This window comes from Lacerta agilis, chromosome 6 (genome assembly GCF_009819535.1).
Source record: "Lacerta agilis isolate rLacAgi1 chromosome 6, rLacAgi1.pri, whole genome shotgun sequence".
Lineage (NCBI taxonomy): Eukaryota > Metazoa > Chordata > Lepidosauria > Squamata > Lacertidae > Lacerta > Lacerta agilis.
The window spans coordinates 51,243,233-51,387,065 of record NC_046317.1 but is presented as its reverse complement, the minus strand read 5'-3'; the positions used below and the strand labels follow the sequence as shown (position 1 = coordinate 51,387,065).

Here is a 143,833-nt window from a genome sequence, read left to right as displayed (position 1 = left end):
ATAATAAGAGATTAGAGGAAATCTAAAGCTACTAACAGGCACATCCTTAGAAGCTGTTAGAGCTGCCAACATGCCAGTCCTTAGAAGCAGTTGCAATAATGATGCTGTTTGCCTGAGAAGGGTTGTTCTGTTGTTCAGGAGAGCTAGGATCAAGTTGCTCTGAGAACGTAAACCAGGTCCCTTGTGGCTTTCTCCCTGTCTCAGGCAGCCTCTCATCTTTCTTCTGAAGAGCACATTTGACTTCCTAATGAAGCACAGTAGGGCTCTCTGTCTTCAGCACCCTTCATCTGGCTTCTTGCTTCCCAGATTCCCTATTTCAGCAGGAGAGGGAGGCACAGACAGACAATAATTCACTCACAGGCTAGGAATAGAAGTGAGAAATGGCTTTACCTTTGATAGCTCATCTCTGCCTTCCATTCCTTCTGCACCTTGCTAAACTAAAAGCCCTTTTGTTACTTCCGATGTTTCTTTTTTCTTTCCTTCATTTCTCTGGCATATGGTTCCTTCCCTTTTTTCATCAAAAGCCTCCTGAAGATCTGAAAGAGAAGCTCTCTCACCGGATTTCCCATTTTGAGATAGGCCAACGTTGCCTACAGGTAAAGTTTTTTATCCACTGGGACCAGGCAGGAGATAAGAATACACCCCATGGAAGGAATAATACAAAGCTCTACTTTTCAGAGAACAGGGGGTGGGGGGAAGCTTCCTCTGGTACAGTAGAGAATTGCACAAAACAGGTATTGGTATAACTGCTGTATGTGCATACGCTAGACTGAATCCCTTGTGCCAGTTTAAGTTACAGATGAATTAACCAGTTAGACAGAATGAGAGAGTTGTGCTTCCCCATGGTTAAACGGTTTAAAAAATAATGAGAATTATTGCTGCTGCTGTTGTTATTGCTACCTGGCTTTTCATAGACAAGCTTTTTATTTGAGCATGCTGGTTTGCTTTTCAGATCTGGATAATTTCTACATGTGTAAAACCAGCACCTTTGGGACAAATCTGACAGGAGGATCTGACATTACCATGCAGGCAAATGTAACATCTGTAAACTACTGGCTTAGATAAGAGCCCCATTATTCAGGGGCCATACAGATGTGGTAATGAAAGCAGTCTTACTCTGTTAAGAGCCATTTTTGAGAGATGACTCTGCAAATCTAACAGCATGTGGCTACATGCTCATTCACACTTGGCTTTTTCAGGTCCAAGCCCAAATGTTGTGTGTGAAACAGGTTTTAAAAATAGCTGTGTTATGCTTCATTGCTGTTCCTCTCTCATCACCATAAACAACACTGCAATTGTAACATTTCCATCAATTTCTCAGTATGTAAAGCTTTTTCTCCTGCAGTTCAGTTGACTTTCATTAGCTAGCAGAAGGGAACAGAGGAAATAAATAGACTCATACAGTACAATCTATATATTTTGACTTAAAAGTAAGCTTCCTTAAGTTCACTGGAAACTACTCCCTGGTAAATGGGCATAGGATTGCAGTCCTTGTGTATCTTTCTCCCAACGTTTTTTTTTTTAAATCGGAAATGGGTACGAGATGCTATGAGTTCAAGAGGAGGAATAGCAGAATCCCCACTCCTGGCACAACCATTTTTATCTGCTCAAAATTGTTGTGCAAGCTGCTTTTCCATTGATGAAAGAAAATATACTGGAGGGGCAAATTCTCCTTCTCTTGTAACAATCAGGATAAATATACATAATATTCCATGTCATGTTTAGTTTGGACCTATTCCTTCTTTGCACAAGTTCTCTTCTTCACATGTGAGCAAATTTTGCACCCACTTCATGTTCATGTGCAATTAATTGTATTATGATAGGATGCCGTACAGCCTCACAGCTCTAACCCAGAGCCAAAGTAGGGAATTTACCAGTAAATGGCAGACTGATTCAATCACTGGTAAAACTATGCCACTGCCATCTGCACAGGGACCAAAACAACATCACACGTTGGCTCAAGACTCTTTGCTGCCTGATGAAAAGCCCAAATGATGCACATGTGCACACCCCTAAGGCCATCTCTGTTAAAGGTTTGCTGCACCATTCAGAAACCAATTCCTGCCTTCATTTCAAGGTGCTGCCTGAAGTACGTAGGTGGTTTCACTGTGCTTCAAGGCAGGACTGATGCTGGATATGCCATAATGGGACCTTCCCATCCCATCTCATGTCTGCTTTCTCAAGTCATCTGTGGCCTGTTGTTGTGCCATATTGTAGAAGCAGCTGGAAGCTTTTGGCTGTTGCCTCTGTGCTTCCCATAGTCCCTTCCACCTTCAAACAAGAGATGCACTCAGCTAGTTGCCTGTTTCACATACCCTTCCCCACTTCCTGGGAAAATGCAGATGCTACGCTATTTGTGTCCTTAATTAGAATCACAGAATAATTGGGCCCTCTGTAGTTGCTTGCTCAGAAAGCAAATCGCCGCTCCCTTCCTGCTAATTCCACCTGGCTGAGGGGGCGGGGCCTGCACTCACCTTTACAGCATAAAGCCTGCAGAGAGGCCTGGGACATTGCTGCTGCCGCTTGCTGCGTGAGTGTTGGGAAGGCCGCTCCCTTCCTGCTAATTCCATCTGGCTGAGGGGGCGGGGCCTGCACTCACCTTTACAGCATAAAGCCTGCAGAGAGGCCTGGGACATTGCTGCTGCCGCTTGCTGCGTGAGTGTTGGGAAGGCCGCTCCCTTCCTGCTAATTCCACCTGGCTGAGGGGGCGGGGCCTGCACTCACTGCTGCACTTTTAATTTGTTTTAATGGTGGTTTTTATATCATTTTATTATTTTTTGTTGGGGGTGGGGCAAATGTTTAGTTTAATTTTAGCGTTGTTCTCTGTTTTTTATTTGTATTATTTTGTTAATTTAGTGTATGGTCTTTATTTGTTTTTTAAGGGGATAGGGGTAGGGCTGCCTGGGATTGGGCCTCAGCCAACAGGATGGCTGGGGCAGGTTCCACAGGGGGGGTAGTCTTGGAAAGACACCCGATCTCAGTGATCATGGGCAGGAGGAGGAGTCACGCTAAGACCAGATCATGTCATTACCGAGGAGGCAGGTTTAGTCGTTGTCTGAGGACTATCCCTGCCTCCAGGTCTGGTCCTGACCGGATGGATATTGGAATCAGCAGGGGATACCCACATGACCTGAAAGTGTTGCTGTGTAATGCCAGGTCAATGATTAACAAAACCACTGCCATCCACGACTTGATTGTGGATGGAGGATTTGACCTGGCATGTGTAACAGAGACTTGGTTGGATGAAGCAGATGGGCCTGTCCTTGCCGCTGCTTGTCCACCAGGTTTCTCTTACGCACAGCAACCCAGGCCATCTGGGCGGGGAGGGGGGGTTGCAGTGATTTTTAGGAAGTCATTAGTTTGCACCAGGCGTCCTATTGGGAAGACCCAGTTTTCTGAGTGCATGTTCTGGAAGTTGGGCAATAGGGGCAGTACAGGATTCCTTTTGGTGTACCGACCTCCCCGCTGCACCAAGGATTCCCTGCCCGAGCTGCTTCAGGTCGTGGCGGATATGCTCCTGGAGACACCTAGTTTGGTTGTCTTAGGGGATTTTAACATCCATGCCGACACGACCTTACAAGGGGCCGCTCGGGACTTCGTGGAAAGCATGGCCTCCATGGGGCTGTCCCTGAATAAGTCTGGTCCAACTCATAGCCGCGGACATGCCTTAGACCTGGTGTTTACCTCTATGGATGTTGGTGATCTGACACTAAGTAAAAGTGAAACAAAAGAAGTGCCATGGTCAGATCACTTCCTGGTGCAGCTGGACTTCTCTGCGACCCTTCCCCTCTGCAGGGAGGTGGGACCGATTCAGGTGGTCCGCCCCCGCTACTTAATGGATCCAATTGGTTTCCAGAGAGTGGTAGGGGATGCATTATCCCATGTTGATGGCCTTTCAGTTGATTCCCTGGTGGCCCGCTGGAATGCGGAGTTAACCAGGGCTATTGACTGTCTGGCTCCGAAGCGTCCTCTCCGATTGCATGGAGCCCGGACAGCTCCGTGGTTTTCCCCGGAGCTGAGGGCGATGAAACAGTCGCTGAGACGGCTAGAGCGCCGGTGGCGGAAAACTCATTCTGAATCAGACCGGACACGGGTTAGAGCTCAACTTCGAGCCTACCAAGTGGCAATGGCGACAGCGAAGAGGACCTTCTTCGCTGTTTCTATTGCATCTGCAGAAAACAGCAGCAGGAGACTCTTCCAGGTGGTTCGCAACCTAGCAGAACCACCTTTATCACCGGGGTCTGGTAGGGACCCCAAGATCTCCTGCAATGCTTTTGCAAAGTTTTTTGCAGATAAAGTCGCTCAGATTCAGAAGGAGGTAGACTCCACCGTGGGAGCAGGGCCGGGGCGGGAGAGTGCTAGAGCCCTGTCTAGTCATGTTTCATGGGATCAATTCCAATCTGTTACCTCCGAGGATGTGGACAGGCTGCTTGGACGAGTGAAACCGACCACCTGTCTCCTAGATCCTTGCCCATCCTGGCTTATAAAAGCTAGCCGGGAAGGGCTGGGCGATGGGCTCTGCGCGGTGGTGAATGCTTCCCTCTGCGAGGGAATCTTTCCAGACCCGCTGAAAGAGGCGGTCATTAAACCGCTTCTTAAAAAAACATCTCTAGACCCGGCCAATATGGCCAACTATCGCCCAGTCTCAAATTTACCATTCTTGGGCAAGGTGATTGAGCGGGTGGTTGCTGAACAACTCCAAGCACGCCTGGAAGATGCGGACCATTTGGATCCCTTCCAATCAGGATTCAGGCCTCATCATGGGACTGAAACTGCCTTGGTCGCGCTGGTTGATGATCTCCGGCGGGCTAGGGACAAAGGTGAGAGCTGTTTCCTGGTTCTGCTGGATCTCTCAGCGGCCTTTGACACCATCGACCATAACATCCTTCTGGACCGGCTAGAGGGGTTGGGAGCTGGGGGCACTGTTATACAGTGGTTCCGCTCTTTCCTCCTGGGCCGTGTTCAGAAAGTGGTGGTGGGGGATGAGTGTTCAGACCCCTGGGCTCTCACTTGTGGGGTGCCTCAGGGTTCTGTCCTCTCCCCCATGCTTTTTAATATCTATATGAAGCCGCTGGGAGAGATCATCAGGGGGTTTGGGTTGGGTGTTCATCAATATGCAGATGACACCCAGCTCTACCTCTCTTTTAAATCAGAACCAGTGAAGGCGGTGAAGGTCCTGTGTGAGTGCCTGGAGGCTGTTGGAGGATGGATGGCGGCTAACAGATTGAGGTTGAATCCTGACAAGACAGAAGTACTGTTTTTGGGGGACAGGAGGCGGGCGGGTGTGGGGGACTCCCTGGTCCTGAATGGGGTAACTGTGCCCCTGAAGGACCAGGTGCGCAGCCTGGGAGTCATTTTGGACTCACAGCTGTCCATGGAAGCGCAGGTTAATTCTGTGTCCAGGGCGGCTGTCTACCAGCTCCATCTGGTACGCAGGCTGAGACCCTACCTGCCCGCAGACTGTCTTGTCAGAGTGGTGCATGCTCTGGTTATCTCCCGCTTGGACTACTGCAATGCGCTCTACGTGGGGCTACCTTTGAAGGTGACCCGGAAACTGCAATTAATCCAGAATGCGGCAGCTAGACTGGTGACTGGGAGTGGCCGCCGGGACCACATAACACCGGTCCTGAGAGATCTGCATTGGCTCCCAGTACGTTTCCGAGCACAATTCAAAGTGTTGGTGTTGACCTTTAAAGCCCTAAACGGCCTCGGTCCTGTATACCTGAAGGAGCGTCTCCACCCCCATCATTCAGCCCGGACACTGAGATCCAGCGCCGAGGGCCTTCTGGCGGTTCCCTCACTGCGAGAAGCAAAACTACAGGGAACCAGGCAGAGGGCCTTCTCGGTAGTGGCGCCCGCCCTGTGGAACGCCCTCCCGTCAGAAGTCAAGGGAATAAACAACTACCTGACATTCAGAAAACACCTAAAGGCAGCCCTGTTTAGGGAAGTTTTTAATTTGTGACTCTGTATTGTATTTTGATTGTTGGAGGCCGCCCAGAGTGGCTGGGGAGACCCAGCCAGATGGGCGGGGTATAAATAATAAATTATTATTATTATTATTATTATTATTATTATTATTATTATTATTATATTGTGAAAGGCTGTGTCATTGTGCAGGTGGCATCAGAAACCCAGCTTCCTTCCACCAAAACAATCCACCTTTTGTTTGCTAATTTCCAGCCCTTCAGGCATCCTCCGGAACTCTTTCCAGGGAAGGGGCATGGTCTCTGACATGAAGGGCCCAATTTTTCTGGCAAGCTGCAAAAGGGACTTGCTGCTTTCCCAAGATCCCAGCCCTGCTGTTAATTTAGACAGGGCCCAGTTCTGGAGATTTGTGGCATGTAGAGCTATTTGTGTCACTGAGCGCAAAAACCCTGCCAGGCTATCCTGCTTACATTTTGCATCCACTTGGCATTGGCGAGAGAGGCTGGGCAAAGTGCAGACAATGATGAGTTGAGGCTGTGTTTTTGCAAGTCCCTCTCATTTTAAAATGGCTTATTTCATTGGAGATTGCATTTTCTCTGATGTGCTGATTAGTGTGTTGGCCATTTCCCCCATGCCCACCTCTGGTATACAGCCCTGGAGGGTAGGCCAATTCTCAACGTGGTCCTTGGGCCAAAAAAGAAGAAGCTAAATCTGGTGTAAAAGAAGGATTTTTGTCAAGTCCTCTTTTGTCATGCAGATGTGAAAAGCTGCACCTGTTGAAATTCTCCTGTATACACATACTAAAAGTACAGAATCTTGTCCTCCTTTTCTTACCCGAAGCACAATCTAGCATTTGAATTGGATGTGCAGACTAAGCTCATGTAGAGAGATCAGGATCATGATGGCTGGCTGTGCTTCAATGTATGTGTTACTGGTCCCATCCTTTGATTGCTGTGCATCTAGCTAGGGCTGGGTGATATATCAATATATCATCCAAAACTGGTTTGAAGCCCATATCATGATGTCAGTTTCATATTTTTTGACGTGGTAATATATCGTGAATCATGTGTGTGTTTGTGTTATGCAGAAATCACAATGTGGGAAAATCCGTGAAGCCAGCCAGTGTTTCTCTCAATTCCTGCAGCCCTATTAACTCTGCCAGCTCAGCTCTCCCCTGCCTCTTTCAGGGGGCAGTGAATTGCAAGAGCAGGTGCCGGCAAAAAACACAGTGCAGGAAAAACCATGAAGCCAACCAATGCCTTTACATAGCTCTATCCTTATTTCAGACATTGAGATATATTGGTATCACAATGTTTAGTTTGTGATATCTCACAATGTTAAAAACCAGATATCGCCCAGTACTACATCTGGCAAAAGATGAGAAGGGATCTAAAGGTATGGCTATATGCACGCAGGGTACCTGCACTTGCTTTTAGGAAACTGGCAAGACCATAGTTCCCAATTCCATCTTTGAACATGCATGCTTTTTATGTCCTGGGTAACATGTCTATTAAATTTTATTTAAATGCTTTTCAATTACTATATGTTTCAGTCAGGAACTCTGTTTTTTGTGTACTTGAAATTTCTTTTTGGCAATGGGGTGTTATTTTCTACAATTTTATCTATGTACCTATAGAGCTTATTTTTGCCTATTATCTGTTACCTACATCTTTACAGTAATGCAATCCTCCTTATAGCACTAACATTATCAACAGCTATCAATGCAACCCCCCCCCCGATTTTCTTAATTTAAAAAAGCATCACTGACCATTGGGCATGCTGGCTGAGGCTCATGGGAGTTGAGCTCTACAACATCTGGAGGACCACAAGTTCCCCCACCACTCCTAATGTGAGAAAAGGCACCAACATTGTGGGCAAGCAGGGTGTTATGACACATGGAACTAGATTGCTGTTAAGAATGAGCTAAAAAGCATCAAGGGCCAACCATCACTGTTCCACAGGGGGTCGGGGGACTATGTGCAATAGGCTGGAATTCAGTACAAATTACAAATAGTTTCACTGCCTCTTGGCCTATTCACATCTGTCTCTTTCAGAAAAAGAAATTATTCCCTTGCCATCTGCCCCCGTGTGTAGTAAATCAATAGCTACCCTTAACGTACAACAGACTCCAAGTGCCAGCGATTCAGAATCCTTTTACAACTAAATCCATCCTGGCTCTCTGAGCAGTTTCATCAGTACTAGCAGCCTATTAATCACTGCTTCATTTTGAGGAAGCAAGGCCAAAGGAAAGTTGCTGAAGAGGATCTGATCATGGCTTGGCCAGCCATGCCAGGTGCTTGCTGAAAAAAGTGAGCCCAGTTTAGAAAAGGGAAGGCACCATCATTCCTGAGCACAGATCACCCTTACAGTTACCATCTGACCTTGGTAGATCATATTATTCCCAAAATAATCATATTATTCATAACCTAGCTATCTGCACATCACTTCTGCTTTTAATCCCTTGTGCAAAACTTCCTGAGTCATGCTCCAAGCTGTAGGGGCATTGAGGTTTAAGTTGCTTACTTTCCTCAAACTTTGCACCATATGAAACAAGGGTTAGGAACCTCAAGCCGAGCAGCAAAATACGGCCCTCCAGTCTTCTCTGTGTGGCCCTTGGGACTCTCCCTAGGCCATGCCCCCTTCACAGGCCATACTGCCTTCCCAAGCTCACCAGTCCCGCTCAGGCCACAGTTGTTCAGGCTGGATGTAGATTATTGGTCCGACTCATTCCCTGCTTCTGCACTGCTAACACTGAAATTCACATTGTTAATCAACAGTGTCAGAAACCTCCTGTGCTTGCTTGTGAAGAAACCTGCGCTAACCCCTATGTTTCCTTAGCTTTTAGCCATCACATATTTTCCCTGCAGAACCTATTTCTGTGGGCACCAGAGAGGACTGCTGATGCACTACAGTATTGTATACTGCTCATTGTTCTTCTTTTATTAAATGGGATGAGAAATAGGAGGAAGAAGGCTAAACATCCCCTGGCATCAATCTGCTGTCAGAGACTTTGGGAGAGCTGCTGTAGAAATGTTTGAATTAGCATTTCCACAGAGGACACAAAAGCCACTGAGAGGAGCCGCAGTGTGAGCAGGCAAGGTTCTCCTTAATCCAGTTATCAAAGTACTTGCAGCTACAATTTGCAAGGGAGGTGTGACGGCAGCAGATACTGAGGAAAAAGAATTCATCTGTGGCTGCTGGCGCAGAAGGAATATATGTATTTAGGCAATCGTTTGGAGAAGGCCAGCCATTTTTATATTACAGGTTATATAAGAAACTTGAGTGTTTCTTAACAGGAGATACCTAAAATCAGTTACTGAAATAACTACAGGTACATGAAGCACTAATAACAAACAGTAAACCAAGTACTGTATTTTTCTCATCTGAGATTGAGGAAACTGAAGGGAATTTGTGGTATAGCCATTCTTGGAGAGGGCCAGAAATGAAATATGTAAACTACCTACAGCATAACTGCCATACCTAGCAGACCAGGACATCAATCTGACAGAGAGAAGATGGTTCTGAAATCCATGGCAGGATCTTCCACATCAGCTCCACATTTGTTCATTCAAAGCCCCATGCAGAAAAGAGTAAGCAAATGAGTAAGTCAAGAATAGTGCTCACCAATTTGTTTGATAGAAATAATCCCTTTATGCCACAAAGAGTCCTAGTTTGAATAGCCAGTGTTTTAATTGCTGTTAACAAGTAGGAAACAATGCCTCCATCTCCCATCCACCAGGATGTCTGTTGAAGGCTGTTGCATGAACTAAAATTAAACATTAATTTGGAATGGAGTGTCTGATTTATGTGAGGCAGAGCCTTGGCCTATTTAGAGATATTTGCGGAGTACATAAGGCAATAACAAGTGTTACTACTAAAAATGGGTGAACTCCTGTTGCTCTGTCCCAGCTTCTGCTAACCTAGGAGTTCAAAAGTACACCAGTCCAAGTAGATAAAGAGGTACCGCTGCGGTGAGAAGGTAAACGGCGGTTATGTGCACTGTGTCTTCCGTCACGGTGTTCTGTTGTGCCAGAAGCGATTTAGACATGCTGGCCACATGACCCAGAAAGCTGTCTGTGGACAAATGCCAGTTCCCTTGGCTTGAAAGCGGAGTGGAGCGCTGCACCCCATAGTCTCCTTTGACTGGACTTCACTGTCCATGGGACCTTTACCTTTTACTACTAAAAAACCTATCTTGCACCAGATTTGGTTAGTCGTAGGAGTAGAGAGGGCTCCTTCCTGACAGCCACATCCAGAGCCACTTGGGATAAATACATTTTAGATGCTTGTTAGTGCATTTATATTTCTACATGCTGAAACAGGCTAACAACTGGGAATTGTCCTGTGAGATCAGATAAGTAATGCCCTAACTAACCTGTCTGGATAAAGAGAAAGCAGTTTGTTTGTTTGTTTATTAAAATATTTATACCACGCTCTTCATTAAAAAATATCAGAATGGTTTACAACAGTTATACATAAAACCATACAATAAGTGCCATGTGAAAATTTTGCTAGCACTTCTTCCAGTTGCACAGAGAACGAGACCAGCTTGCACAGCTGTGCCTTTTTGCTGGCGCACTATGAGAGCTCGACAGCTCCCCTTGCGTTTCTGTTGCATGTAGCCAGACAAGGTAAAAGGCTGTAGCATCGCTGATGTGAAAAAGGGTAGTTGCCCTCCAGGCATAGGTGCTAATGGTTTCCTGACAGCTCTGCTCCCAGCACATACTGTAGGTGGATGCTTCTGAAAGCTGTAACTAGAACCTGTGAGTGTGTGTTATCAATTTGTGGGACAATAGCAGGTGACAGGCTTAGAGCCACAGCCTGGGGATATTATATCTGGAAGTAATTCCCCCAGGGTGGGGCTGTGATAAAGGCTGCTGCCTGGAGTTTAACAATGGCGAACAACGGATTGCCCTGTTAGAGCCTTAGCCAAATAAGAATCTATGTTCAAGAGAGGCAGGGGAATCTAGACAAGCGATGCTTATCATGAGTATGAGGCTAACACAGTGCTGAACTCCAATTGGGGATATCAGTTTACACCAGTTGCTCACGTGAACCCTGGCCAAGACTGTTAATCTCCCTGCCAACGGAGGTGACAGAGAGTAATGCCTGCTGATATTTCCTGAACGCTTTGAACTAGAAACAGATTGGGAACCTCTCCATCCTTTGCCTAAAACTGCTTAATGGCAAGCTGGGTTCAGATCAGAACCCAAATAGCATGTTTTCTCCAGTTTCCAATTAAGCCCATCTAGCCAGGTCCTGTTTTATAAACTACTCTTGGAGTTTATTATGAACTGAACTTGTACTAACTTCTCAAAATCTGAAGTGATCCAGATACACAAATACCTACCGGTAATTGGAACCCCCAGTATGTGTCACTTCTGCAGATATATCCTTATATATTTATAGATCCTTCTCCATCTAAATCAGGGATGGGGAACCTATGGCTGCCCATATGTTGTTGCCCTATAGTTCCCATCACCTCCAGCTGTTGGCCCTGATGGCTGGGGTGGATGAGAGTTGGAATCCAACAAAATCTAGAGAGCAACAGGTTTCCCATCCTTGAACTAAACTTAAGCAAGTGGTGCAGTTGATTGGAACTTGAGATAGGGTCTCCTCTCTATCAGCACCCCAGTCCCAAAAGAAATTTAGATTAGCCCCATCCCTGGTAGTTTTCAAGTGGGCAGTAAAATGTTTCTACTGTATTTCATAAGGATTTTAATTGTGTCCAACTTGAATACAGTATTTAATTTCTCTGCTCTCTGTGTATCTGATCTTTGCTCTTAATCTTCTTTGCTAAAACATGTTTAATAATTTTATTTTTTCCTCTGTGTGTTTAAACTGCCTTGTTTAGAGCTGAAAAGTGGTTTAGAAATATTCTTAATGAATGAATGTAAATAAATGTCATAATGGAGTTATTTGCCCACAGTAATGCTTCTCCTGTGTTTGACCAAAATGACACAAAAAATGAGCTAGGTTCATTAGCTTTTATGTTAGCATCTCAGTTACAAAAGGTAACCCTCACTCCCACGGATTCTTGGCCTGAGGACACCTCAAGAAGTTGCACTCAGGTAAGCGGCCTTGTGAGCCTATTTGCCCCCTTAAGTCCACAAATGTCCACTTCTCACAGTCTGATGGAGCTTAGACAGTAGCATTGTGAAGTTTTCGGCAGAAGCAGAATCATCATAGCAAAACAGATATTTTCCCCAATTCAGAATTTACAATTATTTGTATGGAATCAAGGCAGCAGAAAAAGAGATATTGTTTGAAAATAAAATGTTGCATTATAATATCACTTATAATACATGTTCTTTATAAAACTGTTAGTGGGCTCAGCTAAACAGGTACGAAAATCACCAATTGCCAGAATTTTTTAATGTAATTGTTCAAACCAGGAGGAAGCAGATTAGGTCAGAGACTCAAGCCCCTGAACAACATTATCATAAAAAATACACATGGCTTGGGTGCAAAAAGGACAAGAAACAGCCTGAGTGTCTCTCTGGAATGCCAGCAAGGGCCCTAGATGATGCTGGGCCCAGGGAGGGCTAGTGCTATCATTGGGCCAATTACATAGTCACCTAGGGTGCAGATCTCAGAGGGGCACAGTATTGACCTTGAAGGGGCACGATTTCATTAGTTTTTGTTCTATCTTATAAGATATTGCAAATCAGCTGGAAATACTACCAAACTTTGAGACAGAACAAGTTAGAAAAAGGAGAAAGAAACAGCAGTTTGAGTATGAGGCCCAAGAAGAGGTGCCACAAGATGCAAAGCAGAAATTCAAAGTAGGTTTCTACTATGTTGTCTTAGACATGGCCACACAAGCTGTTGAAGAGAGATTCCGACAGCTACAACAATGGAATTCCCAATTTGGCTATGATATATACAGTATCAACAAAAAAAAATCTATTGCAGACGTACTTAAGGCCTGCAAGAATTTCAAAAAATCATTGATGCACAATGGAAACAACGATATTGATGCTGAAAGTATGTGACAGTGAGTGTGAACTTATAACTCAAAGAATCCAAAGTCCATACCACCATAACAAAAACTGCTGGGTAATGTGCCTAATGTTTCTGTTGCTCTAGGGATCCTTCTCACATTTCCAGTGTCAGTGGCAAGTGGTGAACACAGTTTCTCAAAGCTCAAACTTATAAAAACTGACATACACTGAACAATGGTGCAAAAGAGACTAGTTGGCTTGGCAACTACCGGTATATCAGCTGAACATGCCTAAGCATCAGCTCTTGACCTGAAGGAATTGGTGACAACATTTGCAAAGGAAAAGGCATGCAAAGTGAGATTTTTATATGCCTGAAATTGAAACTTTTAAGGAACTTATAACATCACAGTTCACAAAATTACTCAAAATGATTTGTGTGCTAAAACATTTTCTTTTGTATTTGTATTTTTTATTTTTATTAAAGATTTTATTGATTTACAAAGGTGTGTGCAATGTCTCTCTCGTATTTTTTCCATGTAACATTTTTACAAATCAGTTTTGGTTGTTGAGACATTAGAAAGAAAAGGGGGAGAGAGGTGGGTGGGATGGGGAGGAGGGTGGGGTGGGGTGACGATGTTTCTATTTTACTTAATACATGTAGGATTTGGTGTCAGCGTTGTTTGTGTAGGTTCTCTGTTGTTCGCTTGTGCTCCTTTGGCGGTGAGGGAGGTCAGGGTTGGCGTAGGGTGTGATTGTTTTTCTTTTGTATTTGAGAAAAATAATAAAACATTTTTGTATTACCGGTACTTATTCTTGCAATTTAAAATAAATTTAGCAGTTTCAAGTTTCAAGTTTTGTGCTTGTTGTTTTTTCTACAAGACGTCTCTTTTTGAAAACTGAAGTTAGTAATTTTGGGAGGTATGTGCACACAAGTAGCTGGCCTTGCCTAGGGCACAAAATAGCCTGGCACTAGATCCAGGAATGGTTGAGGTCCTGGGTATCTAAGGCTCCAATCCTTTACCTAGGAGTAAATGTCACTGAGGTTTACTTCTGAGTATACATGCAAGGGATTGCACTGAGAATTAATGATTCAGGGAGCTGCGCTGAGTGTACATATACCACTAAAGAGATTAACATTTTGAAGAGTTTCTTAGCAGGAACAAGATGGAATGAAAGGAACGGAAGGCATCGCTATCAAAAACTTTGCTCTGTCTGGAAAAGTAGTTTCTTCTAGCAGCAAGTGTGGGCATCTCTTGATACTCAGAAAACTGAACTGTTTTCAGAGAGTCACTAAACTGCTCCCTAAGTAATGGTAAGATGAATCTACATTGACAAAGTTAGTTTTCATTCAAGGCCACCTCAAATTCTACAGCTGTTATAGCATAGTAACCTTGTGTACTTTGCATCAGAAAGCCAAGTCCAAATGTGGCTCCCTGGCATATTTCCAGACAACACATGAGCCTTTTGTTTATAACTTTATTAATATTAAAATGTGATTCCGCCCCCATCTCTGAACTATTTCTGCCAAGTGCAGATATAATTTTCCATTCTAAAATTTGAGCTTATCAGTCTCTTAGGCTGCAATCCTATACACACTTTCCTGAGTAGACCTGCATAAATCTGCTCTGTTGCTGCTGTTCTTGTCATGCAGGACTGAAGTAGTGGTGTTTCTCTATGCCTTTTCCCATTGTTGATGTTCAGGTGGGAGGGGTTTTTCATTACATTGGAGCAGAGACAGAAAAGACTGTGTCAGTGGATAACTGCGCAGTCTTCCTTGGAAGACTATGCTAGTGGAGACCCAGAAAACACCCCTACTAGGCTAATCATTTCCCACTAATCTGTTTCCTCTCCTGCATGGCTGCCTTAGAAACAGCTGGCAGTGTAAAAAGGTATAAAGCTAAAACCAAGGAGACCCAGATAGATTTTGTAGAGCTTATGGATCAGCGCTTATCAGAGACAGAACAGCTGATCTTAAGATGGTGCCAGCTTTGTGTTTATGTTTCCAGTCAGGGACAGCAAATCACAGTTGCAACCAAGATGGTACGCTAAATGTTGTTTGGTGTCTGGGTATTACACTGATAGAGCTTCTAGATCACAGTCACACCATATTTCTACATCATGTGTTGAATATATTCTGGGTTTCAGTTTTATTTGTATAGTGCCATCAATGTCCATGTTGCAGCATACACAAGAAATATGACATGACACATCTATAACAACTGTGTATAAGAACCCAGCTAGAGACTACCCAGCACCTCTCAGACACAACACATCCATCAACCTCATTCCTAGCCACCAGCTTTTGTATAATAAGTGATGCTTCTCTGTCTACCTGGATAGCATCTAATGAATCCTCTGGGCTTTGCTCATGCTGGGAGGGAGCTATTGAACTGAAGTGGTGAAATAAGAACCATTGCGGGTAATTTGAACTGTTGGGAGGTGGAAACCACCCAAAACAAAAACCCTGCCATAATAACCAAAGGTGAATCCTTAACACGAAGCGGTGCTACCCCCTGTGAGAATGCCTCATGAGTGTCTGTGTCTTTTGTGAGCATGAATGGAACGACGGCAGCACAGCAATTAGAAACAGCACCTTATGCTGTTCTACGGTTCTCAACAGTCACCTGATGCCAGCTTGTCTCATGGGAACATTACAGGCCTAACACCCGCACCTTCAGATCAGCCTAGCAGATTGGCTGCCAGCATACTAAAATCGACGTACAACCCTGCCAAGCCTGGCTCCATCCCAACAAATGTAGTCTGATGCCATGGACCACCTGGCTGATGGAACAGCCTGCTGTAATGCGAGTACAACCCCCCAGATGACACCATAAAGATGCTCTTAAGGGACGGGAGAATCCCTCACGGCCTACCTTTCCGGAGTGGTTGTAGAGACCATCAGATTAGCGAGGTCCAAGTGCCCGTCAGGTTGATAGCAGTCTGGCCTGCCTGGCTCACTTTCAGTTTAGGATGCCAGTTTGCCTGGCAAAGGAACTATACTGGATTCTTCCCTTTCTTTCTCTGCCTGTACACATTGGAAGGAAGGTCACAGCAGATGGGGAGGAGGGGGTAAAGATCAGCCCAGAGATTAGAGAGGCATTTTTAGCCAGCCAATCGGTGGCCAGGCTGTGAGTAATGACTCGCTGACAGCACAAGGTGAAAACATTACTGCAGAGAAAGCATAAAATAAGATCAGTGGGTGTAAGTGCTCTCCCTTTCCCGGGATCCCCCATTTCCCATCCCCCCCTTTATACTTGCCATTGTGTCTTTTTATCTAGCCTTTTGCAAATTTGTCCCTTTCTTCCACCTCCCATTTTCCTTTCTACTTCCCTCCACTCTTTCTCCCTTCTTCTCCCCTTTCTCATTCTTTCTTCCTTGTCACTTCAACAGTTCCCACCACCACCACCAGATTCTCAGAGCTAAAACAGATGTCAATCACATATTTAGCCCCTGTGTGGGCTGAAAGGAATATTATCTCAATTAAGGGGGGGGGAGTAGCTGGGAAACTGACCAATGATTAAACAATTTCTTTTAAAAAATGAATAGGGGTCATAAAATGGTACCCAGCAGAACAGTTATAGTGAATGTGTGCTGAGCTTCAAAGAGCTACCAATCAAAGCATCTATGTCACACCCACTGGAATGGACAGAAGATAGCAGGATGTATACACAAAAGAGGCATGATACTATAGATCAGGCATGTCCAACTCCCAAGAGACTGATCTACTCCCAGTATAAAAAAAACTGGCAGTGATCTACCAAAGATGGCAACTAAATGGGGGGAGATGTGCAAAGGGTTGTTTAGCTTTTTGGGGTGGGGGGAGGACAGAGTTGCTCAGCTTTTTTCTGAGAGAATCCTGAGTTCAGCTTTTGCAGGGGGGGGGCAAAGCTGTTTCTCAGTGATCACTTCCTACTGTCCCACGATCTACCTGGAGCACCCCGGTGATCTACCAGTAGATCATGATCTACAGCAGGGGTAGGCAACCTAAGGCCCGTGGGCCGGATGCGGCCCAATCGCCTTCTCATTCCGACCCGCAGACAGTCTGGGAATCAACGTGTTTTTACATTAGTAGAATGTGCCCTTTTATTTAAAATGCATCTCTGGGTTATTTGTGGGGCCTGCCTGATGTTTTTACATGAGTAGAATGTGTCCTTTTATTTAAAATGCATCTCTGGGTTATTACTGGGGTATAGGAATTTGTTCATCCCCCCCAAAAAAAGAAATCCAGCCCACCACATGGTCTGAAGGACAGTGGACCGGCCCATGGCTGAAAAAGGTTGCTGACACCTGATCTACAGGTTGAACATACCTGCTATAGATCAGGCACAGGGAAGATGTGGCCCTCCAGCTGTTGCTGAACTCCAATTCCCATCATCCCTGGCCATTGGCTATGCTTGCCGGGGCTGATAAGAGTTGGGAGTCCAACAACACCTGGAGGAACACAGCTTCCCCAGAACTGCTCTAGATAATGTGGATAGCCAGTTGCAATTGTGCTTGTAGCTTACAGCTGAAGAGCAATGACAGGCTAAGTCTGGAAGCAGGCATTGTGGCTCGGTTTGTTTCCTTAAATAAAAAAAAAGAACTATGTTTTGCCCATATGCATTATACTGAAACAGCTTGTATAAAAATAACATTAAAGTAAAATAAATATCTCTGCTGCTAGACATTCTAAACATGTTTTGAAAACTGCAGATAAAAAGATGGGCCACATATGAGTAATGCAGAAAATAATCCTTGGATTACCTGATTTGCAGTATGTACAATCTGGGTAGCAGTACATGCAAAGATGGATTCTGTAGTATACACTTTTAGAAAGAACGTTGTAATTATTAAACAAAAGAAACAACTCCATTGACGAAAACCGGCTGTGAGAGAATCAGGCCACTAGTATGCCCTCTTGTGGCGACGTGTTACACTTGATACAATCCAAACTGGAAAGGTATCATAGTGCTTTTATTAGGACAAACTAAAAATCACAAAGCAGTGATGCTTTATGGTCTACAGTGGAAGGTAAGAAAGGTAGTGTGATACTGCTCCTGTACATATCCCCCACCCCATCAACATTTCCGTCTGCAGTTTTTCTTTCTTGCTTGACACAGTCAGCCCAGAATAGTCCTGAACTCCAGGGAATATGTCTCGGGCTTTGACTGGCCAATATTTTCTTCTCATGTATACTGCTGCTGCTTTAGATGTGGAATAATTGCACTGCAGCCAAAGGAATTTGTTATGTAACCGAACAACAAAAAACACGTAACTTCCAAATGAAGGAAAGATCATTTCCTGAAATCAGGACAAATGGACAGAAGAAACAGCTATCCTTCTAAACAGGTCTATGGCATAATGTTAACATTTACTTACTGCCCCAAACATGGGCATATGTTTGGGGGGGTAAGGATTTATGGGAGGGGGCAGAAGCAAGCTATCTGATGCAATTGGTCAGATTGTTATGTATTTTTATTTATTTACTTGATTTGGAGGAGGGCAGCTGCCCCCTGGCTACACCCATGGAAAGGTCACATCACCTCAAAAATGTTTGCTTCTGACTTTGTTCTCTTTTGTGTCATGAGAAAATGGTTAAATTGCAAAAAAACAAACCAAACCAAACCAAATGACAGCCTGATATTTCCTGGGGCAATTCAAAGCATTGACTAGGTGGGAGTGGAGGAGATTTGTTTTTTTGTGTGTTTTTTAAAGAATTTATTGGGTTTTACAAAATAACAAATCAAAAATTTGCAGATACATATAATATCAAATCAATACGAAATACAAAATACAAAATGCTAAAAGAAAAACAGAATAGAAAAGCATAGAAAAAGAAAAAGAAAAAGAAAAAACAACAACAACAATAATTATCTTATATCTTAATCTTATTCTAATTCTTCTTTATGGGGGACTTCCCCCGTCCTCTCTCCAGCGTTCAGTTCTAATTTACTGTAGTAATTTTGTAACTATTTATTAAACATTCACCTTAACTATTCAGATTCAAAACATCAACTTATCTTATCTCTATCAACTTAATTATATATTCCAAACATTGATTACCTTAACTACCAATAAAAACCTTATCTTACTTTCTTATTTACTATTTTACTCTAACATTGACTAGCTATCACCTATAACTTTCTCTGATTTCACTTCAAAAAACCAATTTTTCACGGTTTTTCAGATAATCTTTAAATTTCTTCCAATCTTCTTCCACCTTCTCCTCCCTCTGGTCTCGGAGTTTCGCGGTCAGTTCTGCGAGTTCCAAAAAGTCAATTAACTTCATCTGCCAATCTTCTACCGTTGGGAGCTCTTCACCTTTCCAGTTTTTAGCAATCAAAATTCTAGCAGCTGTTGTGGCATACATAAAAAACACTCTATCTTTCCTGGATATCTCATGGTTGGTTATGCCCAATAGGAAGGCCTCTGGTTTCTTAGAAAAGGTGTATTTCAACACTCTTTTGAGCTCATTATAAATTTTCTCCCACACGTCCACCACATGTGATAGAAGGTACCTTCAACTTTGTTGCATTTCCAACATTTATTGCTTAATCTATGATACATCTTAGCCAGTTTAACTGGTGTCAAATACCATCTGTATAACATTTTCATTATATTCTCTCTTAACACATTAGATGCTGTAAACTTGATACCTTCGGGAGTGGAGGAGATTTGATCCTGATTTAATCAAAGGTAGAAAGGAGGTTTGCTCTATAACATTTCCTGCACTCTTTACAGTCAACCAACTAAGTTCCAGACGGGAACAAACTTACCGTTGTCAGATACAGCTTGTCAGATATAGCTTCTGACCTTGATGGAAATGACCTGCCTACTCTGCAGGAATGTCTTGCCATGACATCCACATTACTGCAGCCTTTCTGCACGAGAGCGGCTGGCTCATTTGCTGTTAAAGACAAATGGCACCTGCCTCTCCACAGCTGCCTCTCCTTTTGACACGATGCTTGAGCAGTCCTGTCTTGGCTGAAAGCAGTGGGGTTCTGTCTACCCAAGGGCCTTGTGTGCAGACAGAAGTCATCTCCTCCAAAACAATTTGGGACAGAAAACGAACTCTGTGGGGTGTCCTAGAATCCAACCCACCCTACCTGTGTCCTAGCCTCAGAGGTCACTTCCAGACAATCTCTTTGTTGTGCCTTCCTCCTCGATCTATTTGTTTATGGGGAGGTTGAATGATGCTGGCTATTTAGTAAGCATTTGTTCTGATTTGTTTGCAGGGAGGTTATGCAATAGTGCATCAAGCATTTGCTATCCTAATCCTGCACTTCCCAATGCATTTTCCTGTCACTTTGGTGGTGGGGGTGGAGGAAGAAGGTTTGTTGCACAAGAAAACCAAAATTAACCCGAATTGCACAATCTGAATTTGGCAGTATGCGATTGAATGCCACCCCAAAATAGAGACAATTTGGAAGTTCCCTGAGGCAAAGTAAGGGCACTTGCAGATGTGGCTCCCAGCAGTAATGATAGTGCTGAATCAGGAAGCACAACTGGAAGTACCTCAAAAAAATGGTCGCTTCTATATATAGCATTTTGCAGGGATCAGCAGCATTCTGAATCAGATTACGAGTCAGACAACCCACATTGAAGGTTCCAGCTCCTGTGCTGATTGCTCTTTGTCCAGATGGCCTGGCAGGATCAGCTCAGACAGCAAGAGTAAAGGCCAACCAAATAATGGATGGTAGTTCTAAATTCCTTCAGTAACTGCATAGCCAGTGGAAGCCCTAGAGAATACTCCCCACTGTGGAAGTTTAGAGGTACCACCACTATGTGAGGCATTACAGTAGCTTTGCCACCCATCTTGATACTTCATATATGTCTGAACTTGCAACAGTTGGCTTAGGGACTGGCCTTGGGCATGCTTGTGAGCGACTACTAGTATTCTGCCTCAGAGCGCTGCTTATCCACACAACACAATGCTGGGACATGCCCTAAATGTGCATTTCTAAAGTAGTCTGAGAGTTTGGGAAGGAACCATAGCTCAATGGTAAAGTACATAATTTGCATGCAGGAGACCCTAGGTTCAATTCCTGGCATGCCCAGGTAGGGCTGGGAGGGACCTGTGTTTAAAATCTCGGAGAGCTGCTGTCAGCTCAGTGTAGACTATCCTGAGCTAGATGGATGAATAGTGTGACTCAGTATAAAGCAGTTTACTGTATTCCTATGTTCAGAAGCACCAGCAAAGCCCTTGCACCAGCTGACTGGTGGGGTTTGAAAAGGGCAGCACATAGAGCTATCTTGCAAGACCCAACTATCAGCTGATCATCCATCCAGGCAGAATTGTTTTTTGTTTTTTTTTAAATTCCTTTATTGTTCAGAATTGGGTCACCTGGCATCACAATGACAGGTGTGTAGCATTACCCACTCATCAACCTTGGCTTGTGTGGCTAGGTGGGGGGTGGGGATAAGGATTTTGCCCACCAGTTGGATCCAGTTCCCTATACACAATTTGAAGTAAATAAAACATCCATTGTATAATGAAGATCCTTGCAAAGGTGAACATATTTGCAGGGAAAGGGGGGGGGTGTAAATGTGTGGCAATACCACATGCATTTTATCCAGAGGAGGCAAAAGAGGAGGAGGAAGGATTCACAGTAATAATTCTAGATGGGTGTAGGTGAATATATGAAACAAGGAAAAGTAAAAGAGGGAGCACAGAACAGGACACAGATCCAAATGTGGTATGCAGCTTTAGTCTGTGATGTTAATTTCTTCCTTTTACATTAGCATGGAGTATATAAATGGGGGTTGGGATTCTCACACCTGCCCTCTGGCATTGATTTGAGATGTTACAGACACCCTTTCCTTCATACCTTGCATCTAGTACGTAAGTGGCTCTGTGTTGGTTGGTGCACCAGAAACAAGAGCATACTGTAGTTATTTGAGCAGGGACAGCATTGACAGTCCTCTGGGGAACCTCTCTCTCACTGTCTCCTCAGGCAAATCTGACTGCTACCCTTCTCCTGTATTATTCATCCTCCTTTACACAGTCCCTGATTGGTGGCATAAATGCAATGTGATATGTTAAACTGGTACATGACTATGATGAAACTAGGCTGGTGTAGAGGAGCCCCCTCTCTCCACTGCTCTGACACAGACTTTTAGAAAGAGTTTAAAAGGGAAGGAACATGAAGAGTACCGGTAACTTTTAAGCAGGCCCACACTATACATTTAGAGCACATGACTTCCCCCAGAGAATCCTGGGAAATGTACCCCTCACAGAGCGACAGCTCCCACCACCCGTAACAAACTACACTTCTCGGGATTATTTGGAGGAAATCACCTGGAAAGTGGGTTTTTTTTGTCCAGTCAGAATCCTGAGCTGGATGTCAGGTGGAGCCACATGATGCTTGAATTGATCAGCAAGAAAATCTGCTAGTTTCCCTGTTCTCCTGGAAAGGTTGAGGAGTGGAAGCCAAATACCATATCACTTAATCTGAAAAGTGCAGTGGCTTCTATTTAACATCTAGGGTTGCCACCTCCGCCCTAAGGTCTGTCGCTCTTAAGAGCTGAACAACAGACAGAAATCAGCAGGCACAGTTTTTAAAAGAGTGCAGAGGTGCTGGTACATGGGAGAAGATCGGCTTACATGTGCAAAACTATAATGAATGTTTTCAAGGCTTGGAAGGGCTCTTGTGAAGATACAGCTCTATGAATGCCATCCTCCCAATGAAGTGTGCTTAAGGTAGACTCTGATATTGATAACTCCCACCCATAAGACCATATTATTTATTTCATTTCATTTATGAAATGCCTCCCATGAAGCAGCCTAAATCAATTAACAACAAAAACATGTAAATTACAATTTCCAGTCTGATGCAGATAAAGACTGGGATTAAAAATGTCCACTTAAGAATGCTTGTTGTTAGAGGAAGGTGTTAAACAGTCACCAAAAAGCTAATAGAGATGGTGCCTGTCTAATATTCCATGGGAGGAAGTTCCAAAGGGCAGGTGCTGCTACACTAAAAATCTGGTTCCTACATTGTACGGGGCAGACCTATTGCTGGGATGGCATCTGCAGGAGCACCTCTTTGATATAGAAAGGTGATACAGGATTTTAGGCAGCCTACTCCTGAGCTGTAAAGGCTTCGTACATTAGCACTAGTACCTTGAACTTAGCCTGGCAGCTCATTGACAGCCAGTGCAATTATTTTAGCAATAGCATAACATGATGGTGATATTCTGTGCCAACAGTCTAGCCATTGCATTTGACACTGGCTGCATCTTCCGGGCCAACCAGAAGATTTGGAGATGTTCACAATCAAAGCTGGTAGAAGGCATTCCTAGTTACTGGGCTCACCTAGGCCTCTAGTGACAGAGATGGATCAATTAGCATCCCTAAACTATGAACCTCCTCTTTCAGAGGGAGTATGACCCCTTCCAAGCAAGTGATTGACCAATTATCCAGACTTGGGTACTGCTCACCCACAATACCTGTGGCTTGCCAGAATTCAGAATCAGTTTGTTGGCCCTCATCCAGCCACCGGCCTAGGGCTTGAATGGCTTCTTTATTTACACAGAAATAAAGCTGGATAGCATCATCATCATACTGATGACACCTTGCACAAAATCTTCTAATGACAGCGCCCAATGATTTCATATACATGTTACATAGCATCGAGGAAAGGATGGAGTCCTGTGGCATCCCACAACACAGCTGCCGGGGGCCAAAAAGAAAATACTCCTTGATATACTTTGAAAGCAAGATGATTCACACTTTTTAAAAAGCATGCTTTTAAACCAGTCACTTTTATTTTGAAGAAAAAGCAGTCATGGGGCCCTGATACAGAATGTGTGCCTGAACTAGATCAGGACCCTGCACCAATTTCCCTACCTTAGCTTGTACTATTTGCAGTAAACATATGTATTTTTATCCATTGCATTTCTTAATAACAATGAGGGGGGAAAGAAGTACTCAGTGACTATTTTAGCTCAGTGAAGCATGACAGAAGTGTGAGAGTGGACCAGTAGAAAGAGGGAGGATATTTTGTTTCTACATCACTTATTAAGAATCATTTAAGGCCCGCCTTGGTGAAAAGTTCAGGAACCTAGTTTATTTTAATAATTACACTGCCCCCTTCTGGTCTTCTGTGGGCAGGACCATAGTTTATGAAAGTTTCCCATACCCCAGAGGGAGAAAAGGAAGTTTTGTTTAATCTTTACATACAGAAAAAGCATTTTCACGCATATTTCCTTGGTAACTGTATTTGACCAATCATACCAAACAATTTCACCATGGCATTTCTATAAGAACTCAGGAAGTCAAATATTTTCAAGAGAGTGAGGAGAGCCAAGGTCAACTGGTTACCAGTCGTAGGTGGGAAACCTGTTCTTCATCGCACACAGCTACTTTATCTGAATAGCTACTCACCAGCAACTACAGGCCACATAACAGATATTTAAACCTAGGGATGAGAAGAGAATTTCAAAGACTTCACTGCAAGGTAAAATTGTTGAACTAGAATATATTAGGAAATCAAGAAAGAGTCACCTCTCCCACCACCAGTGTTAAATAATATAGCAAAGATGCTTGAGTTATCACCAATTATTGCTCTTGTGAACGGTCAGTATTTTTATGTTATAAGCTTAATGTAGAATTATCAGGGTCTGTAGCTCCCTTAATTCCTTCAATTCAAAATGTTGACCCTTGCAGGGATGCAGGATCTCATGCAGCTGTACAGTACAGGCATAGACTCTGCATAAACCCCTTTGCAGACAATTACTGTTGCATTCTGTGTTTACTTGCACAGCCCAGTCCTCTGCATGCCCTACATCCTGCATTTTTTCCTTCTGTAATATTTTTTTCCTTACTTCTTTATTTAAATGATTTATAGCTCACTTTTTAAGCACATGCTTCACAAAGCATCTCATAACATAAATGCAAATACAAAGCCAAACACAATATAAAACCATTTAAAATATTTATTTATAATTGCCAAACAATGAAACTGTAGCAATAAAAATTCAGATGGCTTCAGCCTAGCAGCCCATTTATGACCCCAGCTTTTATTTTATTTTATTTATTTATTAAATTGACACCCCACCCTTGCTCCCAAAGGCGCTCAGTTTAGCCCATCAAGAATGCCATGGGAAAAGTAGACCTTCAGCTGACTGACAGGATACATGGGATAAGACTTCTAAGTAGACTCTCTGATGGAGATTTTGAGGGACAGGTAGGCTGGCATTATTAAATGACATTAACTGATGATGATAATCTAGGGTTGCCATACGTCTGGAATTTCCCAAACATTGCCAGGATTCGGCCGTCGGAAACAGTGCCTGGGCAGAAAACACTTAAATGTCTGGGAAAATCCAGACATATGGCAACCCATGTAGGAAGAGTAGATTTTGGCGAATTTACTTAAAAATAGCTCAAAAACCTCTCTCCCCCCCCCTTGTGTCCAGATTTTCACTTTTTGAAATATGGCAATCCTAGGCCAGTGGTGAGAAACCTACCGGTTATTTCAACCTGAGGGCCACATTCCATTCCCAAGGGCCACATACCAGTGGTGTGGCTCTGGAAATGTGCTGGCAACCAGTGCAACTGACCAAAATAGGTGTAGTATGCTTTGACCACCTGACACCCGTCAGGAATGGGAGGGTGACATCTTGTGCCAGTTACAAGTTTCTGAATGGTCTTCAAAGGCAGCCCCTAGCAAGTGTGCAACTACGGGAGCCCAATTGAAAGGCACCAGTGTATATGAATGCAACGTTGTAATTAATTTGCTGCACCAATACATCAGTATAGAAAAGGCCTCAGCAGCACTCAGATTCTAAGCACAAAATTGATTCAAGCCCCAGTACTTCCTTATTCCCAAGACTGCTTTAATGCAGCAAATGCTAGGCCTAGCTGTCTTTTGCTAGGTAATGTATGAAATAAAGAAGTGTACATAACAGGTTAATTAGAGACATCATTACTTATTACAGTTTTGGGTCTTCATTGTATATTTATGGTTTAAAAAAAAAGAATTTTCACACGAAAATAAAGTAACATACATCAGAGACAGCTAGAATTACGGCTTCCCTGAGTAGCGATTAGACTAGTATTTATAATCAGACGCTTTCTCTATTTCCGGGTCCACGATAGTTGAGCAGGGACACAGAGAACGGAACTCTCGGGCAGCGCAATAGCCACCTCCTTAAACGCAAGGGTCCTTCTAAGGGAGGAAGTGCTCGCACTGCGCATGCTCCTTCCTTTCCAGCGTTCGAGCCTCTTGCCGCCGCCACGGTAAGGCCTTGCTCTGGACGCCCCATCTTCCCCGCATCGCCCCCATCCTGTGCCTGGTCGGCCCCGCTCCTCATTTTGCTACGCCTGGGCGCTCTGCTCTTCCTCCCTGCCAGGCTCGTTTTGGCCGGAGGGGAGTCGGAGATAGAAAACGGGGCATGGATGGGGGGCGGGGATTGGGTGCCCGGTTGGAAGGCGGCAGTTTGTTAAGCCAGGCCGCGCGGCTCCTCTAGAGTTGAAGTAGGAGTGCGTGTGGGCTTGGGAGACTTAACACTAGCTTAGCCCTCGCGCCCGTCTCCCTCGAGGAGCATGTGCATGGTATATAATAAGCGTATCGTAAAATGGAAGTTGTGTGTCCCTGAACGTGTTCTGCAAACCAGGGAGTGGTGAGAGGCCGCTTTATGGCTTTAAATGAAGACATTATGAAGGGGACAATTATGGTCTTACAATTAGGCTAATGATAAAAATGGGGGCTTTGCTAAGGAAGCTTTTATGTGAAACTGTCTTAATAGCCTGATACTATAGTTATTTGGAAGAAAGTCACACTGAGTTGGAGTAAATAAGTATACAGTATCTTAAGATTACAGCTTTCAAGTCAAAAGTTCTCAATATCATCAAACTTGACTCTTGCTTTAATGGTTAGTGGAGGCTGCATTGAGCGCCTGTTGTTTATATGGAACTTGCTTATATGAGTATTCTGCACTGATGTTGCCAGAGAAAGTGTAGGTCAGTGCAAAGGGTCCCATGTTCAATTCATATCAATATTTTAAAGAATCGGGTGGTAGATGATGAATAGAGCGAATACTTTCTGATGAGACACTTAAGAGATGATACTGAGCTAAATGGAAAAAGTCTGATTTGGTATAAGGCAGTTTGCTATGACAGGTCTTGTCTAGCGTTGCTTAAAATTGAGGTATACAACATTTTAATGTAAGCACCTTTTCTTTCATACTCTTCAGCTTCCAACAGAGCAGTAAAATAACGTACTGGATTACTTTGTACCATTTTCTTGAGAAAGCCTGGTGTGTGTGTGTGTGTGTGTGTGTGAGAGAGAACTAAAAAAGGGGGGCTCTTTAAAATGTAATCTATATTTTCCTGCAGATGTTGATGCCTAAAAAAAACCGCATTGCCATCTACGAACTCCTTTTTAAGGAGGGAGTGATGGTAGCTAAGAAAGATGTTCATATGCCTAAACACCCAGAACTGGCAGACAAAAATGTGCCCAACCTCCATGTCATGAAAGCAATGCAGGTAAGGCACTGGCTTTCAACTGGAATGTTGCACCCTGACCTTAAGTGAGTTGCACCAGTAGCATCACCAACATTTTCTGAATGTTGTTCATCTCTAATAGTTGCATAGAAGAAGTGAGTGCAGGAAGTGCAACTTTCACCTCCCTGAAAGATCTTTGCAGTAAATAATTTTAAATTGGGTCCTATGTTGCCAATTGGAATTAAGAGTGAGTTCTGGATCTGAAAAGGTTGAAAGCTAGGCTAGTAAGGTAGGGAAGCCTAAAGGTGCCTAACAGTTTTATTAACATGGTGGTGGGAAGAAAGGGAATACCAAATACTTGACATATTTTACAGAACACTTACATAAACATGTGCAATCTCATTATACAACATAATCCATCTTTTAAAACTGGCGTCGATTCGTTCCCCTCTCCCCATCCCTGACGATGAGCTTCCTTCTGCTTTTGCCACTAATGTTTGCATGTAGAGTTCAATATGTAGAAAGTTGTTAGTGTTAATTAAAGTTATTAACAATTGCTGTGAACAAATAAGTATTAACAATAATTATAACTAGACTTCTGTCTTCTTAGTCGCTGAAATCTCGTGGTTATGTGAAGGAGCAGTTTGCATGGAGGCATTTCTACTGGTATTTGACCAATGAGGGCATCCAGTACTTGAGGGACTATCTCCATCTGCCACCTGAAATTGTGCCTGCCACCTTGCGTCGCAGTCGTCCTGAAACTGGACGACCACGGCCAAAAGGTAAGCTTTAATTCACATTACCTGCCTGGATTTGCTGTTGACGTAGTGTCCAGAATTGCTTTCCTTGGATGAAGCAAGAATTACAGTTTGGCAAAAGCACTTGGATTTGTTAATGTGGTTCTCACAAAGTCCTCTAACTCTTAAGACTAGGACACAGACATTAAGTATTTCTGCTGGGATTTGCCTTCAGCTATGTGAATGCACTGTTACAGAAGGGCAAGTGTCTGATAGGTTGCAGATACTATGAGTTCAGCTTGTACAAATTACTAGGCCATTGACTTTAGGAATCAGAATTGTTGAGTTGGAAGGGACCCCAAGGGCCATCTAATCCATTCCCCTGCAATGCAGGAACAAACAGTTTATTGCATTCATTTGTATTTTGCTAACTAAGACTCCTTACCCCTATTCATTTCTACATCCAAGACAGCTATATTTTATTGGAGCTAAATTAAGGAAGCATAGTGTTAAGAAGCCTGACTTTGCCAAATACATTTCAGGGCTGGAAATGGAGGTGTTTCATTATCCTTGTAGGTGTGAATCTATTGGAGACATGGTATCTTAGAAAAATTTTTTAATAAAGTGTTTCTAGCTTAATTTACCTCTAGTTTGTCCAGGTGAATCAGTCCTAAAAAGTTTCTTTGGTCATATAAGCACAGTCATAAGAATGATATTGGTCAGACTACTAACTCTTTTGTTTTGCCTTGAAGAGAAAATAATTTAAACTTACCACATCAAGGCCATGTACAGTTTTAAACTGTGACACATTCAGCAGAGTTCTGTTTGAATTGATTTCCTATGGTTTTTACACATGCTTTGCACTCTCATGTTGACGTATCGAATAAGCTTACAGGCAGTTGTATACAGTCATACCTTGGAAGTCGAACAGAATCCATTCCGGAAGTCTGTTTGACTTCCAAAATGTTTGGAAACCAAAGTGCAGCTTTTGATTGGCTGCAGGAAGCTCCTGCAGCCAATTGGAAGCTGCGGAAGCCCTGTTGGATGTTTGGGTTCCAAAGAACATATGCAAACCGGAACACTCACTTCTGGGTTTGCGGTGCTCAGGAGCCAAAACTTCCAAGGCGTTCAGGATCCAAGGTACAACTTTACTTGATTAGGTGATTCTTACATATTTGATAGTGCATTCAGTTATTAGTGGAGTGTTGCTGCTATAGATTCATCTATCACAATAGCAGAGGTCTCTTGGATCTGTTTTCAGTTTCATGCAGCTGTAAGCCCAACCATGTACAGAATTTTGACCATAACCAGTTCCCAATTGATGAAAATCTAGTCTGGTTTTAAATGTACAGGGGAGGCAGCTACTTTGGATACAACAGCCATGTACTGCCTGCTTTCTGACAAGTGACTTTGTGTGTATCAACTTAACTTGCAAATAGGGAATTCACTGTAAGGTTAGCATTCAACACTACCAGGAATTCAGCCCCACAGGTTGAAGGCAGTGACGGTTGCTCATGCCTCAAATAATGCTTAGAGATCATGGTGAAGGTGGTTGTTCTGTTTTTATCCACCTTCTTCCTAGTACATCTCATTACATTCTCAGTTGTAGCCTTAAAGTAGTGCATCGAGTTGCCAAATTGTGTTGTTCAAGTCTACCTGGTGAGTTGCATGTTTTGGTAGTTTGAAGCATAGACCTCCATTGAATTGAAAGAGGTTAAGAGTGGTCCAAATGTATTAGCTTTCAGCTGAACTGTTAAAAAAATAGTGCTTTTCAAGGGAAAAATGTATTTGGTATTTTTGAAGTCCTTTACCTTGTAATAAAAATGTTTCATCAACACACTGTTACACAATGTGGTTAATAAATACAACTGACTTAATTTTAAATAATATACATTTTTGAAGAACAACTTAAAATGCTATGACTGTTAAGCTGAAAGCTTCTTGATTGATTTGTCCTGTTTTTACCTTTACAGGGTTGGAGGGTGAGCGTCCTGCTCGCCTTACACGGGGAGAGGCTGACAGGGACACCTACAGACGCAGTGCTGCTCCTCGTAAGTGTTTAAAACAAGAGGTTAACCTGTCTCTGTCATTGTTTTCGTGTACATTTACCTAGCTTTTCATTTATTTAAAGTTTGGAGGAAATACAGCACGTATTGGCTGGCCTTGGGAACCAGCCAAAACGTGGTTGCTGGTCCCTAGGAATCCTCCCCTGTTGGGAGTTGGACAGTCTCTGAATATGAGCGCATGAGCAGGGTAGTGCAACACAGCCCTAATCCTGGGCTTTTGCAATAATCCCTCCAGTTGTGCTTTGGAGTTGTGCTAAGATAAAAAGTGAAGTGTGACATAATGGTACAATTCCCCTCTGCTTATATTCTAAACTGGTGGGAAGGTTGGCTGGGCTTGTCAAGCTTCCCAGAGTAGGAAAGGGATGCTGCCAGGACAAGAGCATTTGTAGGGCAGGAATATTTTATTTATGCAATCAACTTGCATAAGTAACGTATGCCTAAATAATATCGTGACTGTTAGCAGTCTGACACTTTAAAAATGCTTTCAAATATTATAGATATGTCTCTATGTGGTACTCCTTGTCTTGAATAATGTGGAGTATTTTTTCTTCTTAGCTGGTGCTGACAAGAAGGCAGAGGCTGGAGCTGGGTCAGCTACTGAATTTCAGTTTGTAAGTATATATAGAATATTTAATTTTATGCAAATGCTTAAAAGAACACGTACATGCCTCTGACCAAAATCAGACACTTTCATATCTTCCTTGTTGAGTTGGCAACAGTATTGCAGGCACAATTACATGTATCTCAGGCTTCTGTTTATATTGCTGGGGTAATAATGTGGATGGCACATGCTAATAAAGCTATCTTCTGAGTCAGTCCAATATGAATTCTAAAACAGGAGAGGGTGATGATGATTAGGCAGCACAGGCTCCAGGCAAACTGTAGTCATGGGCAGCTAGTCCCACATAATAACCCAGAAGTAGGCACATGTCCCCATTCCATTGAAAAATGCATCTGGCTAGTTTGGGGTCACCAATGCAGATAGAAATGGGGAGCCAAATATTCATGGGCAGTCAGTGCAGGTGTCTTCCCATGTGAGAATCTCTCTTGCTGGAGTTGCTGGATTAGACAATGGGGACAGCTGCTGCCTATTTTTACAAGTAACATTTTTAATGAATAATAAAAGATAGCAAAATGTTGCCAGTATAAATCTGGTATTAATTTTGAAGCTACCAGCTTTCTCCCAAGGTTTTTCGTTTGTTGGTTTTTTACATTGTCACAATGCACCTTGTAAACTCTTTATTTCCTGACCTAACACAATTTTATTTATGACAAATTGATCCCTATGCAGTATGCATGCCCTGCCAAGTGTTTTTCAACTACTTGATAGTTTAAATGCATTGCTATGCAGTGTATTCACTTGTGCAATTTGGTGTAGAAATTTTGATAACACTTGATCTAGGCTCTCATTGACTAGAATAATTGAACTTGTGTCTGAGCTACAGCTTGCCTGCTTTTCACCTGCATGCTCTCCAGCCCTTGCTTTCTAGATAAGTGCCTTTGAATGGACTTCTTGTCCATATAAATGATGTTTTGTTGCACTTTGGCCCCCATTTTGCCTATCTTAGAATTCAGGTAACTTCTGCTGTTATTTTTAGCAGCGAGAAGAGGCAGTGATGAATCATGCCAATGAATGAAATGTGGTGTAGTAGTTGTTGTGGGTGCACTGATGATGTTTTCTTTTTCTTTTTTTAATTTACAGAGAGGTGGATTTGGGCGTGGACGTGGTCAACCACCTCAGTAGAAATTTGTTGCTGTTTGGTTGCATCTTGTGTATAATAAATAGGTGAAAAATGCACTTTGTATCTTTGAATCATTTAATTATGAAGCTTCATGGGTGAAATATTGCTTGTTTTAAAATGTGGAGGATAAACCCCCCAAAACATAATAGGAATGTTGTGTAAGAAAACATCTTGTGGTATCTTGACTATTTACTTTATAAAACAGGTATCAAATCCTTGTGGCTCCTGCTATGACTCCTAACTTGAAGAAAATTGGGAAAGGATTTCTTGATGTCAGAGGGATGAAGCATTAACTGTTGGCATACTTATCTTCCTTATCTTATGCCCATTCTTCCCCGATTATGTTCGCCATCTAACTGGAGTATCCATGTTATCTGCTTTGCATCTAGATGCAATCATCATCATCTTGCCTCCTGAAATTAGATTAGGTTGTGCAGAATGAATTGAAATTGTATATACAATTTGTTCTGGCCTTAAATTTCAGGCTTGCATAGTTCACAGCTTTGTGGATTGATGTGCCACTAGCAGTCAATGTAATCATAGTTGGGCATCATTTCCCCACAAAAAGTAAAAGCAGTCATTAACACTATTTCTTGCTTGACCGTGGTCCTGTTAGGGGAAAATATCATTAGAAAAAGTCAAACAATTTAATGGGACATACTTCTAGGTATGTTTTGTGCATAGGATTGCTGTATTGGCTTGATAGTTAGGACAGGCTGTTATATTTGGCAAGCTTATGATTCAATCAACTGAGCATAAAAAGCTTTGCTACAGTATTGGGATGTATTTGTAATTGGGAGTTGTTGGAACTATAGTCTCTCCTGTCCCTGAGGCTTGGTTCCATGCATTAAACTCCACAAAGGGTCACAATCTCCACTTTACTGATGGAGAACTGAAACTGAGATAGTGACCCAGTAGACCAAGCATTTGCTAGTAACAACCATTTGGAGAGAACTGGAAGAAAAGGTGAGCGGCAAATATATGAAACCTTTTCTATTTATGAATTAGAAGTGTACGGTACTATAGAGTGCAGTTCTTAAATAAGGTTGACGAAGATCTAGGCAATACATAGTTTCACCAGTAGATGCTGAACAATGTGAAAGTAGGGTATTTTTTTTATATATAAAATGAGTATAGCTGAGTTAAGGCGTTTAGCATGCCAGCCATGTCTGGCTCTTACTATTTAATACCCACTTTGCATAGAAAAGTGTTTGCTGTTGTAAAGCTGGAGGAAATTGGTACATCTAGTTGCGGACATGAACCGTTCTGGGGTGCCGTTTGCACCCCAAAAAGTCCGCAACTAGGGCGGCGCTTGTGCGCGAGCGCGATAGAGTGCTTCTGTGTTTGCCACATTCGCAAGCCGAAAAGACGCAACATGAACCTAACACAACACGAGGTATGACTGTACTGGGCAGTGCTTTACATGCTTCTTGCATATATCTCTAGAACCATGATACCATTGGTGCTAATGACCTGCTTTTTGCAGAGTGTGGTGGTGATATCCTACTTATAGGTGTTACTTTGTTCTGGGCTCTTGAGAAGTCTGGAGACATTGGAAATCCCAATCTTTCCTTTTTGGTGTGACTTCTTTGGATATAATGTGTTAAGGCAGAATGAGAACTCTGAAGACCATGCTCTCAGCCCTTCTGTTATTTTAACATTTATATTTCACATTTCCTCCCAAGAAATTCAATGTGGTGCACGTGGTTCTCTCTATTTTATTCTCATTGCAACCCCATGAAGGATAGGTTAGGTTGAGAGGCAGTGTCAGGACTGTAGGCTTGTGAAGATGGGCTTAAGTACGTGAGTAATGACCAGGGTTCTAGGACAGTAACAAATTTACAGTTGTGCATTCAGTCCAGAATTTGGTGTCTTGAAATTTGCTTTGTCCTTTTAAAGGACTAGATAGAGGTTCCAGTGGTGAGGCAGGATTCTGCTGTTCCGCATAATTCCTGGTCCCTTCTCAAGACTTGCAAAAGTAGAATAAATCACAAAATACATACAATACATACCAGAGTGGGAAATGTAAGGTCATGGGGCCATATGCAGCCCTCCAGGCCTGTATTGGGAATCTTTCCAGGTCACACCCCACTTTCCCTGACCATATCCCTTTAGAATGTGTCCTTAAACATGCCTCTTGCTTGTCTGGGTGAAGAACAGAAATATGCATATGTGTAGAAAGCTGACTTGTGTTGCTGGAATATCTGCTTCTTTGACCCACATACTTTTTCTGCTCACACTGGCATGTAGCCCCTAGAAGTTGCCCATCCATGAAGGAATGTGGCTCTTGAAAAAGGTTTCCCATCTCTGATTCTCTCTCACACACACACCTCCCAGAATTCAGCTCTTGACTCTCCCCAACTTCCACAGAGCATAATGGCTCTGCATGTTAACTTTTCTGTGGTTGGTAAGTAATGTGCTCCAACTCAACAAACTTTATTATTTTCCAGCATCATTACTGAATTGCATTTAAACACAATATTAACAAGAGGCTATAACAACTGGAAGGACAGATCCTGAAGTTGAGGCTCCAGTACTTTGGCCACCTCATGAGAAGGGAAGACTCCCTAGAAAAGACCCTGATGTTAGGAAAGATGGAGGGCACAAGGAGAAGGGGACGACAGAGGATGAGATGGTTGGACAGTGTTCTCAAAGCTACTAACATGAGTTTGGCCAAACTGCGAGAGGCAGTGAAGGATAGGCGTGCCTGGCGTGCTCTGGTCCATGAGGTCACGAAGAGTCGGACACGACTGAACAACTACAAATATATCAGCAGGGAAACATGGTTTAAGTTTTTCTCTCTGCATTTTGTAATAGGGCTAGTCAAAATACACAGTGAGCTGCAACTGTTTTCAGATTTGTGTTGCTAGTTTTAAATATGTGCTCCTGCTTAGGGAAAGTTGGCATGCTTTCTAGTACTGTACTAGGTAATGAGATGGATGTCTAGAGGGCATCGTCAGTGATAGTCTGGTGGTTTTTATATATTTTTTTCTAAATCTCAAAAAGATTTGAGCTTTTTGTGCTCATGGAATTGTCTACTGAATCAATATTGGGCTAAATATATATTGTGTGGATTGCATACTGTGGTGTAATGCTCCATTAGGATGTGTTTCCACCCATCTCAGGATGTCACTGGGTTGCACTAGATAAACCCACACCTAGCATGATCTGAGGCAAATGAAAACATCCCCCACTTCCTGCAACACAACATTGATCTCCAGTTATTTTCAGAACAAGATGAGGGCCCATCCTATGCACTGGGTCTGCTTTCCATTAGGAAAAAATGCTTCTCCCCCAGCTGGTACCTGGGCTTGTGGCCCAAAAGCCAGCTGGAGATGGAATTCAGAGGCATCCCTATCCTATAATGGAATCATAATCTGGAAATCACTTTGTTGGTGACAGCAACAATGAGCTTTCCAGATTATTTACAAGAACAGTCTCCGTACTAAATTGAAACCCTGTTGGTAGGTTCAGTTTGTAGTCTCAATATTATCACATCTATTTTCCCTTAGAGGGAAAGTTTTAAATTTAGGGAATATCTTGTACCTCCCAAGTTTACCACCCTGTCCTGGGTAACATAGGGCTTCATATTATTCAACAGCCTTTCCTTTACTGGATCCTCAAGGAGGTGGCCTTTAAGAAATTTTACGAGGACTTCAGTAACTTTCATTTCCCCAGCAGTTCACACAAGAGATTCAATTTCTGGACATCTCAGTTGCTTTCCTTTACCAACTAGAATACACAGGATCCATTTGGCTACAAGACAATCTCTACACTCCAACTGCATTTATTTTTCTTTCCTGGACAAGGACTTAAACTTGAATTCCTCCCACCCAAGTACTCTTAAAACTATGCTGAATGAAATTTAGTGAAAATGAATTTGAATGAAATGAAGGAACAGACTGACAAAGCCAGATGAACCTAGGAGTTGCCTGCAACAGAACAGTCCCAGAAGAGAAGGTGACAGAACACCATTAATTGCCTATAGCTTTCAGCTAAAAAGATTCTGACATCGGGAGCTTATTCTGTACAAATTACAGGTTTTGGGTAGTAGCATTCTCACACTCCCTTAATATAAAGTACGGGTGGGGAACCTTTTTCAGCTTGAAGCTCGCCTTCTCTTCTACATACCGGTAAGCCCTTTTCTATCCTCAATCCAGGCAAGTAAGACATCAGTGTTAAAGGAGAAATTCAAGCAAGCCAAAAACTTGAGGGTGTGAAGCAGGGCTGTAGCTTGGGGAAGAGATACCGATAGAGAGGCCTGGAGGGCTGCATATGTTGACACCCACACCCAGTCTGAGGTTCCCTACTGATGTAGGAGCTGGGCATTTTTTGTTAGTTAACTTACTTTTTAATTGCATACTGTTTTAAGCTATTTGTATGCTGCTCAGATGTTTCATATGGTGGAAAGGCTGATATCAGTCTTGCAAAATAAATCCATTAGTCATACCATCAGGGTCTTGCCTTCCAGTGTGATATGCCACATCATCTACCAATAATGACCTTTTGCTTTCCTCACAAGTCAAAAGACAGGTTAACCTCTCTGAAAAAGAATAAATGGACACAATAGTAATGTTCAACTACTGGGGGGGGGGCATAGTTAGAGTGGCCAGGGCACACTCATATAATTGGTGCTGTTGTAATTCAGTAAATCCTTCAATGGGAAGTTCTGGTATGAAATTGCTGAATTAGAATTTCAGTAAATCTATTCAGACTCAAATGAGGGTTGTGGACATCATTCCTATTTAGGTGTTTGGTCCTAATAAAGGTATTTAGGTAAGGTGTTTAGGAAAGTTTTTAATGTTTGAAGTTTTATTCCGTTTTTAATGTTTTGTTGAAAGCCGCCCAGAGTGGCTGGGGAAACCCAGCCAGATGGGCGGGGTAAAAATAATAAATTATTATTCATTATTATTATTGCCATATTGTAGATTACTATTACTAACAGCTACTGTTGTTGTGAATGGATCACACTAGTCTTGTAGTATACATCTGGGTTTTGTGTAGAAATGCCACAGGGCTTTAATGTAAGCTTATTAAGCTGCAATCCCATACCCACTTGATTGGGATAAAGGCTCATCATAAATTGTGGAACTTTCTTCCAAGTAAATCCATGTGTTAGTCTTTAAAGGTACACAAGCACACAATAGAAGTATTATGGTAAAACATACGTAAAGGTAAAGGTAAAGGGACCCCTGGCCATTGAAGTCCAGTCACGGACGATTCGGGGGTTACGGCGCTCATCTCGCTTTATTGACTGAGGGAGCCGACGTTTGTCCGCAGACAGCTTCCGGGTCATGTGGCCAGCATGACTAAGCCGCTTCTGGCGAAACCAGAGCAGCGCACGGAAACACCGTTTACCTTCCCACTAGAGCAGTACCTATTTATCTACTTTCACTTTGACGTGCTTTTGAACTGCTAGGTGGGCAGGAGCTGGGACCGAGCAACGGGAGCTCGCCCTGTCGTGGGGATTCGAACCACCAACCTGATCGGCAAGCCCTAGGCTCTGTGGTTTAGACCACAGCGCCATCCGCATCCCCAAACATACATAGCTGTCCTGAAATAGTCACGCTGTCAATCAAAGGCAGCACTGCCTTTACATTGTGGTCAGCTAAATATAATTCTTAGTGCAAAAGTTTATTCTTTCTTTACATTTCCCCTTTTGGTTGCAGGGTATAAATGTATTATCACTCTAGATATAAGTGATGACTAAAATCCTAGATAACTATAAGTGCAGTTGTTTTGGCTGATGTTGTAGTTTATTCTTTAGAATTCTTTGAGTTTCCCTAACAGGGTTAGCTGCTGTTCAGATAACATAGGTATTATTAATGCTACCCATTTTGAACTTGCGCTTTATGAAGTCAACAAGAGGAATGGACACTTATAGGACATAGGTAGTCAGCCCCTCTGGCATGCATGGACACTCAATGCTATGCTTTTGCAGGGAATTGTAGGCCCATGTGTATCCCTCGCATTCCCATCCCGCCTTCCCTGCTGTTCTTGGTTAAGGGACATGACATTCAAGCTCCTGTTCTTTGACAGTAAAAGCAGGTTTAATGGAGAAATGGAGGGTATGCACAGGCTTCCCATTTAATATAACAGCATGATGCAGTGTCAGCATATCATGAAGGCAGGGGGAAGAAACACAGCTTTAACCTCCTATGCTATGGGAATCCCTTCAGGTTTGGGCATTGTGTCTACAGTGTACTGGCAGAAGATTTCTTATTTCTGATTTATATAGATGCCTGCAACAAAGAAATACTGCAATCTCACATACACTGAACCTAGGAGTAAATCCCATTTTATTTAAATAGGGCTTCAGGGTTGACACATAGGATTTCACTATAACCCATCAGTATGTTAATGACACTCAGTTCTATATATCCGTAACATCTGAATCAAGAGAGCTTGTGTAGGTCCTGGACTAGTGCCTGGTTGCAGGGTGGGCTTGAATCCTGTCAGGATGAAGGTGCTGTGGGAGAGTGGTTCTTGTGATTCAGAAAGTGGCCAGCTGCTTGCCCTGGATGGAGTTGTATTTCCCCTGAAGGAACAGGTATGCAGCTTTCGGATCCAGCTTTGTCAATTGAGGCCCAGCTGGCCTTAGTGGCTAGGAATGCCTTCGGATCTTATGACAATTTCACCAGTTGTGGGATAGCTTAACCACAGTAGTAGTAGGCAGGAACTAGATTTACTGCACAATGCTGCAGCCCAATTACTGACAGAAGTAAGACCCCCTTCCACACTTGCTTGGAGAGCTACCTTGAACACAACAGCTTGGGACCGGTTTACAAAGGATTGCCTTACCACATAAGTCCCCATTTGGATCTGTGGAAGTGATACATTTTGATAAATGTACCTACCTGCTTTTAAAGTTTGAGTTTATTGGTACAGTAATGGATATTATTTGTATTGCTTCAAGTAAACCGCTTAAGATGTTTTTGTTGATTAAGTGATATATAAATCTTGTTAAATAATACCGAAATGTTTGCATGCTAGACAGTACATAAAATCTGTACTTTTAACATGGGGCCATTGTGTCCACTTAAGTTGGGGGGGGCATTTTTGACCTATAAAGCCTTATGTGACTCAAGGACCACCTCTCCCCAAAACCAGTCTGGACCCCAGAACCAACATGGACCTTGCAATCATCATCTGGGCCCTTCCTCATGTGCTTCCTCCTCAGGAACTCCAGAGGGTGGCAACATTAGAATACAACTTTTCAGTGGTGGTAACCCACTTGTGGAATAATCTCTGGGAAGCTTGCCTAGTGCCATCAATACATAGCTTTAAGTGCTAGGCAAAAGCATTTCTTTTCACCAGGCCTTTGGCTCTTATCCTGGCCCAACTGCACTGGCTACCAATTAGTTTCAAAGTGCTGGTTTTGACCTATAAAGCCTTAAACCCTTCAGGACTGCAAAAATCTCAAGGCCCACCTCTCTGCATATTAACTGACCTGGACCCTGCAATAATAATCTGAGGCCCTTCTTCATGTGCCTCTTCTGAGAGAAGTCTGGAGGGTGGCAACACGAGAGCAGGCCTTTTCTACGGTGGCTCCCCACTTGTGCAATGCTCTCCTCACGATGGCTGGCCTGATGCCTTCATTATACATCTTTAGGTGGCAGGCGAAAACATTCCTCCTCTTCCAGGCCTTTGGTTAATTAAACAATCTATGGCCTTTTAAATTGTGTGTAGGGTGGGTTCTTTTGTAGTATGTTTGTATTTTTATATTGTAAACTGCCCTGTGGTTTTCAAATAAAGGGTGGTATAGATAATTATTACCTGTAGCCTCCTTGAGTGGATGGGATGTTTTAATCCTGCCTTTTAAAAATAGGATTCTCTTTTAGATTCGTCTTTGGTTTTCTTTTATGCCAGTTTTAATGTGTTTTTTTATATAGTGAGTTACCTTGTTAAAAATTAACCCAAAAAATAATAAATACTACTGATGATGTAACTCATTAACTGAGGGTTTAAAATATCTGGCAGATATAATAGTAAATGCATTGTAATTGTTTTTAATTTTTATTTTATTACTGTTTTGTTTGCTGCCTTGGGCTCCTTTGGGAAGACAGATGGGATAAAAATGTACTAATGCAAGAAAATAATGACATCTGCACATCTTAAGAAAATAAAGATACAAACTGGTAATAATACTAAATCCCGTCTCAAATTCTTTTATATGTGAGGACCATCAACCTCTGCTTTTAAAACAAATTCTACTTAAATGCCTAGGCCATGCTTGTAAGCATTTGCAGGTTCATTCTTCATTATATGGCCTACACAGAAAGATTTAATAGTTTGTGTTGGAGATTTTCCAACCAGTGTTCTGTATTAAAGAAACTTTGCAAAGGAACCCCTTGCGAAGTTATCCTGTTTGCTACAGTGTGAACTTTTGGCTGTACACTCAGCTACTCCACACTAAATAATGGTTTTCAATATTGGAACAGAGAACTGAATTGTACTTGTAACTATGTCCGCTCATGGCTTAGGGTAGCTTTTGCCTGAATGTTTAAGCAAATGAGAGGGTGGTTTGCCTGTGGCCCTGACGGATGCCAGAGAGGGAGGCACCTCAATTTGTTATGCTCTGTTGGGCTGCAAGTGTTTAAAACAAGCTGGTTTGGTGCAATTCAAAGTATGGTAAGTGCCATTTCTTCTAACTGTAGGAATGAATGGGGATCTGCAATGCAGTCTTATGCATTTCATGATAACCTCTGATTTCCCAATGTGTTAAGTGGGGCTTCCTTGCGTATAGGATTGTAGCTTTAAGATGTCAAAAGCAACACAGGGACGGAAATAATCCTTTAGAAAACATTCCCTACTGACAATGTAAAAATGATAGAGGTCTGGTTTGATTTTATATGTCAGTAAGGAAGAACACAGTTTGTCCCCACCCTTTCCCCCTAACAACCAACCTGGACCTTGCGATCATCATCTGGGGCCCTGCATATGTGCTCCATCCTCAGGACATCTCTCATTCAATTTGAAAGTAATTAAAGCTGCCCTAGATGATGGAAGGTAAAATGCCATGCGTTCTCGTCTTAGGGATATAAAGGAGTCTGTGTTTTGCTGCTGTTGTAAAATGCAGGAGAGTTAACATTGCTCTGAGGGGAAACGTTTTTTGTCAGGCCTTAAAATTATGCATCCTACGGTAGGTATGTCAGCTTGGAAGCAAGTCTATGTAACTTACCGCTTGGTAAGTTGTATAGACGGTGGGGGAGGCAGAAGAGAAAGACAACTTAAAAATAACATTTCACGCCACTGCTCGCCCAGACATCCCTGTATCAATGACAGTCTCACAGAGCACACCTTGCAGACAGTACTCGCTATATGCATGCTCGTTCGAGGAGGGCGGGGACACACCATAACTCTGGCAAAATACTACAGTATTTATTCGCAAGAGGCGAAAAATCCCTATACAGTAGTTTTACCTACTATGTGCCCTGGCTTCCAAGTAGGTACACCTCTGGCTTAACGAAGAGGCGACTTTTATATAAAAATAATTCACCACCACCACATAAATAGGAGGCACCCCTTTCTTCAGCCTCTCCCTCCTTCATTTCACGCTCACAAGCCTGGCTTCAAGACTTCTCCGCCGTTACGTTTTTGGCGTGCTGCTCCTCCTCACACAAGATGGGCATTGTTTCATTCGGGCTACGCGTTTTACGCAGGGCCGCTGTCAGCCCTTGTGCAAAAACGTTGCGCCAGACATCTGGCTCAGTGTAGTTTCGGCGCGCGGAGGCTGCGTAAGGCTGCGATGGCGGCGGAGGGAGAAAGGCGCCCCTCCCCCTTGCTCTCGACACCGTTCCGCTTAGTGTGGCTCTAGGCGCAACCCTTGCGCTGGGAGGCGACGCTCTGTAACGGGTGTCCGGAACCGAAGGGCGGTGGGGAGGGGGTGCGCGCGCGAGAGAGAGAGACAGCGAGCGAGCGAGCGATTCCCAACCCTCGGCTACGCCGCTTGCGCAGCGGCCAGTCGTAAGCGAGAAGCTTCAGCCAGCGCCATTCTCCTCCCGCTGCCTCTGCGCCGTTGGCGTAGCATGTCCCAAGATGGCGTCGCGGTCGTCGTCGTTGGCGGCGGTGGCCGGAGCGCTGGCGGCAGCTGGGGTGCCGACGTGGGAAGAGCTGAGAGGGGGAGCGAGGCGGCGGACGGCGGGTGGTAGCATTAGGAGCGAGTAGCGGCTGCGGAGAGGGTTTTCCCCTCCCTCTCGGCTGGTGTGTGAGGCAGAGACTCTCCGGGATAGCGGGTCCACGCGCCTCCTCCCCCCACCCACCCCGCGGTTGGGAGATCCCGACCTTCTCCCGCGCGGAGCCGACACCCGTCCCTCGCGCCCACCCCTCGGCTGCCTCCCTAGTGGGTCCTCCCACCCCTTCTCCCGAGCGGAGGATGATTAAGCTCAAGTCCAACCAGACTCGCACCTACGACGGGGACGGATACAAGAAACGGGCGGCTTGCCTCTGCTTCCGCAACGAGAGCGAGGAAGAGGTGAGTGAGGAAAGCGGGCGCGCTGCAGCTGGAGGTGGGGGAGCATGAGCCGGGATGGGGGTGGTGGTGGTGGGGACTGGGTGGCTATTAAGGGGGAGGGGGCGCGAGAAGAAGAGGCTCCCTAAGTGTTGCAAGTGGGGGGGGGGGGTAGCAATGGCACACCCGACATGTAAGGGAGGCGGGGTAGCAAACGGGAAGCTCCGAAGAAGCCGGGGGGGGGGAGATGGAGGAGGAGTCTAGATGGTGCTGCTGAAAGAGAGACAGAGGATGAGGAGATGGGTGGAGCTTGTGGGTGGGTGGGTGGGTGGGGGTGTCTGTTCTTTAAGGATTCGTAGGGTGCGAACAACTCCCTTTCCCCAGACGGAGCTTCCTGGCCAGACGGCATGCCGCAGTTTGAAAGAGGACGGAAGGGCTTCCTCCTTAGTGGCTAGTAGCGAGAGTAACATGCGGTTGTTACTAGGCAAGAAGTGACATGACGCCCCTCATTAGCGCCTGTCTCCTGTCTGTGAATCGTTTTGTGCTGGGAGGTGGCAATACACTTCCGAGAAGCAAAGCTTTCCGTTGTTTAAAAGCTCTGGCTGCACACTTAGCGCCTCGGGCCCAGGGTGGCCAGATGTCCAATTGCACGTTCGGTATCTGCACCTTTAAATAGTTATACAAGCTACACTTGCTGAAATTCTCCTTCATAACCGTTAATGGCGAAAGAGGGCTGTTCTCTTTTGTATCTGGCCATCTTTACCGGAGCTCAGGAATGTGTGCAATGTAGACAACCTTAATCTCCTAGAGTAAGTTCCTGTATAAACGAAGGGGGTCCTCGTAGGAAGCGCTGAATTATTACACGTCTGACCTTAAGTCTCCAGAGGCATCAGAATTAAACTCCCAAGACATAGACAGGCAGGTGGTGCAATAATTTATTTCTAGGGGCCAAAGCGAGGACAGTTTACCAGGGTTTCATACTCTTACCTCTTACCATGTTTTACGTGGGAAATGTGCAATCCCATGTATGTTTTGGTAACTTACACAGTGTTCAGTTTGGGATAACTTCCACGTAAGTGTGCATGCACATAGGATTGCAGCTTGAAGGGGAGTGGCACAAAGAATCTGAAGTGCTAGTCTCTAGAAATTGTGGTTAAAAGATCAAAGGCTGTGTGTGTGTGCAATTGAAACAAAAACTGTTGTGGCTCTTTTCATGTATAAGTAAATGGTTTAGATTGGAAGTTTTTGGGAATATTGATCCACTTTTTCTGCTGATAAAGTTCCATGTGAATTGATTGGGCTGTATATATAATCTGTACAGTTAAAAAGAATGGCTACTAACCTTCTTGGTCTTTAAAAACCAGAAGCATGAGTAAGCAAAACATACTATGGTACAGGGTAAGTAAATGATTTTTAGTAGGAAAGTAAAAGGCAAAATCAAATTATCAAGAGCTCCTCCTGATTTCTAGAGTCGCTTAAATGATGTGGATGAATGAAGGAATAGTTTTCTCAAGGCACAATTAAGAGGACAAGAGAGCTCAGTATTGTGATGGGATAGAAATGAGGAAAGCATGCAGAATGAAAGATTTAAAACAATGAACGGTGACATGAACTGGTGTGGCGTGGCATGGCATGGGATTTGGCAGTGATCTGCTACCACCATGCTCAGTTAAGCACATCATATGACATGGCAGAAAGAAATTTGATTCTGGATTTATAAAAAGAAACTGGGATAAAAGGAACTGGTTACTTGCCAGAAATTGCCATTAGAGGGGCTTGTGAGAGAAAAAACGGGATTGAGAGACTGTTTTATCCTGACAGGTCCCACCTCCTCCCCACATATTGAAGGGGGTAAACTTGCATTTAAACAGTTTATTTCAGTATAAAATTTAACACATTGTTTAGGTTAAACATAAATATATTCCTGTTAATCAACATGGCATCTTAAATGTAAATTTTATTTAAATAATCTGTAACATTATTTAGTGTTGAAGTGTTTGAAGTGCTTAACATGCAAGTAATACCAAGTATGTCATTAATCCTTTCAATAATTTTCTAAAGCAGGTTAAATTTTATTATCATACTGCAGATAGGCAGCTGAGGTTAAATGAGAGAGCAGCTTCTCTTTACCTACATACTGACTTCATAACTGAGGTGAGATTAGAATTAAAGATTTATGGAAGTCCTAAGTAAATAGTGCAGTGTAGCAGCTTTCTTAGCTACCACTAAGAACTCCCTAAGTAAATTCCGTCGGATTGAGGTAGTCAACGCAGGCATTTCAATAGGCTCCGGTATACTTCCAGGTAGTCTCTTGCAGTTTGGACTGAAGAATTGGGCCGAAATCAACAATTATGGGACATTATTGGCCTCTCCAGTCACCTGATCTTCTGGACTAAAGTTTGCAGTATTTCTGCTGACCATCTGCAGGAAGGCTCTGTAGAGCAACAGATCATGGTCAGTAATTCCCTCTACCTGCAAGCTGGCTTGGTTGCACAGGGAATATGGTGCCTGGGCCTAGTTGCTGGAGGCTGTTGGTGGATAACAAGGCACCAATATTCTGTCAAGTTAGTTTTACTCAGTTTTCTGTTACTTGTTCATACTAGGTTCATTGTGTTGGATCCAGATTGCTGAAATTTATTCTCATTGAAATCAATAGGATTTAATTTAGTCATAACTAACCAGGCCTTTTGATTTCATTGGGACCTACGTTAAACTAGAAGTTAGTTTGAATCCAATGTATTGTCATTCTCATTATATTGGTAACTAGAAGAAATTGCCACCAGGAGGAAAATGAATTGGAGTATAGCCTTTTAAAGGCATGTAGAAGCACTTTTCTTATCTTACTTTATCTATAATAAATTCAGTGTGACTTATAGAAAATTATTAAAATAATAAAACTTCAGATTACAAACCAATAGAATGAAAGACAAGCAGAAATTATTATTATTAAATTTTCTATACCACCCTTCATCTGAGGATCACAGGGTGGTTTACAATATAAGAACACAAAAATACATACCATAGTAATACCCGCACACAGTTTAAAAGGTCATAGATAGTTTAATCAACCAAAGGCTAAATAACCCCAGCAGAAAGAAAAGTGGAATGGCCTTTATTGTAGCAACTTAAATCCAGCAAATGTAAAATCAGTTTATTCAAAGCCTTTTTGAAAAGGTTTTTGCTTCAGGCCAGAAGGTGAGCCTTCCTGGAGTGGTCATTCTGTAATGTTGACTTCATTTCAAGAAGTCACTCCTACACTTCAGCTGGCAGAGGCATACAGAAGTCAGTGTTAGAAACTGAGATAGGAGCTAAATGGCACCTTAAACCTAGGTTATGGGCACAACAATGAAATGTCTAGGCACATTTTTATAACAAGAATACAAAGCTGAAAATGAATGAATTGCAGCTAAAATATTATGTTCATTTTTCACATGGTCTAGTCCTTCCCCTGTCCACCACCTTAATATTCTTGAGAGGGTCTCTTCTCGAGTCTTCAGAGAGTACCTGGAAGTGGGGAGGTAGAAAAAGGTCTTCCTTTCCTTCTACTTTGAAGTTTTAATCTGAAATCTTAGGCGCAGTACTGCACCCAGAGCTCAGAAACTGCTCACGCTAAGGAAATTCCCTGTTGCAAAATGTGCCTAGAACAAGGGGAGTTTCGAACATTGACAAATGCTGACATTGGCTTGGAGATCCTGGTTTGTTTAAACCTGAGTTGCCTGTTGGGACTAAACAATGGTTTAATGTCCATTTACTGAACAGGATATTAAGTCAGGATTTCCTTTCTGAAGCTGGTGTGTGAAAGGAAGAGGGAGGAGTACTTAGGCTCTATGCTTGTTCTCAACTTTGTGAGCCATAGATTTATGACTGGGATGGAGAACCTGCAGCCTCCTTGCCATGGGGTCCTCAGCCTAATTTTATGTGTCCCACAGTATTTTAGGATTATCCTTGACCTTCCTTTCACCATTTTTGCCTCTCAGGAATGACCCTCTTCTGTGAGCATGTGAGATGGCTTCCTCTTCTGCTTGACTAAGTGTGTGAGATGGCTACACACACAACCCTAAGGGACAAGGCAGGAATGGTGGTGGTGGAAGAAGGGAAAATGAACTCTCTTGGAAGGTGGCTCATTGTGGCAAACAGCAGAACATTCAACTAAGTTGTTTTTTATTGCTTTCTCTCCTTGTAAGAGGAAGAGCTTTGCAGAGAATGAGACAAACCATGAGGGATGAAAAGTGGGAGTATAAACTGCTCTGTGGGAACGGGAAATAGAAGAAAATTGAATGGCTCAATTAGTGATGTGAGGTGAGAATATTCTCCGGAGAATATTCTACAACTGTAAATTCTGTGTCGTCTACACAGCTGCTTTAAATGTACACACTTCATTAATCAAGAATATTTAGATTATTCTCAAGAATTTAACATCACTAGGCCCAATGTGACAATTGAAAGAGGCTTGGGTCATGTTTAAGTAGATTATGAAGCATCGGCATAGCTGGGGGGGGGGGAAGCTGCTCCCCCCGATCAATTAAAACAATAGAAATACAAAACTAACTGACCAATCACATCGGTTCTGCCACCCTAACAAAGTTCTGCCCCCCCCCCCCAAATCCTGGCTATGCCCATGTTATGAAGTATAACGATTTATGGGATTCAAAAAAGGACACACTACCATGGTTAGCTATCAACAGGTTAGCTGTCAGGTTCATGTCTCAACTTGAAAATAGGGGCAGTTTTGAAAGGGTTTGACATAATGAAAGGAAAACAAAGAGGAGGTAAAGGAGGAAATGTACCTTAGTAGAAACTGCATCTATGCACCACAGCAACAGGGTTGAGTTTCACATGATCAGCTTTAGGACTGGTCCAAGCTAGGTCAAATGATATTCCCTCCCCTCCCCTCCCCTCTTGATATAAATGGATGGGTTTGAAGAGGTTCCCCACTTCTAGTTTATGAAGCCAGGAATGTTATGCCTGAATTAGCTCAATGAAGGCACAATTCTTAGGCATATTTGCCTGAAATGGGTAACTAATATCATAGCTGAGAGGTTGGCAATGTGTTTGGGGTGGGTCCAAGGTCTGTGTTATCACATTGTGGGTGGGGGGATGTTGCCATTAAGTGTCATTGATACTTGTATATTTTCAAATTGGATTGTTCCTGAGACAACTCAGCACATTACAAAACAGTGATAAATTCTAATACACGCTAATGCAATCTTATTTTGAGTATTGTAGTGTTGGGAAGAGAAAGTAATCTTCTCAGCACTTAATCTTATGGTGAGATGAAGAATCCTAACCAAGCTGAACTCATTTAAAATGTGTTTTTAAAGTGTGGGATTTTGAGATAACTTTGTTTCCAAATCTGCATTTTTCCATAAATAAGTTTAGTATAGTTTATCAATAACACATTTTTGATGACTAACCATCATGATGTTGCTAACACTAACACAACAATTTTAACAATCCTAACCAGTGGTGTCAGTGGACATGGGATATTAGACAAGTCCCCTGGGAAGCTTCTGCCTGGCTTAGGAGGAAGGTGTGATGCTTAGATGGTTCCAAGAGCCTTCCCACCACCTTCCCAAAACCCATCCGGCTTTGAAGGAGTAAGATCCATTAAGTATAGTGGTGTTTACATGTGAAGAATCATGCATAGAATTATGCTGTAAATATGCAGTTGTTGGATCAGGGTAGAAACCATGCTGTTCAGAAGATAGTGAATTTGGAACTTTATTGAATTATGAAATGAAAAGTGCTTTTGCTAGGAAACCAGTGAAAGTAAGTGTATTCCGAAAAATGCCAGGAGGATGAGAAATTGATCAAGCTTCATGGGAACAATGATAGCATCCATATTTTTTCCTCTCAATGAATTAACTATTGTTATCTTATACTTCAAATAATAGCCTGCATTTTAATGTGTTGTCTTTATAGCAATTTTTAATCTTATGGTTGGAATCTACAAATTAAAATACATGTTACAATCAGCTTGAGTAGATTGTAGAATCTACTAGAAAGCAGCAGTATCTGCTGTAGAACTGGAGTACAAAATCCAAATGAAAACTGTCTGATTCATAATGCTTCTTATGTAAAACACCCTGGACTTGTCAGCTGAAACTTCATTGGAATTTGTTCTTCGTTGTCTCAGTTCAGTCTCACACATGGTACTCGGGTGTAAGTATTCCTTTCTTGTAAAAAAGTATCCTTCCCTAATATAGACACTGGAAAACAAAAAGCTTTGGAAATCTCTAGTGAAACGTAAATATCACAAACTTACATTGTTGCAAACGTAAGATAGGGTCCACTTTCAGTCCTTTCAAATTGGTCCTTGCAAATACCTGTAAGTTCATAAAGTTTACTGCAATAACGTGTGTTCTGACCACTCACATGCATGTGGAATGTGAACAGTATGAAAGTGGGGGCTGCATTTTTAGCATCCCACAAAAAGTTTACTTACCCCTGATTTGGTGAGGCTCATCTGATAACACAAACTTGAGCCTTCAGTATCGTTGGCCCAGTTGGATGAAATGTTCTTCCAATAAAGATTTGGCAGGTGTCCTGGGTATTAACTTTTAGACATTTCCTGAAAACTTCTCTACGCTGCCAAGCATATATAGACAGTTAAAGAGGAAGGGAATCTTCTTTTTAACAGCTGCTGATCTGTGATTCTGGTAGTTTTTGTGGTTTTTATTTATATATGTTTGTTGTATGCCACTTTATTTTTTATTTGTGCAAAATTGCACAAGCATTTTTATAATGTTTATTCTGCCTACTCATAAGTACATGTGTTTGAGGCATTCACAACGTGAAAGGAGGAGACCAAATATTATCATTTCCAATTTAGAGGTCTTAACTTTTTGCTCATCTGGAATAGTTATTAATTTTGACAAGCTTCCAGAGAAGTTGGCAATTCTCTCTTTCTTGAAATAAACATGCGTCAGATATGGGTACCTTATTTTTAAGCATTAAGCAAATGACTTTTCCATGCTAGAAAAACTATTCAGATTCTTAGTATGCAATCCTAGCGATATTACCTCAGAAAGAAGTCCCATTGACTTCACTGGGGCTTATTCCTAGTTAAGTGGGATTAGGATTGAAGCCTTAGGGCTGTATCCAATGCTACATGGACACCCTTGTCTCTCTCCATGTGGCCCCAAACACAGAACTCATAGATGATGCCCCTAGGTTTGGGGGGAAATTGCCATGTAATAAAATGGCTGCGTAAAACGTTCTGATTTTAAGACCCTTGAAAGTTGAAGGTTTGAGGTTTTTCCAGAAAGTGACATGTTCCCATTATTATATGATTTTTGAGAACCGAAGAACAATTGTAGCATTTTGCTTTTTAGCATATTCTGCAGTTTAAATATTACTTCAGAATGAACAACATGACACAACTCAATTGCTCTTTTTAAAAACAAAAGAGGAAAGCAACTCCTTTACCTGCCCCCTTTTCCATTCTGTGTATATCATGCATACAAAGACCTGCTTGTTAAGCTGAAGGGAGAGAAGCAAACTATATTTTCCCACTTTCCCCCCTTCCTTTATTCTTGACAGTTCTTCAGTTGCTTTTCATAATACCAGATACCTGAACTCACAATGGGTTTTAAGAAAAGGAAACAAAAAGAGTGGTGGTAGAATTGTTAATCTGTGTTATAAGAGAGATCCCAAAATAAATTTCATGATCCTTTTTCTTAGAGTTTAGTAAAATTGTTGGGAGGGACTTGGCAGATTGCTTTTACCACTTTCTCAAATGTGCTCTCTTTCTTTCCTATTTCAGTAAGTAGTAGTACGAACTGCGAGAAACAAGCCTTCTTATTTCTGTCATTTGCTATTGAACTTTGCCAGAAGCTCCTCTCCCTCCTTCACTCTCTCTGCCATTTGATCACTTTGCTGACAGGTCATGGGAGTGAAGTGAGTATTAAGATCCAATTCCTGCTTGTGTTCTCACACAGTCAGTTGAGCAGTCTTAATAGGTTGTATACACAGTAGGATGCCTCTCACACTTCCCCTGTAGATTTAGAGAAGCGCTATTTGAATTTTTGTTCTGTGGAGCGTTTCAATTTGCCAGATTCCTCCAGGGAATGATCTATGCAAAATTAAAGTTTTTAAGTAACTCTGGGTGATATCCAACATCATGCTAGTGGAAGCAACCTGGGACTTCCTCATCCTCTTCTACCTTCTGCATCCGTAATCTGCTCTGGAGGAAGGGGAAGCCCTGTTTGGGCAGGTGAAAGTGTGTTGCACCAGTGGGACATCACAGTGGAATATCACCATTAACAGTATGCTGAGCACATACTTATTAATATGTATTGCATTTATTTGTTGCTTTATACAGAAAGATGGCTCAAAGCAACTTAACAACCAAATAAATTACAAAAATAGCTAAAAATTGATTTCCAACTATATAACAAACAAAATAACGTACTTAACTGTCTGCAGTTGAAATCAGTGAGAAGTTAATGCTTAATTTAACTGATAATGCCCTTGCTGTTTTCTGAATAATTACTTAATTAGAGCATTGCTTTCAGAATTTAACTGCTGAGTTGTTTCCACTGAGAAATACCATATATGTTTAAACTTGTATGGAAAGTTGAAAATCAATTTTGCAACAAGCTTTTTTCACCCCATTGATTTTACCTATTTCAGAACTCTGTTGCATGACCCTCATAAGATGAAGAGACATCGGAGGGTTCCCCTTTTATAACCACACTATAGGTTAGGACGCAGGATTGTGACAAACCACCTGGCCATAAAGCGTTAAGCTTTGACATGTTGGTTAAGATTTCCTCTGTAGCAGGCTTTCACTGTAGCCAACAAAATGAGAAAGGCTTCTTATTCCAGCAGATTTTCTTATGGGCTGAAATCCTCTTTAGCAGTATATGCTCATGGGGGTGAGTAGGAATATACTAGTGAAAATATTGATGACAGGCCCCTAACAGTTATTGATTCACCATCTTCTGTAAATGGATCTAATTCTTTTTTTAAATTTTCTAATGATCAAGCTTTGGTTTAGAAATACTGCATGGTAGCATTTCCTGGATTATGTCAGTTCAGATTGCAGGAAGGTAGTCACATACTGTATTTGAATGCTTCCTTAAGTAAAACAATTGCTTGCTGCAAAGACAATAAATAGAAGGCTAGTCTGGAGTCCTTCTCCCCGTGACAGCCTTTTATGTGAAGCAAATTTTAACATAGGAGAGCATTACAACAAATGAGCTGCTACGCAACTTGGGACCTTTATATAATACAATCTTTATACCTGCATGGTTGGCTTCCTCCTCATGCACCCCTGACTTCACATTAGTCAACATTTTTTAGAAAGGGGAATGCTATTATCCATTGTACAAACACTGGTTTTATTTTAGGGTAGGGTAGGGGGTAGTGTAGGGTAGTGTACTAGCCCAAAAGAGAATTTTTATTTTACCACTTGGATCTTTAGTTAGAAAATGTTGGAAAATGTTGTGGACAGCATTTTTAAAATCAACTGAGTAGGCCATGTAACATTTAACCATTATTTAGCAATTTGTGCATGAGCCTCTTTGAGCTCAAGCTCCCTTTCTTCTTCCTGCATGGGCAGGAAGACTTTTGCTGAGTTAATTTTCATTTTCATTTTCAGAAGCGGCTTTGTCATGCTGGCCACATGACCCAGAAGCTGTACGCCGGCTCCCTCGGCCAGTAATGCGAGATGAGCGCTGCAACCCCAGAGTCGGACACGACTGGACCTAATGGTCAGGGGTCCCTTTACCTTTTTACCAACTAGGGATCCTCCTTTACAACAAGTAATGGCTAGTTGCAACCAGAGAACCGGACCATAGTATTAACTGGATCGTGTGTGTCAGCATGCCAGTTGTTACTCCAGAAATTGATACGAAGATTGATAAGGCAATTTATTTTGCTTTAGAAGTCATGCTGAGCATTCCATAGTAAGTCTTATATGAGAATTTGACGGCTTTACAGGCCTAAATGCTTTCTATGAATTTACTTAGAACAAGATTTAAGTTGACAAATTTGTGATCTTTGTTTAAATAATACCATTTTCATATTTAACAACTCCCAAGTGAATACCATGAGGCTTAGTGAGTTGTTACTTCTGATTCTTTTTCATTAATTCCAGAACTACATCCTGTGCGCTACATTAAAAAAGAAGTTTGCTGTGTGTATCATATGACCATTTCTGCAGGGATAATGGATGCAATGAATTCATTCAGTTTCTCTTCTGTTCTATGCATTCTTCAGTATTCATATTTTTTGGTCATTTAGTTGTTTAACTGCTTCTGACTTATTTCTGCATCTGCTTTCCTTATACTGTGTTCTCACAAAAACATGTACCAGACAGTTGTATATAGACATTCTCTCATGCTACCCTTTTCTCTGCAGGATCCCATAGCAAAGTGATTAATTATACATAGGTGAACATCCTGTGTGCAATTTGTTTCATATAAATCAGTGTAGAATTGTATTGTATTTTGCTTTAGATAATCTTATTAAGTTACATAGTCTTACAAGTGATTTTTTTAAGTGTTGGGAATCTTGGAGACACTTTGACTTAGTAAGGCTTATACTCATTGCATAAAGTTATTTGTGATCATCCAATTATTTATTGACTTTGTGCTAGTGCACATTCTGAAGAGGTGGTGACAGGCGCTCTAGCTGAATGATAAGTCTGAAAATGGTTATCAGGCTCATCTAAAACTAAAACATAAATCATGAAGCAAGAGCTGACAACTGAGCAAGAGAAATAACTTAAGAAAGAGAGGAGGGCAGACAAATGCAGGTGTCTATATTGCGGATTGTGGGCATGGCTATCAAATTGTTGTAGATGTTGAGACTATTTATCTGTTCTTTCGTAGGGTTGCTACTGAATTATCTCAGTTGGAATTTGAAATAGATTGGGAGTTCTGTTGTTATGAGGGTTCAAATCAATGTTGCCAAGAGGACAGGGTACGGATAGAATTCTACAGGATGTGGTATTAGTGTGTGAAAACAGCCCAGATCCAATGATCCCCAGGTATGCACCTCCAGATGGTGGAGAAGTCAGGCCCAGGCATCTTCACTTGGTCACAAGTGGTTGGTAAAGGTAAAGGTAAAGATAAAGGGACCCCTGATCATTAGGTCCAGTTGCGGACGACTCTGGGGTTGTGGCGCTCATCTCGCTTTATTGGCTGAGGGAGCCAGCGTACAGCTTCCGGGTCATGTGGCCAGCATGACTAAACTGCTTCTGGGCTGGCGAACCAGAGCAGCGCACGGAAACACTGTTTACCTTCCTGCCAGAGCGGTACTGTTTATCTACTTGCACTTTGACGTGCTTTCGAACTGCTAGGTTGGCAGGAGCAGGGACCGAGCAACGAGAGCTCACCCCGTCGCGGGGATTTGAACCGCTGACCTTCTGATCGGCAAGCCCTAGGCTCTGTGGTTTAACCCACAGTGCCACCCACGTCCCTAACAACCGTAAACCAGGCTGTGTGGCATACAGATGGTTTTGTTTCAAATCCTGATTTATGGTCTATAATGTAGAAAAATAACAAAATTTAAATGTTATCCTTTTTTTTGTTCTTGAATTCAGGACTTGAAAATAATGAAAATTCATTGGTGCAGCATAAAGTTGTTAGGGCTTTCCTGCCCTTTTTGAGAATTTTCTTCACTCTGAGAACTTTGCAGCCCTGTTTGAACTCATTATAATACATACATTTTGCATTTTCACTTTTGTAGTACTCTGTGTTGTGACAGCTTGTTTTTACAGCATTCTGTTCAAAACATGCTTCCTCTTTAAGAAATAGTACCTCTTATGAAGAGGCTGGAGGGTTGGAAAGAGATTTTCATTGTAACTTGCTACCTTCCTGGGGTTGCTTTTTTTCCTGGACTAGAAAAGTGGAACTCTTCTACTATACCAGAGGAAAACAAACCTATTTACAAGACCCTAGAAGAGGAATAACCAACTTGGTAGCCTCCAGATATTGTTGGAGTAAACTCCCTTCAGCCACTTCCAGATGTCAAGGGTGGGGGGCATTTAAGATTGACTAGGGGGACGGATGGAGTTGTCTTAGTCTTCCATGCTTGCATCTGGCAAAGATTCCCACTCATATAAATGCAATATTCAAATTTGAATGGACATTCGTTGATCAAACAGTTCCAAATCTCATAGGTAAAATTGTCTTATAGAAAAGTTACTAGCCAAATAAAGCATCCTATGGGAGTGAATGGTAGGATTCAAACATGCCTGTGCAAGGGCACTTGGATCAAGAGCTAGTGGGACCCTTTCCTGGGGCTGGTACAGTAAAGGTAAAGGGAACCCTGACTATTAGGTCCACTCGTGTCCGACTCTGGGGTTGTGGCGCTCATCTCGCGTTACTTGCCGAGGGAGCTGGCGTACAGCTTCCGGGTCATGTGGCCAGCATGACAAAGCCGCTTCTGGCGAACCAGAGCAGCACACGGAAATGCTGTTTATCTTCCCGCTGGAGCGGTGCCTATTTATCTACTTGCACTTTGACGTGCTTTCGAACTGCTAGGTGGGCAGGAGCTGGGACCGAACAATGGGAGCTCACCCTGTTGCGGGGATTCGAACCACTGACCTTCTGATCAGCAAGCCCTAGGCTCTGTGGTTTAACCCACAGCGCCACCCATGTCCCTTGGGGCTGGTACAGTAGCAGTAACTTAATACCACACTATTTATCTCTTATGCCTTGCACCCCACAGCTCAATTTGAACTTTTCAGATTCCAAACAGTAGTTCTGATTTGCGGATGAATTTCTGAATTATATGAGGCCTCTTTTTTCTTCAAATTTTCTGTTTTAACTTGAAAGAGTTTCATATATTTAATTCCTTTAGAAGCTCTCCTAGAGAGTGTGGGATACAAAACTATTGACGATAAAAGTATGCCTGCTGTTACAGAGAGGTAAAGGCACAATCCACTTGCAGGACAGTTAGTCTACAGAAAGGGCAAATCACAACTTGCCAGTAAGACCAAACTTTCATGTAGGAAAACAAAAATGCAACAAGCCCATGTTCTTACTAAATTAATGTGCATTACTCCACTGAAGGATTTTGAGCCAAAGTGATAATACAACCATGTCTTTTGCTCAGGTGACATAAAGGCCTCGTTTATAAAAAATGCTAAAGTATGTGCTTGTGCAAGCATCAGATTCTCGCCCTTCCCTCTTCAGCGGCTGCAAGAATGAGTTTGGAAGGTTTCACTTCCGCTTTTGACTAAATGTGAAAGGGGACGAAACCTCCAACATTAAGTGGCTTCTTGTGAGTTCGTTCCAGATCTTCAGTATGGAAAAAGATATATGTATTTGTGCAGGATAAATGCTATGGAACTGGCACATGGATTTACTTTTTCTGAAGGTTAGTTCTGAAGTGGTTGTCTGAATCTATTGTAATCATATTGTCAATTTAATAATTTATGTTGAAATCCCCAGAGCAGCTATCTTCGATCCATTTGATAATTGTTCTGTTGGAGTTCAACATATTACAACCAGAATTGTGGCAGGAGTTCAGAGTACCAAGTGCCAGCAGGAGTTTCTAGTTGCATAGGACGGCAGGATACTCAAACAGTGCTTTTAGAGTCTCTAGTCAGGGTTAGGTTTGCCACCATATTTTATTGGGAGAATGTGGAGGTAAAAGTGACAGTAAGAGTATTAATGTTGAAAGAATACTGTCATAGAACATCTCTTGAAAAAGGAGGTATCTTCAAGTCCCTTGGTGTAGTATGTCTGTTAATAACATGAAATGCAGGAGTTGAAAACAAAACAGGCTTGCTTTTTCTGTTCAGGTTAGTTCTTCTGAAGCCTGATGCACCCCTTGAAGAATGTCTTGCCTTTTGTTAAGGCAGCTCAGCCAGATGCTCAACCAGCTGGTGTCCTCACATAGTGGGCCATGATGGAAATGGTTGGACTCTCGGGCCTACCAGGGGAAAGGTGGATGTTGACTCCAGGTAGTCTGCCCAGGCACTGTTGATGAGAAACTCTCCCCCATTTCTCTTGATAACCAGTAGGTCCATTCCCACTCGAGGAAGCCTGTCCCTCTGGAGTGTTGAGTCAGGCTGCACTTGCCAACACAGTACTCTAGATGTGGCCTGACCAAGGCAGAACAGAGCAGTACTGTTACTTGATCAGGACACTGTACTTCTTTTGATGCAGCCTAGAATAGCATTAGCTTTTTGCTTTGCTGCTGCATCACACTGTTTGATCTACAAGCTCCTTTAGTACCCTTGGATGCAGCTCAGCAGGCCCTGGTGATTCGATTTCATTTAAAGTAGCTAGGTGTTCCCTTACCACTTCTTTGTTTTATCTTGGGCTTCAACTCCCTTCTTGCATTGTTTATTCTGTTATCACAAGATTGGGCACTGCTTTTCTTTGGGGTGAAGAAAGAGGCAAAATAGGTGCTGAGCAGTTCCGCCATGTCTCTGTCACTGAGTGGCATTTTCCCCTCTTCTCCCCGCAAGGGATCTACTACTTACTTATTTTTCTACTTGCTTCAAACATAGCTGAAGAAACTTTGAAAATTATTTTTAACCTCTCTTGCAAGCCTGAGTTCATTCTGAGCTTTGGCCTGCCTGACCACCGGTCCCTGCAACTGTTGACTACTCATGTATACTCTTCTTTCATGATTTCTCCTTTCTTCCAAAGAACCATAGAATTGTAGAGTTGGAAGGGACCACAAGAGTCATTTCTTATACATGCCCTTACATCTCAGCTCATCTGTAAGCTTCATATTGTTATAAAAATTCTGTAAATGGGTCCGTCTCCAGAAGGGAGTCCATAACCCCGGGAAGAGTGCTATAATTTAAGAGCCCCTTCTCGAAAATGCAGCACAAAGACAAAGACAATACTGAGTCTCCCAAAGCAAGGCCTTGTTTATTAGAAACTGCTGCAGCAGGGTGTTTTGCAAGCAAAAGACCTCGAACAAAGGTGCGCAAGCTCCTATATAGACTTTTGAAATTGCCCCCCTCCAGCTCAAGACCACCCCTCCATACATCAGAATTACATCACAAATTGGGAGGGTCTGGTAGCAGTGATCTGAGCATCCTGGACCCTGCCCCCATGTCTCCTCTTGCCCTCCACCAAAAACCCATCAAGTGAAACAAAAGATATTTACATTTCCCTATTTCCCAGCCAAGTTATTCACACCCTTTTGTCTGGCACTCAGGTATCAGGATGCCAGAGATTATCACTCAGGCAGGGGGCTGCTGAGTAGCTGGAGGGGCAACCCCCCCTTTTGTTCCTGAGACAAAGAAATACTTGGTCAGTTGGGAGTCAAAAATGGAGTGAGGCCTGTCTTCCTGTGCTGTTTTTCAGACATGTGGCCTTATTTGTTTTGGTACATTAATAACAATTATTATATATAAATAAAATACCTTAAAATTCTTAGAACAATTTGCAGCCACACAATTTCTTCAGGTGCTTACTTGTTGGAATTGTCTGCCTTTGTGCCTTCAGTATGTTGCCTTTAAGAAACTCCCATCCATCTTGGACTTGCTTTTCTTTGAGTATTTCTGACCATGGGACTTCACCCAGTAGTTCCTTAAGCTTTTTCCTTTGCCTGTGTATAATGAAACGAAAGAGGACATGATGACTCCATAAGTATAGAGAGAAGATTAGCAAAAAAGAAAGTGAGAGATTTCTTATATGAACTTAATTCCCACCCCCACCCCACCAACAGCATTCTTTTGTAGCAAGATTGTATTCTGAAGTTGGGCAGCCATATAGTGAAATAATGTATATATGCAAGTACTCTGTTTTCCCCCCTGTAGGTGCTGTTAGTGAGCAGTAGTCGTCATCCAGATAGATGGATTGTCCCAGGTGGTGGTATGGAGCCTGAAGAGGAGCCTAGTGTGGCAGCAGTGCGGGAAGTTTGTGAAGAGGTAAATCTCCAAAACTTGCTTTGGACCTAAGCTGTTCGTGCTGCTTATTAATTTCTTATTATTTTTCATTGGTCTTCTCAAAACAGTCCCTCTATTGAAACAAAACTCATTGTTAGTTCCATCTGTGAGTTGAGATGGATACTGCTGTAGAATTTGCCCCAGTACTCATAACTCTAATAGTTATTATGATGCAGGGCAGGGATTTTTGAATACTTCACTGAGTACCTCTCTTTCAACAGATTGTTAATAGTACTGCCAGTTGACTTCAGGCACTGGGTCTAGACTAAAATTCGTATATGTAGATATGTACTGTCTCTTGGTGATGTGCTTCCCTCAAATGTAGCTTGGAGTGGATGTGGTGTGAAACAAGAGATTACATGCATACATATGTGCATTTAACCCCTCGTTTTCTTGGCCCAAATTTTTTCTCACCCCTCCCCGCCCCTGCTGGTTTTAAACACTTCTCAAAGCCGCTTAACTCACAAACACTGGGGGATGTATAGCAGCTTTGGGGGCAATTGTAATCATGAAAATTACACGAGGAAAGGATTAAACATCCTCTACCCTAGTGCTGCTATTAGAAGCCAATCCTCTCCCCCAACCCTCCCAGCTGTTTTTAAGCTTTGGATCTTCCATAAGCTTTTTCCATCATAGACCTTCTACACCATGTGTAATTTGGCCCAGACTGAAATATTGAGCTGTAACTTAGAACATTAAATCTTTCTTTCTTTTCTTTGAATTTCTCACAGGCTGGAGTGAAAGGGACATTAGGAAGATTAGTAGGAATTTTTGAGGTAAGTATAAGCATTTTGAAGAGTTGATTAACACTTTTCTCATTGGCCCTGTTCACACATCCCTGTAAGCTACAAACAGTGCTTGGAATGAACTACTTTGGTTTGGCAAAGTTCACTGAAAGTAGTTCCTATAATTGCTAGGTGAAGTGAACATGAACTAGAAGTTGCTTTGCAAAGGAACTCTAGTTCAAGTTTGTTCTCTTATGTGTGTTTTTGACTCTTTAGACCAGGGATGCAAAACTATCTACAGAAGGATAAATTATAACAGGGTTCCTACCAATGCCAATCAGCTGATGACTGCTGTCAGTGAGTCCCACTTACAATCAGAAGCTGGCTATGTCTTTACCTGCCCCATAACCCAGTGTCATATATGATGTTTGATGTCAGGTGTGGGACAGGTGGGTGTGATTTGAAGCCTTTGTGGGCTGGAGGTTCCCCTCCACTGTGGTAAATCATCATGCATGTTACATGATTGAATTTTGAAAACGTAGAGCATCCACTGAGACAGATCGTTCAGTTTCCCTATGTTTTATAGGTTTCTCAAGACTGAGGAGCTAGAAAACAATAACGTTTAGCAAGATGTCAGGGCAAAACTAGTAAAATATGTTGGGAATGTTTTGACTTGTTTCGTGTTGTAACTATTTTTGAATCTTCATCATTTATCTTGGTAGGGCTTTGCTGTTGGTGGAAATGTTTTAACAATGTACCTATCCCCGCTCCTCCTTTTAGAACCAGGACAGAAAACACAGAACATATGTTTACGTACTTATTGTCACAGAAGTATTGGAAGACTGGGAGGACTCTGTGAATATTGGTGAGACACTTACATTCATCTGTATTCCTGATTCTCTGTAGGATTGTAATAGCAGAATCCTCTTCTCTGTATTAGATTCAGCTTTATATCAGGTGTGGAGACTGCAGTCCCCTCACCCTTTCTTTTTGGCCCTTGGGATTCACCCCCAGGCCACACTTTTCACTAGCCCTGCTTCACACCCTCCTTTACTGCTTTTGCCCGGCTTCTTGAACTCTGGTAGATGTTGCTTAACCAGATGAATGTAGGGGTGTGGGTGGGTGTAACAACCTCTTGAGTTTTGTGTGCCTGGAATGCAGCCTACAGTATGAATATAAGAATCACATTTGATTCTCTGTCCACATTTGTCTCTGGCTCCACCCACCACTGGCATGTGGCCCTGGATGGTTGCCCATGAGGGAGTGCAGCTCTCAGGCTGAAAAGATTTCCCCCACTCCTGTTTTATATATGAGGTGATTGTGGCTGGGGTGTGTGGGGGGTGGGGGAGAAAGTATAAGAATTAGAATTGTACTATTTTGTTTAAAGTAGAAAAGGACAACCATCAGCATACAGCTGCCAAAATACTCGTGACTTGTCAGCTCTTGTCAGATTCCTTTAAATTCCAGCTTTCTGTAAAAAAAAAAAAAAGACAGATAAATAATTCTAGTTCTGGTGATTTCAAAGAGAATTTGATTTTAAAAATTGAACAGTCACAAAGAGGGCTAAAAACCAGATTTTGGAAGTGAAAGCCTTAACTATCTGTTTCCATTATTTTTTTTGCAGCACCACTGATTTTTTTAATTTTAGGTTTTTTAAAAAAAATTATTTAATCATTTTTTCGATACAAACATCAACTGCAAAAGACACATACAACAAAAACCATAATATCAATAATAACACAATTTGACAAATCAGATTTGCATACATTGATATACCTATGACCACCTTTTTAACAATATTTTCCCACCTCTCTCTCCTCCCCCTACTTCCCACCACTATCCGCCTTATCACTTAAATATTCGTTCCAGATTTCTTCATATTTATCCATTCTATTTTGCGTCGACATGCAATTCGTTCATATGTAGCTAATCTGTCCATATTATCAATCCATGTGCTCAATGGAATCTTTTTGCGGCTCTTCCAATTCATCAAAACAAGTTTTTTTACTTCTAATATAGCATGGTACATCCATTAATTTTAGTTTTTCCATGTTTAGTGTGTATTTTGAAAAGGAAATTTACTTAATAAGGGGGGGAGGAAATTTACTAATTGCCCCTCCTATAGCAGTCTCAAATCAGTGCAGAATTCATATTAATGTATTATTCTTTTCATCCAATGCTTCTTCATGCCCATGTTTTGATTCACTTTTCTGTATGAGGTTACACATCCTGTACAATAGCATATTACTTAGAAAATTGCTTCTTACGAAATTTATTTCCCAGCTTCAAACTAACCACAGCTTCAAACTAACCACAGTCCTAACCTTGTTTACTTAGATGTAAATCGTATGGAAATCAGTGGGGCTTATTCTCAGATAAGTGGGATTAGGATTGCTGCCTAAATTATTTACAGAATGGAAAGAGATGCATATATCCCTCAAGGAACTTCACAGGCAACACAGTGATACACAGTTTTCCCTATAACTTTCCTTCTCCCATTGATTTTCTTTTAAGAAAAGTGAGCAGCTGCATTCTGTTAATTTCAGGAGCTTCCTTACAAAATACATTGTTTTCCAGCTCATTCTCCTTTAGAAGAAACAAGTGAGATCCTAGGTTTTCTTTAAATTTTGGAAAATATCTGTTAAACTAAAGATTTGCTGTTGTAATGTACTGTAGGGCTGAAGAACCTTCCTCCTCCAAGCGCCACATTCCTTTGGAAGGCTGGTTATTGGGGACTACATAATGGCATGACGGGGGCTAAAGCCCAAAGTGCACTACCAAAAGATATACATTCCATTCTCTTACCTTCCTTTTGGGCTTCCCATAAGCATCTGGTTGCCAATGTGAAAACACAGTGCTGGAGTAGATGGGCCATTGGCCTGAACTAGTAGACTCTTCTCATGTTCCTTCCATACGTGTGCTGATCTGCTGGTAGGAGGGAAACCGCTTGAAGGTGGGGAAAGGAGAACCTGAAGAGGGTATGAGGTTCTAGGGAGAGGCTGGTGGGATGGCTGGGAAGGCCTAGCACGCAAAATTGAGCCCACAGGCTAGAGGTCGGTCCGTGTGTCCCCCCCCCCATGTTGTATTGTGTGAAGTTATATGTTACAGTTGTATATTGAAGAAGTGTACATTCAGTGAGTCATCGTATCACAGGTGCCATTGAATTACTGTGTACTGTTGCAGTGCATTTGCAGTAGGAACAGGCATACTATATGTCTGTGGAAATTATCTATAGAAGGAACTATAAAAATCATCAATTGCTTTGCTGTGTTACTAATTTTCCCCTCTCTCTATTTCTACAGGAAGGAAACGGAAATGGTTTCAGATAGATGACGCCATAAAAGTTCTGCAGTATCACAAACCTGTGCAGGCTTCATATTTTGAAACCTTGAGGCAAGGCTATTTGGCTAACAATGGCACTCCTGTTGTGACCACATCATTCTCAAAGGAGAGTGCACTGTCCGACATCAGATGACTGAAGATGGCCTTTTGAGAGAAACAGATTTTGAAAAGTAGACTGAAACTTGGATTTCCTTTTCTCCCCTCTTCTTGCCTCTTTCACATGCTTCCTCTTGTCAAACACGACATCAGTGGCAGCCTTTGGCAGAGCAAATATTTGAGTGTTGCATTCTAGTGCAAAGTGGGGTTTTCTTGCTTTTTCTTGGATATGTATTTTGTAAAACACATATTGTGCATGAAGTGCCCCTTCCCTATTAACACAGTTTTGACAACCTGAAAGTCAAGGCTACTAGCTTCACCTCTGCCTTGTCTTCTGAAATGCCCCTATGTATGTTGTCCCAGCCATAGCTAGGCCCCTTTATCCTTTCAGTTAAAGAGGGCTGAAAGGTGAGCTCAGTTCTTTTAAGTCTTAGATTTTGTACAGTAAGGTGCTGTTGAGATCTGTGTGGTGGTCACTTTCTCAGCGCATGCGTGTAACCTTTTTTTAGATGGAGAAGCCTAACACTTTGATTTTGCAGGATTTTTTTTTTAATGAGCTGCTTCTGTAAAGGAGGGCTTCATAATCTTGTTTGCCTTTTGTTTTTTTAAAGAAACTTATTTTGTGACAGTGCTAGTGGCTGGGCCAGTTCGACTCCCTGAACCCCACTCCCTTACCCAAATTTAGAACAGTGACACTTAGAGGAGAAGGCCAAGTTACAATACCCTGCGAGGCATTCTTGGTGCTCCATTCTTTCTACAGGTTCAGTCAATATGTTGATCATCTAACAATGAACAGAAACGCAAGGAATTGGTCACCACTCACTCAACAGCATACGGCCTCAGAAACTAAATGAATTCCAGCCTCAATAAATAGGAATCAGGGATTCAAAATGAGTTTAAAAACTAGTAAACTGAAGCATCAAGCCACTGATGCTTTCTGCTGGTGTGGAATTCTTTCTCTTCCTGCTGCATACTGCTGATATCTCTCTTCTTGTTCACATGCCTTACACCCTACTAAACTGGATGTTGTAATTTGTGCTACAACAATGGATTGTACTTTTGAGTGTCACTGCATGGTGGGACAGTTGCATTATGTCCCTGAAAAGAAGTTCCAGGGAAAAGCTTCAGGTGTTCAATCTCCTTTGTAGCATTGCAGCACTTGTAAATGCACCACGGAGCATGCTCAAATGTAAACTTTATCCCTCAGTGGCAAAGGTACAACTGGCTCCCAAGCAGAAATGCTGATGTGGAGAACTGTCGTTCAATAGGATACCTAACCTGATGCATTGGCACATGTCACATGTTTGTTTCTATTGATGTATGTTTCATGCTGTCTTGATTTGCCAACAGTGTTGTCTAGTTGGGAGATTTTGGAAAGGGTTGTGGGAGGGGGTGGGCCTGGGGAAGGTTTGGGGAGGGGCATTAGTTAATCCCTGGCTTGGGACAGGACCTAGTTGCTGTATTTGGTGACTTCTTCTTTGTCAGATTATAGCCAAGATGTGAAATTAAACCTGCAGTACTCTTATTTAATTTATCATTTTCTCTTCCCATTATATACTTAACAACATAAAAAATATATATGAAATAGTCATGCAGCATGAAGTAAAAGTATACTTTCTACTTTGGAAAGTTGCTATCAAATTTGAGATACAGTTCTGTTCATTTGCTTGAGTTCTCTATTTTTAGTGAATGGGATAGCATTCCATAGTGTGGGATCACAATGGCAAAAGTGAAGCCAGTGATCACTAATGCCAAAAGTTTTTACACAGGAGAAGGCTGAGAGGCATTATTCAATGAGTGGCTTAAATGTGAATGTCTAGAAAAAAAATATGAAATTATGCTGCGCCACTTCGCTGCCCTTCATCTTAAAAAACAGAACAATAAAAATTAATTCAAAGGGCTTGACTAGTGTCTTGAAGTGTACAATATAATTTCTCTTACTAAGCTATATGTGGCACTTTCCAATATAGCAAACTGTTGCCTTCAGCTAAGGGGTTTTGTGTCTCATTGAATAGATTAGGCATGAAAGATTGAAAGAGAACTGAGATGCCTGTAAGGGTGACTGCAGTTTTAATATCTACAGCATGCACACTTTTATATATAAAAAACAACACTCTAAAATGTTTTATAGGGCTGTTAAACTGACAGTTTAGAATAGAATATCGTTAATGATTTGCTAACAACATTTTATTTGGGGGGGGGGTGTCGTCCAGGAAAAATAAATTGTGCCAAGAAAGTAGTTTAATGTGGGATGGATTTATGCTGTTAATGCAACTGCATTGAGTGGCTGATGTTTGCCTTCTTAACTGGAAATGGAAGATGCAGCTCCCGAGGTTCAAATAGTCTGGAATTCTTCACCAGTTATGTATTTTAACCAAGTCCTTGCTCCAGCTTATTAAGCCTCACCTTTTCACCTTCTATTAATGCACTATAGAGATAAGTCTACAGCTTTCCCAGTATCTCAGGGTATTCTGTAATTAACAATTCATGAAACTTCCTTAGCAAGATAAATGAAAATGTCACCACATCAACTCACCTTTTCAGAGCATTTCTAATTACACTGGAACATTATGCATTGGCAAACAATGAATCTAACATAGGGTAAGTAATGGGATGTTTAGATTCAAGCACAACAGTACTAAGAAAGTAGACTGATCCTCGGTTTAAAGTTAAAAAGTCTTAATTTAGACTTCTTGCTGTGCTTTACCGTAAAAAATGCAGCTTTCTTGGGTCTCTAAATCCAAAAAGCTTTTAGATTTATATACTGTATTCAGGTACTGCTGAAAAGGGAGGTGAAAATGCTTAAGAATTATTTCCTTCCAATAAGCTTTAGCTTTAGATTTAAATTGAGGCTGAGCATCCAAAATCCTGAAGACTGCATCTGCCCCTCCACCTAACCTCCTGTGCATCCCATAGACCTTGGGAACCCCAGCTTTTATATGTAAATTTCTAGTCTTTAACAGTTGCAGAGAGGAGGTTAAATCTTTGATTGCAAAAATAATTGCTGAACTTGTGCACTTGAGTCAGACAAATGGTGGTACATCATGAGCAGTGTGATCTGTTGATACATATTTACAAATAATTTGTTCTAAGTCCAGATTTAATGCCAGTGCTTAGTGTATTGTTCCTCATTTAGGTGAGGTCTATGTTGGTTTTTGCATTGAAGCAGCCCTACTCAAATCAAGGTTGTCTTGCTGCTTAAAACTAGTTTTGGCAGCAAGTTTGCAAGTAACTGCTGGGTAATCATCATGAATCTGAAGCACGGTAGCATTGTGAGTGAATGTACAACCTCTGCTGTTTTTCCAGTATGGAGAGAGGTGGATTTTCTTTGCTGGGAGGACAAAACCAGCTTCAGGCTCTCTGCAGTTTTATCTGTCATCCTGTTGTGAAAAACGCAATAGTGATTTTCTAATGACATCCCTTCTGTGTTTCAGTGTCATAGATTAGAAAGTGTGTGATGTAGAGTAAATAGAATATGCTGGAGTGTTTTGATGTATCTAATTAATATTTTTGGGTTTAACCTTGAATTAGCTCTCATTAGATCCTCTTGAAAATAGAAAAAAAGACTTTGTATGAAAGTTTGACCTGAAATTACCGTCATTATTTTAGATGCAGCATAGTTCTTATTTCCCGAAAAACTTTATACTTGTTGTTAGCCATAATCTTGTAATCACATCCCTCTGTCGCCAACTCTCCTTTTTTTCTAAGAAGCCCTCATTTTGTTAACTAGTTTAAAATTTTGCCAATAAAGAAATGGAGTGCCATTCTATCCTAGTTAGTCGTTATACCAGAACTTACAAAATAAGAGATTGGTGAGCTGCTTGTGTTCTGGAAAAAAAGCTTAGTTAATTCTGAGGCAATTAAAATTGGGCTTACCCAGCCCTCTGAATACCCAGACTTCTTGGCTACCACCTACCCAACCCCTTCCCTCCCACTTAACCATCAGTCCCTCAGCCTGACTTGCTTTCCAAGTATGGCAGGTAGCAGCAGTGGGCTGTGGAGTTAGGCAGGGAAGAGATTTCTTTATGTCCCCTTTCTGGCCTATGGTGCACTGCACAGCCACAAACAGCTCTGGGGTACAGAGTTTTCCCAAGGGCTATTGGAAGGGTGGATGCCTCCCTTTCTTTCCTTAAAGGTGTAGTTAGCTGCTGCCACCTATATCAACACCATAATAAGGGTTGAAGGGAAGAGGGATGGTTGGGGTGTGCATGTCTGTAGGCAGGTTAGGAAGACAGGAGTTGAGAGAAATTTGAATTAAAATTTGAGCCAGAGAAGAAGTTGGGGGGTTGCATTCCTTTTGTAATTGAGCATTACACAATTTGAAGGATGAGCCTTCTAAACCTTGTTCTTCCGAGCCAAGAAGTACAAGCTCAGCAACATCACTTCTTCCAACTTGGGTGTCGTTTTTCTTGAAAGTAAGATAATTGATGAAATTTGATTCAAATTCTTGCTGATTCTGAAACCTGATTCCTTAAAATGAGTTACTCTCTAAGAATTATAATTGGAGTATGTATTAGTGAAAAATTCCAGGAATCTTGTGTGGTGGTGCCTGAATTCACCTGTTTTCTAACATTAAAAGTGCAACTTGTCCTGAAAGGGGAAAATAACAGTTTAAATCAAATATTATGCATATTTCATAATGCTTTGTCTGGTTTTATTCATCTGTCAATATGGTTGTTTCCAGACACTGGGCGTTGTACTTTTTTGGTTGTGGGGTGGGGGTAGTGTGTGTGCGAGAGAGAGAGAGAGATGGCAGTGTTGTGAGCCTGTTTTACACTGGAGTGGTATGTAGGTATGTATGCTTTACTCTCTGTAATAAAGAAGCTGCTTTTGAGTACTATTTGCCACTTCTCATGACAACAGATTTTATTAGAACCATTAATACATTTTTTTTCCAGTATGATCGTTTGCTAAGTATGAATGTTGAACTGTCCATGTAGCTTGATTGGCATTTTAGTCTTTCACACATATGTTTGGTAAATAATGCAAGTGAGCATTCAAGGAATCTTTGTTTAATATCACAGCCACTTGCAAAAAGCACATAACCTCCTTGAAGGGGTATACCTTTAAAAGACAAAACAAAACCCAGACACACCTCCTACCATCAAAACAGTTTCTCCATGGTAGAATTGTGGAAAAATTTCTGTACAGTTCAAGCATGGTCCTCTACTTGTAAATTTAGGCAGGGTTTCCCAAACTTGGGTCTCCAGCGGTTTTTGAACTACAACTATCATCCTTAGCTATCAGGACCAGTGGTCAGGAATGATGGGAATTGTTGTCTGAAAACAGCTGGAGACCTAAATATGGGAAACCCTGATTTAAGAGGATACCAGTGCTGCTTAAGGCTTGTTAACTATTGTCTCACATGACTATCAACAGTGGGGAATGCTTGCTTTTGTTTGGCACTCTTTAAGGGGGGCGGGTAGGATCATTTATTTTGGCCTTGTTTGCTGTAGTTAAATAGGAAGAGCAGCATGCTGGTGCACGGTGTTCAGAAGTTACAGTGGTGCCAGTTCCTCTGCTTCGAAATAAGAAGCCTGAGCCTGGCTTGTTGTGTTGTCAGAATCTGGGCTTGTAGTTTGTTTCTCCTCAAATATACCATGAGCAGTAAGTCAGGAACAAACCTTGGTTCCACTTGTGTATTTGGGGGAATCAATCTGCAGGCACAGGCTTGGATGACATGGCAAGCCAGATTGGCTTGTTTTGTCAAGTGGGGGAGGAGCTCATTCACATTAAACCATAGGCAAATTGGGCCATTGTCTCAAATTTCTGAATGTTCATGGATCTGTTGAAGAAAAGTTTATTTCTGAACCCTTACATCCCATGTTTTATCTATTGTCTTTAATTGCTTCCTGTCTGTGATGTAGGATGTGATAAATAAAGTACCTGAGGACCATTCTGCCAAATTTCACCCGTGTCCCCTTTGACATGGCAAGAGGTAGCCTTTTATATTCTCAGTGCTCCGCAAAACTGTCAACTTTACTGACCAGTATAAAAAGAGGGTTTGTACAGTCCGACAATGTTTTTCATGTTTTAATTTGTACTTGCTGGTTCCCTTTTATTTTTGTTAAATGAGATGGCTTCTTGAATAGTGACAGACTGCAGCTGAACTTGCAGCTGAATTCTGCCAAGCACTTGTCTCATGTTTGGATATTATATTTTAGTGTGCCCTCTGAGAAATGAAACTGTCAAAATGGGCAGCTAATTTGAGTATAGCAGGGTGCTGCTATTTTGGGACATGAATAACATACTGTATATGTCAAATGGCCCCAAGATGAACTCTTGCCCCATCCTTAATGTTGCTGTCGTCAGCGAGGCACGTCGGCTATGAGGCCATTGAGCTCTATGGACCATGTGATGTGTGAATAGAAAGAAATGAAATTGAACCTTTAATGGAAGGTTTTTAAAATCATTGTTAATAATTGGAATTTTTCTATCATTAAATTAAAAGAAAGGGATGAATAGCTCCTTTGCTGGAAGTGAGGAAAGTAAACAACTTATCTGCTCTGTTTTTGTGCCTGCAAATGTGCATGGCTGCCCAACTGCTCAAGTTTGAGATAGGAATAGCTTCTGTTTTCAGCATAGATTTCAGGAGGCTGGGATTCTACTCCTAGTCCCAGATTTACATTGTGATGCTGTGTAGTTCACAACTATGGGCAGGATCCATAGTTACATGATCAAGGATATGCATTGTATGCAGAAAGTCCCAGATGTAATATAGACATCTAGTTAAAGGAACTCAAGTCGTGAGACCTCTACCTGAGATCTGTTGCCAGAATAGAAAATACTGGGCTAGATGAACCAATGGTCTGACTCTGTATAATGTAGCTTTGTATTTGCTCTAACTCAAAATTTCATATGTAAACTTAGCTATCTATGAAGTTTATTCAGTTGATAAAAAGTTGCTAAGTGTTTTTTTTAGCACATATGTTTGTAAGTACAAGTATTATATTACAAAAACATGAGCACTTTCTAGTTTAACACTGGAAGGAATATGGCTTAATACCATCTTTTGTAATAACAGGTGAACACACAAATGCACTTGTTTCCTCTTAAATTACATTTCCTTTTATATGCTCAGCCTCTCTAACCTCCTTCCCCAATTCAATGTAAAGGGCAGTGCGTATACAATGCATTTATTAGAAATTATAGTGGATAAATCATTAAAACAACTAGTGTAATATTTACTGGGTGCTAAGGTAATCTTAATTGATCCCTTGAGACCATGGCCCATTTTAATGACCATCGTTGAGGTTGAATAAAGGCTCTGACTGCTGCTTCTGTTTCAAGCAATGCAATTACTGTTTGTCAAAAATATTTCAGGTTCCTAGCCTGGAGACTGTGGGACCATGGATTTCATTGCTACTATAAGTGATGAAAAAAATACTAAAATGTGGGCTGAAATTGGTATGTAGTTAAGTTTTGTAGAGGAATTTCCTCTATTACATGCTAATGTATATTACACAGTGTCATGTATTTAATGTCACAAACAGTGCACAACAAACACATCAGAGTTAACTTGGAAACTTTAAAAGATGGAGAATTTTTAGGATTTTAAAATTAATAATGAAGATATTAATGAAAATGCATAATGAATCCTACTGTCATAAGCATTGCCTAAATGCCTAGGATCTGTAACCTGTTTTGTTTTTATTTACCACATAATCTCTAAAAGACCATGCACTTCTCTTAAGTGCCCAGCACAGAATGGGAAATGGCATCTGGAATATTTAATAAAATTTTCCCCATCCCTTTCTGTTCTGCAGCTCTTTCTTATTAGAGGTAAATCCTTTCGGGTATTCAGTGTCAATTGTAATTTGGGAAATAAGTTGATTCTCAATGAAGGTGGTTTAAGAATGATAGCTTTTAATACAACTGTGGTATACAATTGGTGGTTAAGAGTGTGGCAAAAGAAGGCTTGTGCTTTTCACGTAGCACGTTTAAGTACTGTAGACTGGGAACTGTACAGCTGCTTCCCCTCGGTTTACAAAAAAACATGTTTTGCTGGGGAAAGGAAATTTGTCTTGATGCTTTTGCTACACTAAAGACAACAGCAACATGGTTAGATGAGGGTACTGTCATTGGAGCTGAATTGCTCCAAGTGTTACAATGTTTAAAAGGTCACAAAATGGTGTAGGCATGAGGAAACATCTCACTCGTTCCATCACAGAAGGTGCTTGTAACACTTGTGTATCCACGACTAACAGTGCTCTTTCTCGGGGAAGAATTGCATGTATCCAAGTGCAAAATATTGTAATGTGCTGATTGAGAAATGAAATGAAAAATCCCTTTACAGAAACAACATCTTGAGAAAAGGCGTGAGAGTTGGGTACAGCAATACAATTGATTGCACAGAGAGGCCTTTCGTGGTCCCTTGCCAATCAAGGTGGTGGGTGAGACCAGAGTCAAAAGTGGGCAGAACAATGGATGTGACCATAAGCTACATTGCAGTCATGCATGGAAGTCAGGTTTCTATGCAGACACACACACACACACACACACCCCTAAACCTAAGCAGGCAAACATCACATTTCAAAAACACATTCCAGCCAGGCAAAATACTTGAGTAGGGCATGGAGCTGGGTTGGTGGGAAGTGTGGCATGGGCAGAGGTTTTCCCCAGGTTTTCCCACCTCTGATCTGTGTGTAGGAAAGCCATCACCTCATTTAGTATCTTAAACTGCACTGCATTAGTGCTTTCAACAGAATTTGTACTGATAAAGCCTCAAAATAGTTTTAGGTTTAGTTCTTTGTGGTTGTACCTCAGTCACAGTGCTTTGTACTATCTTAAGGACATTTCACTTCATGGGAGTAACTCCTATGAATTCATTGGGACACTTCCAAGTAAATGGTCAGTTTGTGTTGTGTGCATGCACTTGCTGTAAGACTTGGCTTGGAGTTGTAAGTACAGTGGTACCTCTGGTTAAGTATTTAATTCGTTCCGGAGGTCTGTTCTTAACCTGAAACTGTTCTTAACCTGAAGCACCACGTTAGCTAATGGGACCTCCCGCTGCTGCTGTGCCGCCAAAGCACAATTTCTGTTCTTATCCTGAAGCAAAGTTCTTAACCTGAAGCATTATTTCTGGGTTAGCGGAATCTGTAACCTGAAGTGTGTGTAACCTGAAGCGTATGTAACCCGAGGTACCACTGTACCTCTTTCACTGTCCATATGGCCATGAGTTATATTTGGCTCCAGCTCCCAGGGGTGTGTGTATACATGCATGCCTATGATGCATGCTGCTGCTGCTTCAAACATTGCAGTGTATGTAGCACTTAGTAATTTATGAAGCAGTTCTTGCTCAACCTTGTGTTGTGCTTGAAAAAACTGTCTCCAGGCTCAAACAAAAGAAGAGTCCGAGAGAAAGGTTAAGGACAAAGGCAAATAAATTATGAGGGGAAGCAGCTGCACATTGTCAGTGGTTCCTGCCTGAGACACACTAATAATTTACATGTGTAGGACTAGTGCACTGCATTAATGTTGGAATCATACTGCCTGCCCTGAGGAATATATTGGCTTCAGTATTAGCATTCCAATGATTGGTTTTCAGTAATGGATATAGGAGTGCCTGGTAAATACCAATGCATATCAGAATAGGAACATGTTAGATGATACTGCTAATACACCACAGTTAGCCTTGGGCTGCATGGGACCCACAGCAGTTTTATTTTTAGCCATCCTGGCTAATAATAATTGATAGGTCTCTTTCCCATTAGTTACTTCTCTCTATCATAAGTTAGGAGGGGGTGCAACTTGGGACATACATACTGTGTGTGTGTGTGTGAACTGGGAGAGGTTTTCAAAAAGTCAAAATCCTCTTGGTGATGCTGGCCCTATTTGAAAGCCGGGTTTTTCGGAGGCAGCACCTTAATAGAACTCTCCCTGTAGGCAAGTGCAAGTATTTTCAGGGCCACCAGAGGGCTGACACCTAGCACATAAGCTTTCCAGGGAGCATTCCTTGAAATTTATTGCCTTTATTTTTAGCTGTGATTAAATGGGAGAAAACCTCAGCTGTAGTTTTCTTTTATATGATGATAAATTGTTGATCTTATCCTCCTAGACTCGTTGGGTACTTCATGTTAGTTTGCTTCACAGACAAAACAAGGACAAAATAGCGGCATTGCACCTGTAAGGAGAGAACAGTAGATGCAGCATTTACCATCCACACGTGGCCCAAGATATTTTGCTCCCCAGCCATTCCATGTGCAGACAGCATTGGATCTCATTACAACACTGACATATGGGGTACCATTCTCCACTGCCTGAGCTGGGAGTGGGGTGGGAGGCTAGGAATGGTTGCACTGTTTTTCTCTGCACCTAGTTTACACAAGCATGCATTGTGGTTCCCTTCATGCTGCAGTGGGGAGCCTGTGGCTGCAGTCCTCACCACCTCGTGGCTATTGGCCATGCTGACTGGGACTGCTGGCAGCTGGGGGCCAACATCTGCAGAGCCACAAGTCATCCATCCATCCCAGCCTTAACGATGGACATCTTCCCTGCTTTTCTTTAAGGTTGCATTTCCTCTGCAAACCTTCCTCTCCCTGCCCCCCTTTGCAGGTATGTTGACAAACCTTCTGTTGGCCCTTCATGCCGTATGCCTTAGGAATGGGTTCACCAGCAAGGGACGCCTGGCATGTTCCTCCAAGCTTGGCTTCGGCTTCCAGCTGGAGAGCAAAGCTGGGGGAGGCCATCGAGAGGACCAGTGTGGTGTGGAGTTCCTTTGGAGAGAATAGTTAACTGCAAGCTGTGGAACCAGAGTGAGGGGCGTGTCAAGGGCGATCCGATTCCACTTAGGAGGTTCGCAAACAGCGTATATGGGGGGCGGGCGGCGCTGAATAATACCTTTTCAGATGGAGCTGCAGCTTTCGCACCAAACTTGTTGGCTCTTGCCTGCTTTGTTGTCTGGATGGAGAGCAAAGGCTCTCTGCTGCCTGAACACTTCCAGTGGGGTTGAGAATTGGGTAGAGACTGCAGTGCTGGATTTACGTATAAGCTAAACAAGCTATAGCTTAGGGCCCCACTCTCTTGGGGCCCCCCAAAAAAAATTTAAAGGGAAAAAACCTGGATGTACATTTCCAAAATATAAGGTAAGTAAAACAATTACTTTGATAAAATACTTATTTTGTTAAGTGCAAATGGCTTTAGGTACCTGTTAGGTCCATAAATTACCATATATCATATATTCAACACAAACAACAACGACAATTTGTTGTTGACAAAGGACAGCTGGACATGTAAAGGGCCCCATTACCTTCAGTAGCTTAGGGCCTCATCAAACCTAAATCTGGCCCTGGTAGAGAGGCCGCTTACAACTTTAAAGCTGGGTGCAACGGATCTGGTTTTGATCGGTGCTATGGGGTGGCTAGTTTTTCCCTCGTGTTTTCTGTTTCCCCATTTGCCAAGCTATTAGTAGCCCTGCTGCACTAGGGTGGGGGGGGGAGGAGAGAGGAAGGGAAAAGATGCAGGCAGCAATGCCATGCAGCTGTTAGGGCCACCATTGTTGGGGTTTGTGTGTGTCTGCCCAGCCTGCTAATCTATAACCACGTGTGCATTTATGTGTCCGTCAACACCGCAACGTAGAGAAATGATCAAACCTTGCATCACTTCCACGAGGTCTTTGCGGTTTACAGCCTGACTTCTCAGTCAAACGATTAATGGATCTGTGGCCCAAGGTAATTTTCAGTTTAGGCGGGTTTTCCCACGTATCCAGCACACAGGTAAGTATAAATCAAGCAAGGAGGAGGAGGAGGAGAGTGGGAGGGAAACTACTGTAATTTCTACGTTGATCATTGCTACTTTGGAGTGGAACAGGATTACTTCAGGTAGCTCAGCCAAAGATGTTTGGACACTAACGCCTTTCTCCAGAATTCTCAACCTTAAAAGAGTCTGGGCTGGTCCTCTGCAGCAGGTTTTCAGGGGCTGCATCTATTTCCTTAGTATAGGCATCTCTACATCAAAAGTCCTTACATGAGCCAAGGCAGAATTGGAATTCATTCTTATGCAAGGATTGACAAATGTATCAAATTTGTACTAGTGTTAAATATACCATGCAATCAGGGCACCCCACTAAATGACCCTTGGGGTCCCTTCCAACTCTATGGTTCACTTACATGTGTACCAGCCTTAGCCACATGGATCATGGGTAGGGAACCTCAGGCCCAGAGTCCAAATGCAGCCCTGTAAGCTCTCCCCTGGTCACATAACTCACCCACTCTGCTCCATATTCCTAGGTGCTTTTGCCTGACTGGAATGATGCAACCTTGAACTGTGACAGTGCCTCATGCTTGCCCGAATGGAGAGATTTGTGTTTTGGGGAGGGGGTTGTGACAAACAAGCAAAAAACTAAAATGGAATGGAACAGAAAGGAGGGGGGGATGAGGAGGTCATGACTCAAATGTTGTCTACTTTATTAATGTAGAATTAATAGAATCATAGAACTGAAGAGTTGGAAGAGGATCATCTAGTCTAACCCCCTGTGACTAGCAGCCAAGGTGGGATGTTTGCCGTCGGCGGGTGTGAGGCGCCTTGCAGCCAGGGAGGGTGGGCGGCAGCATTGCTAACTCTTCTGCTCTCCTACCCTGGGTCATGCCTGTTTGCACACCCTCTCAAAATTGCGGGGCCACAGCACTCCCCATGCTACACCTCTGCCTGCAATCTCAGCCAGATCATACAACACAGATGGCCATCCAAGCTTTGCTTAAAACCCTCCAATGAAGGAGAGTCCAATTTATGAGGGAGTCCGTTCCACTGTCTTAACTGCTTCCTGTCAGAAAGTTCTTCCTGGTGTTTAGTCAGAATCTCCTTATCACTTGAAACCATTGGTTCGGGTCCTACTTTCCAGAGCAGGAGAAAACAAACTTGCTCCATCTTCCATGTGACAACCCATTTGTGCCTGTTGCCCCACTCATAATTGGTACTGACCCTGTAAACCACTGGCATGATGTGTCTTCTGGAAAGTTGCCCATAAAGAAATAAGGCCCTTAAGCTAAAAAATAAAATAAAAAAGTCCCACCCCTGTTGTAGACAAAGGATCTCTACACAAAATTGATGGGACACATAGCAGGACCTCTTCCAATTGAGTCAATACGCCTCTGAATACCAACTGCTGGGAATCACAGGTGGGCAGTGTGCTGTGTGCGCAGGTCCTGCTTGCGTTGCTTCTCACAGGTATCTGGTTGGTCACTCTGAGAACAGAATGTTGCACTAGATGGGCAAGTGGCCTGATCCAGGTGGCTTTTTTATGTTCTTTTGACCAGCATGTTCAAACGGAAGGAGATGGTTCTTCATGCATGGTGGCCCTAAACCATTTAATAAATGCAAGTAATTTGTGACTAAGCAAGCAGGATCCATGGTTGCCAAGTTAGCATGAACAAGCCCTTTGCGTGTTACTCAACACTTGAGAAATTTTTGACTTTCAGCTGCCAAGGAATCTCTGAGGCTCTTTCACAAGGGAGAGCCCTTCCAAAAGTCGTTTGCTGTGCTGTAGCCTAGAAATCATTAGGGGGTTCACAAATTCACTGGATTTCAGCAAAACTGTTGACTGATTTTACAAAAAACAACAGCAACACTTTGTTTTCTGCTTTTATAAATGGAAAAATCTCTGTGCATTCTGTAAGTTTGGGCTTGAAGGACAAATGATAAATTTGGGATGATTTTGGTGAATTGCCAATGGCTGCAGAAAAGTGAAGTCATTCTTTTGGCAGCAGCAGAACCCTATTTGGGTATCCAAAGTGCTTCTGTCCTCTTGCTACATCTATCTTTATTGTCCTGTTGCCATGTACTAGCAATAAAGGCACAGTACTGTAAAATGCTTGTTTTTCCTGAGGATTTCTAAGGAGTTGTATAGAGAATACTGAAGAAAACACTATGAGGAAATGTTAGATCTGTGCTAAAAGCATTAGCTGTATGCTCCGAAACCACTGCCAATGGAGTTTTATTCTCCAACACCATTGAGGTCACTGAAAAGATTAGATCTGTTTCCAGTTCCCATGAATGCCTGTTGGAGGTGAGGAATCAACCCTGGTAAACAAAAAGCCAGTGATTGGGCTAGCACGAATTAGCCTGTGATGTTATATTAAACAAGAGACAGTTCATTTGCCTCCAAAGAAACCATGAGGTATGTTGGGAAGTAGTGTTCTAATAAAAGCATTTCCCCTATGCTGCTCTTTTAGACTATGAACACCAGATGATGTAGCTTCTATCCATGGACATAGGGGGCTGATTATGAACTTCCAGGTTGAAAAATAGCAGCCAGAGACTTGCCAGCCCATAGAATTAACTTATTTTAAAGCTGGGAAAGCAAGATGTGTTTCCATTTTAGTTTTGCCTTAGGGGTTGTATACTTCCCTTGTTTCCCTCCTCTTACAATTCTTCCTGTCAAGTACTAATTGCATTTACAATGTCAATTCTTATTATGATTCAATAGTTTAACATTCTCCCACAGGAGCTGACAGCCTCTGCAACACGCTGCTGATTGGTGAGCTCACTTGATCCCTCAGCTTGGGCAAGGGAAAAACTTCACTTGGTCTTAAGGGTTTGGGGAGAAAGACTTTATCACATTAACCTGGTTGGCAACTGTGCCTGAGATAAGCCACTGAAGTTATTCAAGGTGAATGCAGTTGGTGCTGCAACTGGCTAGAAATGTTCGCCAAGGACAGAATCTGCAGCCTTGTAATGAGCTTAGATTTATGTTTTTGCTGATAATACTTTGATATGGCAGCGATAACAACACTGCAATGTGTACTTGTGGCAAAGTAGCAGTGTTTGGGTAATGAGAGACACAACTTTTGGGGCTGTTTCTCGGCTCTGTCCAAATGCCGCAACGCTGCAGCTTTGCATTCATAATGCTTTGATATGGTGATAGTAATTACGCTTTAAGATGTACTTGTGGCAATGCAGCTGCAGCAAGCTGGGTTATGACAAAGATCACCACAGAAGAAGTGCAATGGTCCTGGGCCGTTTCTCTTCTCTGTTCCTCTGCTGCAATTCTGCAGCTTCATCATACCTTTCTTTTCCTCCCTGGGCTCTGCTCTATTCTCTCCAGTAAGGGAATTGCTGCTCCATTTCTTCTTTTCATTCTGCTGACACAACATGGGTTTAGTGCCTATGAATGTCACTTCTATGTTTATCAGGCAAGTAGCCATCATGACCACATTGAGGAAAGGTGAAGTGGGTTGTCAGAGAAAGAGAGAATGCTGTGACAATAATTTTTAGATGTTTAGTGCCATCAGTTCTAAAATGCCGTGCTACAACCTTTTTAACCCCCCGGAAGATTCTTTAAGAATTTGCTTGCATAGCTCCTGCCTGCCTTTTTTGTTTTTTCTTTGGCAGCACTAGGATACTTGACTGTTTAATGGGTGGTATTCACCTAAGCTTTACTCAGTTTAGACCTATCAAAATTAATGGACCTTAGTCATGTTCATTAATTCCAGTGGGTCTACTCTGAACAAAACTGAATACTACCCAGTGCTCCTAAGTAAGCTGCAGTCTTTGGAGGAATGCCAAGCTATGTAACATTGGTTGTAAGCTATTGAGCTTATGGATCAGTTGAGATCATAAGTACTTGCATTGACATCATCTATCTGTGGTCTCATTTATCATGTTTTAGGTGTTGTGAAACAGGATGAAGGCCAGGGCATACTCTACTCCCCCGAGGCTCTGAGGGTGGAGGAACTACCAAGAGGACCTCCCCAGCACTCAAGAGGGTCAGTAGGAAAGGATATGTTCTTTCAAATATTGGGGGCCTGAGTCATTTAGGGCTTTAACCACTAATGTGAGCACCTTGAATTGGGCTCGGAAACAAATCGACAACCAGTGCAGCTGTTTTAAAACGGGTTATATGAGATCTAAACAGAACCCTAGCTGCTGCATTTTGGACCAGCTGAAGTTTCCAAGTCATCTTCAAGGGCAGCCATACATAGATTGCCTTGCAATAATCCAATCTAGAAGTTACAGGAGCATGGAGTACAATGGCCAAGCCAGTTCTGTCCAAAAGAGGTTGTAGCTGGGGAACCAGCTGGAGTTGAAAAAAGGCACTCCTAGCCACAGAGGGTTCCTGAGCCTCCAGTGAAGTGTTGAATCCAAGAGCACCGCCAAACTCTGAACCTGCTCCTTCCAGGGCGGTGTAACCCTTGTTCAGGGCAGGCTGTCTCCTGGATGTGAGAACCTGAGACACTTAGCATCTCTGTCTTTCACTCATTGGTGCTTTTGTATGTTTACTTTACTACTGATTTATTAAAGAACAACCACTGGGAGCACCTTTATCACTGTGGCAGCTGTAGTTCTCAAAATACCTCTGGAAAATTAAGCACTTGTAGAACATTAAAGCATATGGTCCATTCCTTATGGGACTGTACATTTCTCATATATGTAGGTGGATAACTGCTTGTTTGAAAGTGCTCTTAGCACCTCAAAGTTACCACATACACATAAATGCTATGCACCTGAGAGAAGGTTACAAACAGATGCTCCCCCTACTGTATACTTTGGGTGGTATACCGGTATATAACATTTAACTAGCATTTCATTCTAAGCCTTTGCTGAAAGAAAATTGTAGGCAGTTGCAAGCTGTAAACAATTTTTGCCATTTTAGAAAGAAGCAAATTCCTAGAGTGTCTTCCTAAAACAGTATTCTGTACTCCTTTACTCGCCAAAATAGAATATGAGACACGATAATCAGCGTAGAAAGGGGGAATAACACCATATGGCTGAATCAGAAGCAAAGTAGTTACCATGGTAGTAGAAGCACACATAACCACTCCAGGAAGGAGAAATATTATGCAATCATATAATTAGCAAAAGTGGTTGGATTAAAAAGAAGTGCATATATGCAGAAAACTCAAGCATTAAATCCTATTATATAAACTTGCTTCATTGTTATAACAGAAAATTACCCATAACTTTTCATTTTTAACTCCCTTACGACTGAGAAATTATTTATCTAATTTTTATTTGTTTACTTTTATATAAAAGGGCATTACTATATGTATCATCCGGCTAGTGATATTTGAGGTGGAAGAAGAAGAAATAAACTGTGTTGTTTTTATTGTAAACTGAAATAATATTTATGGCCATATGGCTAAAGATTTAGAAATGCCTTGTATGGTATGCATTTACTCTGTTCTTAGAAACAGGCTGTGGGCTTCAAAGCTTGCTTGTTATCCTACCTTTTCTTTTCTCCTAGGGCCCCCTTTCTCTCTCCTAAACCGCAAAATTAAGACAGATGCACCCAGTGCTCTGTGCTACATTTGAACAGGTGAAGAAGGGTGCTTCCAAGTATGATCAATTTTAATATTTTAATTGGGTTCTTCATTTTATCCAGCACTTTACAAACTGCACACCACGGCAATAAAGATCAAATTCCATTACACCAGTAAAATACAAATGAAAAACTTCAAAAACCAGAATTAACATTCGTGGTACACTACATACCGCCACCTCATGAGAAGAGAAGACTCCCTGAAAAAGACCCTGGTGTTGGGAAAGATTGAGGGAACAAGGAGAAGAGGACGACAGAGGACAAGATGGCTGGACAGTGTTCTTGAAGCTACCAACATGAGTTTGACCAAACTGCGGGAGGCAGTGAAAGATAGGCGTGCCTGGCGTGCTCTGGTCCATGGGGTCACGAAGAGTCGGACACGACTGAACGACTAAACAACAACAACATACTGAGAGGGCAGATGACTGACAACCAACTGGAACATGGTGACTATTCCATAGTGTTGTTGCAGCGGTATGCTAAAATGTGCTTTTGTGCATGGAGACACTTATAAATGTTCAAATGTTTCCTCCGCTATAAATTCACTGGGTTGTTTTAGCAAACCAGTCTCTGCATATATATTATTTGGAAGAAACTGATTTTCTGGATCCATTTCAATCGAGGTTTAGGCTTGGTTTTGGCACAGAAACTGCTTTGGTCAGGGTGCATCCTAATTATAATTTATATCTCAGAGTCGCGTCTTCAGCATCCAAGGAAAGCTATACAATGGAGGTGCCAGATACACCTCTTTTAAGAAGGAATCCTGCAGCTTTGGGGCCACCACAGAGAATGCCCTCTCCTGGCTACAACTCTTTCAGTATATGGAATATGGAGGTAACAATAATAACTCACTCAGCAAGGTTGTTGTACATATTTTCAATATAATGCATAGGAGGCATGCTGAATATGACTTGAGACTTGCACCCTCTTGTGCCAGGGGGGCATCTTTCATTTTTATAATCTGAAAACCTCCCTGCTCTTATGCTGTAGTCCTGATACTCACTTACCTGGGAATCTGCCTCACGGAACTCAAGGGGACTTCTGAGTAGAAATGCACAGCTGTGCGCCATTCATTCATTCATTTTTATTTTTAATTTTTAAACACCATATTCCGTACAGTATACCCTGGCAGGTGAGGCTGAAAGGTCACCTGGCCTCTGTCTCCGCCGCATTTCTCTGCGCGCGCATTCCTCGCCCCCCCGGCTTCCTCGGAGGACAGGGCTGGGGGCGGGACGAGGGGCTCGCAGCTGCTCCTCTCCTCCGCCTCCCCTTTGTTGTATCGCGTATCCGTGTTGGCGTGGGGATGCGCGCGTGCGCGAAACGAATTGAGCGTCAGCTGCGCGCAAGAGGGGGGGTGTCGTCTCTTTCTACACCCCCCCCCAAAGAAACAAAATATTTTGTCTCCCGAACCATTTTTTCCCTGCCCCAATCTTCAGTCCTAGAATACGAGGATGAGGAGACCACTGGCCTTTCCCCTCATTGTGCATCTAAACAGCCTCGCCGCGCGCACGCCTGGGACTGTCTGTGTGTGACTCACCTTGGCAGAAAGGTTTTCTGGGTCCTTCACTTTTCGTTTTATACGTAAAGCAGCGACAAGCATGCATTTTAAATACAGCATAACTCTTTTTTCAGAGCCCTCTCTTTTTTAAAAAAGCTTGCCTTCCTTCGCCCCTGTCCCACGCGTTCATACAGGCAGCCCACCAGCGATGTTTAATTTCTAAAAAGAAGACCACGTGAGCTCTGGCGTAGGCTTTCCTCAGCCTGATGGACTACAATTCCCATCAGCCTCAGCTAACAAATGCAGGCTGGGGCTGATGGGAACTGTAGTCTAAAACATCAAGAGGGCACTAAGTCAGGGAACGCACTCTAGTGGCTGAACAAAATAAAAATTTCTTTCCAGTAGCACCTTAGAGACCAACTAAGTTTGTTCTTGGTATGAGCTTTCGTGTGCATGCACACTTCTTCAGATACCTAGTGGTATCTGACAATGTGATAAACTCACTGGGCATAAGAGATCCTAGAGTACTGTCGGAGTGTTTCAAAGTACTTAAAGGATTCGGAGCCCATGGCAGAAATGTCTAAAATACCTCTGGGAAAATTAAGGTGGAAGGTGTCCCACTGGCACTGCATTTTGCAGCATACCCAGCTGCCCTAAGTAAACAAAATCATACACAGCTGTGATGGTGTTTAGGATAGCAGCAGCAGCAGCATTCTCTTCCGAATCCCCATTACTAGAGTATCATAGCAAATTGCCATAACTGAGTATGGTTGGATTACTATGTTAAGGTGTTAATTTGCTGGAGACAAATTAGGAACGTTTTAAAGACTCCAATCCTTGAGAAGCTGGTTTGAGAAACAGCACATCAGGCGGTAGTTGTTGTTGTTCAGTCGTTCAGTCGTGTCCGACTCTTCGTGACCCCATGGACCAGAGCACGCCAGGCACGCCTATCCTCCACTGCAAGCCACTCCAGTGTCCCTGCCAAGAAAACTCCATGGACAAAGACAACAGGCGGTAGTACCTTCTTGCAAAATACGGGCTGCATACGCATTTCGGATAACATCGTTTGAACACGGATTAAAACGCAGTGAGTGCGCAGTAAACCGGAGTGTGAACACAACCTGAGTACAGTACTGTAGTGTACAGCAATCTCAAAAAAACAAAAACCCAGCCTGACCCTTTTCGTCATTACGGCCTTCCTTCGGGTTTATTTAGGCGCCTGCTGCCCTCTAGCGTCCCCAGTTGCCAATAGCACGTTGTCCGGCCCACGCTTGCCCGGGCCCGGCTCCTCCTCGCCCCTCGAGGATTGGCCGCGGCTCTTCTCGCTCTGATCTGCGCTGTCAGTCACGCGCCTCTCGGCTCTTCCTGGTGGTGGCTGTAGGGGCGTGAGCGGCTGCGGCGGCGCAGGTGAGGAGGCGATTGATCGCCTGGTCGGGGCGGGTTTATTTGGAGCGATCGGAGGCGGCGGCGGACGGGGTTGCGGTGGGACGGGGGTTGTACTAGCAATGAAAGCCAATGGAGAGGTGGATTAGACGAGAATGAAGAGCTGGCTTGGGAGAGGGGGCGTCGGAAGCCTGGCGAGCAAACACCATAACCGATTCTTCGGCGCGCGGTCCTTTTCTCTCTCTTAGGTTCGGGAGAAAGGAAGATGGATCCCTAACTGGGGCCGTGACAGTTCCCGGAGCGGCTTTCGTGGGCCTCCAAGGAGTGCTGGAGGGGTAAGCTGTGTGGCCCTCTTGCTTGGAGTCGGAGAAAGGGGTTTAAATTTACTGGGCAATCCTCCCCGGATTTTGGCCCCACTTGTCAAGTGACGCTGCTGGGATTGCTCTCGTTGCGAATCGCTGTTCCGCGTCCCTGCATAATTATGCAACCTAATCCTCTGTGCTGCTGCATGTTTTTACTCGGTTGCATGCGCCGCGGAATTAAGTGGGGCTTGTTCCCGAATAGAAAGACGCACAGCGCGGGACTGAAGCCTTGGAGCCTGATTCTGAGCTTGCGTACTTGGGAGTAAGTTGTTTGTTAAACTGAGGTTGCTTCTTTGCGTGTAGAATTGCAGCCTGAGAGCGCTGGGAAGCCGTACGTGAGCTGGGGTGGAAGGAAGGCTGGCTGTAGGGGTGCCGTTTCTGAAATGAACTTCGATGGGGATCAGCTAGCTAGCTGCATGCTGGTGAATGCAGATTTAAAGCCCAGGCCTGCCATAGTTCAGGGCAGGCCAATGAACCCGTGCTCTTGAGAGTGTAGTAGAGTCCTTTAGTGCAAACACTTTAGTTCCTTTTGTTAGCAGGGCCTTGTTGCTCTTTGGGTATACGGTTGAGGGACCTTCTACAGCCCAAGGGCCATATTTCCTCCTAGGCAACCTTCTTGGGGGCCGCATGCCAGTGGTGGGTGAGGCCAACAAGTGGGCAGAGTATGTATATATATATATATATATATATATATATAGATAGATAGCACTGCAAACACTCACTCACAACCCTCTGATTCCCTCAATCCAGACAAGAAAGAAGCATTATCAGAATTCCACGAAGTGTGGGGGGGCATTATTGTTATTGTTTGCTTCTATGGTATGTATTTTTGTGTGTTTATATTGTAAACCGTCCTGTGATCCTTGGATGAAGGGCGGTGTAGAAATTTAATAAATAAGTACAGTGGTACCTCGGGTTACGTACTTAATTGGTTCCGGGTTGCCGTTCGTAACCTGAAAAGTACTCAACCCGAAAATCGCAAAGAACGATTCTGCGCATGTGCGGATTGCGCACGCCCCGAAAAACACATCTGGGTTACCGGAGTACGTAACCTGAAAATACGTAAGCCGAAGCGGACGTAACCCGAAGTACGACTGTAAACAAACAAACAAATAATATTTTGCCACAGTCGAGGAGAGTGCAAAGAAGGTGAAGGTTTTAGCCTGAGGATTATTATTAAACCAGTCTGCAAATTGTAGCTTTGTCAGGGGACTAGGGGTCTCCTAACACCTCTCTCCACACACTTATCTAACAACATTACCCAGGGTTCTTTGGGGGGTGCCATGGCTGCTTAATGTGGTATGATAATGTTTTAAATGCATAGTGCAGATGGGGCTATAGTTGGGTGAACTAACAATCCCCCCTAGGCAGTGACATACGTTTCTCAAGCCACTCTGCAGCACACTGGTATACGTGCAGGTGGGCTGGCTTGCAAGTTTTTGACCTCTGATAAGCCTTATAGAGTTATCTGCAATATTTTACTTGGGCGATAGCACGTTAGCCCTTCCCCAATTTTAATCTCATTGTTGCACAACTGTCTGGTGTTGATAAGGAGGAGTGATCATCATCATCAGGTAAGAAAGTTTGATGTGATGACATTTCCCTCATAAAAATGTACTTGGGCTGGCAGGCTAGGACTTGGTTGACCAGATTTCAAACTTCCACTCAGCCATGAAGCTTACTGGATTGGGCCAGTCAATCCCCAGCCTACCCTACCTCACAGGGTTGTCGTGATGATAATATGGAGGACGGAGGAGAGGCATGCATGAGCTCCTTGGGGGGAAAGGTGGGATATAAATGGAGCAGCAATCATCATCGTCCTCTTGAGAACTTATTCCAAAGTGCCTTGCTGCCCATCCTAAAGCTTGAGGAAATGTGAGGAGACGGGGGTGGGGTGGAAACTGTTTGATCAAAGGGCTTGTGCCCTTTGACGGAGGGGCTCCACATAGAACTTGTGTCACAGGGCTTACTGTATCTCATAGCTTGAACCAATTCAGAGCTAGGTGGCGGCCATGTCTCAGGATTAGACCCATATTTCACTTGCATTTAGGATGAACTATGGTAGTTTTGGGGAAACGGCATTCTCTTTGTGGTGTCTGTGGGGGTTCCTATTCAGGATCCCTAAGATATGAACTGGCTCCTTCTGCAGATGAAAATCAAAATGATGAAAGGGGAGTCCTCCGAAAGCTTCTGAACAGGCTGTCTTGACACTGTGTACTCTCTGGAAATATTAGGAACCTAGGAAGTGGCTTTATACTGGATCAGGACCTTGGCCTACCCAGTTTAGTATTGTCTTACCCTGGCTGGTGGTGGTCTACCATGGCTTCAAACGGATGTCCCCAGAAATGCCTGCGATCGAACCCGGAACCATCTGTGTGCAAACATGGGCCCTCCCCCTAAGCTTTTCTTAAGGCACAGCCGCCCTTCTCTCTTGACAACAGCTCTGTAAATGGTGACCTTCTGCTTAGCCAGTAGCACCTCTGACTGTGCCAGTAGTGTAGATTTTGAGGGCCAATAGATGTGCCCTTAAGCACACAGCTTGTCCCCGTCCCCCCAATAATTAATTACAGGGCTTGGGGAGCCTGATTATCACTCTGAAGGGAGACTTTGCTCCCTCACTGAGAGCTCCTTGCCTACTAGGGGTGTACCTAGGGGTTGGTTGAGTTGGCAGAGCTCTTGTCCTTCCTTTCCATTGGAGCAGCTTCTTTCACATCAAACTGCCTTGGGGCAAACAGCATTGCTTAACAGAGCAGTAGCAAAGAACCTCCTCACTTGCTTTTTAATCCTTTATCTTGTTTCAGACACTGTGGATCCATGCCTCAAGGCTAAATACCACTTAAAAGGGTTTTATTCACCCGCACTATAGTACGGAATCTAATGTGAAGGGGGGCGGGATCATGTGACTGGCTTGTGACTTAATGTACCGCTTCATACGCAGTTGTTTGGGGGGGGGAGAAGGAGAAGAGAGGATCATGGCCGCTTGAACAATGTGTTTTAATCTTTTGACTGTTTGTTTTTGCGATTGTCAGGCAGACTGTCCGATGAAGACGGAAGCTGCTTTGCTGTTCCCCCTTGAGCTACAGCTTCCTATGCCATGAGTAACACAACTATGCCCACCTCTGCTGGGCCGCCCAACGACTCCTTGGTGGGCTACGTTCTGGTGCCATTTTTTCTTATCACTGTTATTGGAGTCATCGTAGCTGTGGTGAGTTGTCTTGAATTCAACCAGAAGAGCTCCAAATGCCACACATTAATTATTGGGTTTCTAACACGGTTATTAAAAATAATCTGAGAGCAGAGTGCAATCTAATAAACCTCTTTCTTTCCCCCTTCTCCTCCTCCTTAATTTGCTTTATTAGTGGATAGTTCAACTGGTTACAGCATGGTGCTGATAACACCAAGGTTGCAGGTTTGATCCCCATATGGGACAGTTGTATATTCCTGCATTGGAGAGGGCTGGACTAGATGATCCTCAGGATCCCTTCCAACTCTACAATTCTATGATTCTATACTGAAAGCAAAAGGTCTCTAAGTGACTTACAGAAAGGTTAAAAGCCAAAATGGCTTAACATCATTAGAACTTTTCAGACAACCTAGAAACAAACCCAGCAGGAAAACTTCAAAAACAGCAGCAGCTGGGACATTTCATCTGATAGGCCATCAACAAGCTTGTCAAAATGCCTGGGAGATGAAATATGTTTAAACCTGGTGCTGAGGTGGACGGTGCCACCACTGGGAAGAGCAGAGCATCCCACAGAAGGGGAGCCACCACCAAAAGCCTCTCTGTCTTGTTGCCACTCTCTGAACATCTCTCAAAGATGGCACCCAAATGAGGGCCTTTTGGAGAAAAGAGGGAGATATTGGGGTCCTGATCACAACCACTACTTTGAATCGAGCCAGGATATAGAACAGTACATAAGTTATATAAACCAAATCATACTTTGAAACATCAACAATAGCAAAACACACTGATCTAGTGGGGCAGCTTTGCCCATCTTTACCAACAACAAGTTAAGGCTTAGGTTCAAAAATGTATTTTTATTACAGCAATGGAATACATGGAGCTGCCCCTCCTCCCCAAGAATGCCCCCCCCAGTATAAATCCCTGAGCAAATCTCTTGTAAAAGTAGCTGGTTCAAATCGAGTGGCTGCGTAGCTTGCTGTTGTCTCGGTATTTGGTTCTGGCTGCAGCTGCGCTTCCGTTTCTTACCAGCGGTGTTGCCAAATTTGTCTCAGAAACTGTTGAGAGCCTCATCAGGAATTAGCATGACATCTGGTGAGGTGCATGAGTGAGTGCAGTGACGAGCGCTTGGTTTGTTTGGCTGATGCTTTGCTTGTTCTGTGGTGAGAGGAACATTTGACTGGTGGTGAAGGTAAAGGTACCCCTGACCGTTAGGTCCAGTCGTGGACGACTCTGGGGTTGTGGCGCTCATCTCGCTCTATAGGCTGAGGGAGCCGGCGTTTGTCTGCAGACAGCTTCCGGGTCATGTGGCCAGCATGACTAAGCCGCTTCTGGCGAACCAGAGCAGCGCACGGAAACGCTGTTTACCTTCCTGCCAGAGCGGTACCTATTTATCTACTTGCACTTAATGTGCTTTCGAACTGCTATGTGGGCAGGAGCTGGGACCAAACAACGGGAGCTCACCCCATCGCGGGGATTCAAACCGCCGACCTTCCGATCGGCAAGCCCTAGGCTCTGTGGTTTAGACCACAGCGCCACCTGCATCCCTTGACTCGTTGTAGAGCCCCATAAAGGGAGATGGGTGAATGGGGAAGCTCGGTCATTCACTGTGTCCTGCTCCCTTGCCTTCTTTTCTGCCTTCTCACTTCTGCATTATAAAGTTGCACCTTCTTTCCAAACCATTTCCCCTTCCTGTTGAGCTAAAAGACAGCCAGACTCCCCTGCCCTACAATAACCTTTAGTTTTTACTTAACCCTACTGGAATCAGCGGGCTGCTAAGCAGAAGTGGGCAGAAGGTAGAGCTAGATCCTCTGGTAGATCTCTGGAGGGATCTGAATTAGATTGGCATGGGTTTGCAATTCCCAACTGCTTAGTAATGGCAACATCAAAATGGCTTTTCCTACCTAGGTTACGCTGCTGAAATGAAGAACGCTAACCAGTGTGGAAGAACACTGAGCTCAGTTCAGTTCTGAAAAATAAAGGCCTGGTTTTGGAATGTGCTTAGAGGCCCATTGAATTAAAATGTCACCTTTTGCAGCTGGCTCTTGTTGCAAATTAGATTCAGCAATTAGGTTATTAAGCCAGGTCTAGATAAAGTTCATGTACTTATTTAACTGGGCACCTGAAATTAGATACTGCTGTGTAGCTGGGTGTAGGTATCTTGAGTTAAACTACGTAATTGCTGGTCTGGTTTTGAAGGATACACTTCCTTTCATTTTAAGTTTGTCTTAAGAATATAGAAGGAGTAAGTGGGAAAGGCCTGGACCCTGGTTTTGGAGTATTTTAAAGGCAGAAGCTCTGCATGAGTGCGTCCTTCATAATTTACAGGGCATGCATATTATTTATTTACTTATTTGAAGTGTTTTCATCCATATGGGCTGCAGCTTAGTGGCATGTCCCAGGTTTGATTCCTTGCATTCCTAGTCAGGGTTGGGAGAAGCCCTTTTCTGAAACCCTGAACAGTTGCTGCCAGTCTGTGTCAGGCAGTACTGAGCTAGATGGACCAGTGGTCTGGCTCTGTAAAAGGCAGATTCCTATGTTTCTGCTCTTCAGCCAAAAAAGGCTCCCAGAGTAAATTGCAAATTTCAGTAAGACACTCCCTGCCCCCAGGCTTACCATGATCATCATCATCATCATCATCATCATCATCATTTATTTGTACAATCTAAAAGACTCATAACAAAAGAAAAGCAGTATTGGGAGAGAGGAGGAATAAAGCACTTGAGTATGACTCTTGAGAATCTTGATTCTTTCCCTGCCCCAAGTGGAGGGAATTTGAAATATTTTCCTGTTCTATGTTAAACAGGAGGCCTTGGACAAACCCACCATTTTAATGTGTTAAATCTGGCCCTTGTGACTGCCATTTCCCTTAAGGATGCCCAGAAGTTGTGGACTTAAAATAAGCAGTTTCTTCTTTGGCCTTTGCCTCACTTAAAAAATGGATACTGGGATGGGACTTTGGGCTTATTCGCACTTTCACTTGCGACGTGCCTAGAAAGGGGGAGCAGTTTCCCCCTTGCCCCGCTCCTTTCCAAGGGAAAACCCGCTCTTTAGTGATAGTCCAGAACAAACAGCAATCTGGGGAAAACCCCAAATTGCCATTTGCGCCAATTAAGTGCTGAAGAGCGGTTTTCCTCAGGGGAGACAAGTGTGGATAAGCCCTTTGTTTCCTTTCAGTGTGGTTTGCGAAGCTCCCTTCTTGAGAAGGGGTATGAAAATATTTTAAATAAATAAATAGATACTGTCATGGAGCGGCTTCTCTTGATATCTTTGTTGTCATCCAATACCGAGAGCCAGGGGTTCTCATGCTGCAGGCTAATATCGTGTGACATCGCCATTGTCAGGTTTGCTCCTTGTCTGCAGAAGGGTGTAGGAAATGCTTCTCCTGCTGCTGGCGTCTGTTGCCCTGTTAATCCTTTTCTTTCTTGTTCCATGCTTCATTCCTCGAAAGGAGAAATAATCTGTAGAGGCTCTTTATGCTTCTCTCATGGCTGTTTCTCTTTTCACATTGCAGATGATGTACATTCAGAAGAAGAGAAGGTAAGGGGCTTGTGCTGGGTGACCAATTAGTTCTCATTGGAAATGGGGAGTTTTGGGTCATGTGGCTCTTCAGAGCCAACTTTTCTTTTCTTGCTCAAGAAAACCGCTTTTGTCTCTGCTTGAGAACACAGGAGCTTTTGTGTGCATGGCTATCAGCTATATATTTAGCTGGTTCTACATATGTGATAAGTCAGTTTCTTTGCTTTGGGCAGTTTGTGGGATTATTTGAGATAGACTCATGCTAATTATTTGTGTGGAGATTCATAGTATTTTAACTATTGCATGCCCCTTCCCTTTCCACCTGGGGAAAAATGGTTTTTGGCTTTCAGTGCAGGGAAACACTTTGCCCGCAAACTAATCTATCCACCCTAATTTTATATTTGCTCCTGTATAAAAGCCAGTCGCCACACAGGGAAATGGGGAAGTGATATCATTTCTTTCTGCTGAACTGTCTCTCAGGTATGACCGGTTACGCCATCACTTGCTGCCGATGTACAGCTATGATCCTACAGAGGAGCTCCATGAGGCTGAGCAGGAGCTTCTGGTGGAGCCAGAAGACACAAAGGTGAGCTTACTTGGGACCTATAGAAGCATAAAATCGTGGAGTTGGAAGGGCCCCCAAGGGCCATCTGCAGTGCAGGAAAAAGTCTGATCCTCTATCAACTGAGCTACCCAGGCTCGATTTCAAATTTTCAAGAACAAGCTAATGTGATTGATTAATTAATTGCAGAACCATGCAATATACCCTTACCCCTCAAACCACCCATCTTTTGGGGCATTTCTCTCTCCACTCACATACTAACCATCCATTAATGCATCCAACCCAGCTCCTTTCCTGCATTTCTTTCCTTTTCTGCATCTCAGGAGAGTCAGGGTGTTTTCCGACAAACAAATGGCGTGGTGCAAAAGGAGGAATGAACCTGTGCAGCCATTCTGTTAGGCAGTTTAAAGGGCAAGGCCTTTGGAATAAGAACCTCGGGATCCTTTCTGAAATGGGTTCACGTAACTGTCGGGAGTTTCTCAGCCCTGGGCAAGGAAGTATTTTGCAAGCTTGAATCCAGTGGGATCCATGCTTACAAAGTACTCTCTCTTCAAGTGGGGAGGAGGGTGCCTCTTCCAGGCAGGAAAGCCATGGGTGGAACCTTCCAGAGATAACAAGGGCTGCATAGCATGCAGCTGAGAGTTGCCCTACACCTGGTGTAAGATGCATGTGTTTCTTAACTTTGTGGTTTTGTGATTTGGATGTGTATCGGTTCCAAGGCATATAAGCACTACATTTTAAAGCATTCTTTCACTGGATTGGCTCTCTTTGGCAGTTCTGTTGAGCTTGGTGTGGTGTGGAATGAGTTAGTTCTTAATTATTTCATTTCTGCTGGCGGAAGGGGAAGATGGTTCCATCTTGCAGTTTTGTGCTGTGCTTGCTGGGCATAGGAATTCAGGTCATAGGCAAAGGATCCTCTAGGCTAGCAATGGTTTTCTTTCCCGGTCTGTAGGGCCAGACATTCCCTGGCTAAAGCTGTTTGAGTGCTGCAGCATCCTCAGTCATGTTAAGCCCAGAGAACAAGGGTGGTTGCTGCAAGAGAAGAAATGCAGTTTTCCTCCTCTGACAAGGGCTCCTACCCCCCACCCTAAGTCTAGCAGCCCTTTTGCATGCTCAGGAGTAAAGAGCAACTTGACTCTGTATGTAGAAGCCGAGGCACTTCCCATCCTAGCTGAAGCCGACTAGAAGAGGAAGCTAAGCCACATCTGTGCCTGTTTGAGATTGCTACATTCTGTTTAATGAGTCGTTGAGTCCAACTAGCTGTAGCTGGTTGGCGGTGAGGGATGCAACCCAACTCTGAGATCCACGCCCAGAGTGGCTGAAAAGCTAAATGCAGACAGTACTCACCTTATCTCTCGGTGTTCTTCTTCCAGAATAATAAGAATAATTTATTATTTATACCCCGCCCATCTGGCTGGGTTTCCCCAGCCACTCTGGGCAGTTTCCAACAAAATATTAAGATACAATAGTCTATTAAACATTAAAAGCTTCCCTAAACAGGGCTGCCTGGTAGTTGTTTTTCTCTTTGATATCTGGTGGGAGGGCGTTTCACAGGGCAGGTGCCACTATCGAGAGGGCCCTCTGTCAGGTTCCCTGTAACTTGGCTTCTCGCAGCGAGGGAACCGCCAGAAGGCCCTTGACACTGGACCTCAGTGTCCGGGCAGAACAATGGGGGTGGAGACGCTCCTTCAGGTATACAGGACTGAGGCCATAGATCAAAGATAACCCACTGTAATAGAAAGATCCGTTTTAGTACGTTAGAGCTGGGGTAGACATCTTTTGTGTGTCAAGGGCTGCATTTGCACAGGGTTTTTGAAAATGTCCCCAAGTCTTCATCTTCAGCCTCTTATGTGAAAAATAGTACAGTGGTACCTCGGGTTACATACGCTTCAGGTTACATACTCCGCTAACCCAGAAATAACGCTTCAGGGTAAGAACTTTGCTTCAGGATAACAACAGAAATCGTACTCTGGCGGCGCAGCGGCAGCGGGAGGCCCCATTAGCTAAAGTGGTGCTTCAGGTTAAGAACAGTTTCAGGTTAAGAATTTTCAGGTTGCTGAAAATTGGGTCAGTGACCCAAGCAATACATAATCCCAAGCAGGGATTCTTCTAGAAAATAAATGTCTACAGCTTATATATGAGTGATCAGTATCTATGCCGTTGTGTTAATAGTGAGCTTGGTTTTAAGCTCATCTGCCCCTTTTCATGGTTATATAATTGAAGACTGCAACCCGCTAACAGAAGCATGAAAATGCTTTAACCCTAACAGGGCTTGTGGGGAGGGGAGGAATCTCAGGTTCTTGATCATTTGGGAATTTTACTGCTTGTTCAACTGTGTGCAGGGCCTGGGGCATGGGTCAGCAAACTTTTTCAGCAGGGGGCCGGTTCACTGACTCTCAGAGCTTGGGGGGGGCTGGACTATATTTTGAAAAAAATAATGAATGAATTCCTATGTCCCACAAATAACCCAGATGCATTTTAAATAAAAGCACACATTCTACTCATGTAAAAACACCCTGATTCCCGGACCGTCTGCAGGCCGGATTTAGAAGGCGATTGGGCCGGATCCTATTAGTTTGCCTACCCATGGCCTGGGGCATGTGCCTAGGACTCAGATGCATTTTTGAAGCCTTGGTGTCATTGTCTTTTTTTAATGAGCAAAACTTAACACGTCTGCATTGTCTGTAGAGTTTTGCTGGCTGAATGTGTTTTGGAAGATAGATGCAATGCAGGCAACTGTGTGGTTGGCATGCATGGTGCAAGCTCTCTTCCTGCTAATGTTCCACCCAAAGAATAAAAAATGGAAGTTCAGTTTCCATTGGTCTAACCCATCACTTCTACCAACAGAAGCCATGTTGTGTCTAGAGCTAGTTATGTAAGGTGTCCCATAATAGAGATGTTCAGCAGAAATTTGATTAGTGCACTGGTAGAATCAATTCTCGTACTCACTTTGGTAAATGTCAATTGCCTGTTTTATTTTGAGCAGTGAACTCGGAGAGTGTCTGCTTTCTCTTTTCTGACTCTGGCATGATGCAGGAGATTTCCAGTCAATCAGCTGATTTGGCTCAAAACTGTGCAAGGAGAAAAACAATCCCTTTGAAACAGAAACTGCCAGCTGATTGCTCTCAGTTGCAAATATAAGACTGCTCTGTTGTGGGAAGTGTTTATTCTCAGAAAACGAGACAATTGCTGATGAAGGTATGATGGATGTACTTGATCGGGTGGATGCAATGAAAGTGTCTATTGTATGTTGCAGGTGATGCGAGCCTGGGGAGGATACCAACCTTACCGCCCTTCTTTTATGGACGTGAAAGCTTAATGCTGCTCAGCTCAGACTGACGACAAGTTGTGGACACATGACCTAATCTACTTGGCATGCATGCCAACTTTAAGTACTCTCAAGGGCCGTTAATTTTGAACCTACTGCCTTTCTTTCCACTGGAGAACTGTGTCCTCTTGCCTAGGTTCCTAGTGAGGGAGGTGAGTAGGTGCAGGTCCTGCTGCTGACATACTTGCCCATGAAGATTTCATGCACAGAGCAGCCTAGAGAGTTGCACGTTTGGATCTGGAAAAGCTCTGGCTTGGCATGGCAATCCTGTTTCATTTGAGATGGATGTAGGTGGAGGTCCTGAAGCTCCTGAAACTTCAGGTAAAATGGTACTTTTGTACTATGAACTAGTCCCGAAAGGCTCAGCTTTATGAGAAACAAACAAAACCCAACTGACCTCTGCTTCCTTTTGTGACAGCAGTCTCATAGCCGCAGCAGTTATGACATTACAGTGCAATTGCTTAAATGCCAGCTATCCTAAATGTCTTCATACATAATGAGTACATCACTTGGTTGCTGGGTTCCCGTGATGTGCTCCTCTACAGAGGCAGGGAAAGTGAACAAGTTGCACAGCTAATCTTTTTTTGGGGGGAGGGGGAGGTGTTGTTAATAGTATTATATCCTTCATTTTACAGTTGGAAATGTGTGGTAATGAACATGTGCCCAAAAGTGTATCCAGGGGGTGCAGTTTTGCTGGGAGCACCGTGCAGGGAGCACAGGGTTGGCGAACCTGTGGCTCTCCAGAGGTTGTTGGACTCCCATCATCCCCAGCCAGTTTGGCCCAGTGATCAATGATGATGGAAGTGGTACCCCATCAACCTTTGGAAGGTCACAGATTCCTTCTCCCTAGTTAGTATGTCAATTAGGAGGGGCCTTAATATTTTTCTTCAACCAAACGTTTTAAGTTGAGTTGGGTACTTCTTTCTACAATGACGATTTTGTATCTGGGCGCTTGTCTTTGTTTTGTAAATAAAGTTCGCCTTGAACAGGAGCATCTCTGGCAAAACGTCAAGCTTTTCCTGTAGCCTGTAATGCTTTATAACTTACTTTTAACCCAACGACAGTGGCTTAAGCAAGCACTGGGGCCAAGATACGTTGCTGGTCTTGCCGAAGCAGAAAACACATTGCCATTGATTGGCTGCCAAGCTGGGAACTAGCTATTGAACGTAATCTATTGGCATGATTAAGAGCTTCACAGGTGACTTGGGCAATACATGTATTTGAACTGTTTTCTTTGCCTTTCTCTTTCCCCAACAAACAGTGTTTCAATCTTCAGCTTTCTGGGTATCCACTATGGTCTTCCTTGTATGCAACCTGTACTAGAGAGCAAGGCTGGTGCTCTAGGACCCTGCAGTGCAAATGTCTTGACACATAATGATGCCTTTTTTGGTTCTAGATAATTTCTAGCTGTCAAGAGAAAAACAAAGTCTGTGGATGTGGAAATAAAGAGACTTTAATTTGCACATGACAAATTGACTACTAGGGAACTTGTCGTTGCACCAGTTGCCTCCTTGTCATTCTTAAGCACACACCTGGCTAATTCACATGTTGGTTAAACTGATATAACAGGTTTGGGGATTGAGTTTACCCAGCCTAAAGTTGCATCCTAGTCAAGCAGTTTGCAGGCTTCAGAAGGCAAAAGCCTAATAAAGCAATCACAATGCAGTTTAACTCATTTGTACACTTCCAAGTGTAGCTTTTTGTCTAAGCTCCTCTAGATCTATTCAACCTACGATCAGGCTGCCAGGAATCAACTTGACTGAACCAGCTCAGAAAAGAATCCCTTTGTAGGTGGCCACCTTCTAACGATCACTTTTGCTTTGGGATGTGCTGTTATTATCCTGCCTGTTTGGGAAACATTAATAGTGGCAGCGGGAGGGCAATTCCTATGGACTCGAGTTCTGCTCTTAGGCAGTAAGTAGCCTTATATGTGCACAGAAATGAAATTCCCATTTAGCTTACCTTTGTGCCATTACTGACCATGTGGAAGTTTTATTAGCTACATGAGTATCAGCAGGAGACAGAGGGGTAGGCTATAAGATTCTCAAGTTACTTCAGAGGTGCTAGATTTAGCCTAGTACTCAACAGGAAGTTATGGCCAGGACAGGTGTCTCACCACTTGAGAAAATACGGTTGTTTTGACACTGGTGCAGGCTTCCTCAAACTCGGCCCTCCAGAAGTTTTTGGCCTACAATTCCCATGATTCCTAGCTAGCAGAACCAGTGGTCAGGGATGATGGGAATTGTAGTCTCAAAACATCTGGAGGGCCAAGGTTGAGGAAACTTGCACTGGCATATGTACTAAGAACAGTAAGGTGGCAGGGCTTACCTAGGGAGTCTATGGCTATTGAATGGGTAGTATACATATAAATCATTTATGTTTCTGCTTGTTTGTAGTCTGCTCTTGCTATGTAGGAATTCTGTGCAACCTATTTCAGAGCATTTTTGCCTTCCTGGTTTGGCCCTTAGATACATATATGCATACACACATTTCATTAACTTCTCCCTTTCAAATATACATGAGCAGTGTTTACATCTGTCCAAGAAGGATGCTGCATATAGTTACAAGCAGTCAGATCCAAGCTAGGTTTGTCCTTGAACTGCAATCATATGCAATTCTGTTCATAACTGAATCCCCATTCAGCTCAGTGGGATTTGAGTCCAGATAAAATTGTAGTCTTTCAGGAGGGCTATGACCAGTGTGTTGGAAGGAGGGAAGTATCTGATTTGAGTTAATATGGCTTTAACAGTGAAATAGCTGGCCTTATCACATTTGGTGACGCCAAGATGTAAATCTAGTTTAGATTCCAAGTACGCAACAGCAAGACACAGACCAATGCATTTGGGTTCAGAGCAAAAGAGAGTGCCAGATTTGAGGCAGTGCCAAGGCAGGATTCCTTTTTGTGCCTTTTGGGGAAGCTCATTCAAGTTCAGATGCCTGGTTTGGCCTGCTGTGTACAGGACTGCTAACTTGTAAGCTGTGGTCTCATCTACTCCAGCTTAGAAGGTAGCATTACAGATGCTCCCGAAACAAAACACAAAAGGGAAGGCTTGAAACATCAAGTGTTTTATTCAAGTAAACTGCAAATAGGAAATCAAGAAATCTTTAGCAATGGATCAGAGATTCATATAGCAGCCTACAAACCACTGCTCACTCTATCCTTCCCCCTCTGCTGTCTGTTCTTGAGTAGTTGAGGCAAGTTAGACATTATCATAGTTCAGAACTCACGTTTGATTTCAGACCCATGGCCTTAATTAGCTGAAAACATCAAGCAGGGTGTGGGGGGGGGGGAGGACCAACCAACTCTTTACATTTTAAGAGGCAGAAACAAAGACTGTCCCTTTCTTCCTATTTCCCTGATACATCAACTATAACCTTGTAAAAATGTGAAACGGACAGGTAGCTGGTTAATGGTAAACAGTGAAATTTAGTCTCTCCCCTCAACTTCATGCTAACATATAATTTAAGCACCACATTAATCCTCAATCTGGAAATTGAAGAAGTGATTTGTTCCGGCATTGTGCAAATCAGGTTATCCAAGTTCAGGAAGATGTCGATTTCAGCAACAACAGGGCTATTACCGCATATTTTTAGAGCATTTGGGCACAAGAGAGACAGAGCCACTTATTGGTCTTGGAAGAGGAAAGACCCAGCAATTTTAAAGAATTATGCAGCAATCTAAAGCTGCCCCCTGGATAGAAAGCCCTGAACTAAGATGTCGTCAGGTTATGGTCTATGCATCCAGTCAGCAGCTTCTCGCGAGCAACTGCATTATTAAAATCAAAGTATATGCATGTAAGCAACAGATACTAGAACCAAGTTAGGTCCTGGGGACAGGAATGCAGCGCAGCCTCCAATTTGGACTGCCACCATGGTAATCACACTCATTTCCCAAGCTGAACAAGAAACAATCAGCACAGGAATTTACATGGCACCCCCTGAACAAACTGGTTTGTGGCATACTGATCAAGACCAAACACACACCAAGCTCTTCATCCAGAAGTGCTCTTAAAATTTGAACCAACATTAAAGGCTATCCAATGCAGTCTCCTCTAGCCTTCAAGGATGGGGGCCTGAAGAAGCCCACACCTACAGTTTGTCAGAAGTAGCTCGCAGTTTTGGATAATATGGTAGGAACCCAGTATTCTTCATGGGCAGCCAACTCATGGAAATGAGGTCAGTCTGCAAAAAAAAGCCTCCCTCTCCCCAATTACTCACCAGTCTGAGAAATGTAGTATTTTTTCCCTTTTTAATAGCACAATCGTTTTAGAAAGTCAACTCAAACTAAATCATCTATAGTGTAAAACGTCAGTTCCAGAGAAAGAAACTAGACAGAACCTGTTGGAATAATAAAACTTTGTAACCGGTACAGCAGCATCAGAAGCAGCAGCAACAAAACAGCAGCAACTCCATGTTTTAAGAGAATGAAACTTAAAATTATCCAGAGGTAGTTGTGAATGAAGGAAAAAGAAAAACCTTGAAAGACAACATGTTGTGGAAAGACAACTGTAACTAAACACACTAACTGTGCTATTTCCAATGGAGAAAATAACCCCAAAAAGAGACCCAGGGAAGGGGGGATTCTGCCATCATGTATTCCTTGGTCTTGGGCAAAGTCTCCGGTTTCAAGAAAGATCCAGTAGTCCTGTGTGTGCAGAATGACTGAGCACAAAGGGGGGAAAGTATTTTGGGTGTGGGCTTCCACCCGCAAGACCCCTGTGCAGGAGTTGGGGCTACAAGGGGAGCAGATCGGAGGGGGACTTTTGCAATTGTTGGAAAGAGCTTTCCCATTGGCAGATGAGAGCCAAACAAAGCCTCCAAACTGATCTTGCCTATAGCAAACCTAAACTGCTTTAGCCCCAAGGCAGCTGACTGGGGCTAAATTGCATTGCTGTTGACTAGAACGCATGGGGCCTACTGTGAGGAGCCATATTACTATTGATGCATAGGAAACTGAGCATGAAAAACTGGCAAGAAAACATCCTCTAAAACCATTAACCAGGAAAACAACAAAAACTTATCAGCCTCCATTTCAATGCTTTGGCTCTTTCCAAAATGCTCACTTTCCAGAAAAATGCACACAATGCTCCCAACTCCCTATGACATAACTTCCTGCCAGTGCCAAGTATCATCCTTTTGGAGGGTGGTATAGTCTCTCTAAAGGGGAGATCAGGGTTGATAAGGAAAAACTAGACTGCCCCACTCTGTTCAACATGAATAAGTGGTTACTATAAAGATTTATATACTCCTTTCTCTACAAGGAGTGTAATTGAAGAGACAGGCCCCCCAAAAAACAAAAAAAAACCCTCCCTCCCCCAAACAACCAATATAATATAGAACTACATGAACTGGTAGGCTAAAACTTTAACCCTGTCAAATGAGAGGGGAAAACAAGATACATGGTTCTCCCATTGAACATGACACATCAAACGTGATGGCTGATTTGTTTTACACTGTACTCCAGTGTTGCCGTTTTGACTGTGAGAACATTGGGAAAGGTGGGTCAGGAAAGGGGTGAGGATTCTTTGTTCCTTCCTCAGTCCCAGAACTTGACAAGAGACAGGAAAACTGAATTGCGAGGTAGAACCAGTTGACTATTTTCACTGCTCCTCTTCCGACGACTCCTGGGAGATGTTGACCTCTTCTTCATCCTTCTCCTGTAAAGGAAGAGAAAAAGGATTGGAAGAGTCATTTGGGGAGAGGTGTGCGTCTACTGTACTTTGATCAAGACTAATCCACATTGTATCATCACCAAAGCATGTACCTGCTACCTGCTAGCCAATTCCTCCAATACAGATCACTCTATTTGCTAGTCAAAGATGTGTAATATTTGGCTGCATCAGACACACTCCCAAGCAGTCTTATTCTGGAGCAGCCTTCTGCAACATGGTGCCCTTCAGCTGTTTTAGATAGCAACGTCCATTATCCCTGACCATTGGCCATGATGGCTGGGACCAACAGGAGTTCAAGAACATATGGAGGACACCAGGTTGGAGAAAGTTGCCTTAAAGAACTAAAATTACTACTTTATATAACCCAAGACTGAACTATGGTATTGAAAAGCAAGTGGAGGGCCAATTTACTGCACTCTGGGTCAAATGGAAACCTGAAGGCCATTCTCCCAAGGGAAATGTTCTTCTCCAGCCCTTTAAGTAAAGCTTTCACAAGTATTCAACTGGCTGACCTCTATATTTCTCCCTGGTCCCACTCCTGTTCCTTCAAGGGAAGCCAATATGAGCACTGTTGCATTTTCAAATCCATGCAGCAGCTAGCTCCTAAGAACACCTGCAGTAAAACTCAATGTCCTCAAAAATTCAGAAAGATGGGCAGAAACTTGTAGAGATCCCCATCCTGCTAGCATTGATGGTATAGTACAATACGTACCACCTTTGCTGCTAAAGCAGCAGCAGCAGCAGACACATCTAGGAACAGGCGGCTTGTACTGGAAGGAATGCTCATTAAACTCTCCCCCATTATTCAAAGTCATTCTCTGGCTGTTAATGTATTCCATTACCATAGTACAAACTCTAAAGAGAGAGCCTCAGATGTAGTGGTTAGTCAATATATCCAGCCTGCCACAAGGGGGACACAAGCTTTAAGAAAGCCATCAAATCCCAACTTGCACTAAATCCACCATTTCTGCCCACTCAATGAATAGAACCGCTATCCATACCCATCCAACCCTAAAAAGCAATTGTTTGTATTTGAAGGGAACATATTTCTTCAAGGAGGTCTTTCCCGCCTGCTCTCTTGTAAAAAAAATTACCGATGCTGTCAGAATGAGATGAGTCATGGCTGAGTGTGCGTGTGAGTCAGCAACCTCACTTCCTTGAGTTTCATTCATAAAAATATAGATTTAAGCCACTGTGGAATGTGCCTGCCAAGTCTGTACAGCAAGTTCCAGGGCTAGAGACCTCATTTAGCAAAAGAGGAAATGACTGATGCTACTTAACCTCTCTCTGCTTCTTGGAGAGTGGGCTGCTAGCCTAAAACCAGAAAACGTTTGGCAGACTTGCTTAAAGAGAACTGGAATGGCTGTATGCAGGCACTGGACATTTGCAATATAAGACTTAGAGCAACTTAACATCTCCAGCTGATTTTATAGAAAAGCATGCAGCAGCTTTAAGGACAACTGGAACAATCCTTTATGTGTCTTTTTGAAAGTAAGTCTCATTGAGACAATGGGGCTTGCTCCCAGGTAAGAAGGTATAGGACTTTTCAGGTTTGCAGTTTCAAGTTCACCGTCACAGTTGTGGGGGGAAATGAAATCATCAGCACAATGGCTATATGCCCAGCACATAGCTCCCCAATAAAGTATTATGCATTGTCAGCGACATGCAAAAACCTTTAGGAGATATACACCCAGCACAATCCAGTGTGAACTAGCTAAGCCACAACAAGAAACACCTTCTACTTCTCCTGCATAATCAGACAAAAGCAAAAACAATCACCATCAGATTAAAATAGACTAAAATTTTATGCTGAACCATTAAAATACTAAGGTGTTAAATGGTCCGGGATAAGAGGAAGGTCCTTGCTATTCACCAAAAACTTTATAGTGAGTGCTGGGTAAGTTTATTTAGGGAGAACATTCCACAAATGGGGAGCCACTACTAAAAAGCCCCTCTTTTGTGGCCACCTGCCATGCTTCAAAATGAGGGGGCATTTCAAGGAGGGAGATCTTAGGGCACAGGTAGATACATACGAGAAGAGGTGTTCTGTTAGGTACCTCTGCCAACTACCCTGTTGGCTTCATTCTCACCTACACTGGGTTGTAGAAAGAATCTCAAAGCCTATGCGTCGTTTCCCTCCATCCTTCTAAGAAGAGCATGACAGAGGAGATCTGCTGGATGAGGCCAAGGTCCATCAAGTCTAGGATTCTCACAGTGGCCAACTGGATGCCTGTGGGAATCCAGAAACGCCTATAACTTCATCTGTAGATTTGAGCTCATGGGCACCCTCAGTCATCTCAGCAGAGTGTCGACTTTAGGCAGAAGAATGTTGCAGTTTAGCGATAGCAGAAGAATCCAAGGTCTCCATTCCTGTTCCCATTTTTTTTGGGGGGGGGGGAATTATAAAGGCCAGATGCTTTTGTCTGTATTGTTCTATGGCAGCGTCAGAAGGAGGAACAAACAAACAAAAAACCCTCGCTGCAATTCTGGTTCCATGTTTTGGAAGGCTGCCTCTGCCTATTAGGAGTGTTTCCAGTCAGCTGCTTCTGGCAGGGTTGCCCTACATTCAGCTCATACTTTGGTGGCTGGGGACAGTTTTGAGCCGCGGCGCCATCAGCTACTTCTAATGCTCTGGGGGTAGGATGGAGAGAGCAGCGTGTTCTGCGCTCAGAAACACGATGGCACACCCGCCTCTGAATACTTATGGTAAAAGCTTAAAAAAAATTAGCAGCAGAAAAAATGTTGCCATGTGCCAATATGCTAAAAAGTGCTTTAAAATGCTTAATAAGCATTTTATTAATTATGCCATTGCAGTGAGGTGGTTCTTCAGAATGGGAAACAAATATTCGTTACTTTGTCTTTAAACATCCCAGTTACAGAAAAGGGAGTAAAAGACTCATGGCACACATCCTGCAAGCCTAATGCCTCTGTCCAAGTTACTAAATTGAGGCTTTTGAGCAGATCACAGCTCCATCTCTCCCCTAGCCCCCATCTGATACTTAACAATCTATACCTCAACCGCTAACCTGATAGATCCACACAGTCCACCCAACTTTGCTTTCCCAAAACAGAAGCAAGAGCTACCCATAGAAAACAGATGAGAAATCCATTATTTTAGTTTAGATGTCCGGGCAGCAGTGTTGCTCTACCCCCTATCCCCAAAGTAAAATGAACAAAACAACAAGAACCCACTGCAAAAAGGACAGGAGTCCTTGTCTGGCATTCAGTGTGACTCCAGAAGTTCCCCATCCAGACAATGGGGTGAATTATTCTACTTCTTCTCACCTTTACAGGCTCAACTGACATCAATGTTCCTAAGTCATATAAGTTCAGAGGTGATTTTGCATGTGCACGCACAAAATCTAAATTTGTATACTTCAGCATAGCCACCCATGTTCATATAAACCACTTCTTTATTTTACAGTGGTCCCATCACATTTCCAGAGTGACAGGCATAGGAAGGGCATAAAACAGAGTTTCAACATTATCAGAAATGAGAAACAGCCTGAAGTTATAGTAAAGTCAGACAAGTCACTGGTCCTAGTAGTACTGCTTACTGCATTTGGAAAGTCTCATTCTGTCTGTGAATGCTTGAAGACAGTCCAGAACACCTTACTGGCTGCAAAATACAGTGGTTACTTAAAACAAGCAAGGCCATATGAAACTGTCTGAAACTCACTCTGCAGGAATGCAAAATGCCACACTTGTAACACCAAATCTATGCCAGCTAATAAAGAACAAGCCACTTCCTCTTACTCAGCTGTGGGCAAGAGGGAGAACACACTAGGAATACTTATAAAATGGAAACATAGTGTGAGGAAGAAGCCCAAATGATGCTTCGCTTAAAAATGGAATATGCCAGGAAGAAACCCCCAAGTGACCAAAGACAGAAATACCTGCGGGCAGCATAGCCCTTGGGGCTTCCAATATAGTCCCAACAAGCTCCTCCATGCTGCATAAATAGCTGCCAGGCAAGACTAGGATCTGTGGCTTTGGAGCAGTTTCTCAGGGCCTCCAGATCCACAACACAGTTGCATATCACCCCATTTGGCCTCTGAATTCAGAGGGCCACCAGACGAGCTCAAATACAGGGATGCTGCATCCTCTTTGTATCACAACATTTTTTTTAACTTGGGCTTTCAACTAAGCTGAAATTAAGTATTTTCTGTTTCCTAGTTTGCAAGATACACATCACTTTCTAGGGAGAATAGGAAGAGTAAACCAGCCTCCTGCTGACTGTACTGTAGAGGAGTAAGGATATTTGTGTGCACATGCACTCAAAGGTGAAAGGAACCAAAGGTTCAAAAGCAATAGCAACAGGTAGCACCAAATTAGAAACGTAACAGAACCACATGCTGTTCAATATATTGTCTCCCCCTATCTAGAGAACCCAACACAGGTATTCAGGAACAGATTATGGATACGCAGCTTTTAGCTATCTGCAGTGGATGGCATCGTGTCTTAAAACAGAAAAAGAAACGCCATTTCTTCCAGTAGAAGTGTCATTTCTCTTGAACAGAAACAAAAACTTACTGATTTTTTGGGTCGGCCTCGAGGTTTCCTCCCAGGTGTCACAGCAGCTTTCTGGGCAGACAGAATAGAGAGAGGAAAGCTTTAAGATAACGTAACAAGCCTTTGCCAGACACTCAGACCTATTTCAGGCCATTGTTTCAGTCTTTGGATTTTTTGCTTCTTTCTTAAATACCAACAGCAGTGCAGGTTTCATGTTAACAGCTGGTAGTCCTCAGAGAGGAAGCCTTTTGCTCTAGAACAGGGACAAGGAACCGCTAATCCTCCAAATGCTGTTGAACTATAATTCCCATCATCCAGAGCAATGACCATGTTGCCCAGGGTTGAATGTTGTAGCTGAACTTCTGGAGGGCCACATGTTTCCAATCCCCGCTCTAGAATATAAAGGTGGCTATACAGTCCGATTCTTTGTTTTTATTTATTTTATTATTATTTTTAAAACCTTTTTTAAATTTTCAGAAGGTATACAAAATGCAAATGTTAAGAAACAACCAAAGGGATCCCTCAACTTTGAGAAAGAGGGTCATATAGTCCAATTCTGATTTAAGTGGAGAATCCTGTAAAAAAATCACCTGTACCTTGTACAGTTGAAGTGTGAGTGGGGCAGGTGGGTGGGTGGCACAGTGACCAGAGCAGAGTGGGGGAGAAGAAGGCACCTGGTTTGGGGGCCCCTAGCAGTGTCTCTATATATACCAGCCTCCCCCAACCTGGTGCCCTAAAGATGTGGGGATTATAATTCGCATCATCCCTAACTACTAGCCACGCTGACCAAGGCTGATGGGGGTTGTAGTCCAAAACATCTGAAGGGCACCTGGTTGTGAAAGACTGGTGTGTGTGTACACACACACAAACACACACACACTGCACATTTGGCGACCTTCACAGCTGCCAAGGAAAATAAAAAAAGACTCTTCAAATGTACTCAGAAAGGAGATATAACAAACATGCAAAATCTCATGAATTCTAAGTTAATCTCACAATCAGAGGATGTGACTCATTAGGGCTTTGAACAGTTGGGGCTGGCAGTTGTGTCTCTTGGCTTTTCCTTTTGGGGTCAGTGCCACAAGTCCATCCCTTGTCATCCCTTGCCATCACAGCCATTTCCAAAAGGAGCCATCTGGGCTCCAGCCCCATGACTCAGAAGCATGCAGGATGTGAGTCGCGTGTTTTCAAAACAGGTTTAAAACCAAAACATACACACACCCCATTCTTGGAAATTTGTGGAAGTATCTTTTCCTCCTGAATATCTTTTATTGGTGCTTATTATACACAAAACCTTTAAGAAGGGACCAATGAAGAAGACTGACTTTGATTCCTATCATCTTGGACTGACATTTTGACAGATGGGAACCAGCTGGTTCCCAGCTACAACTGTGATGGAGAACCTGTGACTTTCCAGATGTTGTTGGTCTACAACTCCCATGATTCCCTTTTTATATATAATTTTCATTAAATTTTCTGTTTTACATTTTAGAATATTCATTTAAACAACCTTAAAATATCAATGACTTCCCTTCTTCTCTTTCCATGGTTCATTTTGCATATACAGTGGTGCCCCGCTAGACGAAAATAATTCGTTCTACGAATTTTTTCGTCTAGCGGTTTTTTCGTCTAGCGAAGCGGCAATGACAGCCGCGCTCTGCTAAACGGAAAAAAAAAGATGAAAATTTTTCGTCTTGCAAAGCAGCCCCATTGACTTTTTCGTATTGCGGGGCGGCTTCCGCTAGACGAATGCCGTTCGTCTAGCGAGTTTTTCGTCTAGCGAGGCATTCGTCCAGCGGGGCACCACTGTAATAAAATCCCTGCATATTTTACATAAATTAAACCATTCAGTATTCCATTATTACATCCACCAAAACTTGTTTACATTGTTGAATTTATCTTAATGCTGCCAACGTTTTCAAGTGTACACAATTTCCCCCATATATTCAATAAACATTTTCCAGTCTTCTTTAAACATGTTCTTCTTGTCCTCTTATTCTATGTTAGGTCTGTAAGCTGCGTATATTCCATCAGTTTAAGTTGCCATTCTGGGAACTCGCTCGTTTTCCATTTTTGGGCTAACAAAACACTGGCCGCAGTAGTGGCATACCTAAATAATGATTCCCGATCTCTTACCATTCTGGCAGTGGCTGATGGGAGTCCAGCAACATCCGGAAGGCCACAGGTTCCCCAACCCTCAGGTACAGCATCCCAAACCATTCCTAACCTACTGACAGCCTAACCCTGTTGTTCCACTTTTAACTAGTTGGGTAAACTGTAGCTGTGCAATTCAAAGTAGACTGGTGAGCATTACAATTCAGCACACCAAACACCTAAAGTCCCCAAGCATCTCTGTGTGACTAGCAGGATCAGTGTGGGTGACCAAAGAACACGAGAGCGACTGTTTCGGAGACCTCTTGGGTACATCATTTGCATGACACGTCCTTCCTGTTCTGGTTCGGCGATACGAGGAGAAACCAGCTGTAGGGGAAGAGGTCTGGACAGGAGCTAAAGCTAGGCCACCAGGGCAGCCTGGTGTCAGTTTGCTCAAACCTCTGTAGCAGCCACTATAGGTCCAAAAAGGCCCAAGGAATAGTCTAAAATTGTTAGGTACCTGCAGAGCAATGCAAGTACCATCACATGAGGTGGTAGTAGGCAGCAATAAGAGCACCAAAAGCAACGGCTTCAGTGCTGAAGTGGACTGCAAACCAGATGGTACCATTTAACCAACATAGTGAAGGAGGCATTCAAAGGCAACTAACTGCAATATGAACCTATCGAGTAGTTTCTTCAAATCACTGAAATGTTGCTGCATCAAGCCGCTGCAAAAGCAAGATCCCTAACTTCCCACTTGGAGTCAACTGGCTATGCAAGAGTCTCCTTTACAAAGCCCACAAGTGAGAGGGGAGGAGGGAGCACAGCGGCTGTGGGGAGCCAGGTGCACAACAGGCAGGGGCAACTGTTTCCAGCATTTGCTGGATCCTCCCTTCTCTTTGCATTTATCACTGGAACAGATGGCGAAAGGGCTTGGGTTAAGCTGAGGTGTCCACTGAAATAACCTCTGCAGCCTGGCTGCCAATTCAGGACCAGGCATCTGCTGCTCAAAAGCAGCTGGACACTTTAAAAGATCCTTCTTGGTATCTACTTGTGGAAGGGGGGGGCAGGAAGAATAAGCTCTTTTGTGAATGAGTCCACTGTTTTGGATTTCACACACATACAAACAGCTGTCAAGTCACCAACTGTGGGCTCATTTACTTACTATCTTCCCAACCCTCTCCCAGTTTCAACCACATGGCACCCAGTGGCATCAAGACTTTGCTCTCCACCAGCATGGAGAATGTGATGGCCAGGTGCCTGTGACACAGCATAAACAACTGGGGCCAAGGTGTGAGGGGTGTGGGGAGAACCCACCCCCACTCCTCGATTCCCATTAAAATAAGCTTTCCCCATCTTCCTCCTGCACAACTGAATGGGGCATATCCCTTTCCGCTCTTTACAGCCATGCAAACTCCAGCTGCCAGGACAAATGGTCACAACAAACAAATGTCACCAGCTGTTCAGCTAATTCAAAAAGCTTCTGCACATAATAGCTGAGATTTGGATGTATGCAAGATTCTGAAATTCTTCATCCTTTCCCCACAAGCCCAACATCCTAGGCCTCTTTTTCGAATTAAGTTTTCAAGACTGACACAGGGCCAAATGTATGGCCTCTAGTCTCAATGTTTGCAAAGACAAGTGTTTACAAGGGAGGAATGAATGCTCAAACACTCCTGCATCTACAGAGTCTTCTCTTTTAAGGCCCCCTCCATCCCCAGGAAGAGTTAAAAACTGGTTTTTTCGGGGGGGGGTGTGTGACTTCAGAGGAGAGTCAGTGGGCAGCTGGAGAGGAGAAAGTACTCCACTTCTGATTCTGCCTGCAAATGTTCCCTTTCGTTAGGTGTTGGAAGGACGGGCCAGACTTAGAACCCAACTTTCCTCTTCCAACAGTTTGATTTGCTCTTAAAACTTCCGGGGATTATATTTTAGTTCAAATACCCAAACTAAACAGATTAGAAAACATCCCCCGCAAAAAGACAATATACAGGAAATCATTTGGGCGGGGGGGGGGGGGGGAGAAATCCAGAATGAGAACGATGACATAACTTTATTAGGACTACAGCTCACCACTTTGCTATTGTTGGTAGGTCCTAATAAAAGGTATCTCAATAAAACAAGTGTGGGGAGTATGCCACTGACTCTTCCTGTGACTGGCTCATTCTTCCATTGAAAGGGATTAGTTCTTTTTGTGTGTGTACAGGCAGAACTCCAGATGCAGTCTTAAGAGTCATCTTCAGTTGGGCAGTATAGAAAAGAGTACACGCGGGTGGAAAGGAACTCAAATTTGCTGCCCAGCCTTGAGAATACCTACCCTTCCCTTTGAAGTGGCCTTATTTTTGCTCCCCTTTGGTCTACCGCGTGGTCTCTTGGGTGTTGGTGCCTCAGTGGGTTCTTGCTATAGAAAGAAATAACATTATAGTCAGCAGCCGGCCAATAAAGAGCAGACATCGTCCCAGGCAGATTAAGTTCCTTCTGATTCCTTCCCAGAAGCCTCAGTGACCAAAGTAAGAAATCCCACAAAACTGCAGCAAAGGTTCTTTTTTAAAAAAGTGTGACATCTAACTGGAAAATCACTACAGAGTAATTTCTGGTATTAGTTCATCTCGTTAACAACTGGAAATGATGCAAAGGCTCATGTTAAAGCATGGGCGTACCCAGCGAGGGGCAGGGGGGGCAGCTGCCCCCACCCCCAGAAGCAAATAAAATTAAATAGTTATAAAGTGATGAAACGAAACAAAATTAGGTAGGGCGATGGCGAATAATCAGTTGTTTACCACACTGAAATGGTGTAAAAACCGAGAAGTATCTAGAGCCACCTAGCGACTGGTGGAGGAATCTATGTCAGCCAGCCAGTGGGATTCAAGGGAGGGAGAGAGGTCTCTAGCGGGCTCTAGCAGAGAGGAGGGAATCTTCTAGAGTGGTCTAGAGAGTGTCACTATATAAACTGAGTCGCCCGCCACTAGTTGATCAGTATTTTAAGTGCCTTCCCGTCCACCACGGCTACTGTTGAACGATCTTTCAGTACCCTTCGAAGGGTAAAGACCTGGCTCAGAAGTACAATGGGAGAGTACAGACTGACTGAGTTGTGATTGATGAGCGTCCATCGGAAATTCTTCAAGGAAAATCAGGACTGGATTGAAACGAACGTTTTGAACAAGTTTTCTTCAAACCCAAGAAAAATGATATTAGTATAAGACATGTAACTAGAATAAAAATTAAAAAAAATTCAAGCAAATAATTGTAATAACTACCGTAATAAAGCACTGCTATAATTATATATAATTTTCTTAAAATTTTGGTTTCATTCGCCTTTTCGGTGCTGAAATGTCACAACCTCAACGACCATGGCTTGCCCCGCCCCCCTAGTTTTGATCCTGGGCACGCCCCTGTGTTAAAGTGTTAATGCCATACCTACATTATCCGTCTTGGTTTAGGCAAAGAATGTGCCCCATAGTGCTTGAAGCACAGTGCTGGAAGATGCCCCACTGATGCTGCCTGCACACCTTGAGTAGTGTAGGACCACAGAGATTTTCCTCTCTGTACACTGACCAGTTGGTGCTTTGCAATGCAATGGGCACAACCTTCAACTGCAGAGCTGTTTGCTCTGGTTCCTGTATTTCTTCAGAGTTCTCACAATGCATGGTGAAAGGTGAAGATCCACTCAGACTGCATGATGAATTGGTCACAAGACACATCCACAAGTTTCATAATTCTTTTGACACAGAAGGCACTACCACTTTAAAAAATACAAACTTGGTAGAACTTTTTTGAATGGGAAGTAGTAGAGTGTGGAAAGAGACAAGCTGCTTTTCTATACAAGCCATGAGATCTTAGACAAAATCCTTTTCTGTGAGATCAGGAGTGTACATTTATTACTTTAGACACCCACCCCAATGCACAAAAGCACAGCCTGGATACCTGGAGATTCATTCGTATTTTGTGAATTATATCTAATCTGTCAAGTTAAGCTTCACACAGCTACTGTTTTTAATTTCCCCGTCACATTCCATTTATAGCTGTTGCTTATAACCAATCAGTAATACAACACCACCAGCCCTGTCTTCTGCTTCCCAAGAGTAAGAGTCTCATTCAGAGAGCTCAAGCAGATGCAGGGTGGATAAAAATCAATTATTATTTTTTAAAAAAAATATCTGATTTTTTTTTATTTAAATAAATTTTTTAAAATTTAAATTGGATTTTTAAAATAACATGCTTTTGGATGAAACAAACTTTCTAAATATAGTTTTCTATTTAAGTTACATTATAGTCCCAAGGCTATTCATCAGCAAATAACGTTTTGTTTTAAGTTTTTCATGTGTGCTAAAACTCAGCCTGTTTGTTTGTTTGTTTTTAAAAAAAATTTAACCACATCAGTTAACAAACATGGATACATATGCTATAATGTTATTGTTTTAGTTAAATAAATTGTTTAAATTGTCATTAAGGAAATGATTATTTTTCTCCTTCCAATAAAATACAGCAGAAAAGTTGTCCAAAAATAAACAGTTAACTTATTAAACCTCACAATAATTTCATAATTATTTGTCTATGTATTTCTAATAGTATAGCCAAATCAGTAATTTTTGATCTAACTGTAAAAACTACTCTGAAAAGTTATTATTCCAAAAATGAAACGGTCATCTGGTTGTAAATATTAAGATTATACAAGCAAGAATGAGTCTTTCTGTAAAAAATTGATTTAAATCAAGTCTTACTGACTAGTGATTTAAATTGTGATTTAAATCAATTTCATTTAAATCAAATCCACCCTGGGCAGACGGGAGGAGGAAGATGGCACTGCTGCCTCAGACCAGCCAATAGAAATGCCAGCTGTAGCAACTAGGTTTTGGTTTTACTTCTTACACATATGACCCACAGTAACAGAGGTCAGGACCTGCTATTAGGATGGAAGAAACCACCAAAAGATTTCTATTTCACTTCTATCAGAAAATAAATATATTAGAATATGGAGAAAACAGCAGATGCACAGAAGGATCCAGAAGACATCAACTCAGTGTTAAGAGTCTCGCCACTCAGTCAAAATTATGTTTAAGCTCTTGTGGCAGGTAATCAGTTTGATGGGAAAATATTGGCAATTCTTTCAACCCAGCCTTATTTTAACTCCGGCTACATACAAAAGTTACTCATGGGGCCAATGCAAGAATGAGGGACCTGCAGCCCTCCAGATGTTGGACTAAAGCTCTCATCACCCCTGCCCATTGGCACATTGGAACACATTCTCTTTTAATATGTTGTGAGCTGCCTTGGGAGGATTAGCCATGAAAAGTGGTCAGCTCCAATCAACGTGAAAAAATGAAATGCTGGAAAGTGCTGTTGGGAGTTGAGTCCGGCACCATCTGGAGTGGCACAATTCCTCACCGCAGCCCTAATGGAACCCAGTTCTAGAAGCATCCATACATTTGGATGAAAGACACCTTTTCAAACATACTGCAGTGAAAAGGTTAGTGCCATGACTAAGTGACAACTTACTCACTTGCAATGACTGCTAAGTTACCTGACACACATAGCACAAGAGGCTTGGAGGAGACAGGGATGGTCACAGTATACAGGTGGCACATTTCTTAGAACGTAAGAAAAATTGTCCTTTACACCACTAGAAAGCAGGCATAAAAAGGTACTGCGGGGCAGGTTTTATATGCCACTGCAGGCAGCACCGACACCAATCAACAAAACCCATCAAGAAACCACAGAAAAGGAAGTCAAGAGGGACAGAGGACAGTGAGATCAAAGCACAGAATGATGACCTCAAATTATGAAGGCTTGTGGCAGAAATATTCCTTCTGTCAGAACCTGGTCTGTTTAAGACTCGCGTAACAGGAGAGCATGAAACTCAACACCTTGAGGAGCTCCAGAGCTGAAGCCATCTCTACAGGGAAACTCAATTTTCCCTAGGATCAGAATAGTTACTGTAAAGGGGTGGGGGAAACCCTGCTGGGATGCAGAAGGCACACAAGGGTAGCAATATCAATTGCAGGTAGGCCAACTATCATTTTGTGGCTCAGATGTCTTCTGAATACATGGTCAGGGAGGACAACATTATGATGATTACATAGCACCAAGGGATCCCCAGGGCATGAGATTCTTTCAGGCAGTCATGTCCAAGGTGGAGAGGGGTGGGAGAGAAGTCACTACTTTGATTATTGCCAACATCAGGCAAATCTGCCCTTCTCCCCAGAGCTCAATAAAAAGCTGGTGTCCTATTGATCTCCTGCCTCATACTGTATCAACAACTTTCCTTTACATGGTAGTAGTGCTCCTCTACATTACCCTTTTACCATGTTTTAGCTTTTTCTAGCCATAGTCAATGAGAAGTGATAAAGCACAACTTGCAAAACGTGAAGGGAAGCTTTCCACAAACCTGAGGCTTCTTCCTAGGCCGCCCTCGTCCTCTCTTCTCAGTTACATCCTTGTCTTGTTTGGCAGCCAGGGGCTGGCTCGATTTTGCACTGGATTCACTCATCTTCATTCTTTTAAAAGGCAGAAATAAAAATAAAAGTTAAGTTACAGTAGGTGAAAACTCCCACGATGTAGACCAGTTGTACTCTCAGGGGCCAATCCAGTCTCCAAATATTGGCCTGGCAACTGAAAGTAGATTTTGTCACACAAACTGGCCACCTCAGGATCATCAGGCTGTTACTTATATTTAAATTGGCATTATCTAGCAGCAAGGGCCCCACTGTTGGTGTATGCACTCTGACACAGCTGAGACCTTGTATAGAAAAATCCAAGGAGATTAAGTGTAGACTTTACAATCTGAACACAGTTTCCCCCCCTCCCTTTATGAGTAAAACAGCAAGTAGTATTTTTATTACACTGATCAAAAATCTGATAGACCACCAGTATCAGATAAAGTTGGGGAAGGAAGGCGGCTCAGTAGCAGAGTGCATGCCTTGCATACAAAAGGTTTCAGGTTACCTTAAATCCCTGGCCTTTCCAGGTAGGGCTGGGGGGGGGGGAAACTCCTGTCTGAAACTCTGGAGAGCCACTGCCAAGCAGTGCAGATCATACTGAGCTAGCTAAACCAATGTTCAAATTTAGTAAAAGGTAGCTTCCCATGCTCCAGAATCTGGATATGTGGGTCATATGTTTTATAGAAAGAAATGGGAGCTCTAGAACAGGTCTGCATGACTCAAGACCCATGGACAGGTATGGATCTTAGAGAATTCTAGTTGTCTGCAACTTGCTTACACCTCTCTGTGACGCCTTCTGTGGCTCTCTTATGCCCATCAACAGCAGGGAGTGGGGAAATGCTTGTATCACTTCCCCTCCCTTTTAATTCAAAGGCATATGGTAGCACTGTCCTGTTTTTCCAACCAGTTGCAGCTAGGTTGCCATGATCGAGAGCATGCCTCCATCAGAGAGGCAGTTCACGTTACATTTTTTGGGACTCATCTTAAAATGTAGTGCATGAAGTAGTCAAACATGTCTGGAAACACACCATACCACTAGATACAAGATCCAGGACTGGTTACAACTCCCTTGACTGTAAACCTGGGTTTGCTACCAGTGGAAACATCTGGACTGGAGAAGGATTGAATTACTTATGGGCAGCTGTAAAGTTCAGTAGAAGACAGAGCAGAAAAGCACTTGAAGTCTAAAGGAAGAAAGCAGGGGTAGAGATAGGCATATAGAGAGAGACCTGTGGTAGTGTAAAAAATATAAGAAAAAGTGATAGGATAGGTAGAAAAGGGGAAGTTAAATAGATCTGGGAATATAAAGGAGAGAATACGCTATAAGGAGCAGAGAAAAAGGCTAAGAGTGGGCTAAAAAGAAAATATGAGGTTACAAGATGACAACAATTCCTTGTTCAGTTCATACAGAAGGGATCCATAGAATCGTTTGAGTTATGTGCATTCATCCTTCCATCTTGGCCCACAAGTATAATTATTATTACTAACAGCTCATGATATCTTGAGAAAGCAACCACTGACACTCCAGCCATCAACATGATAATCTCAAGTTTAATGGTCACAACATTACCTTCACAGCTTCCCTCAGCAGTCTGTGCCTCCTTCCTTACCACCATTGTCTTACACTGGAACAATGGGTTCCCATGAGTAATACCAGTAAATATTGTGGAAGCAGGCAATTATGATGGGGACTCACAACGCTTTTTGGAACAATGACCCTTCTCTGTATTCAGCCTCTTAGTTTCTTTACAAAGCAGTGATGGGGAACCTGTGTGCCTCCAGATGTTGACGGACTGCAACTCCCATAGGCTGGCTAGAGTCTCAACAACATCTGGAGCGGAGGGCCCCCGGTTCCCAACCTCTGATGTAATGCAAGATTCACCCCTACATAATGAACCCTAATGCAGCAAAGCCCCTTGATTCAAAGGAAGCACTCAGATTTGGAATTGCTTGTCACAGTAAGGAAGTGCCCTAAACTGGAGGTCAGTTCAGCACCCATGCTTGTGCCTTTTAGATTAAGATTAGGAGCACTTTTTACTGATGATCTCGGGGAACAACTGGTGCTAATGAGGGAGCTGGATGAGAAGGAATTGACGAGTTTCCCCTTTTCATTCCTATTGTTAGTTGGTCCTTATAAAATTGAAGGAAGAGTCAGGCATAAGGCAGGGCTGCTATTCTGAACTAGCCTAGGCTTATTTTTCTCTTGAAGGCCAGAACCCATGCATACACTGTGCCCACTATCACCATGGCAACACCACCTTACTCTGGGTGGGGCAGGAGTCATACAGAGTTTATTGTGCCCCTGGAAGGAATGAGAAGAGGAAATTATCATGAGATTACTTTTTTGTGTGCTGTAGAGCTAACAGCTTGGGGTAGGGAAGAGAAGATATTTATTGGGGGAAAGATTTAAACCCTAGTCCCCCAAGTGCTGCACTCATATCCTCCGATTTATGATAACAATGAATGTGTCAGGATACAGATCTAGTCATATAGGCTTTTGTGTCGTTTGGCCCTTAAGCACTCTTCCCCCATCAACTACCTCCCCCTCACCTAGATAGCAGCCAGGATCAAACAAGGAACACAAATAGGGCCACAGAAATATTGACTACCTGCCTAGCAGTTGCCATGGTGACCCCTTGGACCAGGAGTCACTACACAGCAACTCCCACACAACAAATACCACTGCGCCAATCTGAAATGCTACTGGAGGAAGCACCACCCTGCTTCCAGTTCTAGAAGACAGGCATCCCCAACCTCACATTTAGTACTTGGCTGGCTGGACAATCTCATTAGCCAGAGGTAGTTTCTGGGCAACTGAAGTGCAGCACCTGTCCTGAACAAAAAAAGAGTAAACATGGAATTCTTCTATGGACCAGAATAGATAGAACAGCATTATATTCTCTATTCTAATAGCATAGAGAAATTCCCAGCATTTGTACACATTTTGAGCACAGATGTGCTTATCTAGATGCAGGCATACAGATTCTAAGAAGAAAGGAGAAAAACATTGAGGTGGCAGCAGTTCAGAATGGCAGCCTCCATCATCTTGCTAGAAAAGCCTTATAGGAATACTCTGCCATAGCAGAGGAAACCCAAACCAGATGAGAGGGTTGTGATGACCAAGGAGAGTTAGGGCTCTTGGTATGCAGTGGTAAAAGATTTATAGGGGGTGAGAGATTTATAGCAACTGCAGGAAAGGGCTGGGCCAGACCCGAGATCCAGCCACAAAGGAACACATAAACTCGGCTATGCGAAACAAAGGCTGTGTTGTGTATCACCTCCTTTTATTGCTACAGCAAACATGTAAAGAACTCAAGTCATATAATAAAAAAATGCCTTACACTAGAGAAGTGGCCCTGCAGATGTAGTTGGACTACAACTGCTGCCAGCCCTGACCACTGGCCAGGCTGGTTGGGGGTGATGGGAGTTGTTATCTAGAGGTCCACAGGTTCCCTGTCCCTGCCTTACATAAGAGTTTATGTCTTCAGTTGATGCTTAGTCTACGACAAGGGCAATGTGAGATAGACATCTTGGGGTTCTCCTCATGTGAAGGTTTGAAGAATGTGACTTAAATCTATGAACTTTTGAACAGGATTCACAAACCCAGGTAAAGCTGTACAGTGGTACCTCAGTTTAAGAACAGTCCGGTTTAAGAATGATTCGGTTTACAAACTCCACAAAACCGGAAAGAGTGTCTTGGTTTGAGAAATTTACCTCAGTCTAAGAACGTAATCCAAATGGTGGAAGGACACCGGCAGCGGGAGGCCTCATTAGGGAAAGTGCGCCTCGGTTTAAGAACAGTTTTGGTTTAAGAACGGACTTCCGGAACGGATTAAGTTCGTAAACCAAGGTACCACTGTACTGCCATTGATTCAAAGCTGCATTGCACTTTCCAAACTCCACCTGTAGCTGTCTATAGAAGACCAACTTTTACATTTTGACTCTTATTTCCAAGTGTATAGCAAGCAGATAAAAAGGCTCCAACTATGTTAAGATTATGTTAATGAAACCGTCTTCAGCCTGTTAACTAAAACGTTGACAGAGGTCCATTTTCTGACCAACGTTACATTTATTTTTAAACTGCAGAAAAATCCTTATCTGCCCATTATAAGGGCTTTTACACGGCTGCTAAGTGTTATTTCAGGACTTGGAATTGGCAGCTTGCAGGATGTAGATATTTCTAGGAATAATGTTTAAAAATAAAAATCTACCCTTGACAGACACACAAACGTTGAACACATAGTCTTTTTACAAATATGTAAATTGACTCATGTTCAGTTATGGAAGTGACTCATGAGTTTAAAAACATCCTCAAGATTGTTGTTGTTTTTTTAACAAAAAGCCACAGACTCATATAAACACTCTTTTAAAACTTTAAATATTTAAAAGGCACTTTGTGACTGACTGTAATTCTATGAAACCTTATTATGGAGTAAGTCCTACTGAAATTAGTGGGACACTTTTGAGTAAGCTAGCTCAGGGTTGCACTTAAAATTATTTGCTTTCAGAAATTCAAATATGTCAAGATCATTGCAGTGTTATGGGTTTCAGTTCAGATAAATAGATCTGCTCATCAGAGACTAAACCACTGCCATCAGATCACATTCTGGAAGCATCAATACATCTTTGAGGAAGATTGCACACCTTCTGTTTGAAAAGCCTTGCAGGGTGAGCTGTGGTAAGTGCAGAATGTTGCTGGTCCTATAAACTAGGTTTCTCAAATTCTCCACAGTGGGAAACGCTTGTAGAAGACTGGGCAAATATGGTCTCTTTTTGCTGCAACACTCAGCCCTGATCCTCTATCAACTGCCCACAAAGATTCCCTTCGTAGTACAGAAGAAGAGACTCTCACAAAACCGAAGTATGCAGCTACAGTGTCTTGACGCTCTACATGTATTCTGAATAGAACCAGGACAACTACAGCAGTACCTTGGTTCTCAAACTTAATCTGTTCTGGAAGTCTGTTCCAAAACCAAAACGTTCCAAAACCAAAGCACGCTTTCCCATAGAAAATAATGCAAAATGGATTAATCCGTTCCAGACTTTTAAAAACAACCCCCCAAACAGCAATTTAACATGAATTTTACTGTCGAACGAGACCAATGATCCATAAAATGAAAACAAAGCAATAAACAATGTACTGCAGTCACACAATCAGTCAATCAGTAGCTGAACTGGGTTCCACACAGTCACAAAAACAAAACAAAAAAGCTACAAAAACGCAAAATAAATAGCAAAAACAGACAGACCTCAGTGTAACACTCAAACAGAAGTGTAGCACTCAAATCGGAAGCATAACACTCAAAACAGAGCATGTTTGGCTTCCAAAAAAACATCGCAAACCGGAACACTTACTTCCGGGTTTGTAGTGTTTGGGTTCCAAGTTGTTTGAGTACCAAGGCATTTGAGAACCAAGGTACAACTGTAACAAGATATATGCGGCATATAAGCTGGACATAGAAATACAGTGATGAAGTTTATCCAAGAAAATAAACTCTGGCCTTTTGTGAACCTCTCCTGTAAGGAGTATGTGGTCTGAAGATTTTGTCAGTTTTTAATGAGAACATAACTGTATTTATTACAACTATCATAATTGGCTATTAATATTTTATAAACCCAAATAACATCTTTGTTAACAGAAAAATAAATGTAATTGGGAGAACGTTTTAGTGTCATGCTACCACCACAGAAAAGGCATTGTCTCTTGTGCTCACAGTATCAAATTTCCAAGTGGCCCTATTTTCCAGGGGCTGATTTAGAGAAGCCAAATAGTATAATTAGCATTATGAAATGGGACGTCCCTATTTTCATTGGGGAAATGTTGGAGGGTATGCAACTCTGATGGTAAATCAGAATATCACTAGCTTTTGCAGTTCAAGATTTGAGCGTGTCATGCTAGAAATCTGGATAACACTTATCACTTGCAGTTATTTGTACCAGCTTATTTTAACTAACTGATAATACTGCTAGGCAGTGAAGCTGTAGTTCTACGTGAATCACATGGGCACTAGACAGACATATACACAAACAAATGGATTCTATGCAAATGAAATTGTTTCAAATACGTAATTCTCTAGTAGAGAAAGAAACGACTCATTTAAAGTCAGGAAACAAATTTCTAGAGGCAACTGGATGATCTATCAGAAACAGGACAGTAAGCTCTCTAGTTTCTACCTTAGTGGGTCTACATCACACTTGGTGTCTCAACAACCACAATTGTCCATGGGGTATAGATTAACAACTGGATTAGTAAAACTGGGGTGGCTCAATTGGTATAGCATGGGACATTTAATCTCAGGGTCGTGGGGGGTGAGACCCGTGTTGGGCAAAAGATTCCTTCATTGCAGGGGGTTGGACTAGATGCCCCTTGTGGTCCCTTCTGATTCTATGACTTGGTGCAATGATTTTTATTAAACTATTTCTGCACTACAATATTGTACCAATATGCCAATTCTTTACTAACGGCACCCCACAAACAGAGTTGCCTTCAGGAACACAAGCAAACCACATACCTCTCAGACCTGTTTTCAACATGGACTGCTGTCAGTCAACATGTCTCCCACCAATTTAGGATTACATTTCTTTTATAAAATTGCCCCTTTAAAAAAATAAGACAAAGAAGGTGCTAGTGCCAGGTCACACCATCCTCTTATCCACAAATCTCTGTATCCCTGGAGGCGAGAGAGAGAGAGAGAGAGAGAGAGAGTCACCTCCGCTCCAAAGGAAGTTAAAATGCCAGCAGCAGCCACAACCTGCCACCCTAAGTAACAACAATCCTCTGTTGTTCTTCCAACACACAAACCTGCCGATTCCACTCCCAGGTTCCCACGCCCCCTGGATGTGGTAATAGTTCACTTGCGCCATTAACTACTTTGCTTCTCTCTGCTTAACAGCCAAAATAAGTTTTGAAAGGCAAATGGTTGCTTAAACCCAGAACTCTTCCAAGCCCAAGATGGCTGGCCCGATTCCAAACAGCGTGGCGTCCCGGGGACATCTCCTAAGGGATGGGTCCCTTTCTTACAACATGCTGGGGAACACACACACACAACAAAAACTGAGAACTTGAAGAGCCTGTTTGATTGAGGAGGGCACGAGGTTTTCCAAGGGGCTTCTTTGAAGCCCCGGAAGATGGGCTTTCAAAAGCAAAGCAACTTACTCTGCTTAAAACTAGCACAATAAAAGGAAGTGATAAGGGGTGGTGTGGAGGAGGTGCTGCTGAGTTTGAAGCCATACAGAAAGGGTAACAACCCGAGACTTTAGGCGTCCTGCAGAGATCATAAATCCAGCCCCAGGAAGCCTAGATTTCATAGGTGAAGGGTGGTCCTCCTCGTCAAAAGGAAGCATTGGGTAAAGAATTCCTTGAAACTGTCCAGGAGGCTTTCTAGGACAGGAAAGGGAGAGGGAGGCTGAGCCTGAACAGTTACGGCTCCTCCACCCCCGTTACTGATATCAAACATGTCTTAAAACAAAGTGAAAGGATAGTTGGGGCGGGGGAAACACCCACAAAAGCTCCAAAAGTTAGATGCAATGCTGAGCGTTTTTCTATCTCCATTGCCCCCTCCCCACGGTTTAACCTCACTTGAACTATGAGTTAGCCAAGCAGCAGTATTAAGCCGGCCGGTCACACTGCTTTAATACTGGGCGCATTTTAAAAATTATACTTCCCCAGTATTTCCAAAGGGAGCAATCCACGGACAAAGATAGGCATATGCAGCAAGAGCATGCAATTAAAAGAGAAACGGGTGCCACCTTGCACCGAACTGAAGCCACACACATTTCATGGGCAGAAGAAGCGTGGAACCCCAACAATAGCAAACCAGTTGCTCAGGAATGCAAGCCAGGAAACTATATAGGCTATACAACGCCTTTTTATAAGAGAGAGAGAGAGAGAGAGAGAGAGAGAGAGAGAGAGAGAGAAGCAACTCCACCAAGCAGAAAGCGTAATCAAACCTACCAGCCGTTTTCTGACACTGGCAATATTATCGCTCTGATTATCATACCGATTCTCTTTAAATGGAAAGGAATAGCCTGGGCTCTGCCCCTTTAAAAAAGAGCGGAAGGGGGTGTTTCTAGTTAGCTCAATGCACTACCTGCTATTTGCACACACACACACAATTTCTAGATCTGCATGTCTATTGGAAGAAATATATTGCAAGAAAAGAAGAAAAATTATTAAGTGGAGGAAAGTAGTGTCGCGCGATTTGAAAACGAAACAGCCCCGCGTGCGAGAAAGAGGAGGGGGGCAGGGCAACCTGAAACACCAGCCGCCACAGCGTAGCGGAGCCTTGCAGAAGCGAGCAAGTTGTGAGAGAGACAACCCGGAGCCGATCGCAACCTTCCAGGCAAAGCATTCCCAACCTTCACCTCCTCTCTTTCCGCACTGAGCCGGGGTGGGGGGAGGCGGGCAGGAGAAATCCCATCCATCACACCGAGACCCGCCAAGCCACCCACCCCCGAAAGAAAACAGAACCAAGTGCCCTGGGATTTCGTATTAAAGGCAGGAGTGCTTCACAGAATCGCACCCCCGCCATCTAAAAAATACAAGGCCACTTTGCCTCTCCCAACCCAGCAAGCTTTGCCAAGAATCCCCCCACTACTTACATATCCCTCCTCCACTCGCAATGCACGATGAGAATAAAAGGCAGGAGGGTGCATTATTCCGCATGCCTTACTTGCTTCCTATTGCAAATTCCGAGCACACACAGAATCCCCCCCTTTTTTTGTAAATTAAAAATGACTTTGCAAAACGCAGTTATAAATTTTGCAAATGCTAATAAAATAAACGCAAACTTTTTTCCCTTTAGAAATCAGAAACTTACAATTGCTCTTATTCGCGAATCTGTGTGTGTTTTTTCCTTGTGTGTTGTGATGAAATTAAAATAAACCCCCCTTCTGGCTGCTGATGGTTGCAAATGCAGATCTGAAGCAGAAGGCAGAGAGACTCGCACGGGGGTGGGGGGAGATAAAGAGAGAGAGAGCGCGAGAGCAGACAGGCCCCCTCTTATTTATATAAATTTAAAAAAATGTTCTAGGAGGAAGGAAGCTGGGTCAAAATCATTTGCAGAATTTCAAAAAAAAAAATGAAAAAAGGAAGGGAAGGAAAAAAATACCCCTCTAAGTCTCACTGGAGAGAATCCAGAAGCTAAAAATAGCAAAATCACACTCCAAATTAAATAAGGGCAGGCTGGCTAAGGGGAGCTTAGCCCTTCCAATGGAAGAGGAGAGAGAGAGGAGAGAGAGAGAAGAGAGAGAGAGGGTAAAGGGGAGGGGGCGGAGCCATTCGGAGACTGCATCATCACCTGTGGGTGGAGGAAATGTAAAGAAAGCAGCAAGGGTGATTTAAAAGGACTGCTCCAGTTAGAAGCAAGTGCTGGAAAGAAAGGTGGCTGCAGGAGCCGCAAACTGTCAAGAACAAAAGGGGGAAATGGCAGAATCACGACAGCCTCACCCGATGAGCTGAGCAAGAAATACGCAGGCATTCGCTTCCAAAACTTTTTAAAACAGGAGAAAGCTCCCAGCGTTAGGGCTTCTATTTATTTAAAGAAGCAACAACAGCCACTCATGCGAATTGAGAAAGAGGGATCCTAGTGAGGCTGAGGTAGGCTACTAATTCCCAGCTGAGGATGATTTGATGCCGTGGGATGGGTATGATTTGGTTTTCTCCAAAACTTAGGCCTCACCTGCACCAGGCATTTAAAGCAGTATCATGCTACTTTAAACAATCAGCATGGCTTTCCTCAAAGAATCCTGGGAAATGTAGTTTCTTAAGGGTGCTGAGCAGCATTAGGAGACTCTTGTTCCCTTTGCAGAGCTGCAATTCTCAGAGTGGTTTAACAGTCAATCCTCCTTCTCAGGGAACTGTAAATTTGCAGTTTTGGCCTAGGGCTGTTGAAGGTTGAAAGTGTGCTGTACATTTAATTATTAAGGTTACATTGGGGTGAAGGAGCATATGAACTTGAGTTCCTTATTCAGGTTCTGATATGGCTTTGTTGTGAATAAGGAATTTGGAAGTGGGAACCAGTAGCCAACATAATCCTATATGGGCCTAACAAACATGGGACTTAAAAGTGATTAGTTATGGCTGGATCAAGTCCTTTATACGTAAATTTAAATAGACTTTTACTGGCTGGTTGATAATTATTCCTAAATTACCAGTATATCTCGGCACAAACATGACACCTAGAGCCAAAATTGTTTACTTGCACATAATTTCCATTGAATTCAATGGGAGTGGCCCATAAAGGTTAGTGTGAATAGGTTGTCTGCCTTCCAAGCTTTATAAATAAGCGAGCATACATAGAATCGGGCCCTTTACCTATGTTCTTGAAAGCATGTCCCACTTAATGGAATGAGACTTATTTCCTAGTAAGGGGATGCATGCAGTAGTCAGTCTTACTGAAATCAATGGGATTGCTTCTGAATAAGCATGATAAGGACTGGGTGATCATATTTACATCACAAGCCTATGCTTGTGTACTTTAAGTAAGCCTCATATGTTTTAATATGGTTTGCTGCCAGATAAATGTACTTGAGACTGCAACCTATGAAAATAGGTGAGAATTCCTTTAGGTGATTTTATGAGCGCACCTTCTTTTCTGCATTGTTTCATTTTATATTTGTTCATTCTGGTGGTATTAATAGAAATTGTTTCCATGGAAAAATAATATTGTGAAAGTATTTTATGCATTTTTAAAGTCTCTTAATGTGATTTTAGCAGCGGGAGGTTACGAGAAGTCAATTCCATGTGACCAGTTATTTCTCCACAAAACAATAGCCCGCGTTATGCAGAACGATTGTAAACAAATCTGTGTTTTTTCACCTGTGTTACTATATTATACTATGTTGCTATACTTGCATAAGAAATCTGCTAAGAAGGGATTGGATTTTTAGAGCTATGGACCTGATGGAGGAATGATTTAAACAGGGCAACTTGGATTAACTATGTACACTGGCTGAAAGTCTGATTATAAATTTATAGCCTTAAAAGTTGTACCTTACAGTAGTGGTTTTGCACTTTAGTATAAAAGTGTATATGGAACAACAATTAAAACTCTCTTTTAACATTAAAACTGATGTGTTCGTTTTTCCTCCTTCAAAGGAATGTGTAAAACATCCCTTGCCATTCTTTGACAAGTCTTTCTTACAACAATGATAATAATCATTTGTAAAAAAAAAAATTAAATCATTTTAATGGTCAGTATTCTTCCAAAATATGGCAGTTTAAGATTAGTCTACCTATCCAATTCCTTTGTAAATTTTCTTCCCCAAGTTGCTTGAGGCCATGAAGATGTTTATTGTTGTTATTAGTGACTAAGTACTAATATTAGACTAGGAATATCCCTATTGATACAATTAATAACATTTTCTTTTCTTCTTTGTATTTGTTTAGAGAGTGAGAATGACCAGAGTTTGTTTCTTGTGATGGCAGTCTTATCTTGCCATTCAATTAAATACTTCTGTACTCAAGATTTTGGTGTGGATTGGCATTATTTATTATTTATTCTACAAAATTTATGTACTGTGCTACTTGATTGTAAAAAACCTCTCTAAGTGGTTTGGAAAAATGTAAAAAAGAAACTAAGATTCTTGATTAAAAACAGGTAAAAATAAGTATTCCATGGAATTCCATTGAATACTTAAAAGCATTCAAAAGATGACTAAAATCAACAGTAGCTAAAAACATGTATAACTTCTATATGTCTGAATGGGCTTGCCTAAACAAAAATATTTTAAGCAGGTGCCAAAAGAATATAGTGATGGGGACTTCCTGATGTCAGTAGGCAGTTGCTATGTCATTGTATGTATACATCTATAACTCAGTCTCATAGTTATCCATATTCATTCTTTTTCTCTAAGTGTTTTCTCTGATTCACCTGGTTTGTGCACACTACTTTGGTTGGTTTAGCCAAAGTGTAACTGCAGTTTGGTTTGAACGTCTCAACCCAGTCCAGCAGACTAACCATGGTTTGCCTTCTGGTAACAAACCATGATGTGAAGCCATGATTTTTTGGTTGGCTTGTTAATTTTTTTATTGTTTAATTTTTAAAAGAGTGTACCAACAGTGATTTAAAATACAGTTAATTCAGTCAGCTAAACCTCCCCCTAATATCCCACTTTACTAAATTCATAGTTGAAGAGCTCAAAGTATTCCCAACACAGTGTAAGAATTGGCATTTTCTTATCCTTTGTTACATTAGTGATTTGGAAAAGTCCATTTTTCAACTAAATAGTCATGATTTTGTCTACTCTTTTGTACTCTGGTTAAATTAGTTTATCCATACAGGATATATCCCAAACTTTGGTCAACCACTCCTCCATTGATGGATGCCAAATTTTATTCCTGTAATAAGCAGTAGTTTTATATGTGCTGCCCTCAGTAAGTAAAGGACCATCTGTCTATCATCTGCTGGTGAAAGGTAAAGGGAAAGGGAGCCCTGACCTTTAGGTTCAGTCATGTCCAACTCTGGGGTACTACATCTTTAATATAGCAAACAAAAGAATCAATGGGTTCGTTGGTAAAATATGTCCTCTGATTACTTCAAATTCTTTAGTACTACTGTATTTGTCTGAAATTTCCTTATTTTAGGACGATTCACGAAAATATGTGAAGACATTGGGCATCTTGCATCCTCAGCATAGACGGCTTGCCATATTATATATCTGGTTGAGATGCCTCTCTGTTAAATACAATCAAAATACCTTATAAAAACTTTTCTTGAGACTTACGCTGATGGTATTCTGTGGCACACCCACAGAATACTTTCAGATGTTGCAGAATATAAAATAAATTCAGTTATGAGGTGAAATTATGAGGCTGAGTGGGATAACAAGCTCATCAATGGGATTCGGAGAGAGCTTTTAGGGAGACAGAAGGCTGGTACACCTCCTCCTGCCAGCTCCCCATTCTGCAAAAGTCTGGTTCTATAGCCAACCAGCTTGCTGCCAGCTCACCTGTCTCATCCATGGAACACTAAGCCTACACACCCTTTCCTCACTGGCTTAGAAGGAGAAGAGGGAATCAGAACAGTAGTTGGGAAGACAGGAGTGAAACAATGAGGCAGTGGTGATTTTCTCTTTCTCTGCTTGGTTATTATCTTTACAGTGGTACCTCTGGTTACGTACTTAATTCGTTCCAGAGGTCCGTTCTTAACCTGAAACTGTTCTTAACCTGAAGTCAAAACAAAATAAAAAATAAAAAAAATTCCTTCCAGTAGCACCTTAGAGACCAACTAAGTTTGTCCTTGGTATGAGCTTTCATGTGCATGCACACTTCTTCAGATAAGCTGGTATCTGAAGAAGTGTGCATGCACACAAAAGCTCATAACTCAACTAAGTTTGAGTTGGTCTCTAAGGTGCTACTGGAAGGAATTTTTTTATTTATTTTGTTTTGACCATGGCAGACCAACACGGCTACCTACCTGTAACTTAACCTGAAGCACCACTTTAGCTAATGGGACCTCCCGCTGCCGCTACACTGCCAGAGCACGATTTCTGTTCTTATCCTGAAGCAAAGTTCTTAACCTGAAGCGTTATTTCTGGGTTAGCGGAGTCTGTAACCTGAAGCGTATGTAACCTGAAGTGTATGTAACCCGAGGTACCACTGTACTCACTTGTCAGGGTCAGAGGATCCCAATTCAGCAGCAGAAAATTCTCCTTTATGAAACCTTTTAGAGCAGCTTCCAGTCTATATAGGTAATCCCAAACTAGATGGACCAATAAGGCAGCTTCCTATGCTCTTAGAAGCCCCAATAGACATATTTCTGAAACCGAAGGTAGGTCTTGTTTATTAAGTAGTGGGTGGACATAACAGATGACACAGATATTCCTCCAAGAAGTTCTTTATAGTAAACTGGAACTGAACAAAAACAGCTCAGCTGGCCTGCTTTTATAGGCAGCCGGCTGACAACATTGTAACAACAACAGCCCAGGGTTTCCCACCTAAATTAACTGACATGGACCTGAGTGAAAACTATATACACAACACCCCTGGTGGCCTAGGATGAGAACTTCAATACATAACATTGTTGATTTGCTCTGATGCACAATTCCGCCTTTGCTTAAAATATTGACCAAATTCCACACATTTTATCTTGCTTATGGACAGAGTTCCTGAACTCTGAACAATCAGCAAAAGAACCAAATGAGCACCAAACGTACACAGATAAAGTTCTGGAGAAAAGGGGAAGTATATGTGTATGCTTTAATAATTTCTTAGTAAATTTCACACTTTTACATAGAGAAGCTTGGGAGTCAAATTTGGGGTAGGATTGGGCAGACTAGGAGGTGGTCTCTCCCTACTTTTCCCCTGTAGGTATGCAGGAAAAAATGCATGCATGTACGCACACATACTGTGCAGATGTTAACAGGCATGGCAGATAATGAATGTTGCTGCTGTTCATTGCTAAGAACACTGTAGCACCTTGTTATATGGGGCAAGTCCCCCTGTGTTAGGTAAAATGAACCATGATTCAGACTAACAGATGCTATGCCAGAGGGCTCAGGAGATGAAGATGGGAGACATCAAGTGGGAATGAGGGATGAGAAGGTAGCAAGGAGAAGGCATAGACCAGAAGGCATGCAGATTCTTGCCAAGTGCTTCTGTTGGCACCAGAGAAGGATATTGGCCTTGGAGATACAGTATAAACAAACAGCATTTCACTATGGAGTCGCTAGGAAGTCAAAGAGAAAACAAGAGGTGAAGCCCTGCATCTCTTTTGCAAAATAAGCAAATACAACTTTCACCTTCGTTAGGCAAATTGTAAGGTGTAGGTCCATGAGAGATGGGAAGCCTTGACCAAAGTGGTTGCTTCACTCCTTGTTTCGGAAATTCACTGTGCTATGAATTTGGCATATTACAAAACAGAGTTAGTTTATGCCCCTTGACTATTTTGAATGTTACTGTTTCTGGTCCACTGCTATGGGAATTGAGGGTTGCCTCCTTTGTTCCTGGCAGGTCTGCTGTGCCTTTAACAACTGGAGGATGGACAGCTATTCAGCATATGAAGGTTTTCCTGTATGAAGCTGTTGAAGGTACAGAGCTAGTATCAAGAAAAGAGGGAGCAACCTTAATTATCTTGAATTTTTCTGGTGCAAGAATTAGATGAGTTATGTGGAGATGCACTGTCTTTCACATCATGAAGGCCTATGATTAGAATTTAGGGCAGGCCCCACAAATGGTTACACATAAGGAGCAGCTCATACACTTCTTGAGTGTTACTTCTTGCCCATAACAAAGCATTCACACAAGCACTTCCACTTGGGCACGACTGAATCTGGGTTGATGTTTGGATTGCAAGTATGTGGCTGGCCATATGGCCATGTCAGTTACCATTAAACAAGGCAGACAATGAAAAGAGCATGGAAAGCAGTCAGATATCCAAATTAAATACCAACTCTTTAGGAAACCTGGCTTTCATCAATGTTACCAGCTTTTCTGCAAGAGCCACACTATGTTGGGTGGGGAATTGCCTCACTGAATTCTCTGGTTTACAGATCCGCCTTACAGGTTTCATCAAAACAAAGTTGTCTTCATACCCCTAGAGCATGGTTCACTAACATGGTGCCCATGTGCACAATGGTGCTCTTGATGGCTTCCCTTCAGACCCACAAAACCTCTGAGCCTTCCCCCCCATTGCTCCCTTAATCGTGAGGTGGGGATGGTGGTATTCCCTGCCCCACAAATAGTAGTTTCCAATTCCCTCCTTGAGCTCTATGTGGTTTTAAAGGTCAGATTCATTCAGATTCCTTGAGAAAGCAAACTATGTGTCTCTCTGTCTGTCTGTCTGTCTTGTCTGTCTTTCTCTCTCTCTCCCTCTGTGTGTGTGTGTGTGTGAGAGAGAGAGAGAGAGCGAGCGCACAAGCACAGGGGAAGGGGAAAGAGAACTGACCAGGCAGTGCTCATAGAACTTACTCAAATACATATCACATTTTTCTGTGTATAAGACTAGGTTTCCCCCCTAAAAAATAATGTAAAAAAGTCAGGGGATGTCTTATACACAGATATATCTGAGTCCCCCAAAACAGGGGGCGTCTTATACATGGGAGCGTCTTATAGACAGAAAAATATGGTATGTGCCCCTTGACCTAAAAAGCCTGGCAACTCCTGCCTTAGGATATACTACCACAAGTTCATCAAGGCTGGTGATCTTTCTCTCATATTCAGCTGGGTATCAACAAGGCCACTGAGTTCCTATGACACTAGCAGGCAATGATCTAACCTCAGCGGGAGACAAAAATAAGGCAAGGGAGCTGGGCTTTCTTTTCCTTGCTGGGAGAATTTGCAGAGGAAATGTCTCTTAGAAAAACCTTGAGCCACACCTTGAAAAAAATCTTCCTGTTTGTCTCTTCACTCTCCAGTCCCTCATGCACAAACATGCTAGGTAAATCCCTGGTCCCAGGTGCTGATCCTGCTGAGGTCTGCTGCTGGCACAGATGCTTGTTTACTCAGGAGCTATGCTCTGCTTCGGAACACCTGTGCACTCCCTGATAGGAATTTCCCCTGGGAAAGAGGAGACCAATGTTTCTAAAGGTGTTGCTGGGAAGCGCACCGCTTAGCTCAGATTGAACAGGTGTTGCCATCCTTTTCTTCCATGTCTTGACATGCATGCGGATGCAACTGATCACAGATATTCTAATATTAGCATGGCAGGATTTTGAAGATGGGAAGTGTTAAGAAGGTACATTGGGCTTTCTGCTTCTAGCCCGTTACAAGAACTCTGGTCAGGCACTCTGGATTATTTGATCAACCATTTAATGTGGGGGAAATTGAAGTTTTGAAGTTTATTTTATTTATTGTTGCATTTACATCCCACCATTCCTCCAAAAAACTCAAAGTGGCACAATGGTTTTCTCCCTCCCCATTTTGGTTAGGCACCCAATGAGCTTCATGGTGGAATGGGGATTTGAAGTCTGGTTTCCCAGGTCCTAGTCCAGCACTCTGACCACTACCTGGCCAAAATGTTTGTAGCTCAATATATGTTTAATAATGTTCAACAAGGTTCTGTCTTTTCCTTGCCTAAAGTGAGCTGTTTCTGGCATTTTATATTTTGTTCTGGGTTGTAAAGTGGTTGTTCTCTATTTAGCTTAGAGTAGGGGTTGCCAACTGTGCTAGGCCTGTGGGCACATGTGGAATTCTGGGGAAGAGTCATGGGTAAAATGGTATTTTTAAAAGGCATCACAAAGAATCAAGACAAAGAGGAGATCAGTCTCTGAAGTTCTCTACAGGTAGGTAGCCGTGTTGGTCTGCCATAGTCAAAACAAAATAATAATAAAAATTCCTTCCAGTAGCACCTTAGAGACCAACTAGTACAAGACTCATTTACCTGTAGCTCTATGTAGAGATTCTTCTATAGACATGGAGCAAATAAAATTTTGCCTTCCCACTTTTGCAAAAGTGGTTCTTAAGTTCATGTTTTAAGAACAAGGTGTCACTAAATTTAAAGAACTTGTGAGCTTTTGAAGCTCCTGAAGAAGGAATGTTCCACTCTGAAATTCATAGAACTAAAATAAAAGGCTTGTACTGGTGCCTGATCTTTGTCTTGAAGAGTCATGGGCATCTGTCAAATGCCACTCCTTCCCAAGAAAGATTAAAGGGCTCCAATGGCCACTAGTTTGATGGCCAAACCCCCACACATACTCCCATGCATACATAAAGCCCATACCACACATGTACATGCAGTGGCGTACCGAGGGGGAGTGATGGGGGGAGTGCCCCGGGTGCCAGCCTGGGGGGGGGGGGTGACACTCGGCGCCACCCCCCCACACTCCCAAGCCGTCGCCGCATGGAAAGGGTGCCGGCCGCTCGCGCCTGGCATCTTGGGTGGAGTGTGCATGTCCGCACATGCACACTCCACCCTGGATGCTGCGTGTACATCATGATGTCACAACGCATGCGTCATGACGTCAGGGTGTGTGCTAGGGAGTGGCGCCCCGCCCACGGGGGGTGCCTCTGCGTTTGCCGCCCCAGACGGCAAAGCGGCTCCCTACACCACTTTCTACATGCACACAAACAACAGACATGCACAGTCACTCATTCCTTGCTCCCCAGCAATTAGTCTTGGAAAACAATTGTTGTAAAAGCAAAACTTGGCTTGGTATGAGGCCTTATTGTCCAGTCCACCCCGCGCCTCATTGCCTTGCCACACTCCCATTCAGTAGGAATGGCTCGCTTGGTGTTGGTGGGGTTGTAACAATAGTTTCCTAGCAAAAGCATCCCTATCACTTACCAGGAAGAGGAGTGGGGAGAGGCTAGGTGGTAGCAAGGTCAGGGCTGCACAGTGGACACACTGGTGGAGCCAATCTGGAACTGCTGCCTGAGTCTCTGCAGAGCCCTGACCTAGAGTATTCAAGTGAAAAGGGGGACAGGGCTCCTGCACTTTTGAACGGTTGTGTAGAAAAGGGAATTTTAATTAATATTTAATTTTTAAATTTCAGCAGCTGTCGCTTGTCGCATGCAAGCAATGATTCCCCATTCTCTTTTTCCCCATCTGGCTATCCTACTTGTATCCCATGTAATTCTCCTCTGCATTCCTCTGTTGATAAACCTTGGTTATACCCTGAGCCCTGGCACTTTCAATGCATTCCTTGTCAAAATATGCAAAGCATGAAACACTGTAACCAAAATAATGTGATTTCAGCAGAATCTCCTAGGTCATATTATTCTGAAAGCACTGTTCGGACCTCTCGGTAAAAAGGCCTTTACAGTACGTATTTGGTTTTGGTACCTGGTCTGCCTAGTCGCAGTCCTGCTACCCTGCAGCTTCCCTTGCCTGGCAACCATGCTCTGCTGAAAGCTTGACACCTTGGTGGCCCATCCTCACTGTGTTGTTGGAAGGGGGCGGCCTCAAATAGAAAGCCTTCTTGCCAAGCACATCTTGCTTGCTCGGTCTCCCAGTCACAAGCTTCATACACAGGGAGAGGAAACATTTTCAGGAATACATGTGAGAGAGCATGAGAAGAAATCAGTCTGTGTTTGTGACTTGCGGTATTAGTGGACTGATAAGTTTCATTAGGATGATTCAGAGGGGCCACCCAAAAAAGATTGGAAAGAGGCCCACAGAGAGGAAAAAGGTGTTACTGATTAACTAGGGTAAGGATTCTCAATGAGAGATATGAAGAGTCATTAAATAGGGCTCGGGTTGCAGGGAGCCCATCTGGCAAGCTCTTCAATCAAAGTCTTTATTGCAACGGGTATCGCTGCCACAGAACAACAGTAGCAAATGCATGGGAGGCAGGTCAGTGATCACAACTATTGTTGGAGATCTTCCCCCAAAAGTTGTTTTGTTAACAGAACTTAGTTCTCAGGACACCACTCTGCCTGCCCCCCCCAACACCGTTCTCTTATAACTTGCAAGTGAGGGATGCTGCAAAGCAGTGTTGCTGAGAAATTGTAATATCAGTGTTGTGTGTGGATTTTGTTGCCATCCCATCACCTTGTGTGGATTGTGCGGTATATGTAGAGACAGGGAAGCAAGGATGACTGTGGCTGACTCCAGACTCACTATTTTGTGAGAGGCATGCAGCTGCTTATTAGAAATTGAGTCTTGTGCAATTAAAGTGGATCAAAGCGTTCTGGGGGCAACAAATCCACTTTTGAAAAATGACTCTTTGTGGTTAGGGAAGCAACAGAGAAATGCACTAAAAAGTGTGGGATAATTATCATTATCACAGATTGGAAGACATCCCACCTCCCATCAAACAGCACAGAATGAATGTTAGTTGTTGTGTAACCTCCCCACGAACAAATCAGAACAGATGCTCAAGCAAAGAGTGGACATCCTATAACTTTTGTGCAAGCAAATCAGGAGGCAGGCAAAAGAGATAGGCTTCTCAGGAGGTGCCCTGTGAATAGGTGCTGTGAGAATATGCAGGGCTGGCATCCTCAGGCAGTTGCTGATGCTTTGTTCTCGCTACCCCACCCCCAGTAGTAATATATGGAAGTGAGAGCTGGAACATAAAGAAGACTGATTGCCGAAGAATTGATGCTTTTGAATTATGGTGCTGGAGGAGACTCTTGAGAGTCCCATGGACTGCAAAAAGATCAAACTTATCCATCCTTAAAGAAATCAACCCCTGAGTGCTCACTGGAAGGACAGATCCTGAAGTTGAGGCTCCAGTACTTTGGCCACCTCATGAGAAGAAAAGACTCCCTAGAAAAGACCCTGATGTTGGGAAAGATGGAGGGCACAAGGAGAAGGGGACGACAGAGGATGAGATGGTTGGACAGTGTTCTCGAAGCGACTAGCATGAGTTTGGCCAAACTGCGGGAGGCAGTGGAAGACAGGAGTGCCTGGTGTGCTCTGGTCCATGGGGTCATGAAGAGTCGGACACGACTGAACGACTGAACAACAACAACCCCATCCCCCACCCTGCTCATCCATTTCCCCCTGGTTTTATGTAGCAGTGGGTGTCTCCATAGGGAAACTGGTGGAAAATTACTTGCTGCTGTTGTGGAGGTGGCCCTGCTGCTCACCATCACTAAGCCCACTAGGGTAAAAACTGGAGACACTGCTGAAAGTTGATAGCCAGTACTGTATGGCAAAAGAGGGGTATGTTTTTCTTTCTTTTTCCCAGCAGGGCGGGGGGGGGGGGGTGTTACCCAGGAGTCTTGTGACAAAGAGAATAATAGACTGGCAGCTTTGTAACTGCAAAGTCAGAAAGAGAGAGGCTGACTTTGGATGAAAACAGACTTTGGGGGATTTGAAGAAGCAGTGAGCTTTCAACAACCATTGGAATTAACTGCATTTCCATTTATGTTTAACTTCTGTGTTTGTAGCTGAATGCAAATATTACAAAATGTCATACATCTCCGGGGACCTGATTCGAAAGGAAATGGAACCTGGAGACGCGTTGCACCCTGGAGTTCTCACTACTGGGAAAACTGGGATGCATATGAGAATACTGTTGTAAGAATATTAAGGTCTTATATATATAATAATAATTGTTATTAATGTACCAAGCAGACACGTATACGCATGTGTGAGGCAGCACAGGAGAAACAGCCCTGAAACCATTTTTCACTCCCAAACTGACAAACTGTTTCTCTGCAAGGAAGGAGGGGGTGGGAGAACCTTCCCATTGTCTCAGGAATTAAAATGATTACTGTCTCAAAGAAATGGCCAGGCTGCTCACAAAAGGCAATCAGATAAGACATTATCAGGTAGCCTGGCAGGTAGGGGGAAAACAAACTTCTCAGATTTCTGTTTAAATCTGTTGGAGGCTCCCTTTTTCTGTGATGTAGGTATGATGTATTGGGGAAGGTGGTTCTGAGATACACCCCTTTTGTGATGTTTTTGTGGAAATTAAATGTTTTTGCGTGCATGTGGGAGTTAGCAGCTGAGGTGCCCAAGGGACACAGTAGTGGCTGGTCCATTACTGCAATTGGGACACTGCCCCATCAACCACAGTCTGCCCTCAGTCAGCCCCCACTTGCCTGTCTTCATACTAACATCCAGTCCAAAGGGTAGCAGTGCCTGTCAGCTTCCTTCTCCTTATTTTTGTATTTGCAGGACTCAGCAGGGAGGAGGATGGGGACAAAACTAGAATTACTTGGCTCTGTCTGTCATTGGTTCTGGCTCCGGTTACTGTAGGTCTCCCTGCCTTCTGCCCCACCATTCTCAAGAGGACCTGCCAACACTATAGCAGAGACCTTCACAGAGCCCATTGCTTCTGCACATATGTTAAGAGCTCCTTTGCCAATGATCTGGAGTGAGAGGCACAAACATATACATCTTGAAATTCAAGGTGTTGGCACTAGCCTGTATGGCCCTATATAGCTCAGAGGCAGGATGCTTTAGAGACTCCCTTACATACTTCTGCAGGATAGTTTCTCCTAAAAATTCAAAAGTGGCGAGAATCCGGCTCCACAGTAACTTGGAGCAGGGCTTTTAGTGTGGCTGCTTCTGTTCTGCGGAACAAATGGCATTCCTTATTTTCTGTGCTGTTTTAAGTTGTTGTTATTTTATATTCACCTTGAGACATATATGTGGAAGGTCTCTAAGGATTTTTTTATTTTTTATTTTGTGATATAAGAATAACAGTAATAAGTTGAGAGGTGTATGTATGTACGTATAATACATTTGTTTTGTGTTTTGTTTTGTGTTTGTAAGTATTTATAAATAAAAGCAAACAATTTAATAAATAATAATAATAACAGTAATAATAACTTTTTTCTCAGAAGAAAGTCTCTTTGTTTTCATTTTTCAGTGGAGCTTACTCCCAAATAAGTGTATATAGGATTGCAGCCTGAAGTATACAATCATGATCAGCCTCTACTGCTGTCCACACAAGGGAGCAGAGGAACACTGTGTGTGTGACTGTGTGTGTGTGTGTGTGTGTGTGTGTGTGTATTGTGCGGACCTCACACAAAGTCCTTGACACATAGTAAGGGAGAGGTTCCTAAAATGCAGGGCTGTGCCTTTTAGAGGACAGCTATCAGGAGTGCTGCAGCAGCAGATTTCCTGCATTGGTAGAGGCTTGCCACTTGACCTTTGGGCTCTGTTCCTCTTTTCTGTGATTCTGTGAGGTCAGGCTGAGCCCCCCATCTTCCTCTCTCCCATTGGGACTGTTCTCCCAAAGCAGTCCCGAGTTTTAGTAGCAGTGGTATTCCTGGGGCACACCAAAAGCATAGCATCCAAAGAATTTGGGAACGGTTGCTGCTGCTGCTGCTCATTTTCCACACACTAATCTTAAGCATCGCCTGTGACAATTCTCCAGCAGCTGTTCAAGGCCTGCTGTTCTTTTCGAGGATTTGGAAGACGTCAGTGGCACGAGTTCACTGTGGTAAAGGGAAATAACTCGGGGAGATATAGCAGGAACCTTGTCCTTGCTCCAAGGCAACCTTCTCGGTTGCCAACATTCCTTGACAACTTTCCCTTTTACTCAGCTCCGGTTTGAAAAAGTGCCCAGTTGAGGAAGGGACTTCCCTCTCATGACTCACATGTCGGTCATACGCAGTGGTGACTCAGCAGTGTTTGACACCAGGCCATATGTTCTCACGGGATCTGCAGCAGGAGGGGAGGGGAAGGCGAAATCAAGGGCAAACACCACAGGAGAAGGCAGAGGAAAGAGGCAGAAGGGAAGGAGAGAAAAACTGCCAGGGATTCATGGCAAGAGGACTGGGGCTGTTATACAGGACTAGGTGCTGTTTTAAACACAAATTAACAGGTCAAATTATTTGTCTATCAGCTAATATAAGAAAAAAACCACAACTGCTCCTTTTCCCTTATGGGGTACCCAAGAGCCCATATAGAGTCCTCTTTTAGGCTCTCTATCGGTAGGAGAAAATAACAGAGGCAAACCAGAGAATATTGAGAAGCAAGGCAGCTAGTAAGCCTGATCTTTATTAAAGCTGTTGCAACAGGATGCTTCCCCCACATGCAGGAGAGAGGAGGGACCCAGAACAAAGATGTACTTGCCCTTATATAGACTTTTGGAATTGCCCACCCTCAAACTCCAGACCACCCCCAGAAACGTCATACATACATACATACATCACAGAAGGGGTGTAGCACAGGACCACCTCCCCCAATACATCATACATACATCACAGGGGCCGGTCTAAAACAGAATCCTGAGTGTGTTGTTTATCTCCTGTCTGGCAGGTTAAAGTAAAGGTAAAGGGACCCCTGACCATTAGGTCCAGTTGTGGACGACTCTGGGGTTGCAGTGCTCATCTTGCTTTATTGGTTGAGGGAGCCGGTGTACAGCTTCTGGGTCTTGTGGCCAGCATGACTAAGCCGCTTCTGGCGAACCAGAGCAATGCACGGAAACGCCGTTTACCTTCCCACCGGAGTGGTACCTATTTATCTACTTGCACTTTGACGTGCTTTCGAACTGCTAGGTTGTCAGGAGCTGGGACCCAGCAATGGGAGCTCACCCCATCGTGGGGATTCAAACCACAGACCTTCCAATCGTCAAGCCCAAGAGGCTCAGTGGTTTAGACCACGGTGCCACCCGTGTCCCTGTGTGGCAGGTTACCTGCTTGGTTTTGGCCACTCTTTTGTTATTATAACTACTTAATTCATGAATCCAGGTCACAGGTCACAGGCTCGCCCTATTCACACCAAAATAAAAAATAAAAAATAAAAAAAATCCTTCCAGTAGCACCTTAGAGACCAACTAAGTTTGTTCTCTCTCTAAGGTGCTAATGGAAGGATTTTTTTATTTTTTATTTTGTTTTGACTATACTATGGCAGACCAACACGGCTATCCACCTGTAACTGGACCTATTCACACCTTAAATGTGCCCTTAAAGCAGGATTTGTGAGCACAAAGACAATGGGGAGGTATTTTTTCAGTTCTTCCCACCTTGCAGAGAAATATTTGGTCAGTTTGGGAGAGTCAAAATGGTTTCAGGACTGTCTTCCTGTACTGTTTCAGATATGTGGTTTATGTATTTACGTGTTTGCGTTGTACATTCAATTTATACATTTCAGACATTAAATTCTTATAACACAGCCCAGCATTGCTTGTTATGCCTGGCATTGGCTCTCTGGCACAGAGGGCCTTATTACTGGAGATTGCAGGGATTAAACCTGGGACCATATCATCTAATATGCTCTCAGTCTCTGAAGGTTTTTGTTGTTGCTGGCCTTCCTTTGTCCTACTGGTGCTCTCCCCTGTGGCTAGAGAGTGGGGATAGGGAACCTTTTCCAGGGCAAGGACCCCATTCCTTCTGGACAACTATCCAGGAGCAATATGCCAGTGGCTCCAGAGGCAAAAGTGGACATGGCCAGAGAAAAATGTGGACAGAGCAATGAATGATAAATTTACCTCTGTGCAGTATCCAGGCAAACAAGAAGCACTATCAGGGTTCACAGATACATCGCAGACAGGCAAAAACATTTGGGGAGGGTCACAAGAAGTGTTGGCAAGTTTAAGCTGGCCAGGGCTTTTTAGCACTGGATGTGGCTCAAGAGATTACTGTATATACTTGAGTATAAGCCTAGTTTTTCAGCACATTTTTTGTGCTGAAAAAGCTGCCCTCGGCTTATACTTGAGTGAGGCGGGCGGTGGGGGCAGCGAGAAAGAAGCCCTTTCTCTCCGCTCGTGCCACCACCCGCTCTCCCCAGTCAACCATTCCTTAAGAAGCATACAAGAACGGTGGTTCTTTACTCTCCCCAGGCAGCTTGTTCCATTCCTGAACTGCTCGCATAAATGCAAACTTGGCAAAGGAGGAAGAGGAAGGAGCAGCCCAAAGGGCTGCTTTTGGGCTGCTCGTTCCTCCTCCTCCTCCACAGCGGCAAAGGTGAACCGACTTATACTCGAGTCAATAAGCTTTCCCAGGTTTTTGTAGGAAAATTAGGTGCCTCGGTTTATATTCAGGTCGGCTTATACTCGGGTATATACGGTATGTGGCCTGGGAAGAGTCGTAGGGGCCAGAAGCTTTGAGGTGCTTCATTCCTGCTCAATATGTTTTAGTGTGCTGAATACAAGGCTATCATTTCCATCTAGGCCCAACTTGCTGAGGGTGCCTCCCTCACAACTCCCCTGCCCATTGTATGCATTAAGCCTCAGCCAGATGCTTTGCCATTTCCAGAGGGAAAATAGTTGATGGTTGCCTAGCAACACCAGACACTCTCCTCAACATGGCTCCGGGTAGAGGCCTAGTACTCATTGCTCTGTCCAACGGTAGAGATCTCTGCGTTAGCATGTCCTTACTGTGAATTGCTGTTGCTTGCGTGAAGCTGTTCAAAACTTACCCTGCTCCGGTATTGTCTGATTTTGACTTTTTGGAGTAAGTTCTTGATAAATTAGTCCATCCCCCTGCAACGCAGGAATTCTGCCCACAGCTGTCCCTGGGTGGGCTTGAACCACCAGCCTTCTGTTTAATAGCCAGATACACTGACCCATTGTGCCACAGAAGGTGTAGGGAAGAACCCATTTACTACACCACCCACTTTTGTAACCAGCCCCACCCACCTGCTAATATTTTAAAACCAGTTGCCAAACTGCTCTAGTGTTTGGGGGAAAGATGGTGTTGGTGATACCATCTGTGCTAGCCAATTGGCACTACCTCAGCTAGTTTCCCCATTCAAATTACACCACTTCTTAAAGCTGCTGAACAGGTCTCCTCAGAGCTGTCTTTGGAATAGGGAAAAAAAGATACCTTTGGACTGGTCTCAATGAGAGCAGTAGCAAAACATGCCATCTGCTCTACAAATGTGACATCTGTCTTTAATCCTACCTAAGCTGGAACAGGACAAAGGCTGTCAGGAGGAACAAAAGGCTTTCATAAAGGGGCTACAAGAATGAGGTATTAAAAAAAAAATTAACTGCTAACAGAAAACACAGAAAAAAGTTGGAGTTGTGGTATCCAATAAATGTTTTGCAGTGGGCTGTGAAACCAAAGAGAAAGTAGCGACCAATGGACAGCAGGGGTTTTCTCTCAGGTACAGTGGCAGTCAACTTGGGGTGCTGCCACTCACCTGACCTCTGGGTGGTTGCATCGCTGCAATGGAAAGTTTGCCGCAGTGCAAATGCATTGGCAGGATCACCGGATTGGTTCTTCCACTGTGATTGCACCACGCTGACCTAGCCACCATGTCACAACTGACTGGAGGTCAGGTCTCATTATCATCCCTCAGCTACCACCCAAGTCTCATTATCATCCCTCAGCTAGCAAGCCACAATTCACAAGTGCATTTTAAAAGTGATGTCATTTTTTTTTTTTTTTTTAAAAAGAACCATATGTACCCATATGTGCTCTTCTGCCACTGTCCACACCAATCTGTTTAGGACATTTGGAACACATTAATAATTCAAGGTTAGCTTATAGCTTCTCAGGTTTCGTCATTCCACAGAAATGGTCTCCAACAACTCTCCACAGTTTTCTGTCTTGAGCAAGTCATTGCAAGTCAGCATACATCTCCACCCTTTTTCTTTATCTTAATATTATACCTTCCCAGTTCTTTTGCATATTGGGTGCTTTCTGTGGTTGTGTACAACTGGGGTATAAAGCAAATGTCATCATGTGGCAGCTTGTAAGAACATACGTAAGAACATACATTTTGTTCATTTAGTACAACAGCACTGGGGCGGAATTAAACAAACTTGCCATTGTTTGATTATAGAATTTGACTTCCAGGACACCACACCCCATGAATTGATTAAATGCTTATCCAACAACAAAATATCTCTTTCCCCACTTACTACTGGATGCTCGATAGTACCAGCCTGCAACTTGGTGCTCATCCAAATGTTGTTGTTGTTGTTGTTGTTGTTGTTGTTGTTGTTGTTGTTGTTAAGTCATTCAGTTGTGTCCGACTCTTTGTGACCCCATGGACCAGAGCACGCCAAATGTTACAGGACTACAACTCCCATTTCCCCTGACTATTGGCCATGCAGGCTGTGGTTGATTGGAGCTGGAGTCCAACAGCATCTGAAGAGCACATGGTTGGGGAAGGCTGCTCTGTGGTCTTAGTACTCTGCTAATACATTCATGCCCCAGTGTCATCACTTCCCCTACTGTGTACCAGAGATCCTATTTCTTGCTATTCTTCCACCCTCCAATAGCCAAAGCAAATTAGTGGCTAGAGAGAGCCTAGCAGAGAAGCAGCAGCTGAGGTCCCTCAGAAATGCTTCTCCCACAAGGACATTTATTATGTGTACTTGCTACATTTCTATGCCATGCTTTCTGGGCGGTTCACAGAATATTTGTTTGTTTGTTTTCTATACTGCCCTTCAGCCAAGGATCACAGGGTGGTTTACAATACAAAAACGCAAAAATACATAGCATAGTAACAAACAAAAATAAAAGCAATAACTATCAGAATAGAGAGTTTCACAATAAAATATAACGTCAAATCTAAAATATATATATCAAAATATTCCTGGAATAAAACTAAAGCAAAACCAACAATTGAGGACAATTGCAGCGTAAGGACTGGGAAAGCACGAACACATTTTTAACAATAAAGGACACCTGGGATTTGAGCTTGCTACGTGGGTGGCGCTGTGGGTTAAACCACAGAGCCTAGGGCTTGCTGATCAGAAGGTTGGCGGTTCGAATCCCTGCGACGGGGTGAGCTCCCATTGTTCGGTCCCAGCTCCTGCCAACCTAGCAGTTCAAAAGTACGCCAAGTGCAAGTAGATAAATAGGTACCACTCTGACGGGAAGGTAAACGGTGTTTCTGTGCACTGCTCTGGTTCGCCAGAAGCGGCTTTGTCATGCTGGCCACATGACCCGGAAGCTGTACACTGGCTCCCTCGTCTAGTAATGCAAGATGAGCGCCGCAACCCCAGAGTTGGACACGACTGGACCTAATGGTCAGGGGTTCCTTTACCTTTTATGACCTGTTATTTTGTTGCCAGTATTAGGTAGCTGCTTTTTAGAGTCAGACCACTGCTCCATCTAGCTCAGTATTGTCTACACTGGCTGGCAGATACTCTCCAGGGTTTCAGGCAACGAGTCTTTCCTAACCCTACCTGGGGATGCCAGAGATTGAACCAGGGGCTTTCTGCATGCAAGGCAGATACTCTACCACTGAGCTACAGTCCTCCCCCACACATAGTATGGGCACTGCAAGCATGAGAAGCACCAAATCCACAATAAACACCCATCTAGAAGCACCCCGATGAAATAATACAGAGAAAAGGTTTATTTAATAAGTAAACTCAGATGCAACATTTCGTGGATTTCCACTGGTTGAACTATACAGTGGTACCTCAGGTTACAGATGCTTCAGGTTACAGACTCCGTTAACCCAGAAATAGTACCTCGGGTTAAGAACTTTGCTTCAGGATGAGAACAGAAATCATGTGGCGGCGGCGGGAGGCCCCACTAGCTAAAGTGGTACCTCAGGTTAAGAACAGTTTCAGGTTAAGAATGGACCTCTGGAACGAATTAAGTTCTTGACCCGAGGTACCACTGTATTCTCAATTAGTAAGTCAAGGTAGCTCCATTTCAGTCAATGGACAAGACCTTTGGTCACCACAAAATCAATGCTGCTGCCTTCAAAGTAATGGGATAGATTCCAGCAGGTACAAATGACTGCAGTTCCATTTATTGTTCCCATGCAGGCTGTCCGCAGCGACATCTGAGGAGCTCGGAGGAAACCATTTCCATGGGCTTTCTTACTATTGTGTAAGATAGTACACACAACGGGACAAAATATATTTTCTTTCTGAGCTGCTAGAGATTCCTGTATACACGGTGTTATTGTACCTTTAGCACATTTATACTTCTGGGCTTCTTACCAGAAAACTCAAAAGCAAGTTGTTTTGTCTGACACACATGAAACAAGAAGATGGCACCCCCTCACTGGAAGCATGACTCAACAGGCTCAAGACAAAACACTGTTTTCTTTTTCCTTGGCTTCTAACTTGCATATGATAAGAACATATTGCTGAGTAACTTCACTTCCCTGAGTGGTGAGAAGAACAGAATTTAAGATTCAGAAAGGACTGTGTGGATCTTCTACTCCAGGCACCCCCAAACTCAGCCCTCCAGCTGTTTTGAGATAACAACTCCCATCATCCCTAGCTAACAGGACCAGTGGTCAGGGATGATGGGAATTGTAGTCCCAAAACAGCTGGAGGGCCGAGTTTGGCGATGCCTGATCTACTCCAACCCCTTGTTTTGTACAGGAGCTACAATGCAGGATGTAACTATGGCATTTCAGGGAGATTGCCATCCAGTCTCTGCTTAAATGCCTATTGCCAGTGATGGCTTGTGCATGTTGAAGGCAGAAAGAAGGAGGAGGGGACAAGAATAGGGGGCACAAGAGCCAGTAACAGGCAGAGTCAATTACGGTGTCATCTACACAATACTTTTCAAATACAGTATCATACCACTTGGTATGGCATCCCACATAGCATCCTGGGAGCTGTAGTTTAAGGGTGCTGAGAGTTGTTGGGAGACACCCCCCCCCACAGACTTGGAGTTCCCAGAGTGGTTTTGGCAGCCAACCCCTCTTCCCAGGGAACTCTGGGAACTATAACTACTTGGGGTGGCACCACCTGACCTCCCAGCAACCAAGTCTCTGTTGCTTATTGGGAGGGAGAGTGGGGACATTAAGCAGTGGAGAGGTCAGCACTGTGCAAATGCATCAGCAGGAGCACCTGTGGGTGGGACTGCACAGTGTCAACCGCCCTGCCACCTCACCCCTCCCACTCTCCCTCCCCATACGCAGCAGCCGCCCTCTGCCACACCCACCCCATTGTCTGCTGCTGTTTTCAATCACATGTAGCATACTTCCAGAGTAAAAGTATAGTAAAGCACTGGTATAGGGTGAATGGATAACCTGAGGTTGAACATTCTAGGGCCTTTTAAATGTGTTTGTGGGAGGGGGGTTATTGTTTTGTTTCTGTTCTCATTTTATTATGTACCGTATTTTTCCGCCAATAAGATGCCCCCATGTATAAGACACCCCCTATTTTGGGGGGACTCAAAATTAAGAAAATGGGGGGAGATTGTCTCTGTTATAAGACTACCCCCCTTTTAACATTATTTTTAGTAAAAAAAAACCTAGTCTTATACACGGAAAAGTACGGTATTTTGTGTTCTGATTTTGTTTTTTGATGTTGTAAACCACCCTGTGATCTTTGGATGAAGGGTGGTATACAAATTTAATCAATAATACTAAATGTTGGTCGCAGATTGAGTCAAACAATTGGTACAGTGTTGTCTACTCTGACAGTGAATGGCCATGGTCTCATGCAGAGGTTGCACCCAGTCCTGCTAACTGAGATCTGCTTTTAATTGGAAACCTTCTTCATGCAAAGCTGGGGCTCCACCATTAAGCTATGACCCCACCCTAGATTCTTACACATTCTGCTGAAACAGCTGATGGATCACCAGTGTGACATACTATCCTTTTGTTTTCATGGTTGGCGCCAGCCAACATAGATCTTAGGGTGAAATCTGGCCACAGAAATGCTTCCCATTTGCAACTTGAAAGACAGGCATTGGGTGGCGAGAGTGATGGATTTGACAATGGGATTTTAGGGCAGTCTGCTTTGCAGATGGGTGCCTTGGCCCACTGCCGTCCATCATATCCTTGAAGCTGCCGCTCTGTAAAACTGGTGGCTGATCTGAGTTCTAGGTACAAACAAGTTATAGGTCTGTGTCAGGCTTAGGTGATTTTGTGGCAGAATAACCATTACCTTACTAGTGAGATTATGGAGATAGAGAAATTTTCAGCACCACAATCCCATTCATGGATTCAGTGGAATAGCTCAGTCGGTAGAGCATGAGACGAGTCGTGGGTTCATCCTCTACCGACTTAGCTATTCCTAGGAATAGTACTAGAGCACCACAATATCTTGCCACTAGGTAGTAGACCTGGGGTCTCTAACGTGGTGCCCATGGTGCAAAAGATTCCTGCATTGCAGGGGGTTGTACAAGATGACCCTTGGGATCTCTTCCAACTCTACATTTATATGATTCTGTTTCAAGCAACAGACTTGCAATGTGTCCTTCGGTAAGTCCTTTTCTTCCTCCCCCCCCCCCACAATTTGGGTTGACCATCAAAAGTAACTGCATGCAAGCACCTTGACTCACTCACTACAGACTGTCTTGTATCTATCACAGTGAGAGGCTGTCACTTTGCTTTAAAGAGAACCTGAAGATACCACTTTATATACAGTGGTACCTTGGTTCTCAAACTTAATCCGTTCCGGAATTCCATTCCAAAACCAAGGTGCGCTTTCCCATAGAAAGTAATGCAAAATGGATTAATCTGTTCCAGACTTTTAAAAACAACCCCCAGAA

The 143,833-nt window shown here is 43.1% G+C and overlaps 4 protein-coding genes across 15 annotated transcripts; 3 read left to right on the top strand and 1 right to left on the bottom strand.

Moving 5' to 3' along the window:
* Window positions 1-25,984: 25,984 nt before the first annotated feature.
* On the top strand, window positions 25,985-31,898 carry RPS10 (ribosomal protein S10). Its single transcript, XM_033152625.1, has 6 exons — window positions 25,985-26,091; window positions 27,190-27,339; window positions 27,908-28,079; window positions 30,008-30,085; window positions 30,656-30,711; window positions 31,803-31,898. Exons 2-6 carry the CDS (start codon window positions 27,190-27,192, stop codon window positions 31,842-31,844), a joined length of 498 nt encoding a protein of 165 aa, XP_033008516.1. The 5' UTR covers window positions 25,985-26,091; the 3' UTR covers window positions 31,845-31,898.
* Window positions 31,899-41,843: 9,945 nt separating this feature from the next.
* On the top strand, window positions 41,844-67,163 carry NUDT3 (nudix hydrolase 3). Its single transcript, XM_033152624.1, has 5 exons — window positions 41,844-42,316; window positions 58,032-58,142; window positions 58,892-58,936; window positions 59,666-59,750; window positions 62,188-67,163. The coding sequence occupies exons 1-5, from the start codon at window positions 42,218-42,220 to the stop codon at window positions 62,358-62,360; spliced, it is 513 nt and encodes a 170-aa protein (XP_033008515.1). The 5' UTR covers window positions 41,844-42,217; the 3' UTR covers window positions 62,361-67,163.
* Window positions 42,214-94,875, top strand: SMIM29 (small integral membrane protein 29). 5 transcript variants are annotated; one of them, XM_033152626.1, is made up of 6 exons: window positions 82,355-82,482; window positions 82,707-82,793; window positions 85,850-86,025; window positions 89,516-89,541; window positions 90,001-90,106; window positions 93,339-94,875. In XM_033152626.1, the coding sequence occupies exons 3-6, from the start codon at window positions 85,915-85,917 to the stop codon at window positions 93,399-93,401; spliced, it is 306 nt and encodes a 101-aa protein (XP_033008517.1). In that variant the 5' UTR covers window positions 82,355-82,482; window positions 82,707-82,793; window positions 85,850-85,914; the 3' UTR covers window positions 93,402-94,875. The 5 variants fall into 5 exon arrangements, with proteins under 5 accessions (XP_033008518.1, XP_033008521.1, XP_033008517.1 ...); XM_033152627.1 differs by lacking the exons at window positions 82,355-82,482; window positions 82,707-82,793 and adding an exon at window positions 42,214-42,316; XM_033152630.1 differs by lacking the exons at window positions 82,355-82,482; window positions 82,707-82,793 and adding an exon at window positions 80,391-80,411.
* Window positions 94,876-98,856: 3,981 nt separating this feature from the next.
* On the bottom strand, window positions 98,857-121,361 carry HMGA1 (high mobility group AT-hook 1). 8 transcript variants are annotated; one of them, XM_033152617.1, is made up of 5 exons: window positions 120,942-121,361; window positions 112,071-112,179; window positions 108,003-108,086; window positions 103,616-103,666; window positions 98,857-99,067 (listed from the first exon to the last, which is right to left on the bottom strand). In XM_033152617.1, exons 2-5 carry the CDS (start codon window positions 112,176-112,178, stop codon window positions 99,011-99,013), a joined length of 300 nt encoding a protein of 99 aa, XP_033008508.1. In that variant the 5' UTR covers window position 112,179; window positions 120,942-121,361; the 3' UTR covers window positions 98,857-99,010. The 8 variants fall into 8 exon arrangements, with proteins under 8 accessions (XP_033008508.1, XP_033008513.1, XP_033008507.1 ...); XM_033152622.1 differs by lacking the exon at window positions 120,942-121,361 and adding an exon at window positions 120,724-120,824; XM_033152616.1 differs by lacking the exon at window positions 120,942-121,361 and adding an exon at window positions 120,487-120,557.
* Between the last annotated feature and the right edge of the window lie 22,472 nt (window positions 121,362-143,833).

What these genes read in the sequence shown, in the direction of transcription:
- NUDT3 (XM_033152624.1), top strand. Translation starts at nt 42,218, where the DNA reads ATGATTAAGCTCAAGTCCAACCAGACTCGCACCTACGACGGGGACGGA. An exon ending in GCAACGAGAGCGAGGAAGAG is followed by an intron (nt 42,317 to 58,031) that starts GTGAGTGAGGAA and finishes TCCCCCCTGTAG; the next exon opens with GTGCTGTTAGTGAGCAGTAG. An exon ending in GGAGGACTCTGTGAATATTG is followed by an intron (nt 59,751 to 62,187) that starts GTGAGACACTTA and finishes CTATTTCTACAG; the next exon opens with GAAGGAAACGGAAATGGTTT.
- HMGA1 (XM_033152615.1), bottom strand. Translation starts at nt 118,986, where the DNA reads ATGGCGCAAGTGAACTATTACCACATCCAGGGGGCGTGGGAACCTGGG. An exon ending in AGGCCACTTCAAAGGGAAGG is followed by an intron (nt 103,667 to 108,002) that starts GTAGGTATTCTC and finishes CTGTCTGCCCAG; the next exon opens with AAAGCTGCTGTGACACCTGG. An exon ending in GAGGCCGACCCAAAAAATCA is followed by an intron (nt 99,068 to 103,615) that starts GTAAGTTTTTGT and finishes CTTCCTTTACAG; the next exon opens with GAGAAGGATGAAGAAGAGGT.
- SMIM29 (XM_033152627.1), top strand. Translation starts at nt 85,915, where the DNA reads ATGAGTAACACAACTATGCCCACCTCTGCTGGGCCGCCCAACGACTCC. An exon ending in TTGGAGTCATCGTAGCTGTG is followed by an intron (nt 86,026 to 89,515) that starts GTGAGTTGTCTT and finishes TTCACATTGCAG; the next exon opens with ATGATGTACATTCAGAAGAA. An exon ending in TGGAGCCAGAAGACACAAAG is followed by an intron (nt 90,107 to 93,338) that starts GTGAGCTTACTT and finishes TGTATGTTGCAG; the next exon opens with GTGATGCGAGCCTGGGGAGG.
- RPS10 (XM_033152625.1), top strand. Translation starts at nt 27,190, where the DNA reads ATGTTGATGCCTAAAAAAAACCGCATTGCCATCTACGAACTCCTTTTT. An exon ending in TGGACGACCACGGCCAAAAG is followed by an intron (nt 28,080 to 30,007) that starts GTAAGCTTTAAT and finishes TTACCTTTACAG; the next exon opens with GGTTGGAGGGTGAGCGTCCT. An exon ending in CAGCTACTGAATTTCAGTTT is followed by an intron (nt 30,712 to 31,802) that starts GTAAGTATATAT and finishes TTTAATTTACAG; the next exon opens with AGAGGTGGATTTGGGCGTGG.